Source organism: Vulpes lagopus, chromosome 20 (genome assembly GCF_018345385.1).
Source record: "Vulpes lagopus strain Blue_001 chromosome 20, ASM1834538v1, whole genome shotgun sequence".
NCBI lineage: Eukaryota > Metazoa > Chordata > Mammalia > Carnivora > Canidae > Vulpes > Vulpes lagopus.
This window is the reverse complement of record NC_054843.1, coordinates 10,365,211-10,509,389: the sequence shown is the minus strand read 5'-3', so window position 1 is coordinate 10,509,389 and position 144,179 is coordinate 10,365,211. Positions and strand designations below refer to the sequence as shown.

The 144,179-nt window shown below is 43.5% G+C and overlaps 1 protein-coding gene, 1 long non-coding RNA gene and 1 pseudogene across 4 annotated transcripts; 1 reads left to right on the top strand and 2 right to left on the bottom strand.

Annotated features, from left to right (window-relative positions):
- The first annotated feature begins 28,575 nt into the window (after window positions 1-28,575).
- On the top strand, window positions 28,576-141,816 carry KCNE2 (potassium voltage-gated channel subfamily E regulatory subunit 2). 3 transcript variants are annotated; one of them, XM_041734724.1, is made up of 2 exons: window positions 28,576-28,826; window positions 141,066-141,816. In XM_041734724.1, exon 2 carries the CDS (start codon window positions 141,078-141,080, stop codon window positions 141,447-141,449), a length of 372 nt encoding a protein of 123 aa, XP_041590658.1. In that variant the 5' UTR covers window positions 28,576-28,826; window positions 141,066-141,077; the 3' UTR covers window positions 141,450-141,816. The 3 variants fall into 3 exon arrangements, with proteins under 3 accessions (XP_041590658.1, XP_041590660.1, XP_041590657.1); XM_041734726.1 differs by lacking the exon at window positions 28,576-28,826 and adding an exon at window positions 117,248-117,321; XM_041734723.1 differs by lacking the exon at window positions 28,576-28,826 and adding an exon at window positions 134,299-134,491.
- LOC121479259 lies at window positions 92,527-101,587 on the bottom strand. The gene is made up of 3 exons (XR_005984702.1): window positions 101,195-101,587; window positions 96,442-96,571; window positions 92,527-94,961 (listed from the first exon to the last, which is right to left on the bottom strand). It is a non-coding gene; the product is annotated as an uncharacterized LOC121479259 (long non-coding RNA).
- Window positions 110,825-110,925, bottom strand: LOC121479617 (annotated as a pseudogene).
- Window positions 141,817-144,179: the final 2,363 nt, after the last annotated feature.

Here is a 144,179-nt window from a genome sequence, read left to right as displayed (position 1 = left end):
TTTTGCCTTCAAACAGTGCTGCCATGGATAACTTTCTAGTTCACGTTGTGCATGATTATGTGTATGCAGAAGGTAAATTCCTAGAAGTAAAATGGCTGAGTCAAAGGGTAAGTGCATCTCTAATGTGGACAGCTGTTGCCAGATTACCCTCTACAGGGGGTATACCAACCTCTGCTCCCAGGAACAGCTCAGGAGAGAGAGTGCCTGTGTCTCCAGAGCTCCCCAACAGAGTGTATTTTCAAGTTTTTGGATTTTTGCCATTCTGATACATTTTTTAAAAATCAGTATGGTTTAATGTGTATAATTCTTGTTATGATTGACACAGAGCCTATTTTCACATGTTTAGGGACCAAGTGTATTTCCTGCAAACTGTTCATATCCACACCCATTGGTCTTTGTCTCATCGGCTTGCTGGAGCTCTTTAGGTACTGGGGAAATAAACCCTCTGTGATATGAGTTGCACATAGTTCTCACTTTGTCATTTACTTATGGGTTTGCTTAGGGTGTTTTTAAAAATTTGCTTGCTTTCTGCTGTGCAGAAGTTTTTGATTTTCATGTAGTTGAAATTGTCAACCATTTGTTTCATGGCTTCTAGATTCTGAGTCATGGTTAGCAAGACTTTCTTTTTTTTTTTTTTTTTTTTTTAGCAAGACTTTCTTATCTCCCCTTTTTGTCTTAGTTTGTTTGATGTGTTTTAAATTTTAATATTTAAAGTATATGCAGTTGGGATTTATTCTAACATAGATATGAAGTCTATATATATAAAATGTTTATCAAGGCACCTGTATGTTCAGTTGGCGAAGCATCTGACTTCATCTCAGGTCATGATCTCAGGGTTCTGGAATCAAGCTCAAAATTGGGAGCCTGCTTCTCCCTCTTCCTCTGTGTACACTCTCACTCATTCTCTCAAATGAATACACAAATAAATGATCTTAAAAAAGTCACCTTGAATCAGTAAAAAAATTTCTTTTTATATTTTTATTGGAATAATATTTGCAAATTAACACTTGTAAGTTAAGGGAAATTGACATAAGGCAAAGTCTTCCTGTCTCAGGACATGATATGTCTTCTAATCTATTCAAGTCTTATACTTTTTTTCTCTGCTTTTTTTTTGGGGGGGGGGGAGGGGGTTCACTTATGAGTGTTTAAAAGATTATGTAGGTCTTACACGTATCCTGTGAGACTTACTTTTAATTATTTTATCTTTTTTATTGTAAGTGAAGTATTTTCTTACATTATATTGCCTAACTGATTTGTTTGTATAAACAAAAGCTATTGACTTCTGTAGATTAATTTTACATATCCTACTGTATTCTCTTATTGATTGTAGTAGTTTTCACACATTTCTCTTGGGGTTTCAAAGAATAATACAAATCCCCTGCCAAGAGTGGTAGTTGTACCTCATTTTGCTCAATTTTTATACTTTCAGTTGTGTTCTTTTTCTAGTTGTGTTGGCTATTACCTCTAATACAAAATTAAATAACAGTGCAATAGTGAGCAAACACTTGTCTTATTCCTGACTCAAGGGCAAAGACTAGTATGTTTTGACTGAGTGTGTTTTTGGTTTTAAGGTTCAGATATATATTTAAAACATATCTATTTATTCTCATCTTATTGCCCTTGAAAAATAAAGGATGAATTGTCAAATTTTGTCACATTCCATTTGAACATGTATGAAGGTGACGACATAATTTTCTCCCTAGAATTAAGTGGATTTCCATAATATTGAATCATCTTTGGATTCTTGGAATAAGCCCCATATGGTCCTGTTGTGCATTATTATCTTCACTCACTAATAAATTGTCTGATAGTGTATTTATTAACATTTTTAATGATAGTAAAAGTGCACAAAACTTAAGTATATAAGTAGATAAGTTTATGCAGGTGCATATGTAGTGGGTATATATGTATATATGCAGTATATGCATAATAATATGCACATAAAAGTATGAAAAACTAATAGATGAGAAAAATGAATAGTAAAATATGTGATTAATCCTCAAAAAGGCAGAAAATGAACGAAGGAGTAGAACAGATGGAAAATAAAAAACAAATAGCAACATGGCAGGATTTAATGTGACTATATTGGTGATTAGTTGAAATGTACATGTAAAACACTCCAATTAAAAGAATAAAGCAGTCAGACTGAATAAAAAGAGTTGAGACCCAGGCATATAATGTTTCCAGTGAGAGCAACTCAAATATAAGGGCAAGGTTAGGATGAAAGTAGAGGGTGAAAAGGTTATACCACACAATACTAGCAAAAAGAATTTTGATTGGCTGACTTAATAATTAACTACACTTTAGGCAAGAAGTATTAGTAGAGGGAAAGCAGATGTTTCATTATGATAAAAAGGTCAATTCAACAAAAAACCCAAGAATCTAAAATTTATATAAATTTAAAGCACTGAAAGAAAAAAACTATCAAACTAGGATTTTATATCCAGCAAAAGTCCTTGATAACATAATTTCAAAATAGAAATTAACAGAATTAAAGAAATAAATAAAAAACCAGAGCTGAGAATTAAGCATGTATTTTCCTATTCCATTTTATCATCCATTAGCTTTTTTGTTTTAAGTTTTTATTTAGTCACTTAAGTAATCTCTACACACAATGTAAGGCTTGAATTCACAACTCCTGAGATCAAGAGTCACATACTCTTCCAACTGAGCCAAGCACCCCATCTTCACTTAGCTTTTTGATTATACTTCTTTGGGGAGTCATTGGCCTAAAGATTTCATTATGCATCTCTGACTTATTATCTTTGACCTTAAATTGGTACTTTTTTTTTTTAAGAGAGGGAAGTGGGGAGAGGGGCAAAGGGAGAGGCTAAGAGAGAATCTTAAGCAGGCTCCATGCCCAGCATGAAGTCATACAAGGGGCTCCATCTCACAACCCTGAGTTCATGAGCTGAGTGGAAATCAAGATTCAAATGCTTAATGGACAGAGCCATCCGGTGCCCTAAAATTGGTACTTTTATCTCTTCATTAATAGTGCAGTAATCTTACAACAGCACAAGTCCATTTACTCCATCCTGCACTTTTGGGTCTTGTTGTATAATTTTATGCATATGTTATAAAGCTCAGAGGATCTTATTATTATTATTTTGGCTTCAAACAGAAAATATTCTCTTCTCTTTTCCTGTGTATTTATTCTTTTCACTGTTCTTTATTCCTCTCTGAAGTTTTGTGCTTTCATCTGGGAACATTTTTCCTTTACTCGAAAAAATGTCCTTTATTATTTCACATAGTGCTTCTCCACAGGGGATGAATAATTTCAGGGTTTGTTTGTTTGTTTGATGCCTGAAAAATTTTTATTTTGCCTTTATCTGAAGGACTTTTGCTGGATATAGAATCCTAGTTTGATAGTTTTTTTTTTTCTTTCAGTGCTTTAAATTTATCATTCCATTGTCTTGTAGCTTTCACAGTTTCTCCCAAAAAAGTTAATCATCAGTTTTGCTGTTGTCCCATTGAAGGTCACGTGCGTTTTTTTTCTGGGTGCCTTTAAGATTTTCTCTTTGTCATTGATCTCCATTGCTTCACTTACATGTGTCTAGATGCATTTTTCTTTTTATTTATCTTCTTGGGGTTCACTGATACTCTGGATCAATGAGTTGACATCTTTCATCAATATTAGAGAATTGTTGGCCATTGTCTTTTAAAATTTTGCTTCTGCCCTTATTTCTTTCCTCTCATGATTCCAATTATACATGTATTAGATCGTGAGACTGTGCCTTATGTATCACTTGTGCTCTATTTGTGCTTTATATTAACTTTTCTATTGATCTATTTTTGAGTTTACCAATCCTATCTTCTGCTGCATACAGTCTTCTTTTAAAACCAAGCTCTTAATTTTAGCTCTTGTTTTTTTGGTGGTAGAATGTCCGCCTGATTATCTTCACACATTCCATTTATTTCCTTTAACACATGTATTGTATGATTTTAGAAGCACAGAAGCTGCAAGTGATATCTTCCAGAAGTGAGAGTTGCCTTTTCTTTCTGATGAAAAGCAGATTTCTGTAGTCTGATCAGAGACTGAGGCGGGTTGGGGCTGGATTCTAGTTTAGGAAGATGCATTCCACCTCTGGTTTGAAAGTCCTGCCTTTTGGAGGTTTGAGCTAAGCAACCACTTCAAGCAGGTTAAAATTTGGCTAATGTCTTGAGGGAAAGACTGGTCACATGTCTGGCAGGCCTCTCCATTTGATGGGATTGTTTCCTAAACACCTATAAGACTGCAGGATATTTCTCTCTGCCTTTCTAGCCCAGCCCCCAGCTTTCTGGGCATCCCTTCCCTCCCTTAGAACTTAGTGAATGTCTCATAAGTTAAATTAGCCTTGTGTTTTGGACTTTATTTTTTTTAAGATTTTATTTATTTATTTGAGAGAGGCAGAGCATGAAGAGGAGGGACCAGCAGACTCTCCCCCCTGAATAGAGCTCAGTCTCAGGACCCTGAAATTATGACCTGAGCTGGAGGCAGATGCTTAACTGACTGAGCCAGCTAGGCACCCAGCAGGTAAAATTATTTTTAAAAATATTTTATTTATCCAAATATATCTCAAATATTATCATTATAAATATTATCAACATATGATCAATGAAAATTATTAGTGGAATATTCTTTTTTTTCTCTTCATAAGTCTTCAAAATCTGGTGTGTATTTTATACTGACAGTGCATCCAAGCTTAGACTGGCCACATTTTAAGTGCTCAGTTTCCATGTGTGGCTAGTTGCTGCTGTATTGGAGAGCTCAGCTCTAGAACACTGTCCTTTTCATCCATGTTTTCAAATGTATTTGAAAAATTGTTTTTATAACACTGGACAAACTACTTTTTAGATGATTTGTTTAATTTCCATGGTTTTTCCAGTTGCTGGATCCATTTAATCTTATTTCATATATTTGCCCTTTCTTTCCTCTTGATTTCATGAGCCATAAATTTGTACATTTTATTATTTTGTTTTTCAAAAAAACCCAACTTTTGAATTTATTAGCTAGTTATATAATCTTCTGTTTGGTAATCATTATATTTTAACTTTTTATTAATTTTAATTAATTTAATCCTATCCTTCACGTTATTTGATTTTTTTTCTAGCTTATTTATTGTTATTTCCTTCACTTATTTTTATTTTTTGTTTGTTAGTGAAACTATATCAGGCATATGCATTTTCATTGCACACTGCTTTAGCTGTATTGCTGTAAGTGCTCACAGTCGAGTCTTCCTTATTACCATCTTCTCTTGTTCTGTGCTATCAGTTTGTATTTTTTCCTTTGACTCCACAGTTGTTTGAGAAAGTGTTTAAAATTTTCCAGTAAGTAAGGGTTTTTTGTCTTCAGATTTTTGACATTAATTTCTACATTGTCATTAAAGAATGTTTTCTGTTCTGTTTTTGTCTTTTGGAAATTTTGAGGTTTGTTCTGTGGTCACTTGAAAAGGAGATGTTCTCTATTTCTCTAATTTATTATATGATTTAGTTCTCCTTTAGCCTTGTTCATTTTTTTTCCCACTTGCCTTGTAAAGCTTTGAAGATTGATTTTTCTCTTTGTCTTTGGTATTCTATAGTTTCACTATGAAGTGTGTAGGAATGGATTTATTTTAATTATCATTCTCAGATTGTGGTATACTAATTTAACTGAGGGTTCATATCTTACTCCCGTATTCAAGATCTATGCCTTATGTCTTTGAAAATTGCTCAGTCCTTTCTTATATGTATTGAAAATTTCTCTTAGATATCCATTGGTTTTTCCCATTTAAATGATCACATTTCTCAATTTCTCTCTCACATTTCCATCTCTCTATTTTTTTGAGGCGTGTTGGGTAATTTCCTCTAACCTTTTGGTTTACTGATATTTTCCTCATCTGTGGCAGATATACCACATCAATTCCAGTTTCCCATAGGAAGTTTATATGTTTTCTTTCTCAAACTTCTATCGGGTCCTTTGGCCATCTTCCCATTCTATTTTCATTCTGGGCTTATGTTAATGTTTTCTTCCTTTATATGTTTAAATATGTTAGGTATCTCTTTTACATTGTCCTATTATCTTTGGTTCTTGATATTCAGCTTTTCCCATCTGTTGCATCTGTGATTTTTCCCTCATGGCCGTTCATTTCCTCATGCAGTTTATTATTTCTGTTTATCTTCAATGTGGCTCATATTTTTATGGTAAGTCCCAGTTCCCTGAGTTTGAGGAGGACCACCTCTACAGGACAGTTTCAATTTTTCTTCCACCAGGACCCTTATGGATTTCTTTAGTAACTGAACAACATTTGATATTGATGTGTTTTGGGACCACTGTGCTAGGCATGTAGTGTGAATTTATACTTGTCAACAGTGCCAGCCTGGGTGTCTGATTTCTACTATTTTCTCTTTCTTCCTCAAAGTCCAGGTAGATGACAGTTGTCCTTGTCCCTTCTCAGACTGGTGGAGAGAATGTTTCTAATCCTTGCTCATTTCATGTCTGGAGCAGTATTCTGTGAAACCCAACCCTGTGTTTTAGATCAGCAACTCCTCTGTATGAACATTGAATCTGTACCTCTCAGCTGGTATCAAGTCCTGGTTTCCAGAAGTATCTCATCTTGAGTTCCCTCTATCACTTCAACTTTTCTTGCCTGGGAACCTGACTATGAATAAATCTTTTTCTTGTTAAGTTTCATCTGGAAATTTTTATCCATTTAAAGTGGGAGTGAGGGATTTACCAAGATAGTGACCAGAATTTCACAAACAAAATTTGAAGAGAAAATTAGTTTTTATAATAAGTTAAGGACAATGGTGGAATAGAATTCAAAATTTTCTTGAATTTTTAAGATACTCTGCACACTAAAGAAGTTTTGCTTGAGGCAGAGATTTGGGCCAATTTCCTTCATCCCTTGAGGTTACGTGTTTGTTCTGTTTTGTCATCAGGGGTACTTCTGTGGAAAAGTCTGAGAAGCATTGCCCTGAGATGACCTTGACTGCTAAAATGGAAATCACTCTGTGGGCAAGTCCCTGACATGTAAATTAACACCCAAGCTGCAGAGCACTTGCCTGGCTCAGTGGTCTGCATCTATTGTTTTGCCTAGGCCTGCCCTAAAATATCAGGAAGGAGATCTTTAAAAATTATTATTATTATTGATGACAAAAAATTAAAACATTACAAAAGACTGTAAAGTAGAAAGAAAAAGAGCCCCAACCAGTCACCCCTCCCTCCCCCTCCAAATCCCTAAAGACTGCACTGCTTACAGCTTCTCATGGACTTTCCAGAAATGTTATGTGCACACGGATTCTTTTTTCTTTTTATCACAAATAGGATCATAGTATACTTGCTCTGTATATTTATTTAGTTCTGTTACTTATTGCTACCTTTTGAATGTGTTTTCCTGTGAGCACATGTAGCTGTACCTCATGTTTTCAGCAGCCATAGGGATTTCCCATACATCGATGATCCTCCATTCATAGACAGTGGGCTTACATCCCATAGTTTTGCTATTTCCAACAACACTTCAGGAAGCGTACTTATGCAGACATCTTTTTGTATGTGTGTGAGCAGAACCTAGAAGAGAAATGTGGGCCAGAGTTTGGTGCATTTAAGGCTTTGATGGACAGGCTCTCCCAAAGTGCAATGCACGCTTGAACTGTCACCAATGGTAGGAGATCTGCCTGTTGGTCAGGACTTTAAGGAGCTGCCAGATTTGTACCCTTGACTTGGCATTCCCAGAGAGTTTAGGGATGTTGCCCCCAATTGAGGACAAAAATATGGTTATTGATACCAAGATCAGATGCTTCTCATTTTTGAAAAATGTGGTTGCTAGAGTTGCTTTTGGGATTCCCCAAATGGAGAGCAGACATGGGTCAGAAGGGCAGCATAAAGGACAGTGGATGAAGAGTTCTTATCACTGAACTCCTCAATTGTATTATTGGTTTTGATAAGTAACATATTTCACTATACAAAAAAGTGGAAAACGTGAAAACATGCAAAGGAGTTAATAGGCTACTAATGTATGAGCAATGAAATAATACTATTTAAATAATTATTTAATCTGTTAAATAAGTAAAACTACCTTGTGGGGGGGGTAGTTGGCACACAAAATAGGTCACGAAAATAATTCTAGCACTGAGACAAGCTATATTTGGGGATAGGGCCCTTCATTCTTGGAAACCAGTTGCCAAACATTTTAAATATTTCTTCTGTGTGTATTGTATGTGCGTGAAATTTGAGTGTAAAGATAATGTAAAGTTGTTTTTTGCAAATGGTCACCAAAATTTGCACTTGACCTTGATGATTTCTAACTCTTTTAACTTAACTCTGATGAATTTTTTTTGCATTATTTTTTGGTGCCTGGGCAGTATGGAAGGGATGTGCCATCATTCATTTAGCTAATCCAAATACCATTAGACATTTTGGTAATTTCCAGCTTTGCAATTTCCAGCACTATGGTGAATATTCATGAGTGTGCAGTACTGCTTTGCACTTCTTTATTTCCTTAGGAAACGTTTTTGAATGTGGAATCACTGGTTCAGAGGTCATGTACGTGTTTAAGTCTTTTTGCTCTATTTTGCCAAACTGACCTCTGGAAAGATAGCATGAATTTATATTGCGACTAGCAGTGCATAACAGCAGCAGTGCCCCTATGTGGTATTTGTTGACCATTTTATGAAGAGAAAAACAAAACAAAACAAAAAAAGAAAAAATGAGTCTCATTTTTTAACTTTACCTTTTTATGATTAGTGAGTGGTAACATTTTTATATGTTGTAAGTTTTATGTTCTTTATGTATGTGTTCACTTAAATAAATTGGTCTGTAAGGGTTCATAATAAAATAAGGATAATCAAACCCTGATCATATAGGTTGCAGATATCCTCAGTTTTTCAGGGAATTTCTTGATTATTTTTTGAAAGAGATTTGACATAGAGTCAGATCTGTCTCTTCCCTCTCTATCCCATGAGCCAGCTACAGGTTAGCAGCTGTATTTCTGCAGAGGATCTGGAAGCCCAGAAGCTGAGAAATGCTGGTGGGGTGCTGGGGACAAGCCTCTGTCAGCAGAGTCTGGTCATGGACAACTGTCATTCCATAGGATCACAAGGCAATGGGAGCTCTGGGCAAGGTTTGCTTTACCGCTGCCTGAATTGCTTGTTGAGTGTCTTGCTGTGATTCCCCTCGAACCTAGTGATCCAGGATGGAGGCTGCCCTGAACACCCTGGGATGTGGAGCATATTGTTTCCACATTCCAAGCTGGCCGCTGTGATATTGAGCCTCCTTCTTTGTCCTTGGTGGATGCAGGGCCAGCAGGCTGTCTTTTCATGGTTTGTCAAATGTTTCCCTGGACCTAAATGTCACTTTGGGCACTGGGACCTTGGATGTTGTCCTCATTCAAAACCCATTCATCTTTAGTCAGCAGTACTTGAGTGGCATGGAATGCAAAGGCAGCTGTTTTCTTGGTGGGGGTCATTATTAGAATGCCTAGAATTCCTGCAGCCGTCTTGATACCAGACAGAGAATGAAGCCCACACCAAAAGCAGAGAGAGGAAAAGAACTGGGTTCTTGTTGACATTCTTGAACCACTTATTCAACTGGCCCTGAAGCTCCCTACAGGGAATATTTATGATATAAAATAATACATTCCCATATTGATTATGCTGGTTCCAGTGAGGGTTTCTTTTATTTGCGGCTAGAACCTCCCAGAGGATGGAGTAGTTATAATGCCAAAACCCCATAAAGCCCACAGCTTCTTAGCGTGTCCCAGGAGCAGTATCTGAAAATGCACAGTGGCATTATTCATTTGCAAATCTTCTCTGAGATGAAATTCTGTTCACTTCTCCTCTGGTGAACCAGTCCTTCCACCTCTGCTAGCTTCTTTCTTTCTATTGTCCTGGCTCCCACTCTTCTAGGAAAGTCCAGATGACCCTTCCAACAAGTGGATGTCTCCCCCTCAGGTTCCTGTTTGTGAGGAAGGATGAATCACTGCTTGTTAGTTGGTCCCAACTTACTACGGTAGCAGGGGTGGGGGGCGAGGGAGAGGTTCACTACGGGGTGGATGGCTTAGTAGTGGAGGTGACTTATCCCCTCAGGGGATGGCTCGCTAGTGGAGGGATAACTCATTGGTGGGAGGGATGGCTCACTAGTAGAGGGGGATGGCTCACTAGTTGGGAGAGTCACACACTAGTTAGGAAGTGACTTATTATTGGGAGAGATGGCTCATTGGCTGGGGAGTGGCTCACTAGTGGGAGGGGCAGCTCACTAGTGGAAGGGCAAAGATTTCCAGCTGGAGAAAACTTGAAGAAAACCAGTCACATTGAGTGTATCCGGTTGGCAACATGGATGGTATTGTTCTCCAGGACCCAGTTTCTTTCCTTCTCTATGCCTTGTCATCCTTGGAAATTGGCTTCATCCTCCAGCTGTTTTCAAGATGGCAGCATCAACCTGAGAAATAGCATCTTGAGGAATGGGGGACATTTTTCCTATGGCTTTCCCTCAGGGGAGAGGACCCTCCCATCCTGCTTTACTGTACCCCCAGCTGCAGGTTCTGTTCATGTCTTACTGGCCACCAGTGTGTTGCAAGGTCATCATGAGGAAATCACTGGCCACTGAGAATGGAGGGCCGCTTCCTGAGGAGGCCCAGCCCTGGGCTCACAGCCACACGGGAGTGGGGCAGATGTCTGAACACAATGGGCATACTTTTCAGAGGGAGGATGGGAATAATAGATACTGTGACAGTCCAGGGTGCCGTCTATAAATATGATTTGCAGAGTTTCACTATGTTCCAGGACTTGATCTACAATATTTCTAACACCCACCTCAACCCCATGAGGTTGTAGCATTACCTCATTTTACAAAGGCGTAGACTGTGCTCGGAGGTTAAGATCTTTTTTTTTTTTTTGAAAGTGTTAACCAACCCTTTTTCTAAAATGCTGTGGCAATAGAGTTTGTGAGTGGGCAGTTCAGGGTATAATTTCCCAGGTGGTGAGTGGAGATCAGCCAAGTGCAGTGTGATGCTCTCCCACCCTTTAGTCAAGTCAGGAACTCCCGGGGAGCAGGCTCTCCCCTGGATGCTCCTCACCACGAACCGTTGAAAACCACTGTCAGGCAAGACAGGCCTGTTCATAATAATGGGAAGGTTTGCCAGGTACAGGACAAAATTACATCGGAGAACAAGTCAGGCACAAACCTTTCTAGATTGACATGTCTTTCCACCCCCACTCCAGCCCACTCAGGGCCACCCAACAAATGATGCCCTGGGGCCTTGGCATGCAATTAAAAGTGAAGAAATGCTTAATCAAATCATGCCACTTGAAGTGAGTTGGGCTGGAAAGAGAATGCTGTGGAGCGTTGGCCACAGTGGAAATTTACCAGGCCCAAGCCGACACCAAATACTCCCAGGTTGTTTTGAAATAGATACCGTTGTGTTCTGTAAAGTTCTGAGATCCTTTTGCAAATATTTAAAAACCTTTCTGTTAACAACGATTGCTTTAGGAGATCACACACAGACATATACACACGCATCTGCACACACACCTCACTCCCCCTGCCCCAAAGGTTTCTACTGTGTGCATGGGGGAAGCAGAAACCCACAGCAGACACTGCAGGCACCCCGAGCATCTCTTCAAACTGGCTGAAACCCATGAATCCCCTCTATCATCTGTTGAGACAGCTCCATTAAAAAAAAAAAAGTTTATTTATATTTTCCCCCCTCAAAAATGTCATGACTAACTTTCCATTCATTATCAAAATATTCTTTTGCCACTAATTTCCCTTCTTGGTTAAAATAAACAAAGAAGCAAACCCTGTTGGCATTGCATCTTAGGATGCACTCTGCTGTAAACAAGAGAAACTTTTCTTAACAGATCTTGAAGAGCCCTCCCGTGAGAATTTCCTCTGTTTATCAGCTTCATGTGGCACAGAGGGCAAGCAGCCATCATGAAGTGCAGGGGAGAGGGGAAGCTGTCTAGAACATGCCAGGACTCAGCATCTCCTCCTTCAAGGTGATGCTCCAGTTTCTCAGGTCAGGTGCTTCCTGCCCCCGTGTCCAGCTAAGGGCACAGAATTGAGGGACCTGGACCTTGGGACTGGCTATTGTGTAACCTCGGGCAGTCCTTTCACCTCTCTGCCACTCGCTTTTCTTACCCATAAAATGAAGCTGTAGGATCTTATGATCCCCAAGCCTCTAGCACTGAAACTTTAGGATTCTAATCCAGCAATGTCTGCATGAAAAGAATGGGGGATTCTTGACAAAAACAACAACAGCAAAATCTTAGTTTTTGGGATTCTGGAACATGCAGTGAAGAATCCTATGTGAAATTGAAACATTTCATTTTTGAAAGGCAGAATACAAGAGAAGAAGAGAAGTCAAAAAACTAACTCACCCAAGGCTTCCTTTCCAACAACACAGCTGAAAGCCTGCCGCAATGCCCCAATGATACCCTGCAAATGGAGGAACGGGAAGGGGGTACAGAACACCCCTTTTTAACTGCCCTGAGCCAGGAGGGCAGTTCTTAACCCTTTAGCTTCATTTCTATTCCATGACCTAATCTGAATGCCTACCTGTGAGGCTTCTAGAGAAATGTTGAGGGGTCTGAGCGTGGGATGACTCTCTTGACCGTAGAGAAGAGCAGAGGTCTAGGGAGGGACTTACCTTAAGGGAAACCACGACAAACCATTGAGTCTTTCTGTGGTAGATGTGGCTGTTGGTAGATGAGACCCTGCTCAGCATCCATTAGGATCTTCTGGGCTGGTCTCCTGGACTTGTTCTACATGGAAGGGATGTCGGGGAGAAAGAGGGACCACTGTTAGAAAAAGTAGGGGCTTTTCAAGATTGGCCAAAGGGAGATGTTGTTGTCTCTGCTGGGGAAAGTCCCTCTTGGGGTGTGATGGCAGCAGTGATGTATATGGCCATGCTTATTGGAGACCCCCCCCCCCCCCCATGTATTGTGAGATCCTGTAATGGGATTAGGTCCTGCAGCTACAGCAGTGAATGTGAGCTGCCCTGGGGCATTTAGAAATGCGAAGGGACTTGAGGTGGTGGAGGCTTGGATTTCTGTAGTACTACCAGGTGGGAGCTATCATAGTCATCCCCCTAAATCAGGGTAGTGTAGAGAAATAAAGATGAGACTGATGATGCTCTAACAGCCATGCCTCAGTCATGGCTTCCAGTTCAGGCCAGGAGATGGATGCTTGTGCCAGTTTCAAGGGAAATGAGAACAATGAGGATGATACAGTGCTGTCTTCCATAAATCTAAATTCATTTAATTTAAAAGACTTCTCTATTTTGAGATTATGTCTTCTCCAATTTTGGTATTTAAAATGTCCTTTCTTTTTTGAAGTGATGGCACTAGGTGATAGCTTTTTTAGAAATGTCCTTATTTGACAAAATAAAGAATTGGCAAATCCAGCTGATGCCTGTGGCCAATTCTACTGGTTTTTCTCTAAGTATTGGTTTTCCCTTTTTCCATGCCAAAAGAAATGTAAGGGGGCATGCGACCACCCAGAATAAAGCCTACAGTTCCCAGTTTTCTTTGGAGCTAGGTGTGGCCAGCTATTGAAGTTATGGCTAACGGGATGTTTGCAGAAGTGATGCCTGCAATTTCTGGGTAGTGTCCTTAAAGAAGGGACTTGTCTGCTCCCTGCTACTTTACCTCCTCCTGAAGCCTGGAATATAGGCATGGGGTTATCTGGGACTATGCAGATGAATGCATTGAGAGTGGCAGAGGAACCAGACGGAAGGAGCCTAGATGCCCCCAAACCATAGCATTACCATTTCAGCTCAGGATGCTTATGTAATGTGAGAGAAATGGACTTATATTACATATCTCTGCAGATAAAATGAATCAGCATTTACATGATATTTGCAATAATGAGAATAGATGAAATTATCCAGGAATAGAGAGTAGAGGGAGAAATAAAAGAGCCTAGAATGGAGCCTTAAAGAAGTATAGTAGTTATATACAGGAGGAAGAACCCTTAAGGGGACTGAAAAGGGAAAGCCAGAGAACTACGAAAGGAAAATGGTGGAGAAGAGGCAGTGAAAGAATATATTTCGGGAAGGAAAGAGTTCCAATTACCGTGATGCTGAGAGGTCAAGGAAGAAGAGGCCCAACATAGCCATTCTGTTTAAAATGGAAATAATTGGTGGTTTTATCAAGGATTGTTTCATTGAAGTGGTGAGATGAGAGCCAGGGGGAGGGAGTGAGGAGTAAGCAGGGTGAGAGAGAGAAAATGTTCTCAGAAAGTGTGGCCATGAAGGAAAAAGCAAGAGGGTAGGAGCTGGGAAGAGAGGAAGGGACTTCTTTTGTTTCTCTTGCTTTCTTCTCTCCTCTCCTTACCTTACCTCATCTTACCTTTCCTTTCTTTTTTTATTTTTTTCCTTTTAAAAACTGCAGAATCCAGGGCACTTACCTACAGATGGGAAGGACCCAGAACAGGAAGGAAGGAACAGGAAAATAATACCTACAAACAGTTCCAGGGTAGATGGGAAGCAGGGGAGGCAGGGAGCATCTGCAGAGGAACTGGCCCTCAGCAGGAGGACAGAGAGTTGGGTGCAAACTCAGCAATGCATGTTAGGCAGTTCATTCTCTTTTTTCAGTGCAGTAGAATCCAAGGTGGTCCATGCATCTGTGGGATTTGCCTCCAGCAGCACTCTGCTGGCTGGGGGTGGGGGGCAGGTGGAGAAGATGGATGCTCATGTTCATCCAAGGTTGGAATTTTGCTAGATGGGTGGGATGTGAGGACAGAGGAATAAGAGAATATATAGTATTTGGAAAAGAGTAATTAAACAAATAGACCATTGAATCTAAGCAAGATAGAATGGAACCTGAAGAGAGTGGAAACAATGGACAAGGAATATCTGGAGAGGTCATTGATCAAAAGACGCCAGTGGAGTTGAGTAACAGATGTAGTAGGATTATGGAATTGAGGGGAAAGTTAGGATATGAGGCTACAGAGAGCGGGAGCACTTGGGTTTGAGATTCAGAGGTGGAAGAGCCTCGAGTGTCAGTCAAATCCAGAAGGGCATGGGAATGGGAGCTGAGGAGGAGGAAGGAAGGGGTTACTGGAGATGAGAGGACAAGAAGCCAAGAGGCTAGGATTGAGGCTGGGCCAACTGTCAGGATTCTGAAGCAGCAACATGAATGGGGGTGGAGAAAGTTGTGAATCATTTGCTAAATATTGGTTGGATGAAGAAATGTACCAAACAAAGTGCAGAAATGACCTAGACTAAGGCAAGGAAAAGACCTGAATGACCTTAGCCTCAGTTGAGCAAGAATTTGTAAAATCATGAAAGAAATGTTCTGGAAGTGACAATGCAGAGCAAGGAAGATGTGAGCCCAACTCCTAGTCCCAAGGTCAAGAGATAAGAATAAACAGTTTCCATTTGGAAAGTAGATAAAGTATCTCTCTCTGGGTCAGCCAGCAGCAGCCAGCTTAGTCACCTTAGCACTTCCTAGGAAGCCTTTAAAATGCAGATTCCAGGGCCCCATCCAGGCTAATTAAATCTGAATGTTTAGGGAAAGTGCCTGGGCCTAGGGCTGCCTTCATAGGCACAAGTCCCACTAGGCCCAGCATTCAGAAGAGCCCCATGCTTAGTTTAATGCAATCTTGAAATTCTTAATAACTTTTGAACAGGAAGCCCTGTGATTTCATTTTACACTGGGCCTCCCAAATTTAGGTAATCAGGCCTATTTGGGTAGCAGTATCCTTTAGAAATCTCCTCAAGGAAGGGGCACCTGGTTGGCTCAGTTGATAGAGCCTGTGACTCTTGATATTGGTGCTCTAAATTCGAACCCCACATTGGATGTAGAGATTACTTAAAAATAGAATCTCTCAACAAATTGAAACCACAATGAGATACCACCTCACACCTGTCACAATGGTTAAAATTAACAACTCAGGAAACAACAGATGTTGGGGAGGATGCGGAGAAAGGAGAACCTTCTTACTCTCTTACACTGTTGGTGGGAATGCAAACTGGCACAGCCACTCCGGAAAACAGAATGCAAATTCCTCAAAAAGTTAAAAATAGAACTACCCTGCAACCCAGCAATTGCACTACTAGGTATTTATCTGCAGAATACAAACATAGTAATTCGAAGCGGCACCTGCACCCCAATGTTTATAGCAGCAATATCCACAATAGCCAAACTATGGAAAGTACCCAGATGTCCATCAACAGATGAATGGATAAAGAAGAAGTGGTCTATATATATATATGATGGAATATTACTGAGTCATCAAAAAGAATGAAATCTTGCCATTTGCAACAACATGGACAGAACTAGAGGGTATTATGCTAAGCAAAATTAGTCAGAGACAGACAAACACCATATAGATTTCACTCATATGTAGAATTTAAGAAACAAAACAGATGAACATAGGGAAAGGGAAGGGAAAATAAAATAAGAGAAACAGGGAGGGGGGCATCCATAAGCGATGCTGAACTCCAGGAAACAAACTGAGGGTGGCTTGAGGGAAGGTGAGTGGGGAGATGGGGTGACTGGGTGATGGGCATTAAAGAAGGCCCTTGATGCGATGAGCACTGGGTGTTTATGCAACCGATGAATCGCTGGATTCTACCTCTGAAACTAATAATACACTGTATGTTAACTAACTTGAATTTAAATAATAAAATAAGATCCCCCTCCCTCAAAGATAGAAAGAAAGAAGACCCCTCAAGGGATTCTAATGTGTGGCTCCAGTTGAGAATCCCCAAGTTAAGCCAAGAGTTGGAGGGGAACACATGAAGATATGTATAGGGTGCAGAGTATAGGGTATAGGGTGGCAGACTGAGTGGAAGGAAGGTGGCAGAGGGTATGAGGAGGAGGGCGCATGTGTACAGAGATTCCCACACTAGAGTTATGCTTGGTTCCTTGAAGAAGGGTGAGTGCTGGAGCCTACCAACTTTGTCACGGCCTCAAAGAGGTACGTTGGTGGGGTACGGGGCTGGAGAACCTTTGCCTTGCTATCTTCTGGGGAGTGCATGGGCAGCTGGGGAGGGGGCAGTGGATAGAAGAGCCTATGTAGGGGTAGCGACAGGTGTGAACAAGCTGAGCTGAGGTACTTGTATGACTGTCTGGGGTGCTGGGGCCGGGGTGGGTGCAGACTGTCCAGGGCTCCTCAAAGCTGCGAGAGCCAAGATGTTTGGCTGGAGGTCTAGGTTCTGGAGCCGCCATCACATAGATGGAACATGGAGCAAGGCCAGTCTCAAGTTTCGAGCACTCGCAGTACTCAGGGAGCCTTACCAGAGACGGGGCATGTCCATGAGAATCTTGCTTTCCCCTGGGAGTCTGAGAGGAAGTGAGCAGAGCTATGTAAACCGAGACAGGGCTCTGGGAAGAGGAGGCTCCCCAGAGAAACGAGCCACGAACACAGGCGCCACGGGGTCACTTGTCAATGAAATGTTGGTTGTTTTTCTAAACTACAAGAGATAAGAGGTGGTGAAATCTCTCAGCTTCAGCCCTTTAGTGTAAATATTTCCTTCAAAATCAACCCAGACAAGGCTGGGTCTCAAGGAGAAGCCAGGTACATGAACCCCATTGTCCCATCTCTGGGAGCTGCTCTGTCCGGGGCTGGCCATGAAAGCACCAGGAGGAACCAGGTGCATCTGAGGCTCCTGAGGCCCCTCCAGAAAGGATGCTGACCTTAGGGCAAAGGAGAAGCTGCCAGAGCAAAGCTTTTATCAGTGGTCATGGCAGCAGCAGATGCCATTGTCACTCTCCCCAACTCAGACATGGCTGGGGAGCGCAAGGGGTTGGGAAAGGTCGTCTGAGTGGAATATCTACAGATTTGCCAGAGCAAAGCTAAGCACTTGATCCTTTAGGAACGGCTGAGACATGAGGGCAGCTTCTCACCTGGGTACTTTTCTATCCACCTTGGCCTCATGGGAGCCTAGCCCTTCCTGCTCGCTGGCCATCAGCGTCTTGTGGTCCAGGGGGATCTGTTCCAGGAGCAGCTGTGGTTCCTCTCCAGAGGTAAGGCTGAGTTGACCCCAAGTGTAGTCGGGCTGATGGGTGGCTGTCCAAGCGGTGAAAGTCCACCTGGATGAGAACATCTCATCCAACAGCAGAATCAGGCAGCCACGTAGGGAAGACCCAGAGCATGCTGGAGAAGGAGGTGTAGTTTCCAGGGACACAGACCACTGTGAAGATTCCACTCTCCACAGAAAGGTCCTAAAATTATAGGGGGCCACTGAGAACTGCTCTGAAGTCTGACTCTGTATTTTAACTTGGCCAGGGATAAAATGGTCAGGACAGTCTACCCTACTAGTGGGTTGGTTGGGTGGTTGGCAAGGGTGATACCCTTTGGCTAACCCTCCTTAGTACTGAAATTTCCTTAAACCACTGTTGGAGAGGATGGGATCTCCCTTCCTCTGCCAGGTAAACCTAGACACAGCACGATGAATAAGGTTCCATCTGCTCTCAACTTCAGGCTGACGCTATCACATACCTAAGCGTGCGGTGTCCAAGAACTTGGGTGTCATGCTTCTCATGCAGCTGATTCATCCCTGTGTACACGAACGAGTGTTGTGTGGGGAATGGGCTCATACCTCCTGAGCATCTCCAGGGACTTCATTTGTGATCCATCCCCTACTTCTCACACATTCTCCTGTTACCCCCAAGTCCCATAACTTTATCCCTTCCTGAAATCTCTCTCCATTTTTTTTTGCCTGACAACCTTGCCCTAACCTCTTTGCTCCAAAGAGCTTCTTGCTTTGCTGGCTCTTTCCCACCTAATACTGCCTTTGAGTTAGAGGAACATGGGGGGCTTCAGATTAGGAAGTTGGGGAAAGAAAGGAAGGCTCTGGATTCTGGAAAAGAGTAGACTGTCCCCCACCAGCCACCTCCTGACACACGCACTCAACTGTGGGTGCTGAAATGTCCTGCTCTTCAGTGTTAATTTGCTGAGATTTGCTGAGCTCAGGAGGCCCATACTTCTCAAGAATGTGTGTCTCCTCGCTGACCTTGAAATGCATTAAAAGGTCACTTTCTGCTCTCTGAGGATTTTTCCCCTTCACTGCAACAGGTAGGGGGAAGCCATCCTGACAAGTTCTTTTCCAGGTGGAAAAGCTTCGTGGCTTTGCAGAGTTGAGAACTGGCTCCCTCCTCTTTTGTGCGTGGGTCAATATGGCTGTGTGGCGCGCCTGTGCACATGGGGAAGTCCTCTCTGGTTCTGACCATTGTGTGTCCCTTCCTGGCAGGCAGTGTCAGTCCTCCTGCCAAGCACACAGAGTCCTTCCCTGATCTGGGGAACTAGACCACTTTATCCCTGGGGCATTTCCTGGTTCAGAACACCTCTGATGTCTCCATTGCATCTGTTTCTGCCTCAGGGTCAGATATTGGGGCTCCAGCACCTCTGGTCTGGGTGTGGGTGTTGTCCTATATCTATCTGCAGCCCTTGCCCTAAGTCAACAGTTTCCAAACTTTTCTGATTATGTCCCCGTTTAGTAAAAAGTCGGAGGGGAGGTACATATTCTCCATATGTTTACTTATAAGCCACGCACTCTGTAGATTATAAAACACATAAAGTTGAGGTTAAAAGAAGGAACAAGATGACATAAACATGGTTTTAAGTGTTGTTACTTGCGGTGGCTTTGTATTACCATGAGTTATTACCTCAAGGCATAATATGAATCTAGATTTAGGAATTCTTGTTAACAAAAAGGGATATAAATACACAATTAAAGTAGTCTTCTTGTTGATTCAGAGTCATTTTTGACCAGCTTCCTGTCAGTTCTGATCAACTCTCCAGGGTTTTTATGGTGCCATGGTGAAGGGGGGTCCACCTGTAGGGGACAAGTCAGCTCTGCTTGACCCTTTGTTCCCTGTCCATGCAGCCTCAACAGTATTTCCAGTCAGGTTTTTTTTTTTTTTTGGTAGTAATCCTAAGACTATTCATTCACTTTGTGAGAATCGATTCCCTCACAATGAGATGATCGAAGTCACAAATCCACTTCACTGGATGCAGGCAGAGTGTTCCTAGTCTCGTTCCGCCCAGGAGCTAGCTCCTCCATCAGGAGGCCTCAGATCCTACATGTGAGGGACTAAAGTCAGGGACCTATGCCCACCTTGATATTAAATATTAGAACATTAGCTTGCTAGAGTTGCTGTCACAAAGCACCGTGAATTGAGTAGCTTGAACAATAGAAGTTTACTGTGTCACAATTTTGGAGGCTGTAAGTTTGAGATGAAGGTGTCAATAGGGTTGGTTCTTCCTGAAGGATGTGAAGGAGCCTCTCTCCTGGCTTCTTGCGGTTGACAGCTGTCTTTTGGTGTTCCTTGGCTTGTAGGCACATAACCCTGATGTGTCTTCATCTTCACATGGCAGTGTGTGTGTGTGTGTGTGTGTCCAAATTTCTCCTTTCTGTAAGAAGAATTAAGACCAACCTTAATGACTTCATCTTAACCTGATGAGCTCTGTAAAGACCCTGTCTTCAAATAAGATCATGTTCTGAGGTGCTCAGGGTTAGGACTCTAACCTATCTTTTCTGGGAACAACATCATTCAACCCATAATGATTAATAAAACTCCTTTTTTTCTTGCTTTTAGGTAAAAATAAATAGAAGTAGAAGTTCTAATGGCTTCTTGTGATGTATCCCAGTGGATGATGCTCTGATGCACCCCTGAGGTGTGTGTACTTTTCTTTGGAGACCACTGCCTCATTAGTTTGGTACCTCCTCCTCTTTCCCTCATGATCATTCACCCCCAGTTCTCACTGGGGGCAGAGAGAGTGTGAGTGTGTAGAAGACAGGCCTTGAAGAGAGCCATTTGGAATTATATAGAAGATTAGTTTAATGATGGACTTCTGGCATCAGGATGGCCAAGTGAGCCACCAGCAAGCCTCCTCTCCCTTCTTCCAAACCTCAGAAATAATAAGAAAGACAGTTTTAATGCAGGCATAACTTCATTCAAAAGCAAAAAGACAGCAGTTTAGTGGTTCTTCAAAATGTTAAACCATGTGACTCAGCTATTCCACACCTAGGTATATGCCCCAAAGAGTTGAAAATGTTTTCAAACAAAAACATGCATGTGAATATTTATAACAGCACTATTCGCAATAGCTAAAAGGTGGAAATGACCCAAATGTCCATCAGCTGGCGAATGGATAAACAGAATGGGTCGATCCATACAGTGGAATATTACTCCACCATAACAAAGACTGAAGTACTGGTACCTCTTATATCACAGAGAAACTTTGAAAAACATGTTGAGTGAAACAAGCCAGACAGAAAAGGTTGCATATTGTATGATTCCATTTATATGAAATGTCTGGAATACTTCTATGGGGGTAGAAAGCAGATTAGTGGTTGCCAGGGGCTGGTGGCAGGTGTTGTTGGGAAGAATGGGGGGTAGTTGCTTAATGGAAGGGGTTTCTTTTACGGCCATGAATGTGTTTCACAACCTGATAGAAATGATGGTTGCAAAATATTGTGAATCACTGAATGGTGTACTTTAAAGGGGTTGGTTTTGTGTTATATGAACTTACCTCAATTAAAAAAAATTAAAATCAAGAAGGGGACGTCTTGGGGGAATCCTTAACCATAAAGGGCTTGAAAGGCACTGTGGGGACCCTCTGGTTACGGGTGAACAACAGCCCCAGGAGGAAGCACTGAGTGATACCTTCCAGTGTAGTGACAACCCTGCAATTCATTGGCCAGACCAGCCTCTACCAAACTGTCCATGGGAAAAGCCTAGCAACAACATGGAATTTTTTTTTTTTTAAATCAAATGACTTAGTATTGTCTGCTGTTCAGAGATCTAGAACAATGTCAATGTATTAGTAACCATGACTTACACGACCCCTTCATGTCTTCTCTATCTCACTCCCAAACCTTAAAATCTTGTATTGTTAAGTTCCTCCTGTTTTCTTTGGAATGCAGTTCATTGACTTGGAATGACTATAATCTCCGGTGGAGAATAACATGCTTACTGGGTAAATAGCTCCTTCTCAAAAGAGCTGCAAAAAGCAGATTATGTGCAAATTCAGAGAATGCTTTTTGGTGCCAAGCTCTGGTTGGATTTGAAAGGTCCTGTCAAGTTTCAGATTCACAGCTTGACATTTACATGGTTATTTGTGCCACTTATTAACTGTGGTGTGTTAGTAGCAATCTAATTATGACTGCCATCTTCATTTGTCTTGTGAATGACAAGAGGAGATTGCTTTGAGACAAGAGTTCACCCTGGGATGTTCTTCTTGAACACATCTGGGAAAGGCTGGGGGTCAAAAGGGCTGATGGCTTTGGCATGAGTTCCTTTCGGTCTGTTACGTTCTTGAAGCTTTTGCCCCAAGAACCCTGGTTGCTGGGCATTTCTGCTGTTCTGGGTCCAGGAAGAGGCAGAAAGATATGCTCTTGGGACCTGAGAAGCTGCTCCAAGTGCAATGTCTTGAATAGCCTTTGTTTCTAGGAGATTCTGAAGCACACAGATGGAAGCTCTGCCTTTCTTTAAGGTGGTTCAGAAAGCCAGCCTAAGTAGGGAATTGTGAGGAGCCAATATCCTGCTTTTTGAGAAATTTGTTCTAAGTTTTTACATTCTGACATTAAAAAAAGATCTTGAGCTGTGATTCTCAGCTTTGGGCCTGCAGTGCAAAGGGAATCTGCTCTGTTCTAAAGGGGCCTGGCCTCTCCAAGCTTCCGGTTATAACAGTTGCCTTCCCTCCACCTTCCCCACCCTGTGGGGCTATAGGGTGAAATGGTTCCTGAAAGGTGGGGGGGCGACTCAGTGGTGGGATGAGAGAGAGAGCACAGGCCAGCAGAAGAGAAAATCTATGGGATCTTGGCTCAGAATGAACTTCCTCCAGCTCCAGGTGAGCTTCTCAAAAACAGATTGAATCCTGACACTTTGCAAGAGAATCAGAAAGAATAAGGAAAGCATATCAGAAAGTAAATAAGGGACCTTGGACCATATGAGTTTCTAGACCTGACACCAAAAGCATGATCATAAAAAGAAAAATTGATAAATTTTGCCTCCTTAAAGTTAAAGCACTTGTCTCATTGGGTCGTAAGACCCTCTATAAAAGATGCATCCATCCTGTTACTGCTGGCAGGGAATGGCTTTGTCTCACACCCATGTGATTTCACTGCATCCCTCACAGCCCTTGGAAGCCTTTGGGGAAGACTGTAGGGAAGGGAAAATTGGAATTGACTCACATTTTGCCACCTTCTTGGAAAGAGACCTATCCTCCTAGTATCCATTTTTGTAAAATCAAACTAAGTTGCTGATTGATACTTCCCCTTCCCTAAACCATCTTCATTGTTTGGTGTCCTTAAGTTTGGATGCCATTTGCCACACCCCTGATGTGGTGTGGCACTGGGTGAGAGTTTGGAGCAATGACCACCTACCTATCTAGAGTCTCTGAGACTTCAGATATGTGCAGCCATTTGCATTTCTGCCAGGCAAGGAGTTTCTAAAAAGAAAAAAAAAATAGGCAAGACAAAAGTCAACTGAATGCCCACACAAATAAAATCAAACTGGGTTTTGACAAAGGAGCAAAAGCAGTTCAATGGAGGAAGGATGGCTTCAAAAAATGGTGCTGGAGCACTTGCTGTCCACAAGCAAAAATACCAAAACCAAGACCAAAACCTCCAACCTCCACCTAAACCTTACACATCAGGACTCATTATTGTTACTCTTACTCATTATCACATCTCATACATGTTTACACAAAAAAAATCACTCATAATGGACATAGGCTTAAATTTAAAATGTAAAAAACAAAACAAAACAAAAAACTTTCTAGGAAAGAAAAAGAAGATCATAGGGACCTAGGACTAGACAAAGAGCTTTTTAGACTTCATGTCAGAAGCATAATCTGTTAAAAGAAAAATTAATAAAATCCTCAAAATTAAAAACTTTTCCCTGTAAGGAGAATGGAAAGACAAGGTATGCCTGTAAGAAAATACTTGCAAAATGTATATCCGACAAAGGACTTATATCTAGAATATATAAAGAACTCTCAAGACTCAATAATAATAATTTAAAAAACCCTAAACAACCCAATTAGAAAATGGGCAAGGACATGAACAGACGTTTCACTAGAGAAGATATGCAGAAAGCAAATAAGCAGAGGAAAAAATGTTTAGCATCGTTAGCCATTGGGAAAATGGAAATTAAAATTAAAACCATAATGAGATATCACTATCACCTTTTAGAATGGCTAAAATAAAAACCAGTGATAACAGCAATTGCTGGCAAAGATGGGGAGAAACTGGATCATTCACACATTGCTGATGGGAATATAAATGGCATAGCCACTCTGCAAAAGTCTGGCAGTTTCTTACAAAACTAAACATGCACTCACCATATGACCCAGCAATCACACTCTTGGACATTATCCCGGAGAAATGAAAACTTATGTTCACACACACACACACACACAAAAAAAACCCTCTACGAAAACCTTCATAGCAGCTCTATTTGTAATAGCTTCAAGCTGGAAGCAACCCAAAAGTCCTTCAATGGGTGAATGGTTAAATAAACTGGTACATCCATATCTCTGTCAATTTCCTGCTTGTGATAATATATTATAGTTATGCAAGATGATGTTATCATTGAGAGAAACAGGGTGAAGGGATCTTCTTGAATGATTTCTTACAACTGCATGTAAATCTACAATGATCTTAAGTCAGTTGTTTTTTTTTAAATGTTATATTGAGAAGTCAAGTGGATCAGATCCTAAGAACTAGAGAGCCGTGGCACCAGGACTGGACTCTCCGAAGCTCTCATGAGGCAGACCGCAGAAGATCCGGGAGCTAAGGAGGAGGAGCCTTTGCTTGAAAAGTGCAATTAATAATAGCATTGCCTCTTACGATCTACCAGTTATTCTCCTTAGTATTTACTTAAATGAGTAAAAGAGCTTAAGTCCATACAAAAACCTACACATGGATGTTTATAACAGCTTTGTTCATGATTGCTAGCACTTGGAAGCCAGCACGGTGTCTTTCAGTGGGTGAATGGATAAATAAACTGTGGTATATCCATACAGTGAAATATTAAACATTGCAAAGAAAAGAGCCATCAAGCCATAAAAAGACATAGGGGAATTTTAAGGTGCATATTATTAGATAAAAGCCCCGATCTGAAAAGGCTAGATACTGTATGGTTTCAACTGTGTGACATTCTGGAAAAGGAGAGACTGTGAGACTGGAAAAAGATGAGTGATTGCCAAGGATTAGGGAGAAGGGAGAGGAGGATGAAGAAGCAAAGTGCAGAGGATTCTTAGGACAGTGAAACTACTCCCTGTGGTACTCTAATGGTAGATACATGTCATACATTTGTCCAAACCCACAGAATGCACATGACCAAAAGTGAACTTTAGTGTAAACTATGGACTCTGGGTGCTAATCACATGTCCGTGTAGGTTCATTGATTGTAATAAGCATAAAAAGTCTAAAAAATAAAGCCTATTAAAGATAATAACAGCGCTGCCTTTATTAACACCTTCACACAATTCAAGGTGCTTTTAGGAACATTTTATCCTTTTAAGGACCATCCTCAAGACCGTGCTGTGGGGTGAGTGGAAGGCAGAGGATGTAAAGTGAGAGTAAATGCTGTGCAGAGCACACCAGCAAGGGGCCAAGCAGTGGGCAGGAGGTGCTGATGGGGCCAGGGACACACCTGGCCTCCTAAGGGCAGGGATGGGTGAGGAGAAGACTCCCTGGGGCTCACTGGTAGGGTGAGCGGTGGATGGGGTCCTTGAAGCTCCAGTACAGGCAAACCAGATGGAGGCAAGGAAGAGAGGTGTGTGGTTCAAGAGAGGGAGGACCAGGGTGGAGAAGTGATAGGGGTCTACTAGGATTCTCTTTCTGTCACTGAATGCCGTGCTAGCATGTCAGTGGGACTGTGCAGTTTACCCAGATTAGGAAGGGGAGAGGGAAAAGCAGAAAAGGGAATTAGGAGTGGGGTCAGGCCAAATTCAAAATGGAAAGGGTAGGAGTCGGAAATCTCCGATGGATCCATTAATTAACCCAAAACGTCTGTGTACTCTGGAGACTTCATAAATTGCCAGGGAATGGGAGAGAACATGGTGGGAAGGATTTTTTTCTTGGCGTCATGACTTCTAGGGATGTATGCCTGCTGATTTCCCTTATGCATGCCTTCTTAAATGATCTCTTTCTAAGCACTGGTTTGGGGCACATGGTTGGGTACACAGGCTTGCCAGCTCTTCGTCCTGGCAGAGAAAGCTGTCTCCCTCTTGTGGTCCCTTGGGGAAACCACTCCTGGCCTCTGGGACCTTTGGAGCTGGAAGGGCCCGGCTGGAACTTCCAAGCAAGAGGCACAGGCAAGTGGACACTGAAGTCCCAGCTTGGCCCTTGGCTATTTTTACCCAAAGTAGACTCAGAGGAGGCCTGAAAATCAGGGAAAGTGGAGACGAAAATGAAGCAATGGCAGAGGGGCAGAAGATTCTAGAGCCTCATGGGCTGAGCAGGTGCTGCTGCTTCGTAATGGTGGGGGGGGGAGCAATGTTTGGAAAGAGGAATGCTTTTGTCCTCCAAGTCCTCTTTTTGTGCGCTCCCCCAACCCAAGATGACTACAAGCATCCTCCTTCTGTACAGTGGGGCAGCAGATGCCCACGCTTTTGTGATCATAATGGTGTTCCTCTATGGGGACAGTCACAAAGATTTGAAAAAGGCAATGACACCCCAAAGACCTGTGGTTGTATCGCCCCTTCTAATCTTGGATCTCGGTGATGTCTGTTGAACTGAGGTCTCCTGAGCAGACCTGTTGACTTGGGGTCACGTGGCATGGGTGGCCAAGGGCCCAGCCCTCTTGCCTCTGGGGGCAGCCCACTGCCAGCCTCCTCCTTATCAATCACTGCAAAGCAAATCGGAGGTTAAAGAAGGAAAGAAGGTGCTGATGCTTGGTGAGGAGAGAGGGAGATTTTGGTGAGTAGCAACCTCATTTGAAACTCCAACGAGTCAGATCAGATGCATTGGGAAGTAAGTCCCCTCACCTCCAGGGCTGAAGTGCTGCCCCTCTTGGTGGCCTCCTGCGTTTGGGGGGGCCTCTGATTTCCATGGGGTAATGGCCCAGGGCCTTTCTTACCCACTGACAGTGGTCTCCCTTCCTGGGCTCTCTCCAGCAAAACACAGCTGTGCAAGGCTGGCTCGGCTCTGCGGCTCACCGTGATGCGCTGAAACCCACGAGGGCCATGAACCAGAGGCTCTCACCTGTCTTCATACCTGCTGCCTCTAAGCCCGAACTAGGATGTTTTCAAAATCTCCATTTTGTTTTTGAAATTTCTTACTTTCCTTAGTTTTTCACCTTTTATTTGGAAACTTTTCAAGTGTGTAGAAATCTGTGAGAAGAGCACAGTGCACGTCTGTCTGCCCTTGACCTGCATTTACCAGGAGTGGCATTGCCACGTGTGCTTTTAGCGCTCCTTGTGTAGACCTATTATGTCATTACCATTAGTTGCTGAACCATTTGAGAATAAGTTGCAGGCACCATGATCCTTCATCTCTGAATATTAGTAATAAAAACACTCATTGTTAAATCACAATATGTTTATGAAGTTCAGAAAATTGAACTCTGATACAATACTGAATGTAATATATAGCCTATATTCACGTTCCACCAATGTCCCCCAAAATGCCCTTTATACCAATGTTCTGATCCCAAATAAAAAAACTTTTATCGGGATGCCTGGATGGCTCAGTGGTTGAGCGTCTGCCTTCGGAGCAGGGCGTGATCCTGGAGTCTGGGATCGAGTCCCACATCGGGCTCCCTGCAAGGAGCCCACTTTCTCTCTGCCTGTCTCTCTCTCTCTCTCTCTGTGTGTGTGTGTGTGTGTGTCTCATGAATAAATAAATAAAATCTTTTTAAAAAAAAAAACTTTTATCCTTAGTGTCAACAGGTGTTGAAAAGGTGGATCTGGCTACACACACACACACACACACATTACACACACCACACACACACAGACACACCACATCACACACGCTGCATACCACACTACACACACACTACACCAGGCAAACATATTACACATACACTATACACACTGCACACATCGCACATACCACACACTTCACCACACACACACACCACACTGCACACATCTCACAGCCATGCCCCACACCCACACCCACACCCACATCCCATACCACACACATCACACATACACACCACAGAGACCACACTACATACCACACATACACATCACACATACACATCACACACACCACACAGATTTAAGCTTCACTGCCAAGTATGCTCCCTATAAGAGGATCTTAACGTATTTTTTTTTTGTATTTATTTATTTTTTATTGACAAACTGCCTCCCTCCCATGCTGGGGTCTTCTAACCAGGCTCATTCCTCCAGCTGCTGGGAAAGGGGCTCAAGGGGCCATCCAGTCTCGCTGGCATGCTGGATGTGGGGTGGGGAGGCGGGGAGGATGGGCTTGAGCAGACCATGAGGCACACCCATCTTCCTGCAGGAATGCCTTGCTCTCTGATTATCAGTGGGCAGCAGGGAACTTTGGCTTTGGACCCACCACCATCCTCCTAGAGAAGAGGCAAACAGAGCTAAAGAGGACGGCAGGGGTCAGCTGCTGCTCAGCCTCCCTCTTCTGGTGGAGAAGACAACGGAAGTTCAGAGAAGTGAAGCAGCCTGGCCAAGCTCCCTTAGGCACCACGGGGAATGGGGATCAGGCTGATATTTTTTCAGGCCATCCAGCTGTTTTACAGACACCCAGATCTGGGGAGCAGGGAACCTAAGGACAAGAGGGAGAGCACATTCCCTGGAGAGAAGGAGAAGCAGAGGCCGTGAACAAGCTTCTAGAAAGATGAAGAGGCAAAGCTCCAGATGTGGTGTAGCTCCCCTGACGTGAAGCAGCTGGAGAGCTGGGGTCAGGCTCATCAGCCCTGAGGAGGTGAGTCCATGGGGAGGTGTTTCCCGCTGCTTCATGGTCTCAGTGGGCACCCTGGCAGGCGAGGGCCTGGAGGCTGTTCATGCCCCCTTGTCTGTCCCAGCTTCTAAGTGATCTCGGTTTGGATGTTCTACTCTGCTTGGCTTTCTGTCTAGGACTGGAGTCTGCTGGGAGGAATTTGCCATAATCTGCTATTCTTGCTTTCAAAGTCACCAAGGGACGCAGACAGGAGACATATGCTCAGTGTGAACGAGACATCACAGCTAAAATCATCATTTTTCTAGTTGCAACCAATTGGATTTTACAGGACTAAGTAATTAGACAAAAAGTCATAAGCGGACAAAATAAGAGCTTTCTGCCAAGAACCCCTCTGCTTCAGGGTTTGAGGTTGGAATCAGCGGCCTGATTTATGGGGATCCTGTTCCCTGGGAATGCAGAACCCTGTGCCAGAGTTGTAGGGCTTCATTCCTCCTGAAGACGGCCTGGAGCAGAGACTGTCCAGGCCGCATCTGTTTTGCAGATTAGGAAAGACACACAGAAAGCACACTATTGTGCTTCTGCCACTCTCATGGCTCATGATGGCCTGAGTAAAGTGTTGATGGCCAAGCATTAACATGCAGTGCACACAACTTGGCCTTCCTTGGAGAATCTTTTTCTTTTTTAAAAAATACTTGAATACCATATTTAGAAGTCCATGACTACTAAGAGGGAAGTTTGGGCAAGATGATCCCTCTTAGGGATCCGATCCTCTTTCCAGGATAGATCTTCTGTTTTTATTTTCAACAACAACAAAAAAATAGCATGAATAGACTATACACATATCTTGGGAGTTCACTGTGTGCCAGACACTGTTCTGAGTACTTTACCTATTGTTTTCGTTAGTCCTTAGTATGGCCCAATGAGATAGGTCCCATTTTAGAGATGAAGAAACCGAGTCTCAGAGAGAGTGAGAAACTTGGACAAGGTTTCACATAATTAGGTGGCACAATCAAGATTCCAGCCCAAATAGTCTGGCTCCAGAGCATACCCTTAACCACTGTTCTTTATTTTTCCTTAACACATTCATCATTTTAAGTCCGTGTGTGTTTGCTATAGACTGACTGAATGTGTCCCCCCCCCAGTTCACATGTTGAAACTTAATGCCCAATGGGACGGTGTTAGGAAGTGGGGCTTTGGGATCTGATTAGGTCATGAGAGAGGAGCCCCCATGAATGGGGTTAGTGCCCTTATAATAGAGACCCCTTGAGTGTCCCCTTGCCTCTTTAACCACATGAGGATTTGGCATGAAGATGGTTGTCTATGAAGCAAGAAGCAGGTCTCACCAGACACCAAATCCATTGGCACTTTGATCTTGGACTTCCCAGCCTCCAGAACTTTGAAAAATGAATTGTTGTTTCAAAGTCATCCAGCCTGTGTTACCTTTGTTATAGCAGCCTGAATGGACTAAGACAGTGTTAGAGGTGGGCCTGGGCTGGGGTTTTCTAGATGAGTCTTCTTGTGTGTAGATCTGATGTAACCTTTCCAACTTGCTAGGACATTGTAGAGCATTCTGGGGATAGGACTGATTTTCAGTGCCCTGAGCCAGGTAGGTAGCATGGCTTCTGGTGGGGGCATCAGCACTGCCTTATGGAGGAAATGTGAGAAAGAAGGAGAGTGGAAGGCAGCCTCCCAGATGTCCCTCATGATCCCTGCCTTCTGGTAATCCCTTCTCCTTCAGTGCATGCTGGACCTATCAACTGACTTCTAACAAATAGAATATGGCAGAAATGATGGGATGCCACTGTGGAGATTATCTTCCATCTTGGCTGCTCCCATTCTCTTGGATCACTCATCCTTGGAGAATCTAGCTGCCGTGTCGTATGGTAGCTCTGTGCCATATGGAAAGGGTGAGGTCTTTCAACAACCAAATAAGTGAGCCCCAAAATGGATCTCCTCTTACCCACCCCCCTCCAATCAGGCGTTTGGATGAAACCATAGCCCTGGTTGACAGCTTGACTGAAACCTCATGAGGGATCTTGAGCCAGAGGCACTCAGCTAAACCACATCTGGATTCCTGACCAACAGAAATTGTAAAATGATAAACATTTGTTGTTTTCAGCTACTAAGTTTTAGGATAATTTGTCACACAGCAATAGATAATTAATACAAGGAACATCTGGCACTCATCTCCCTCAGGTGTCCCCGAAGAGCTCTGATGGAAAAAGGCTTGGGCAATCCGTGGGTTTTCATCAGCCCCCATTGCTGTGTCCTGGATGTGCCATGAACGTGTAGGTGTTACCTGATGTCTAAGGGCTGGCAGGAAGGAAAGCTGTGTTTGGACTAACCAGTGGGGTACGAACAACTTGCCTGCACATGCTGGGCATGGAGGAGGAGACAGACGACTCAGGCTCATAGGAGCCACAGCCACCCCAATAAGTTTTAGTGCATGCTCTTCCTACCCTTTTACCCTGATTCTTTCACCAAAGGTGGAATCTGTCAGAGAGCTTTATAATATACACAGCACTTCTATGTACATTCTTTCTTGGGTTTTTCTAGTTATCCTAGGAAGCAGATAAATAAGGAAACTGAGCCCCCAAAACTTGTATAACTCTATATGGTTTACAAGTTCTCTCATATTCATGTTCTCACCCAAGACATCATGTTTATGTTTGGGCTCAGAAGGGTTGAAAACCCTGCTGGTGGGCACCCGGGTGGCTCAGCGGTCGAATGCCTGCCTTTGGCTTGGGTCATGGTCCCGGGGTCCTGGGATTGAAGTCCTGCCTCAGGCTCCCCATAGGGAGCCTGCTTCTCCCTCTGCCTATGTCTCTGCCTTTCTCTCTGTGTCTCTCATGAATAAATGAGTAAAATCTTAAAAAACAAACAAACAAACAAAAAACAACAACCCTACTTGAGCCAGGACCTGAACACAGATAAGAGACACAGAGCCTAAAGATAGCTCTCTCCTGCCCCCTGCTTGGTTTCTAAGCCCCAGTATACCTCTGAGCCTCTTCCTGCCCATTGAGGACCACAGAAGAGGTTCTCAGGAGGGGTTGAGTGGAGACGGGGGAACTAAAGAATTAGGCATCCCTTCAGAGAGAATTCTTTTTTTTTTTTTAATTGGAGTTCAATTTGCCAACATATAGCATAACACCCGGTGCTCATCCCATCCAGTGCCCCCCTCAGTGCCTGTCACCCAGTCACCCCAACCCCCCGCTCACCTCCCTTTCCACTACCCCTTGTTCATTTCCCAGAGTTAGGGTCTCTTATGTTCTGTCTCCCTCACTGATATTTTCATTTGTTTTCTCTCCTTTCCCTTTATTCCCTTTCACTATTTTTTATATTCCCCAAATGAATGAGACCATATAATGTTTGTCCTTCTCCGATTGACTTACTTCACTCAGCATAATACCCTCCAGTTCCATCCACGTTGAAGCAAATGGTGGGTATTTGTTATCTCTATTCAGAGAGAATTCTTTTTTTAAAAAAATTTTTTTATTGGAGTTCGATTTGCCAACATGTAGCATAACACCCAGTGCTCATCTCGCCAAGTGCCCCCCTCAGTGCCCGTCACCCAGTCATCCCAACTCCCCACCCACCTCCCCTTCCACTACCCCTTGTTCATTTCCCAGAGTTATATGTCTCTCATATTTTGTCACCCTCACTGATATTTTCACTCATTTTTCAGAGAGAATTCTTAAAAATGCTGAAACACCATAGAAAAATATGCAAAGGAAAAAAAGCCCTCCCCCAACCAACCAAGCAAAAAACCTCTCAAAAACACAATTAATTTTTAGCTATAATTTGGGGACAATAACATTATACTTGACTTTGAAGGTTTTTATGAAGGTTAATTAATTAATTGATGAATCAGTTCATTAAATATATGACAGAATGTCTTCTATGTGCTAAGCATTATTCTGGATACTTGGAATGTAGTAGGAAACAAGATCTAGAAAATTCCTATCCACATGGGGTATATTAAATTCTAGTGGAAAGATCTGCTTATTCTATAGGAGCTAAAAGTATGTTTAGTTTTAATTCATGTGTAGAGGTGGGCTACTTTTTCACTGAACTGTATGCCATATATACTCTTCCACTGGTTTTAGGAATTTACATATTAAAATTTTAAATTGCTTTAGTTTACTTAACCTTATCTAATTGTTGGGCATTTTGACCATTATGACTAAAGCTGCTGTAAACCATTCTCTATAAATAATTTTCAACAATTTCTTCAAACTATTTCCACAAAATAAATTCCTAGAAGGAAATTACTGGGTTAAAGATGTATTTTTGACTTTTATTAGATTATATCAGATGATGCTCCAGGAATGTTGCATCAAACTGCATAATCAGTAATGTTATTTTTTAAATCCTCAGTATTGCTAGCATTGGATTTTTGTCATTTAGTTCCTTTTTTTGCTAATTTATATGTTCAAAATGGTATTTTACAGTTGACTTGAATTTTATGAAGCTGAATATTTTTCTTTCAATGTCATATATAGAAATCTAGTCAGGCTACGTAAAGGTGTGGTAATAGCATCACAAAAATCTTAGTGACTTAAGATTTCTTAAGGTTTAATAAAGGTGATAATAAAGGTTTATTTCTTGCTCATGGCTACATTTCCAGTGTGGGTTGATCAGAGATATTGCTCTTCATTGTAGGAGCCAGACTGGTAGAGCATCCACTATTAGAAATGTTGTTGACTCCTGAGGAAGTGGAAGAGAATAACAAATTATGTTTAGGTCATTAAACACTGTGGCCTAGAAGTTGCACATGTCATTTCTTCCACCATTTCATTGACCAAAGCAAGTCTCATGACCATACCCTACTTCAAGGGCAAGGGATCTACAATTCTATCACAGTCCTAAAAGAAGATTCAGAAAAATATGAAAGAATTAATGACCACCACGTCATGATTCATTCTTTGTGTTTTTTCCTATATAAATGGACTATTTATTCTTTGGTTACTTTATGGGAGGCATTGGATTCTGAAAAAAAAAAGAAGCATAATATTGTTTATTTAATGCTCTTTTCTGAGAACATTAGACACTCATGTCATCACCATCCCACAGAATTCTTCTGAGGTCCCCTTTCCCCTTCCACCAACTCAAAACCTGCATTATCCTGGAAGTTTTTTACTTTGTCTTCACGTTTCTTTTTTGCTAAGTCATAATGACGAACTCAAGAAGTGTCCAGTCATCCTTTCCTCATTCTCAACAATGGGGCATTGTTCTCTCAGGTATTGCCTGTAGCTTTGAGACTAATTGGTGTGGAGCCCAAGGAGTTACTTTGAAGTGATCGGTTCAGTGGATTCAAGGAGTGATTACAGGATAGTGAGTTACTTGTTCCTTTTCAAAGGCAAGTCAATTTGGCTTCATTTCTGGTTAACCCAGTGCTTCCTTTGATGACACCCATGTAAAAGAGTGTTACTAGAACAATCAAAGCATATTTGCACTCCAACTTAAATACTGTTTGATGTATTTTTTGTTATCTGACTGAGAATATGGTTGTTTCAGGTAAATGCAGACCTAATTTTCCTTTTAATATAAATCTGATAACTTTAATGAGTTGACTCTTGTATTTCTCACCTGATCGAGTTCCTTGTATAAACCAACTAGAAAAGAAATAATTAAGATAGAGATTTAGTTTTCATCTGGGATAGCACCTTTAAGAAAACTATGCTGTTCTTAACAAAGATCACTATGTGCTGGTTTGAATATCCCCATTTGGGGAAAAGGGTCTCATACAGAAAGAGGTGTGAGTCACTTGTGGTCAGGTAATTACGTGTGTGGGGGAATGAATGTGTGTCTGGGAGACTGCACAGATACTGGTAACAAGTGAAGCCAAGAGTCTACTCCATTATGTCATTGATACACCCCTGCTCAAGAGGGGCAGGTTCTAGGGTACATCTCTTGCAGTTGAATGCTGGGAAGTGCCTGATGAACCAGGCATGGAAGCATTTCTGCTTGGGCTAGTGGGCTTGACAAAGGACAAGGCTCTCTTCTATTTACTCTGGGGGTGGCCTGGGGGCCTCATAAAAACTCCCAACCCTTCATGTCTCACCTAGCCCCCAGTGATTCTTAGCCCTTGCCACACATTAGAATCACCAGGGAAGCTTTGAAAAATACTGACATCTGGGACTTATCCCCTAGAGATTCTCATTCCGTTAGTCTGTGGTGAAGTCTGGGCTTCTGTATTTTTTCAAGTTGAAATCCAGTGAAGCACAAATGCTTCACATTCTTTCTGTGTCCAATGTATGAAAACATACATGTTCACCATCAAACATCAAACAACCTCACTTTGGGGCATTTGTTTTTCATACTCATGAGAAGTAATTATTTCAAGTTCATTCTTTTTTTTAAGATTTTATTTATTCATTCATGAGAGACACACACAGAGAGGCAGAGACAGGCAGAGGGAAAAGCAGGCTCCCTATGGGGAGCCAGATGTGGGACTCGATCCCAGGATCCCAGGATCATGACCTGAGTGGAAAACAGACTCTCAACCACTGAGCCACCCAGGTGCCCCGAGAGCTAGTTATTTCAACCCTTTCTCCTAAATTCTGTGTAGTATCTTGTGTGGTGGCTCCCCCAAAAGATGTCCATGGCCCTTTGACTGTGACCTTATTTGGAGAAAGGATATAGCTAAGTACAGACAGGCAGCTTGAGATGAGATCATCTGGATTACCCAGGTGGGCTTTAAATCCAATGAGAAATATCTCTGTAAGAATAATAAGAAGAGAAGACACAGACACAGAGAAGAAGGGATGACCATAGGAGATGGAGGCAGAGGTTGGAGTGACAGCCACAAGCCAAGGAATGTCTGTGGCCACCAGAAGTTGAAAGACGCAAGGAAGTAGTCTCTCCTAGGGCCTCTGGAAGGAGCACAGCCTTGCCAACACCTTGATTTGAGACTTCTGCCCTTCACAACCACAAGAGGATAAATTTCTGTTATTTGGAGTCACCAAGTTTGTGGCAATTTGTTATGGCACTCACTAAATATGTCCCATGTCCTATTTCCTTTTTTCTTTACTCACCCTTCCTTTGGCTCTTTCCAGGTGTCTTTTGGCTGTTTTCCAGATAAAGTCTATACTTTTTCTGATTTCTCTTCATCCTCCCTTGACTAAGGCCTCCTGACACCACAGCAGCAGCAACACGATGCTGACCAGTGGATATGGGCTCCAACAAAGACTCTGGCTATTGTCTTGCTTATTTTGAACATTCTTCTTGGAGTGGTGCACATTTTCTCTTCACAGGTTTATCTCTCTACCTGTGCCCTCAGATAATGTCTCCTTTATCTGTTTTCCCCAGGGTCTTTGTAGTACTAAGTTGATGCATTGATGTATAGAAGCAAAGGCAGTAGAGATAGAGAAAAGGAAAGGGATAACCCTAGGATATGCAGCTAGGGCCAAAACAAGTTTTATGGGTCAAATGCATGATTTTCAGCTCTTGAAAAGCTATTTGCAAAAAGGATCTTGTTCATTGCCTTCGTGGAAGGGCACAGGAATGTTGGGGCATCAGAATCTGAGAATGTTCTAAGTCTTCAGAGTCTGGGAATGCTTTAAGTCTTATTTCTTTGGTCAGTCCTTTTATTGTCTCATGCAGAAAAGTAGCCCCTCCTTCAAATAGCTCCTCCTACTGAAATGGGCAGAAGCAGAGGGGAATGGAAGCAGCTGTGTTAAAACACGGTCTTCCTAAGTGTTCACTGGCTTTGAGTGAAGTTTCATATTAGGCTAGTGTCTTGCCTGGGATGCCTGATGGTACCTGCAGATGATGATGTGAAAGAGAAGAGGGCCTCTCAGTAGGGTCTTGTGAAGGTGTGGGTTCAAGAAGGGTAACCCAAGCAGATCCAAGGATCAGAGCTAGGGGACCCAGGGCAGGAAGCAGGAAGTCTGTAGAAACTATGATGATCAAAAAGGACTGTACAGGTCCCAGGATCTTCTGAATCAGTGAGCCAGTTCCTGGTTCCAAGTAGTGCTGGAAGGAGAGTTGGCTTGGTTGGTGCAGGTTTCTTTTCTTTTCTTTTCTTTTCTTTTCTTTTCTTTTCTTTTCTTTTCTTTTCTTTTCTTTTCTTTTCTTTCTTTTCTTTTCTTTTCTTTTTTTTCTTTTCTTTTCTTTCTTTTCTTTTCTTCTTTTCTTTTCTTTTTTTTTAGTAACTCTTGAATTTAATTTAATGAACTTTTAATTTTAGAACAAATCTTATTTTAAGAGATGTAAAAATATTGTAAAGATAGCACAGAGAGGGGCACCTGGGTGTCTCAGTCAGTTGAGTATCTGACTCTTGGTTTCAGCTCAGGTCATGATCTCAGGGTCATGAGATAGAGCCCTGTGTCAGGCTCTGCACTCAGCAGGGAGTCTGCTTGAGACTCTTTTCCTCTTCCTCCCCACTCTTCTCTCTCAAATAAATAAATCTTAAAAAAGAAAGAAAAGAAAAGATAGCATGGAGAGTTCCTATATACCTCATACCCAGTTTCCCCTAACCCTAATATCTAATCTAACATGAGTATGAGTATGAATATTGGTTCACAATTAATGAACCAATATTGATGCATTCTTTTTAACTGAAGTGCATACCTTTTACAGATTTCCCCAGTTTTTCTTTAATGTCCCTTTTATGGATCCCATCTAGGATCCCACATTTACATTTAGTTGCTGTATCTTTATGTTCCTCTTGGTTGTAACAGTTTCTAAGACTTTGTTTTTGATGACTTTGACAATTCTGAGGAGTACTGTTCAGGTATTTTGTAGGATTTGTATGATGTTCTCCTCATGATTACACTGGGGCTATGGGTTTTGGGGAGCTAAATGACATTCTCATTGCATAATATCAAAGGTACACTAAAGGTATCAATATGACTTATTACTGTGGATGTTAACTTGGATCATCTGAGGTAATGTTTGTCAGATTCCTACACCGTAAAGTTACTTTTTGTCTCCCTTTCCATACTGTCCTCTTTGGAAGAAAGTTTCTGTGCACAGTCCATACTTAAAGAGTGAGGAGTTATACTTTGTCATCTTGAGGGTATACCTCATTCTGTATAAATTACTTTAAATTCCTTCACAAGAGACTTGCCTATTCTCCCCCATTTATTTATTTATGCAATCATTTATTTACAACAGGATGGGCTTATTGATATTTACTTTGTACATTGAGTTATAACCCAAAACTGTGTTTCAAATTTTGTTGCTCAAAATTTTCCAGGTTTGGACATTGAGAACTCTTTCAGTTTGACATAACCCCAACAATGTGAGTTGTTTTTGTTTTTGTTTTGGTTTGGTTTGGTTTTGAGTACTTCCTTACTTTCTGGCACTACAAGATGTTCCAGGATCATCTTGTATATTTTCTGCCCCTGTCTTAGAATCAGCATTTCTCCAAGGAGCCATGGAGAATGTTACTATAAACCAAGATCTGGATGGCCATTGCTTCTGGTTTCTTAGTTGACAGAGTAAGAGGAATATGTGTGTATACTAACTTGTGTCTATACACCTACCTACAAATATTTATACACACATAACCATTGGTATCTGTTTTAAGCTAAATATAAGTTCATACTGATGTCTCCAACTCTACTCCATTACTACATAGATTATTCTAGCCTCCTCTTATTTCTTATCTGTAACTTCCCACCCCAAAAGTAAGAAACTCAACTCTCTCCACATGCTATCCATTTACTTAACTGTCCAATTCCAATATACATAGATAGTGTTTTGAAAGTCATTAACCTGTTCCCTTATGTGAAATAACTTTATTATATAGAATGCAGTGCTGTGTCTATGTACATTCCTCTGGCTTTTAATCTTACAGACTCTACCCATTTCCAAAGTTTCTTAGGTCAGCACTTTATTCCCCTACTTCTGTTTTTATCTGGGATCTCCTGACCTCTGAAATTGATATTTTGTTCCAGCTTATCTAGAAGAATACCAGGGAAGGATTTAGACTTGAACCGAAGTTTTTGGTTAGAGTAATGGGATACTTTGATCATCAGGGTCCATATTAGTTGCTCAATCCTATGCCAGTCATGCTGGGCTTGTCCTTCTATCCATAAGGACATCATTTCTATGGAAAAGGAGCAATTCCCTAAAGGAAATATTGGGACATATAAAAACCACAGATGTCCACAACATTCTACTCCTTAGTCCCACAGCAAATACACAGATCCTTCTCATATTTATGGTTCAAAATATGCCTCCTTCTAACAAAATTTATATATATATTTGCCTAAAGTCAAGCTAAAGCCCACACAATTACCATATCCAATTGCAAATCCAGGGTCCTGGCTGATGAGGTTTCTTTTCTTTTTTCTTTCTTTCTTTCTTTCTTTCTTTCTTTCTTTCTTTCTTTCTTTCTTTCTTTCTTCTTTCTTTCTTTCTTTCTTTCTTTCTTTCTCTTTCTTCATTCTTTTTAAAAATATTTTATTTATTTATTAATGAGAGGGGGGTGCAGAGACACAGGCAGAGAGAGAGGCAGAGAGAGAGAGAAGCAGGCTCCACACAGGGAGCCTGATGTGGGACTCGATCCCAGGTCTCCAGGATCACACCTGGGCGGAAGGCAGGCACCAAATCGCTGAGCCACTCAGGCATCCCTCTTTCTTTCTTTTTCTAAGCTTTGGATATCACTTCTTATGGTCAGGCAAATACCCAGAAATATTTGGATTTTTAAAAAGAATTAAAAACAGACTAATACTTAACCAAAGAGATTAACCTTTAATGGAGAAATAGCAAGGAAGATTTTCTGAGTCAGGAAACGTTCATACGTTTGTAGTTCTCTTCACAAAATTCTGCATAGGTGCTCGACTACTCCATTCCTATGTTAGTCAAGTCCACTGGAGAAAGCAGAAAATGAAGGCTATGGATTCATGTGTTTTGGGGACATTCGTTTCTACTCTCAGAATTACTTAGTATATGTTCTTATTTTGTTTATATACAGGGTTCACTTACTAGTAACTCAAACTCAGATAAGTATCTTTTACTTTTCATGAGTTTCATTTAGTAATCACCTTGTGTTTGTTAAGAATTTTGTATGTTTTTCTTTAGTTCTATTAATCTTAGTTGAATTTCAAAGCATTGAAATGAAACTATGTCAAATTGTTTACTTTGAAAACCTTTAAAAATGTCAATGAACTGGGAATATTAATTGGCACAGAGTGTCTTCAAAGGCAGACTGAGATACAATATTGACCATTGCTAATATGATAAGACAAAAGTTGACATTAATAAAAGAATTGTAATAATTTACCATCTATTTGATAGCTGATGCTTCTTAGCATACTATAAAGTACTATAGAATTAAGAAAGCTGTTATAAGTTTATGAAAGGTAATAATGCTCTGTTTGCAAGCAGAGCTTCTCAGTAGTTGAGTCTTTATCAATTCCATTTCTTTAAAGATTCTGGTATTTAACACACACACACACACACACACAGTCCCCCAAGTGGAAAAATATTTTAACCATTTCCATTTAATGAATTAATCTTTTTAATATAAAAATCTGAGTTTAATATAATTGTCTCACTCATAAGATTGATAAAAAGACAGAGGTATTACAGTTTGTGTGGACCAGTATTAGGACAAACATTTAAAATCAGGCGGCTAAACATTGCCCTCTCTCAATTCTAATAATGTATTACTATGATTACATATAAGCCTATCTAGAGATAATGTCAGAAGTTTCCATTTAAGACTCTTTATAGGTATGAGATCCTGCACTCTCTGCCTTCTGGCTTCCTGGCTTCCCTACAATAGACAAACTCTGATGAGTAGCCCATTGTAAAGCTCAATCTCTTCATGCCTCTGCTAGAAAATGTTCAGTAATTCATCATTTCTTAGGCTTCTACCTATGGTCTTCCATAATTTGGCTATCGCTTGCCCATTTACCCTTATTTCTCATTTATTATCCTCCCTCTATTCTTAGTTTTTCTTTTCACTGGAAAAACCATTTCCTAGTTTTGACTAGCAGTTCCTAAGGGCAACGGCCCCATCTTGTTTATGGCAAACATCATAGTGGTTATAATCTCTTCCTAAATATGAATGAATAAATGAATGTGTACTTACTCAAATTCTACCCACTTTTTTCAACACTTAGCTTGAATGATACCACTTCTAAGAAAACTGATTCCTTCATCTGGAACTAACTTCTACCTTCAAGCCCTGTGATTTATAACTCCTTTTGTTACACAATTTCTACACACATATATCCTTTGCTAATGATCTTTGCTCATTCATCTTTGAAAACATGAAAGAATAGGAAGAGGAACTTGGAAAATAAAAATAAATAAATAACCAGCTGATCTGAAGTCTATAACACACATTTGCTTTTCTTTTCACAAATGACAATTGATCTTTTCCTACCAAAATTTGTTCTCTTCATTATGTTATCTCTTTTTTCTTCTTCTCTCTCCTCTAACATAAACCTATCAATCTCTTTCTTTGCAGGGTCATTTTAATCAGCATTCAAACATATTCTTATATTTATCTTCTTAAAAACAGTCTGTGTTGATACTATATCCTTTTCTAATCTCCACCACATTCTCTCTGCTCCCTTTTACAGCAAAATGTTTTCAGTTGTCCATGATAACCTGTCTCTACTTATTCATCTTTTATTCTTTATGCATCTCATTTAGATTGGGTTTACAACCCATTGGTTCACCATGGTCATTCCTATCAAGGTCATCAGTTTGATCTTCATATTGCTAAATTCTGTGGTCATTGTTTTCTGTTTATATTCAAGCTCTAAGAGGCATTTAACATAGTTGATTATTCTTATTGAAATATTCTTTATGTTGGCTTTCATGACATCATACTCACCAGATTTATTTCCACCTTTTTTACTACTCTCTAGTAATGGAGATAAACTAAATCACAAATAGTTTCAATTAATCAAAAGAAGGAAGTAAAAGAGGGGAAAAAGAATAAAAAACAGATAGGAAAAATAGAAATAAAAAAGGAAGATGGTAAACGAAAATTCTAGCACATGGATAATTGCATTAAATATAAATGTTCTAAACACCCCAACTAAAAGGCAGATATTGTCAGACTGGATAAAAATGCAAGATTTCACCATGTGCTTCCTACAGTAAACTCTCTTTATGTACAAAGACACAAATAGGTTAAGAGTAAAAGGATTTTAAACATACACCATGCTAACTTTCACAAATACAGTGAAAACTGAATTGGCTATATTAACATCAGACAAATCAGACTTTGGAACAAGGAATATTACCAAAGATAAAGGGGAGTTCATAATGATAAAGTGATCAATTTTTCAAGAAGAAATAACAATTCTAAGTGTTTATTCATCAACAATCAAGCTTCAAAATACATAAAGCAAAAACTTAACTGAAAGGACAAACAGATAAATCCATAATTACAGTTTAAGACAACACTCCTTTCTCTGTAACTGGTGGGAGAGAATATCAATAAGCATAAAGAACTTGAGCAATATGTCAACAAGGTGATATAATTAACATTTATTTAAAAATGCTCCATAACAACAACAGAATACTCATTTTTAAAATTTGCACATGGAATATTCATTAAGATAGGTCATATGTAGGGTCATAAAATAAATCTCAATAATTTTTAAAAAAGTGAAGTCATATGGATTTTGTTCTTTAATAATGGAATTAAATTAGAAATTTATGACAGAGATCACCCATGGAGAGCATGCTGAAAGAGAGAAGATATGGTCCAAGGCTAAAACTTGTGGAAATACCAGTATGGTGGTTCCACAGGAGGAGCTTTTGAAGAAAGCCAATGAGAAAAGGTCAGAGAAGACTAAACAGAACCAAGAAAGATGAGTCACAGAGCCAAGGAACAGAGCAATCCAAGGAACTACAATGCTAAATGAAGAAGTATCCAATAAAATGAATGTTGAAGCAAATCCACTGTGCTTGAAGACATAGAGATTAGTGGTGGACCTCAGAAAGAGATGATGGTGATGAGAAATGGGAAGTAAAGGCAGTATCTATCCTTTTTCCAAGCAAACCTCCTTACTTCTTGGGAAAGCCAAAAACATAAAAACAATGCAGTGGCTGGAAGGAGGGTCAGGGTCAGAGGAGGGATTTTTTTTTTTTTTAGTTTGTTAATTTGTTGTTGTTTTAAAGACAAGAGAGATTTGAACATGTTTGTAGACTGAAGGTTAAAAGCTGGTAGGAAAGGAGTTGAGAAGAGATGGAATTATGACCATAAGTGGGGGATTCACCTTGAATACAGAGATGAGAAGTAACAATGTAAGGATGAGTGAAAATGTAGACCAGTTTGCTGGAAGTTGCTATACAGAGCACCACCATTGACTCAGCTTTTACCTTTATGTTGATGACTCTCAAACTTTACCCTTAGCCCTAACTTTTGATCTCCAGACCCAATTTCTAAGTGCTCTCTGGTCTTGTTCACTTAAATAGACCACCACTTTGCATTTACACATAAGAAAACAAACTTGTATTCTGTTTGACAAGTTCCCTTTCTGTCTCCCCTCTCTTCCCCTTTCCCCTCTCTTGAGTCAGGCAATTAGAACTGCAAGTCAGCCTGGTATGTGGCATATCCTAGCCTTAGGTCAAATAAAAAGTTGGGCTCCACTTGTCAAGAGCTACAGGTCATGGAGTGGGCTATTGATGCGTATGGGTTGGATGTAGGTGATGGATCATAAAAGATGGGTTTTGTAAACAAAAGTAAAAGATATGATGACAAATCAAAGCCAGCCAGGTTACCCCAAAATGTCACCAATTCACAGAGGTGAAACAGGAAGGAGAATCTAGGTAGAAAACAGCAAGATGAAATTTTGTGCAATTAGAGGGTTTGAGGGTAGGAAGCAGATCCTGGAGGAAGCCCCGAACTGGTGAAATGCTGGATACAAACCCTTACCATGGTGATATTTTGAACTTGACCGTGCACATAGAAAGAGTCATTAAAAGCATGAACATGGGGGATCCCTGGGTGGCGCAGCGGTTTGGCGCCTGCCTTTGGCTCAGGGCGCGATCCTGGAGACCCGGGATCGAATCCCACATCAGGCTCCCGGTGCATGGAGCCTGCTTCTCCCTCCGCCTGTGTCTCTGCCTCTCTCTCTCTCTCTCTGTGACTATCATAAATAAATAAAAAAAAAATTAAAAAAAAAAAAAAAAAAAAAAAAAAAAAAAAAGCATGAACATGGGGCAACCCAGGTGGCTCAGTGGTTTAGCGCCGCCTTCAGCCCAGGGTGTGATCCTGGAGACCTGGGATCGGCCCCACATCAGGCTTCCTGCATGGAGCCTGCTTCTCCTTCTGCCTGTGTCTCTGCCTCTCTCTCTCTCTCTCTCTCTCTCTCTCTCTCTCTCTGTGTGTGTGTGTGTGTCTCTCATGAATAAATAAATAAAATTAAAAAAGAAATAAAAGCATGAACATGGCATAGACTCCCCAAGTTTATAGATTGAAGGATCCATCATTCTTCTACACCGGCCTTGGAATGTGGACTTTCCCTTGATTGTTCCTTTTCTTTCTTTCATCCCCATCCTATCATGATTTATTTTTGAGCACTGGATATTCTTCCTCTACCATGTCTCTGTACTCTGGCCCCCAAATCATGCATCTCTTTTTTTCTTTTCCTCTCACCAACCACTGTCTAAATTCCTTACACCTTTTGTTTCTAGTGAGTTTAGAAATGTAAAAAAAAAAAAAAAAAAAAAAAAAAAGATTTTCTCATAGTTTTACTGCTCTTGGCAGACTAGACCTGGCTAGAGGCCAGTAGTAGCAATGTGCATGAAAATGAAATATATATATATTATATATATATAATGATGAAGAGAAACACTGATCCAACTCTTGGAAAATAACTCTCCTGAAAGTCGTCTAGGTTTATATTCTGGGCCAAGATGTTGATTGTTGTTTATTTGCTCTGAGCCAGACATGGTGGCCACAAGCTGCTTGGCTTTCCAAAGCTCTCACAAGGCATTATAGCCCTGCATAGGCCCCCTTCAGAGAAGATTTAATTAGGGCAGACAATATTAATGTTTTGGCCTGAAGACTGCTGTAGTCACTCTGCTTGATGGTGAGTTCGGGAGTCATCCATGCTGGGCCATGACCCCACTCTGTTGCCCGCATTGGTAACTTTAAGTTTCATAAATGCTTGGATGTGTAAGCCCTCGGAAAAGTATCCTCTTTCCTCACTCACCTCTACCACATGGGATCACCTGTGGTTTGGGGCCAATGTATTAATAGCTGTATAAATACAGCTCAGAAACTGGTCATCACTTCTCTCTTTGATATCACCTTTTTTAAGGACAAAAACCTCCATTTTGTGGTAGACATTGCTGCTTTTGACATACAGGAGTCTAGAAACAGGGTCTTGTCAAAATTCAGTTCAGATGTATGGCCACATTTATTCCAGCCTTGGCCCAGTGGCAGCAGAGTATCTGTTACAGATAGTTAAGCTACCAGTCACATCAACCAGCAACTATTCCTAGCCTCTCTGCTCACAGAATTAAACTATTGGTACATCCTCATGTCCTCACATTCAAGAAATATAAAAACCTGCGAGAGCACTTATTGATAATGACTCTTCCTGGACCCTAGTATAAAGGGACAGGGATCCCAACCATTGTGTGAGAAAGGGAGAGAACTGTGACCTGAGGGTTGGGTGATATGTGCTGTCATGGAGGCCCATGCAAGGCAGGGGAAGGTGGCAACATGGCCTGTCACTCAGGCCACTGAGGAATGCTGACCAACCTCAGAGACAGAACTGGCTAAGGAGAACAGCACCCCTAAGAGAGAAAGCCCTGAATTTCACTGAAAGATCCAGCTGACCTTTGGTGGGGGACACATCGTGGTTTAATTTAGAGGGCAGAGAGACTGGAAATAATTTCCTTGCCTGCGTGTGACTCGGGTAGAGAGAAGACACGGTTCTAGGTCTCAAACTCCTGTCCCTAGGTTTCCTCAACAGTGATTCTCACTAGGGAAGTGGTACCACTTCCCTAAGGAGAGTGTATAATAATGCGAGGGGGGGGGGCATTTTAGTTAGTCACCGTGCTGTGGGTGTTGGCATGAGGACCTGAGCCAGGAGGCAAAACAGCCAGCCAGGCCTAGGACAGTGGCACCCAACAAAGATTCATCTTGCCGGGATGTCTCCCTATGAGAAACACACATGGCCTTCCCAGAAAGCTCCCATCAAGTCAGGACAGTCTCTGTATTTTGGAGTTTCAATATGGTGTCCTGCCCCTGTCTTTGCCTGTCAGAGCACAGAGCTCTGAGCTCCTGAAGAGAAGGCCTCGCCAGCTCGGCCTGCAGGGGTTGGCACTGGCCAGCTAAGGCACACCAAGGGCCTGTTCAGTTCAGCAGCTCCTGCAGTTGACAGTGACCCCAAGCCTTCACTAGCACCGCAGCAAAAAATATCTGTAATAGAGATTGCTCCTCTGAGAGGAGAACTGAATTTTACAGCAGGATTCATGATGAGGATGGCTTTAGAGGGCTGGGTGGGAAACAGTTTTAATTCACTACCTGTAGCTCTCAGGGAACAGAGATGTCTCCTGAAATACGAGTTCATTCAGCTTTTAGAAGGTTCTAGAAGTTTGCACTACCAGGTTTTTCTTCCCTAGGCACCAACCCAGTTGCTGGTCGGTCAGTTTCTTGAACCAGAGCGATGGTATTTTGACAATGGCCAGAACCAAGCTTAGACACAGAGGTAGCAAGATTCTGGCTCCCTTTTTAAGTTTTCTTGTTCTCTTCCCCTCTCTAAAGGTAAGAGCAGAGCCTGCCCGTGGTTTGCTAATTGTCTTCAAGTGAAAAGCCTGTTTAATTCAGAAGAGATTTTAGACTCCCAGGGGCGTGACGCCCATCATTTCACAATGGAGAATTATTTTGTGGTATTTATTTTACGATTCCTGACCCTTGTTCTAAATCTTGCCGGTGTGTTTTCATTTAAAATGTATTAACTGAAACTTGGCATCGTGACTTGGCTCTATTAAGCTCTACAACAGCTTAATCCAGATTTTATTATACTGGGACTTGAGTATATGAACTGTAATATGGGAGATGCTTGGGGATAAATAAAGTAATTTTGATACTTACTATGCGTTTAACTCTTCTGGTGCCCTCTTGGCAATTAAACTGGAGTACTTGTGGTTGGATTTCAACATTTTCAAAATGTTGTGACAGTGACTGTTAAGCCTTCCTGAGACTGGGGCTAATGGGATCTGGGGTAAATAGCAGACTCCGTTGAAAGTTCTAGGTTCTGTGGTTGTCATTCATTAGGCTTGTCTCGTGAATGTGGGGCCTGATGAGGCAACCTGAAGAAAGCAGCCTCAGTCTCCCCTCTGAGCTCCGGGATACTCAGATCTGATCACATCCTTACCAACTATACTTGGAGCTCCTGTGAGTTCTTCAACTTCGGGGATTGCAAGTGGACCTCTTGACCTCCCCCTCAGACCTGCTCCTTGACTGTACACCCCTTCTGGAAGTGGAGCCACCATTTAATCAGTTGCTCCTGCAACTCACTCTCCTCTAACACAAACTTCTGTCTGCAGTCCATCCACTTCTCTCCATCTCTACTCCCCCATCCCAGGTCCAGTGCCAGTACTTCTCACATGGGGTACCCATTAGCCTCCTACCTGTCTTCCCATGACTGTTTGTGACTGTGTTCATCTGTGGCCTTCTCTCCTACAGCTAGGGTAGTCTCCTCTAAGTAGAAACCAAAGCACTTTACAGCCCTGCTCCAAAGCCTTCAATGGTTTCCCAGTGCACCGGCTTAGAATTTAAGTCTTTCATGTATCCCGAAGACCCTGAAGAATGTGTAAGGTGGCCACCTAGCTAGGTCATCTCTTGGATCCTGTTCTAAGTTCTTCTGTTAATCCATCAAAATCTGTGTGTTTGTGATTCCAGGCACTCTATCTGGAACTCCCAACCACATTCTCCAAGGAGATGCAGGTCTGCTCTTGTCTGCTGTTCTTTCTGGACCTCTGGAGACCCCAGGGTGCATATAATGGTGGGCTTCCTCCATGAACCCTCAGCAGCTATGGGTACCAAGCCCTTTGTCTCAGGCTGACTGCTGGAATTAAAGTACTTTAGGCTCCTTTTCCAGGACATAAAATAAAATGTGCTTAATTGTCCCTAGATGTAATGCAAATAATTTATTTGCTTTTAAGTTCCCATGTGGGCCTAGAGAGCTTGTATGTGAAAGAAATATTTACTAAGTTTGTAAATAATGTATAGAAAGTTAGAAGGGAAAAGAAGGTGAAGGTGGGTGAAGGCTGTTTGCTTCAGTGCTGCTGGCACCTACTGAAGGAAATCTGAAAGGTCACATTCTAAGGCCATTTTCCTCTGTTTTTGTTTTGTTTAGAACAAATACTATACTTTTGAATTTAGGATAGCAGATTTGTAAACCACTAAGGAGGGAAAAGCAGATGTTTGAAAGAGATGTACAAAGTCTTTTATCACTAGTCTTTTCCATAATGAGCTGTTAAGAGCTAAGACATACTTCTGGAGAATCTAGATAGGCCCCTGGAAGCCCAATTGAGCTTGATCCACCCAAGACCCAGCTAGGAAAAATAGAAGGACATTTCTCCCAGGCCTACCCAGTTGGACGGAGCCTCCTCACCAGTTTCTCAAGCACCTCTTTATTGCACTGTGCCTCTGAAAGTGGAAGGGGAATTTTCTTAAGAGGTCTTCTAGTTTGACTCCCTGGCCTCAACAGGGGAGCTAAGAATAATAAACACCTTGTGCACTTGGATCCAGGGAAGCTAAGTGACCTTGCCTAAGGTCACACAGCTAGTAAACAGCAGAGCTGATGCTAGAACACAGGCCAATGTGGGCCAGACCTATGATGTTAACTCCTATGCCGTATCTTTACTTCCTAGTCCACATCTGTGTAAACCCATGGTTCTCAACATTTCTGGGTTGTCATATTCAATGCTGAAGTCTTGTGCTTCTCCCTGTTGTTTCTCCTTTTTCCGAAGTACTGCCCACCTCTTCCTTCTTCCAATCTGTCTACAAGCCCAATATGAAATAAAAATGTAGTAACTCTCTTTTTAAAGAATGTTCTAACCCCTTGGTCCTCTGTCCCACCTCCTTTGCCCATCATAACAAGGTTGAGAAACTAAAGCATTTAGAACTTCACAACTGCTCACCAGGCAGAAAATGATTCCCTTTCATTTATTGTGCAAAAATATGCCCAAAATGTGGAACATAATCTTCTCCATTCCCAGGGATACTGCCCTGGATTTCTGTTAGCAACATTATTTTCTTTGGAGCCTTATGCACCTATACAGAAGGATCCAATTATGTTTTAGCAAATCTCAGTGAGAAAGATCTAGTGTAGTAGGTTGATCTCATTTCCAAGTCAAGATCACATGCAGAAATTGTATTCCACTTTTAAGCCATACAATCTTATTATATTTTAAATGATTTCATAAACTGTCTGAAATTCTTTCAGCAACACAGCAAGCTGTATAAAAATGTATATGCAAACACACATATGTAAATCTGAATATATTGAGAGCGAGCATAGAAAACATAAGGTACTGGGGTTAAAACCACAGAGCCAGGACCTGAAATGGTATGTCCTCTTGTACCTTCCTTCATATACTTGTGCTAGCAATCAAAGAATATGTACCATTTTCCCACCCGAACCAAAAGTAATCTTAATTAGGGAACCACAAATAATGTGAAATGTGATCATGCCTGTGATGCACCAAAGCCACTCTTCTACTTTCAAGGTAGAAGGCTGAAAATTCTCAGGACCCCCTCCATCTATAGGCTGCATGCTATCTGTGGGAGCATGAAGAACACATCTGATATCTTGCCATAATGGTGCATTTCCCTAATAGGGAATAACTAGTTTACTGCCTCCTGTAGCATAGAGTTCATGCAGCTACCACCCTTTCCTGTGAATTCAAATGGGTAGATTCGTGAATGGTACAGATGGAGAAATAGATTAACTTTAGAAAGGATGCTGGCATTCATGCTCCTGGGACTGAACTTCATCCAAGGCAGAAATAGTCTGTGCTTTCAAAACTGGGAAGTCTGATGCAATTTTACTCTCCTTGTCAAATGGCTGGATGTTGTGCAATGACCATGGGTGGGGGGGGGGGGTAATGGGAAAAGCATGAGCCATTCAGGTGGCTTGATATGAATAATTTGAAAATGAGGCAAATTATCATGCCAGAATTTTCTACTAAGGTATCAGAAGATTTTTTTGGAGTTTGAAATGTTGACAATTGGATTCTGTGCCCAAATAAATTGTCTGTGAAAGGTTCTGCCTGCCTTCCTCCCTCCCTTCCTTCTTTCCTTCCTGCCTCCCTTTTCTTTCTTTCTTTACCTTTTTAAAAAAAAGATTATTTATTTACTTATTCATGAGAGACACACACACACACACACACACACACACACACACACACACACAGAGGCTGTGAGAGAGAGAGAGAGAGAGAGAGGCAGAGGGAGAAGCAGGCTCCATGCAGGGAGCCAGACATGGGACTCAATCCCCGGTCTCCAGGATCACGCCCTGGGCTGAAGGCAGTGCTAAACCTCTGAGCCACCTGGGCTGCCCTCTTTCCCTTTCTTTTTTTTTTTTCTTTTTTTTTTCTTTTATGATAGTCACAGAGAGAGAGAGAGAGAGGCAGAGACACAGGCTGAGGAAGAAGCAGGCTCCATGCACCGGGAGCCTGATGTGGGATTCGATCCCGGGTCTCCAGGATCGCGCCCTGGGCCAAAGGCAGGCGCCAAACCGTTGCGCCACCCAGGGATCCCCTTCTTTCCCTTTCTTAAATACTTACTGCATATATGCTAAGTGATATGGTACAAAGAGAAATAAGACATGATGCCTACCTTCATTGACTAATGGGGAGATGGATGTGGACCCAAATACCAATTCTACACTTGATCTTAGCCAAAAAGCTGAGAAGTGATACCAACTCTAACATTTGATGGTATGTGCTGTGATTGTACCCCCCTGGGGATGGGAGGGACATTCTCTGACCAAACCTGCAAGTCCTCCCCCCTCTCTTGACCCACTGCTTCATCTTATGGTGTGCATTTCTATTTGAAATTACTTACGTGTTTATGTTCCATTTCTTCCTACTAGAATACCAACCTTTTGAAGGCAGGGATTAGTTTTATTCATCAGCATACTCCCAGTGTCTGGGAAGGAGCCTCATTAACAGTAGGCTCTAAACAAAGATGTGTTATGAGCACAGGGCTGCAGAAATACTGAAAAGGAGGAGATTGCCTACAGCAAAGATGGTGATGAGACTCAGAGGGAGGATGTCTTGTATGAGAACAGGGCCCAAACTGCAGTGTCTCGTTGGGTAGAGAAAGTGAAGCAGACACATCCCTGGAAGAGGGGACACGGTGGGCAAAGACTTATACGTGTGAAAAAAAACCTCAAATGGGAAAGTTAGGGCAGGGAAGTCATGTTTCAGGCGTAGTCGATGAGGAGCAGGAGAGGAAACTTTATCTAGAAAGACTGGGCTGGACTGTGAAAAGGTCTAGAACAAAGTGAAAAATAATATGAATTCACTGAGTTGTTGGAAGGTTAACAAAATCTTTTCTTAACTATTTGGGATATAGAAATAAATAAACTCTGTGTGTGTGTGTGTGTGTGTGTGTGTGTGTTCACTGAGCATTTCACACATAGTAAATAACTAACAAAATTAGTTTCCTTGTATAGCATGCCAAGGAATTTATCCTACAGTTATTAAAGTCACCCCCTGCCTGAGGTATTTAACAAGGGGAGCAGCACGATAAGATGGGTATTTTGGGAAGCTCCAGAAAATGCAAGAGGCTGTAACAGGGAGGCGAGGTTAGACTGGAAGTTAGAAGTGATAATGACCAAATTGAAGTCAAATCTGTTTGGAGAGAGAAGGTTTCCATTCAAGGGATATTTAGGTGATAAAGGAATAAATCTTCATATCCAATTCAATGTGGAGAGGAAAAAGGAACTGAGGATGACATCAAAATGCCTTCACTGCATTTATTATTGTCTGATATGACAAAATATATCTGGTTTTTTTTGCTTGTTTGTTTTGTGCACTGTGTTACCCACTAAAAGTGAACTTGTTCTTTTTTTTTTTTTTTTGAAGACTTTATTATTTATTTGAGAGAGAGAGAGAGAATGAGAGAGAGAGAGAGAGAGAGCACAGGCAGGGCTCGATCCCAGGACTCTGAGATCATGACTTAAGCCAGAGGCAGATGCTTAACAGACTGAGCCATGCAGGTGTCCCTAAATGTGAGCTTCTTAAGGACTCTGCCAATTTTGCTCTCTATTGTATTTCCATAGCCTAAAACTGTGCCTCTCTCCTAGTGAATACTCAATTAGTATTTGCAAATGAATTAGTGAATTAGTATTTGCAAATGAATTAGTGAATGAGTGAGAATGTTCTTTGCCATAGATCAGATAAGGAAGGCAGGAAAAATATCAAGTTTGGATGAAGAGGTTGGAAAGAAGGCACAGAGATAAGGATCTCCACTTGAGTGGAGCTGCCTGAGGTTCTGTGAACCCACAAGAAAAGCCAAGATTACAAAAAATAGCAAATGCTGGAATCATTTTGAAGTCGTTAACATGGTGGTGATGAATGAGATTGTTACAGAAGATAAGAAGGGGCACAGATTTAGAATGAAAACCTAGGGCACACTAATATGCAAAGGAAGATGTGGAACCAAGACAAGAGATGAGAAGGTGCGTGGGAAGTGTCAAAGGAAAGTCCCGACAGTGTGTTGTCCTAGAACCATGGCAGGAGAAAGCTTCGAGAAGGCTAGTGTCAACTGACAAACCCAACAGCATAGTAGTTTAATGGTTCAAATTTCAAGGGAGAGAGCGGTTGATGTGCTAGGGCAGTATGTTGGCTTGCAAGTCTGGTTTGCAAGACCCAACTGTTGACTTTTGTGGAATTTTGTAAGCTATCATTAAAATTTAAAAATTAGATTTTATAAGCTTACCATTAAATATATTTTATTAAAATCAAAGATAATAATTAGTTTATTATTTATTTTCAAAGTTATTTATTTATTTTATTTTTATTATTTATTTTATTATTTATTATCAAAGATGCTAATTATTTTATTGCATTTTACTATTGTCTGTGTTCTTGAGGTTCTTTGTGTCTATTGAATCTGTGTGGTTTAAATGTTGCATAGTGGCATGATAGTAACTGTCTCCTCTCAGCTTTGCATTCAGTGATGTTGGTGGCATGAAGTCAGCTACAGTAGGAATATTTACACCATGGCAACTGGCAAAGGAATTAAATCAGGGCTCTTCTCCCCACACAGCTGGTTATTAAACATTTACTGTTTACAATGGCATACCACTGCTTAAATGGGGGGGGGGCAAGGAAGGATCCAATGTGAGGTCCATTTAGACTAGGGAGGATGGGAGTAAGAAGCCATTGGAGAGGGTGGTGGAGATGCCTGGGACAATGGTGCTTGGATGAATCATGGCTCTGAGTGGATGGTGGACTGGATCCCAGAGCTCAACTATGGGGAGGGCCTATTGTCTGCTGACATGGCATAGTTCCATTTAAATACATAACAAAATAATGAGATTTTTTTCAGCCATATCCTCAAGGAGACTGTGGTTGCTCCATTTAGTCTACTTCTCTTTGTAGAGTTCAGCTTTGAGCATTTACAAGTTTGTCTTGAGTGTACTGCCATATTGCCCCCCCCCACCCCCAGTGTGACAGACCATCAGCCTATTTATTTTGCATAAACTCTCTTCCTTGGCAAATTGCTAGACAGGCAGTTATTTTGTGTGATAGACTGCTTCAGTACGGACAGTTTCAATGCAGTCACTGGAGATCCAATTCAAATGCCATCCTTAAATCAGTGAAGTAAATTCTTAGAACAGATTGCCAGAGGGAACTTAGTATTTCTCGATCTTTTTAAGCCCTGCTTTGATTTTTGATAAACATGCAAAGCCCAGGCTCTTTAAAAATTTTACTTGTGGGGCACCTGGGTGGCTCAGCTGGTTAAGCATCTGACTCTTGATCAGCTCAGGTCTTGATCTCAAGGTCATGAGTTGAAGCTCCATGTTGGGCCCCATGCTGGGCATGGGGCCTACTTAAAAGAATAATAATAAAGATATAAAAATATTACTTGAGGTTCAAATTAAGCATAATCTTCCCCACTCCATAAAAACACTCCAGTGTTTATAAACTACATGTGCCTGCCCCTTTACCCTCTCTTCTCATATTGCCTCTCTCCTGGGAGGGGAGTATGCGACCTGCCAGCTGAAAGCTACCGGATTTAGTACCCTGAACAATGACGTCAAGCAGGTCCATCAAAAAGGCAAGGTGCAACACAAGCTCCAATAACCGAAGCCCCACATCACTAGTTATTTACCTCACGTATCCTCCCATAGAAACACGCAACTTCACCTGTTACTCTGTGTGCTGGTCTCTTTCTCCTCTTTCCCACTTAGGATGCTTTTGCATGATACTTGCCAGATTTCATAATCATCTCTCCAATTGTCCTTCCTGGTGACCATTTACAATTCCATTATATTAATAGAACGCAGTCTGCCTAAACCATTTCCTCACAGTTGGGTACTTGGGCTGTCTCCAATTATTCACTTGAATACACAGCAGGACTCGAAACATCTTTTTACACATGTGTTTGTTTCCTTGGAGTTGTTCCTGGGGACATTTTTTTTTTCCCTAGAGGCTCCACCAGGTCAAAGAGTAGAATGATTTTTATGACTTGTCCCTTATTGCAAAATTGCTCTTGAAGACTTTTTTTTTCTTTTCAGTTTATGGTGCCACCAGCAAAGTTTATTGAGCCTGCTTCCCCAAAGCCCTGCCAACAAACAATTTTGCCATTTTTATTCATTTCTCCTGTTGTTTTGGTTGCGGCACAATTCCACATAGCTAAGGAGACGGGGTCAGAAAATAATCTCCCCCTAATTAAAGCCTGCTCCAGGTATATGTAGAAGGTTTTATTATATATTATAAAGAGTTAAGAAAGATTTTTATCATTCAAGTACAAAAGTGAAAAAAAATGTAGGGACACAGGCTACCCTTTGGAAGGGGTTGGAGACAAAAGAGAGATAGCATCAAAAGGCAAATGATGAGGTGCATTGTAGAGCAAATGAGAAGGTAGATGTTTCTTGTTATTATTTTCAGCCCTTTACGAAGCAAAAGAATTGCTGGAATTACTAAATTGGGGGAATCAACCTGTAGAGTAAGCTTTGTTTTTGCTCTTCCTGTTAAACGTTAAATCCAACACTATATGTGGGATATTATCTTTTCTCCCTACTTGGCTTGAGATCTGTTTTCTCTCTCAGTAGCAGTAATGCAAAATAAGAACAATGAAAATGCTATTAAATTGGGTTTTTTTTTTTTTTTTGCATTTTTAAGAGTGCTCATTATTTACATAGCAGTCCCCACAGGCTGCATGTGGGTATCTCTGGCATTCATAACAAACAACAGACATATACAGCACATTCCTTTAAGAAGACGGCTGTATTTATACTTTATTATTTTTGGACATTTAAAACCAATTTCCTCCAAAGGGACACGACTTGCGTTTTCAGTTTCATGGAGAATCTTCTCAAAGGAAGCAACTGGATTCAATGCAGCTATCGGATTCTTTCACAGATTGCAATGTCATATCCCTGCTAGAGACAAATGTCTCCAAAGGCTGCATGTGCTGTGCTCTACCTCTAGTTGCTTATTAAGGTCTTAACTTCTGTAATCTCAGCTCTCTCATTGTTGTTAACTACTGAGAAGTTATCTGTTATTTTTAGAGCTTGTTTAGCACGGTGAGATTTCCTAATACACATTTACATGGGCTGACTGAGATCCTCCTCCACCTTTGAAATAAAGAGCCTATGTCTACAAAAGCAACGTGAGGTGCCATACTGGGGCACATTCCAAATGACCCAGCCAAGAGAACAGCTTCTGCCTGAAATAGAGGAATTTGTTCTCTTGATGGGGTGGAATTAAATTTCATTATTGTTTTCCTTTCTTTCCGAGAACTTATTTTTTCTCTGTTTTAGCTTACTCAACATCCCTAATGCATTTGATACACACTTCCCTGTTGGAAATTGCCCCACCTTGGTATCTCTGACCTCTTTCTCTGATTGTCCTGCTCTCTGGTAACTTCTTATCTGGAATCTTTTGTGGCTCTTCTTCTTCCTCCCCCCACCTTCCAAATGACAGTAGGCCCCAACACTCAGGCCTTCTTCTCTGTGTGTATTTCTCCAGAGAGTTCGTCCATCTCAAGGCTTCTTCTGCTGTCTCTGGACAAAGACTCCTGAATCAGCATCTTCTAGTACATTCCTCTTCGCCAGGCTCCAGTCCCTTACCTCCTAAGAGCTGTCTACAAGTCATTTCTATCACCACATCTTCCTGACTGTGCTGTCCGTCTGGCAAGCGCAAGAAAACACCTTCCTCCCCAGTATGCTCCGGTCAGCTAGTTCTCTCAGCTTTAACTCCTCTCAATCACCCAGACCTACCTTAAGCATCTTTGGCCCTTTGCCTTTTCCTCAAATCCAGACACCAAACTGTGCTTGGATGTACCTCAAAATTTCTCTCACATTAGTTTTCCCGTCTTTGTCTGATTTGCTGCCTTTATATTCTGCTCCCCTTGCCTGCACAACCTGTGAGCTGAACACCCCCGTGCCCATCTCTTCCCACATCCCTCCACCCTGCCCATCCCTCTCAGACTTCCCAAGCATCATGGTAGCTGCTTCCTTGCTTGAGTATTCTCAGTGCCTCCCAGTCTAGACCTCCCAGTTCTGTGTCTTTCCTGGACTTTATAATCTGGCTCCAAGAAGCAATGTTTCTTTCCCTCTAACCTCCAACACAAAACATTCCCATGGGCTGATTTCTTTGTCGTAGCTACATAGCAGTGTGCTGTAACTGTCTGGTACTGACTCGCAAGAGCTACTATGAAATTTTCAGGAAGTTTTGGGGCCAGTTAGACGCAGCTATTATTAAAAAGTAAATTGTATAAACTTAAATAAATTATGTTTAAAAAGTCCTTAAAACTCATGAGTTTCTAATTATTTTACTCTTATCCGTGCTTTTGAGATTATTTATGTTGCATGCGGAAATGCTCTATGATGGTGAGCTAACACACATTTCTTCCTAATTCTGAATTCAGTAATGACACACTGGTAGCTAGGAATCAGCCATGTTCAGAATATTTATACCGTGGAGATTGATAAATGCCACAAATAGTGGTTTGTTTCTTTTCCTAAGAGAGGAATGTTGAACATTACCCAGCATTCTACTGTGCTCATCCCCTGTATATTCCTCTGTCTGGGACTTTCTTTCTCCCCCCGCTCCCCCCGCCTTATCTTGCAGATCTTCACTTTTTCCTGCAATACAAAGTCTTTACTCATCTATAAACACCAGTTAAACTCTCCTTCTCCATCACACTTCCTCTGACAGTAATTACTTTCATTGATCTATTTTCCACCCAAACCCTGTGTTCTTCATACCCTGAAGGAGACAATCTAGTATTTAATAGGATGTTTTGCATTAATTTGGCTTACTTCGTTGATTCAATCATTGTTAAGTCAATGTGTTCCTGTAGAGCCTAGTGTGTGCCATGCCTGGTGCTGGTTTTCTTTCTGGCCTTTGACTTCCATCCACTACAGCTTCATGCACCTTGAAAGTCACCAACCACTTGACTTCAACGTCACTTTTGAGTCCAACATAAAGCAGAGCCTAATGGGGGCTCAACATAGATCCATAAGTTGATACAACACTCTATAAGTATTAGATGTCCAAGGATACTGATGGCGACTATTGCTGAATTTCAGGGGAAAAAGTGCCTTGGTTCAAGTTGCTTGAAACTTTTGTTTCGAGTGCTGAAAGTTTCAGTGCCTCAAGTCTCATATCAGGGGATGGGGAGATGATGACGAGGTGTTTAGGAGGCTTGAGTTCAGGACCACATGACCATGGTCACACCACTGTTCAGTTTCTATACTCAGATAATATTATTTGTCCTGCTTACCTACTTACTTGGTTACTGTGAGGACCAGAAGAGGTAAGTATGTACAAGTGCTTTTGCAAGGGTTCCTCTAAAGTACAGACCAAGAGCCTTTATGGCACCCCCAACCCTTTACTATATCCATGCCATGTTCTTTCCTTCAGCCATCTGCAAGCAAGAACAAAAGGACTAATCTGTATCTTCCTGATTGCATACCATTTCCCCCATCTTTTCCCTAAGATAAGGAGGCAGAGATGCCAGGATTGATGTCCAAAATGAGATTAGAAAAAGCAGGAGAATGGCACACTGTCATTACCAGTATCAAGCAGTCATGGCACCATCTCCACAGGTTTTGGTGGCATCATAAAATGTCCCTCCATAAATACATAGATACATCCATATAGGTAGCTTATTTTTGATGCTTTCAACCATCCTGTGAAGTGAATAGGGCAGGATGATAATGATGATGATGATGACTAATGATTCCTATTTTTATGGGCTTCCCCAAAGACACATGGCGGCTCAGTGGTTGAGCCAGGATGAGAAGCCAGGTTTCTTGTTTCCAAGCTTAGCATGAATTTATAAGCACCCACTGTCCCTCTCATCTGTTCAGCAGCACCACTCAACTTTGTGCCTTTTCACGAAGGTTTCTGTCCAATATCTCTGTGACACAAGGGAAGGAACCTACCCTGGGAGTCAGAGGGTGTTATTTGAAGCAAATCACTTTGAGCTTCTCAACCTCTTTGTAGCCCAGAGATGGATGGCATCTGTCACAGGCAGTGGTTGCGCTGCTGCTCATTGTACTCACCTCACAGGGCTTTGAGAGGCTAGAAGATGGTCGATGTGATCATGCTTTGAGAACTAAAGCTACATGAACCAGGACATCATCAAACATAACAATGTTCCGTATGTTTAAAGCAGCTCCTGGAGAAGTTGGTGAATGAAAGCCATCCCTGTGCCAGCATTTCTTCTCTTTCTGTGCTTTTCCCTGACTTTTCCTGGCTGCATCCTCCATACAGAGGACATTGAGGAATCCATACAGTTGTTTCTTTTCTTTACAGAGTCTCTAAGAGTCATGGCAATTAATCTGAAAACCTTTCTATCACTTGGCCAAAAAGATCAGCCATTAGATTGGTCACTTGTAAGACTATTAAGTCTCATCTGTCCTTTTTTTTGCCTCTTTCTGACATCGAAAAGATACTAACTTGTCCCTCAAGTTCCTGTCAGAATTGCAGGGTCTGTTCTCTTGTGGTGTCTTAGGATGGTTGCAGTCCCTCACTGGACAGTTTGAAGAGTAGGAAGTGGGGGGTGAGTAAATGTCCAGTGGAAACACAAACAGGCTTGGGCTTCTGGTGAGCCCATTGTTATCTGCTGTTTTACTCGTCTAAGAATAGGAGCAAATCAGACTGAGGCCAAGCATTTGCCTGAGTCTCAGTACTAACTTTATGAAATGGGGGTAGCTTTTTTTGTTTGTTTTTTGTGTTTCTGTTTTGTTTTTGCAAACTACTAATGTTCTTTTACCTTTTGCATTTTTGTGGGGAGAAAAATCTTCCCAGTTCTCCTTCCTTTGTTGGCGCTATTCGTTCCCCCTCAGGGGAAGAAGTTGGGAAAGAGTCAGAATTGCCCTGTCAGGATGCAAAGAGAAAGAAGTTTCTGATATCCAAAATAGGATTTTGCAGCAAAACAATAGTTTTGAAGACCAGACTTTGCAGAAAGGGAGAGGACTTTGAAAATTCTTTAACATACCAGGAACTAAGGCTGGAGGACCCATATCCTAAATGTTTTCCATAATTATGGAAGAGATAGACTTCAGCCAGTGACAATTAGGCCTTGGGGCTTGCTGTTCCAGGGTAGGGGAAAGATATGATAGATGGGAAGGGAGAGCTTGAGCTCATCCTACATAGGCCTTACATTGTGGGTTTAGAAAAGAAATGAGAAGGAAAAAGACTGGGTCAGGTACCAAAGATCTTGCTCACACACTTCTATCCCATGGGACTTCCAGAAACATCTGGATAGGTGAGGTAGCCCCACCCCTCAAGACTCAAGGCATGTTTTCCTGGGTGTGTTAAAGGGAGGCTTCTGACCTCTAGGAGGAACCCTGCTTCTCGTCATTTCCAAAATGGCAGGGGAGAACTGGCAGCAGGCGGACAGAGGGGAGGCAAGAGACTAAACCCGAGTCCTGATATGCCCTCACAGCCACAACCCCAGAGTTGGGGGGGCGGTGGGGGCCTACTGGGTAAGCTGAGGGAACCACAGTTCAGGACTCTGGGAGGGGACTGTTTCATAGACGTCTGCATCAGCCTGGGAAAGACATCAACTGAGTGGGTCAGAGGGACAGACAAATAGATGGGCCCTCCCCAGCTATCCTCACCTTCAGTGTGGAATGGGCAGCAGATGGGCCTGGATGCCTTTGAAGAAACAGGCAGAAGCCAGACAAAAAATCTGGCTAGGGAATGCTTTCCAGTAGGGAGGTTCAGAGATGCCTTTCCCTGTCTCTTCAAAGTCAGGGAAGTCTTACCTTTCCTCCAAACACTTAGCTGCTATATTGGAAAGAGGCAGAGCAACAGGGGAGGAAATCTGAACCATCCTAGAGAGACTGTTAAGACCAGCCGTACAGAGAATTGAACTTTGAATAAACTGACCAAATGTTTGCATTGAAAGGAGACCATTTAAATTGGAAAAGTCTGAACTATTGTTAATGGCCAGGCCTGGTTGCCTCCACTGCCCAGTAGGGTGGGGGCTCAAGACAAATAGCAGATGAAGTTATATAGGGAAAAATAAAGGATCGTTTCTTTGAGCCTCTGTGTTGTAGTGAATAAATTTGTGGCCTCAATATATTTGCCTTCTCAGTCCCCTCTCTGCCAGCAAACATTTCTGACAGAGATCCCAGTCTCCTGCAGATTTCTCTGAAAAATAGCAACTACCTGACTGGTGTTTCTATGCATAGTTAGTACTGTCCTGGGATAAGGTGAAGAAATGGCCTGATTACTGTTTTCTATTTGAGGTTTCCATTTTCTCCTAGCTGGCAAAGGTTAGCGAGGGTGCCTGAACTTTTTGCTATTATAGTCACATGTTCCCTCAGGGGGAAAGCGAGGAGGATCTTTCCACACAGCTTCCCCCAAAGCTCCCCCTTAGCTCATAAATGAGGAAACTTCCATGACTATGCCCTCCTATCCATCCCTTTTACCATCTTCCTAGTGTGTTTGTTTAGGACTCAGAGGATTTGAGTCAACCCTTTACAAACTGAAGGCTTGAGGATCCATGAGACGTATGCATCCTGTTTCTTGGACTTCCATTCCTGCTAGGAACTTTCTGTTTCCCATCCACACTTCCCCTGGGCAGGTCTGCCATTCTCTTTTGTCCCACTCCACATGACTGGATGGGTGGTTGGGCCAAGGGCGTCTCTTGGGCATGGACATCTCTTTTCAGAGGTTGGAAGGTGGAGTAACCAGGGCCAAATGCTCCTGCAGGAGTCTGATGGTCTCTGGTTTAGGTGTGACCCTAAAACTATACGAGGGAAGTTGGTTATTCTCTATCCTGGCATCCTATTTATTTCATTCATTGCAATTATCATGAGATGTGACTTCCTTAAATGTTCATTTGTTTACTTAAGCAAGAGGGAGGGGCCCTGTGTGCCCTGTTTATGGTTACATCCCTGGTACCTGGAGTAGTGCCAGGAATACAGTTAGTACTCAATAAACATTATTGAATTAATGTGTTGAGGGACAGAGGGAGTGACACAGGCATTAGGGAGTGGGGTCAGGTAAATGCATAAGATAGAGGAAAGGAAGAAGCTGAGGTGGCACCCTGATTCGTAGCTTGATTTTGCTACTTCCTAGAGCCCTCATCTACTGAGGGCGAGTTCCCTCTCTAAGCTGCGGTGAAAAAAGGAGAGTTCCATTGTAGTCTATCTTCTACACACATGACAGATATTTTAAAAAATGGCATAAAGTACATATTCGGTGTTGGTGTTGGTGATACCTTTGTTAAAACTGATGAGCCTACGTTGATGACAGGTGTGATTTTACTACCATATGTCTACCAACCATTTGAGGCAGGCCAGCCTGCCAAGAAACTTCTGGCCAGATGATTGAAGAGTGGCGGGAGGGACCATGCAGACTCACTTTACTCAAGATGCCATGAATCCCAGATGCAGGCAGGTGAGCTTCGAGTCCAGTTGGTTTAATGCCACTGTGAGACTCCCATCTCAAGGGGCCGATGTGGCGTCGTCCTTCAGGGGACTTGCTGTATTAGAGAGCTGTGTGACTCCTCTCTACTTCCAATGCTAGCATTTGAGTGACAGCAGGGAGGCAAGCCACGGAGAAGGCGGTGGCCCAGCTTCTCTCCTATGCCAGCGGTGTCTGGGGCTGGCGAGGGGAGTGAGAGAGCCTTCTGGTTGCTGTTTGATGTACTGGGTTCCCGTGCAAGATTCAGTTTGAAGAAGGTTTCCATAGTAGAAACCATTTTAAAATCTTAAAACCACAAAATTACATAACTTCTCCAATTTTTTCCCATCTGTGACGTGACCACCTTACAATCCTATACGTCTCCAGGGTGGCAGCAGTTGAGGACAGAGTAGCTTCTCTGAAGAGCGCTCTAATGCTATTTATAGCTCGTGGCAGCCACTTTTCCCCGTCTAAACTCCTGAAGAGTCTTCCTGCTGAGTTACTTTTTTGTTCCCCTAAAGCTACATGCTTAGTGCTGAGGAGGCCATGACCCACGGATAGCCAAGGAGTAAAATAGCCTGTCCACCTGCTAGACTTCCAGAAAGGTCCAGGGTCATTTCTCAGGGTGGCTGCTCACTGAAAGCTATGCCAACACCTGGAAATTCTCTGTAGTGTGTAGATGTAGTATAATATGGATGTGAGGGAAAATTGAGTCCCTAATTAGTTGAAAGCTTGCACAGGCCTCCCAAGAATTCTGTGGTAGAACCATCTGGATTTAGTCTTTAGTCCTGGGATTAAAGGTACAGTTGGCTCTCATTCCAGTATTCCTGATGGAATATCAAGATATTGCTATGGATGCGAAGCGTAGAGTCACAGGTGGTTTTAATGTGATTTTTTTTTTCTTTTTAAGATTTATTTATTTATCTATTCATGATAGACACACACACACACACACACACACACACACACACACACAGAGATACAGGCAGACACAGGCAGAGGGAGAAGCAGGCTCCATGCTGGGAGCCCAATGCGGGACTCGATCCCAGGACTCCAGGATCGCGCCCTGGGCCAAAGGCAGGCGCTAAACCGCTGAGCCACCCAAGGTTCCCCTTCAATGTGATTTTAATTTTGATTTTTTTCCTGATAAAATGGGAGTCTCTTTCGGATTATGCACATTTACACACATGAATCCTGCAGAACAATGCCTGACCCATAGCTCAATAAATGATCATAACACTGGTCCGCCAACCTTACGATGTTTTCGCCTGGGTTGAGGAAGCATAGGAGCAGGTTGGTAGAGTTGGGTCTTCGTTTGCAAGGCTGGGTGAAAATGATTTCCAGGTACAAGAATTGACAAGCCTGAAGTAACTTTCCCCACGGGCAACTTACGTTTTCCTGGCCTAATAAGTGGGAATCTTGATAAATATATTGCTATATTGATTATGTGGGGGCAGAGTCACTAAGCAGCGGGGTAAGCTTAAAGCTCAGGCCTCAACCAGATATTTTAGAAAGGGCCCCTTGCCCTTAGTTTAAGTCAAAATATATTCAGAAACCCTCCCACCCTCCCTCTTGCCAAAACTCAAGGGCTGCCTCGGAGATATTTATGCCCTTTGGGAGAATCTGCCAACATACAGTTGTCTCTACTGGGCAGTGAGACTACTGCAGCCCCTCTGTGTCGCCAGCTCTGGTTCAGACAAGACGGGCCTGTCTTCTGCCTCCGGGACTCCTGGGTCTCAGCCAGATCCCGGGGTGAGCTGGGGAGTGAGGACGGGGTGGGGTGGACTGCTCGGGGCTGGAAGATGAATGGTTTCATCAGTTTGACAGGGGAGGAGGGAGATGGGCCGTGGGGCTTGCAAAACATCACATCTTGGCAAAAATACTTTGAAAAACAGGAGATTCCTGGAAAGCAATAATGCTGACAGCGGAGAGCGAGTCCGGGGCCTGCCAGAAAGTGGAGCAGGGCTTTGGTTGAGATGCCGAAGAGGTGCTGAGTCTGAGAACAGGCTGGCCTCTCCTGCTGTCTGCAGGCCTGTTTCGGCTGCAGGCACTGCTGTGAGCTCCCTGTTCACGCAGCATCCCCTACCTGCACTTAGAAAACTGGCCTCTGCTTTGGTCAGAAACGGGGCCCAGCTGGCTCCCACCGGCATCGGGTCCTGCTTCAGGCTGTGCCCTCCACTTCTGGGGTCTCCCTCCAACCTGCTCGCAGCCCAGTCATCTCTTCCCTTCGAGGCTCAGCTCAGGCACCACCTTCTCCCCAGACCTTTCTCACCCAGGCCTCTGGCCCTCTCCTCCTCTCAACTTGTACTACACACAGCCCCACTTTGCAGTCCTGGTTCACAAACAGCGGTGTTCCTGTAGATGTTGGTGTCCTTTTTGTCCTTTTAGAGTGGATTTCCCGAAATGTTTCAGCTCATCTGTTGTGAGGATCAAAACAGTTCTCTTCAAACAGCTGCGTGAAGCCTCCTGTAGGCTCTGACTGGCGCCTTGGCCCTTCTCCATATGGGTTCCTCCGTTGGGCCTCCTCTATCCTGGGAGATCAGAGGCCCTCAGGGCCGGCCTACACCTGGTACTGGGCTCCCCATCAGAAACAGGAGCACCACAGACACTACGGCCCTGTCTGTCGGCTGGGGTGTGTGAATGCTTTGGGAAAGCATCTCCTCTGAAGGCTGGGGCGCCGTGGCTACCGGCCAGAGTAGGTGATCGGCACTCACAGTTCAAGGCGCCTGGTGACCTCCCACGACCAAGGGGATGGGTGTCTGCATAGGTGAAGATAGGGATCTATCCACTAGCGATTTCAGACACTTCCTCCAAATGACCTTTCTACCAGAACTGTGACCCAGAAGCAACTGACTTTGTCAGACTTTCTCTTGTCTCCAGCCCCTGCGGCTTGCAAGGAATGTCAACAGTCGATAGCCTGGCTGATGGGTAAGGAATAGGAGGGGCGGTTGTGTATTGGGTGCATGCTGTGCCATATGACTATTATAGACCGAATTGTGTCCCCTCCAAAAGTCATAGGTGGAAGGCCTAGCACCCAGGTCCTCAGAGTGTGGCTGGCTATGTTGGAGATGAGCCCTTTGAAGAGGTGATTAAGGTAAGGAGGTCATGTGAGTGGGCCTTGATCCCATCTGACTGGGGTCGTTATATGAGGAGATTAGGACACAGACACATAGAGGGAAGACCATCTATAGATGTTGGTGTCTTTTTTGTCCAGAAGACAGCAGCCTACAAGCCAAGGAAAGAGGTCTCAGAAGAAGCCAGCCCTTTCAAGACCTTCACCTTGGGCTTCCAGCCTCTAGAACAGTGAGAAACATATTTTAGTCATCATCTGCAGTACTTGGTTATGGCAGCCCGAGCAGACTAAGACATGTGCAAGTGCCTACATGAATAGTCCTGAAGTGTCCTCAACAATCACATCCTGAAAGCTCTGTAAGCAACACAGGTGCCATTCGCCTCAAGACTGCACTCCTCCTGGCCTCCCAGGGCTGGTGATGCTAGGTGAGGAATTCCAGAATTCCAGTGTTTATGATCCCGTGTGGGGACCCAGCTAAATGCAACTTTGTTCTATGTGCCCACGAGACCCTGCTCAGGAACAAAGATCAGAGACCAGGGGAAGCTTGGACCTGGCAGGTGCTGGGGATGTAGGGCCATTTTGTCCTTGAGATGAGCGGACTTGGCCGATGGTGGAGCAGGGTGTCTGGGAGGCCACCGAAGCCCTGTGCAGCCCCAGGATTCCCCTGACACAGACAGGAAAACCTGGGGCAGCCCCAGAGTGAAGCAGCCCTGGGGACTGATTGCCAGGGTGGGTTTCCCAAGGCTTCTGCGGAGAGCTTCCGGAGGCTGAGGACTGGGCATTGTGACTCCACTCATGAGGTTCGGGGGCAGGGATGCAGTGAATCTTGCTGATATTTCTTTCCTGTCAGTGGCCTGTATAGGAGCTCAGCCCGGAGCTCACCCCAGAGTGGAATGGTTTGTGGCCCTGGCACAACACCGACCGTTTCAAAGATTGTAGTTGCAAAGATTGAGGCAATTTGTTTTAATTGGAAACCTCTAGATGCATTTCCGGCACTGATATTCCCCAGATGACCCCCTCGGCGGACTGGGAGCTAAACAAGAAAATGTGTGTGTTTTCAGAAAACCTGATGATTGGAGTTTCAGACAAGCCCCCTCCCGGAGTTCTGCATGTGTTAATGCGCAGATGAAAGGCCCCGTGTGACTTGGATCTACAGAAACTGTCAATTCTAAAAGGCCTTCTTTTGGTCTTAAAAGGTGTCCTTGAAATTACTCCCAGGTTTTGGCCCCAACTGACTTTCCAGTCTAATATAATTGGCCGAGTTTAGAGCACAGCTGTGCGGATTTTGAAGTTTGCCTTTGAGAGTTCACTGCTGGTGAGTGATCTCAGTGATGACACGTGTAGAGATACCAACCAGAGCACCAGAGGGAGGATAATGGGGAGCATTTTGGAAGATGCTCTCGTGAGGTAGGCCTGGCGAGCACAGGAGCCCAGAGCTGGTTCCACACAGCAAGGCCAGGTCTACAGGGGTCCATTCATTCTCCTCTTTGCCACCCCCACTTGCACTTTTGACTATTACCTGTACCCGTGGATGGCTGGTGGATGAGATGTGTCGTCCATGGCCATGAGCAGGGAAAGCTAATAGACTCCCAGAAGACCCGTCCCCTGCCCTGAGCCTCATTAGTGTCTTGTGGTTTCCAAACGTGCAAGTCGGCCATAGATTTTCAATGTCATGTAAAGATCTATGGTGGCACGTTTTTCCGCACGCTGGCGACAATGCCCTGTCAGCACCTCAATGTCAAAGTCACGAAACTCAAACATATATTCTCTTCCCCCGAGTGGCTTTTTCTCCTGCAATCCTTGTTTCTGCCGATGACCCTGGCCAACCCCACAGAATCCCCTGGGCTGCTCTCCTGTCTCACTTCTCCTCATCTAATGAGGTGCGCCCCGTTCCAGATCCGGCACTCTCATTTCCTCTCTTCCCTTCCAGATCCTTCCCTACTGTCCCCTCTTCTGGAGACTTTCTGCTGCCTCCTCACTGGTTTCTGCATCTCTAAGTTCTCCTCCTAATCTGCAAGTTCTCGAATTCAGTATACATCAGCATCTTAGAGGTTGTTAAAGTGTTGCTTCCCGGGCCCCTTCCCTAGAGATTCTCCTTTTGCAGGTGTGGGATGTGGCCTGGGAAACTTAACGTGTATTCTAACATGCTGCTGGGGCATTCTGATCCACGTGGTAGGGGACCACGTTTCGAGAAGCTCTGCTTTTACCTATTTGGCCCCTGTAGTTAGGGAGGTCTTCCTGTGGCCTAGCTGTCATTGGGCGCCTCCTCAGCTCAGAGCCACCGAAGGCCCCCATTGCCTTGAGCACAACCTACTGGGTCAGGCTTTCAGAGCCTTCCGTGTATGGGCCCCAGCAGGATTTCTGGCCTCATTTCCACTTTTCCCCTCTAACTGTGTAGGCTAGCTCAGTGGATTTCAAACTCATTTAAGAAACAGAATCCAAAAGAAAAAGAAAAAGAAAAAGAAAAAGAATCGATTAAAATAATTAAGTATTAGTGCAGAGTCAGTATTTTTTTAAGACTTTAAAATTTTTTTAAAAAAGATTTTATTTATTTATTTGACAGAGACAGATGAAAGAGAGAGTGCACAAGCAGGGAGAGCAGCAGAGGGAGAAGCAGGCCCCCCACTGAGCAGGAAACCCAACACGGGCTTTATCCCAGGATCCTGAGATCATGACCTGAGCTGAAGGCTGACACTTAACCGACTTAGCCACCCAAGTGCCCCTAGAGTCAGTGTTCTGTACGAAATTCAAATTTACATAAGTGGAAGCAGGGACCAAAGATTTTTTTTTTTAATTATAGAGGGCACACATGTAAAATTAGGAAAATTCAATTATTTGCTGTGGTTTGGGAAAAGATTAGTATTGGCATTTTCAATGTTACATGAATAGCAATCGAGGTAGTGCAAATCTGGGGTGTATAGTTTGGGGCCTAACTAAACCAGGCTACTTGTTTTTGAGTTAACATGAAGGGCACCTGGGTGGCTCAGTCAGTTAAGGGTCTGCCTACAGCTTGGGTCATGGTCCCGGGATCCTGGGATTGGGCCCTGCATCAGGCTCCCTGCTCATCGGGGAGTCTGCTTCTCCCTCTCCCTCTGCCCCTCCCCGCCACTAATGCTCATTCTCTCTCTCTCAGATAAATAAATAAAATCTTTAATATGCCTGAACGCGAAGGGTGTGGGCTTTGAAGTCAGACAGCCCTGGATTCCAAATGTGATTCCACAATTTATTGGCCCATGACCTGTGGCCTAGCCTCTCTGAGATTGTAAAATAAAGACAGTAATGCTCAACCAGGGGTAGGCTGGGAAGGGGATTAAGGATAATGTAGAGCTGAGCCCACAGTCATTATTGATGAGCAAAGGAAGCTCCATGTGGTGGAGAGATGGCTATGGCTTAACCCCGCAGGCCAAGAGTAGCTCTGAGCTGGAGGATGCAGTCCTCTGTGAGCCCTGGGAGCTTGACCAGCTGGCAGAGTGGAGAAGGGATCAGAGGAGCATGCTGGGGGGAGGGGGGGAGAGAGAGGGAGAGAGATTGGTTGTTGCTATGGCAATGAGCCCCACAAAGGGGACTAGGGCCAACCAAGAAGGCAGCAGTGAGCCAGGTGGCAGCGCAGGGCTTTGGAAAGACATTTAAACTATTCCTTCTCCTGCAAATGCTCAGGTTATGGTAGGCCTCAGGCCTATCGTGGATCATTTAGTGGATGATAACGGGTAACACAGAAGCAGTTCATGGCTTCAAATTATCCTCTCAGCTTCCATTCTCTCCCAGATTCAATCTGTTCTTCATAAAATCTAGAATAAGCTTCTGAAACAGAAATCTTATTGGAACCCTTCCCTGCCAGTCTTCCTTTGACTCTCCCACTGGTTTCCAGGTAAAGTCCACCCCCATTAGCATGACCTAGGTGAGGTCCTTTACGGCTTCCTCCCTGGCCATTACCCTCAGAAATATCCTTACCCTAAACGCTACAGCCATGTAGAATTATTTGTTCTCAACTTTTGATGCCATTGTGCCTCCGCACATCCTTCTTTCCCTCTGCTTGGAGGATTCTTCCTTTCTCTTCTTGGCACCCCCCCCCCCCCTTTTTTTTCTTGAGTACTCAACTGAAATGTTACCTACCATGAGAATTCTTTTCCATTTCCTTCAGAGAAATTAAAATACTATTTTCCGCCCAGCTTCTATGGTACTCCCTGTGTACTTCTAGTTAAGCCCCTGTCACTGGGTTCTGTAAATGTTTAGTTTAGGGTTGTTTTCTCCCCTAAGTGAATGCCTTCTCAGTATTCAGGACTCAGCCCAAATGTCATTTCTTCAAATCCCCAGGTCTAAGTAAGGTTCGATCCTTTGCTCTGCTCTTTTGGAGACCTGAATCTTTCCTTAAGGGTCTCTGTCTCTGTAGCTGCATGTTCATGGGTGAGATTGCCCGACCAGTACCTCCTCCCCTCTGGACTATAGGCATCGAGAGGGCAGATATCAGATTTATCATTGAATCCTCAGTAGGTAGCACATTATGTCTGGCACACGGTAGGAGCTCGATAAATGTTCTTTGAATATATGAGCGAGTGAATGTATGAATGAATGGTTGAAGTGCTCCTCCATTGGGTCATTCCCAATGGAGGTCCCCTCCCCCAGATGGTCCCCTCCCCCAGTCATTCTTGGGGTTCCCAGAGAAAAGAGAGTTCACCATGAGTGAAGGACAGAGTTACTGAGTAACAAGAGGATCATCAAATCCCTTCTTCTGGAACTGCTTTCTTTATTAGATTGAGTTCTTTTGGTTATAGTTTTCTTTAAGTTTAAGCATAAAGGGGAATTTATTGGAAGGTTATTTGGCATGCCATGTGATCCAAGGAGGAGTTGAAAAGTCACACTTAAGGAAGATGGGACCTAGGCTGCTTTATTGATGTCAACCCCAGGAGTTAATAGGCCTTTTCCTCCGGAACTATGCTATTAATATGCTTAGTTCTCATCTCCTGATGTCTGTTACTCTCATTCAAAGTCCAAATTCCCAGAGGAAAGAAGCTGATTGGCCCATTTAAGTAAAAGATGGTCCCCTCTCCCAGTCAGCCCTGAATAGGCAAATTCATGCTGTATAAACAGGGCTGCCAGTACCCCATTCTTGGGGTTCCCAGAGAAAAGAGAGTTCACCATGAGTGAAGGACAGAGTTACTGAGTCAGGTGTGCAACCTGGTCTTCTGATTCATACCTGATATTATTTCTTCTCTCCTCCCCACTCCTTTATATAATGTCTATTGTCTGTAGCAGAACAGGGTATGGAGTTGGGAGAAATGATGTGCTGGAATGCAGGAGAGGGATGAACATCAGTTGGAATTTAGGAACACTCTGAACAGTGCACCTTTAGCATCACTTTCTGCATCAGGTAAGATAATGCTAGCTCCTATGAAACCAATACAAGAATGTATTTGGGCACAAACACAGTGGAAGTTTCTTTCCTGCTCTCCTAAAATCTCAAGTATGTTCCTGGTCTGCTGGTGCCTCTTCTCCAAGAAGTGACTCAGGGACCCAGGCTCCTTCCATGCTGTGGATTTTCCATATTCAATTTAGAGAAGTGTGTTTGCATCAAGTCAGTGGAATGGGAAAAAGAGGATGGGACCTGGAACTGATGCCCAACACTCCTGCTCACAGTTGACAGGCTAGAACTCAGTCACATGCCACATCTAATTCCAAGGGAGACTGGGGAATGGAGTGAGCCTGTGAGCCCGGAAAGAAAAGGAATCCAGTTCGAGAAGCCACTAGTCCATCTATTAACTGTTACCTGGACATGACTTATGGCTGTTTCTTCTGGGCAGTGGATGAGTGTGCTTGTGTGTCTAGTTCTGCACTGTGCTACCAAGGGGGGTATGTCTGAATGAACAGGAAAGTTGGTATATGTTGGTGTTGGACAGCCAAGGTCTGGACTTCTGGGGGCTTGTTCAACTACACGATGATCTCAGTTTTTCTAGAAACTGTTTCCCTAATCTGAGATTGGGTCCCCATTTATCTTGCTGATACTACATGACTAGGTTATCCTGGCCCCAACTGGTTGACATAGGATTAGACACTCGACTGGCCACCCAGATCCTCTCATTTGGGAATTTGAAATTAGATCAGAGACTCAATCTTGGAAGTTGGCTGTGAAGTCATCTTCATGGCAGCCCTGGGGATGAAGACCCTCAACTCTCTGCAAGGAAGGCCCTGGAAGAGCTGGGCCCTGGCCTTCCCATGGCTGGTTGCTCGTGGCTTCCATGGCTTGGGGGAATCTCTACTCCCAAATTATTTAATGTCTAAGTTATTCAAATTGGTGGCTATTTCTTGCAACCCAAATAACTTTAATCAGTAAAGGAATTTAATGTTTATCTTGGACAAATCACTTCAAAACCACAGATTTCTCATTTATAAATTGAAGATAATTTTATCTGCCCTGCCTATCTCTCAGGACTGTTAAATAGAATAAAGCACTTAAAAAAAAACTGAAAGACCATACAAATATAAGTGGGGCTATTTGTCTATAGTAGGAAGAGTTTCAAGAGCTTTTTTTCCAAGTATGAATACGAAGGTTTTCTTTCTTTTTTAGCTTTACTTTAATTGCTTTGTGGTCAAGTTCTCTCAAGTGCAGGAAATCTCCATAGTTTGAGGTTTACTTTTCTTTTGCTAGATATGTAATACTTTGATTATTTCTGACACCGAAATTACCCACGGTTTGCCTTTGCCAAACCAAGCCCAATTTTTGTATTATTATTATTATTGCTGTTAGAGGCCATATTCAGTGGTGCTGGTTGAGAGTCTGAATCGAACAGTTATTCTCAACCCATCACACCCAATGCCCTCTTTTTATACTATCTCTCATTCCCCTATACTTTTCTGAAATGAAACTGTGTTAATTCACTAGGGCTGCCATAACAAAGAACCATAGACCTCGCAGCTCACATACCAGAAATGTGTTGTCCCACAGTTCTGGACACTGGGAATCAAATGTTGGGGTGTTTGGTTCACTCTGAGGACCTTGAGGAGAGGGTCTGTTCCAGGCCTGTAGCCGGCTGTCTTCTCCCTGTATCTCCTTATATTGTCTTCCCTCTATGCGTGCCTGTGTTCAAATCTCCCCTTTCAATAAAGGCACTGGTCATATTGGACTAGAGCTTCCCCTCGCCATGACCTAATTATTATTTGATTATTTTTGTAAAGACCCTATCTCCAAATAAGGTTGCATTCTGAGGTTCTGGAGGTTAGAACTTCAATAGTGGAATTTGGATGCTGGTAGGGGGAGGGGACACAATTCAGCCCATAACAGAAATGAATCTAATCTCTGTATGTGGATTATATTTTAAATGGTCCACATAATGCCCTGACTTAATAAGAAATGGGAAGTAATTTGTAGCAAATTGTATGTTTACACGGGTAAATGCTCCAGCAAGAGTGAGGTAGAAAATGTAGGGCCCAAGTCAAAAACTTGGGTGTCTGTGCAGCCTCTGTCTGAGAGCAGCAGATAGGATTGCAACCTGCCACAGGTGACTCAAGTACCATGGGGCACTGTCGGTAGTGACATGGTATCCCAAATAGCGATTGACTCTTTACAAAGAACAGTCTTCCCTCAATTTATATGGGAGTCTCGCTCCTGGGGAATTGCAGCATATTTTAAACCTTGCAACAAATACTTTGTGTTTGCATGTAAAACAAACAGTTTTTTATCTCTGGGAAGCTCTGGTGGAACATTTGGAAGTCAGCAGGATGTGGGATCACTCTTTACTACAGGGGACTGTCCCAGGCTTTGCAGAATGTTGAACATTCTTGGCTTTCACCAAATAAATATCAGTGGGACACCCCTGGTCATTGAGACAAGAATACCATGAGAATTTTCATAATGGTTCTGACCCATTGAGAACCATGGGAGCAGAGAGGAATCCAACAGCCCAAGGAGAACGACTGCCAAGATGAGGGATGAGAAGCAATGGGAGTGCACCGTGCTCCATGCAGAAGGGACCATGTTTGTTTCCAGCCAGACATTGGCATCCCTGATCAAGAAGGGCAGGACCAGTGCTCTCCTATTTGTCATTTTGTATGCCTGGGCGCAACTTGGAAGTCACAACTTGTCTTTGTCATGGTGGTATGTCCAGGGCCCAGCCTAGTGCTGGGCACATAGCAAGCATCCAATGTTTGTTTGGTATTGTTGAATGGCAGTCTTAAAGTGGGATTGGATGAATTGGTGTGAGAAAGTTCCATTTGTTTGTTTTATGTTTATTTGTTCACTTACATATTCCTTTGAAAGTTATTGAACTATGAGTTCACATTGTACTAATTCCTGGAGAAACCCAGCAGTGAGAGGTAGTCCTTGATTTCAAAGTGTGCAGTCTAATGAGGGAGAGAGATCTACATGCAGGTCCACTCCAATGTGGTGTGAGTTAAGTGTTGGGAATAGTGGGAACATGAAAAAAGGGGCACTCTAGCCAGGCTGGGATGAGAGGTAGAAATTCTGGTAATTATCAGAATTACCAGGTGCCCCAAGGAGTGATATGCTGCTGAGCTACTACTTTCCTTCTTGATGGGGAAATAAGATAATGGGGAAGTAGAGGAGGAACCCCAGTTTTGCAGACAAAAGATAGGTCATGGGATATGTTTTGTGCCACTTGTGGCCCATTGTAGGTCCTGATCCTCCCAAACTTCAGCCCAGGCCTGGAGCTCTCAGATCCTCCTCACCCCAGTTATACTTCCTTTCCTCTTCTTTTGTCACTCTTCCTGTCTTCTTGGTGTAAGCTCTGCCCTGAGCAGAAGAGAACAAATATTCAAGGATGGTGGATCCTGGGGGCTTAGTCTGGCTTAAGCCAGATTGAAGAAGCCAGTCCTTTTGGGAGTAGCAACAGGCTCCTGCTCACCACCAGCCCCCCCAGACAGTCCCCTAGGCCTGTCTCTCTGGAGACCCTACCTATAAAGTGCTGGTACAGTGTACTCTACCCTCTGCTGCCCACCCGCCTCCCATCTGTCTTCTCCTCATTTGCCCATGCTCCCAGCTGAGTGGACCATCATAGATGTTTTCATTCATGTCCAACCTTCTAAGAAGGAGCTCTGGATTCCAGCTAGAATATGAGGACGGAGACATGCTTAAATGCACTCCTAATGGTAACAAGAAGAATTGAATTAAACAAAAAAGCTTCTGAGTGGGGTCCAGGGCCTCCATAAAACATCTTTGTGCTGGAGCTCAGAAGAAGACTTTGATGAAGGAATGATGAAGGGAACAAATGGGAAAAATGTGGTCCCTGCTCATCCTCTGTGAGTCTGAAGGCAGCGGAAACACTTCCAGGCATTATTTCTAGCCAGGGAAAGAGGCTAAGCAGTTGTCTGGAGCCAAAGACTGCCAGGAGTAATAAGAAAACCCTTTCTCCATCTGTTTAGTTTCTCATGCTGAAAAAAGAAGAAAAAATATAAATAAATGATTCAGAGAAATGTCACATGCAATTACCTCCGCCAGGGAAAAATAAACAAGGCTTCACTTCATTAGGAAGGTTCTCACGTGACTGGTACCTTCCGGTGGTCTTCAACATTATGAGCTTCCAAGTTCAGTTGCTCAGACTCAACTTGGCCGAAACTTGGCTCTAGCAGCCAGGCGGGACCATCTCTGGGGGGATCTAGTGTACTGGGCATCTCTCTCTTTCTCTCTGCTCAATCACATTGTCCAAAGATGAAATCAGGTTAGAGGGAGCATCTGGGTAGCCTAAAAAATGAGGAGTCAGTAAAGGCCCTGGCCTGTCTAGTATACTGGGAGGAAGGTGGGAGCTGGCTCTGTGAGCACCCATACTAGCCTTCCATTGTTTTTAGCACCAGTCGCCCTAACCAGCTGGCAGTCCTTCAATGGGATCCTTGAGAGCAAATTACAGCATGGCCCCCGTTGGCAAAAACAGTAATGTGCCATGCCCTTGGGGTTGATTCTACCCAACAAGATCAGAGCAAAGAAAGTCGGTTTGGACCTTTAACTTTAAAATTGATTTAACTTTAAAATGGTGAGAGCATTGCTCTTATTAGCTTGCAGCTAACCTTGTAAGCCTCCAGCAGGGCCAGGAAAGTTGGTCATTCAACAGCGCTCATAAAAGCAATGTCCTTAAATTCTCTCTGCAAAGCACCCAGCCCAGGGTCTCATGCACTGATCTTCAGTAAATAGGATTTGTAGATGCTGAGTAATAAATGGGGATTGCTTCTGTGCAAAGATCTCTTTCCCCGCTGCCACCAGAGCAGACTATACCCCAGCTTTTCAGAAAAAGCCTACGCCATGTACCACCAGCAACCTCAACATTTTTGTTCCATGTATCATGGTTTCCTCAAAGCTTTCCTTCCTTCTCCCCCGCCCCTCATTCTTTTCAGAGGAGGATGAGGAGGCATATGTCTTCATCTCTCTGCTAATGAGACCCTAACCTCGGTCTTAGTCACATCTACTCCTTTCTTATTTGGAAACTTTCTCCAACAATTTATTTCCTCTTAAACTCTCCTTCTCTGCTGCTTTCTTCTTCTTTTTAAAAAAACATTTGTTTGTTTGTTTATTTATTTACTTATTTAAGAGAGAACACACATGCACACAAGTTGAGGGAGGGGCAGAGGAAGAGAACCTTTAAGCAGACTCTATGCCGAGCAGAATCTGATGTGGGGCTCTATCTCACCACCCATGAGATCAAGACCTGAGCCAAATCAAGAGGTGGATGCTCAATCAACTGAGCCACACAGGCCTTCTTCATCTTTATCAACAAGTGTCTCTGGCTTTCCCTTCACACCTTAATCTTGGCTCAACTAAAAATGTGGTTATTTTGAACTTCACAAAACCAATCTATCCTTCCAGTGGGAGAACAGTCTCCCAAGCAACTGAGACCAAATTTTGGAGTCATTTTTGATTCATCTGCCTTCCTCGTGTACCTCTTGCATTCAGCCCTTCTTTTCCATTATCATTGTGACAAACCCAATTCAGATTCTATGTCACACTGGACATAGAAATAATAATGGCTGTTTATTAAGCATTTATCATCTGCCAGGCACTGTGCTGCATGGTTTATATACATTATCTCACTCTTCATATAAATCTTATGAAGTACCTGCTGTTATTATCCACTTTTTTTTCAGATGGGTAAATTGAGACTTAGTTAATCAAGTAATTTACCCAAGGCTAATATAGCTGACAAGTGGAAGAGTCGGGATTCACAGGCAGGTCTGCTGACCCCAGAGTTTTTAACTGTGATGCTAGGCTCACAATTGTGGTTGCTTCTTCATTGGTCTCACAAACACACAGGAAGCCTCCTGTGCTTCCTCTAGTCTACCTTCTTCACTGTTACCAGAATGATCTTTCTAATGCCCCAATGGGACCACATCTTTCCTACTCACAATTTCTCATTGGCATTTCATTGCCTGCAGGAAAAAGTCTAAACAACTTGGCTTGATATTTCAAAGCCAGTCCCACCTGGAGCCTTATACTCCTTCTTCCCTCCTTTTCAGCTCTTTTTACTGTAATCTTCTCTTTTCTCCAAAGTTAAGTGCAAATGTAATCTCCATGGAACATTTCTGACCACACTAACTGAAACGATTGTTCTCTTTGCTTGAGTTCACCTTGTGCTTAATTTGGACCCATGGTGCATGTGGTGCTTGTACCCTGTGCTGATTTATAATATGATGACTTGCATACCTGTCTTATTATATTATTGAGGTAAGGGATATGTCTGTTTGTTTTTACAACCCCTACAATATCTGTCAAAATGTCGCACACCAAGGAAGGGTATTAACTGAGGTAACATTGGCTGCTGTGACAAATACTCCCCAAATATTGGTGGCTTAACACAATGAATTTTTTAATATTATATTTATTTATTTGAAAGAGGGAGAGAGATAGTGAGAGAGAGTGTGAGTAGCGGGGAGAAGGAGAAGCAAAGCTCCCCACTCAGTGGGGATGAGAGGCTCAATCCCAGGATCCTGAAATCATGACTTGAGCCAAAGGCAAACACTTAACTGACTGAGTCACCCAGGTACCCCCCACAATGAATGTTTATTTCTGAATCTTGTAAAGTTTAGTTGATGGCAGATGGGGTAAGAGTGGTGCTCTGCTCCACATAGTCATTCAGGGACCCAAATGGAAAGAGACACCTCCATTTTCTTTTTTTTTTTTTTTAAGATTTTATTTATTTATTCATGAGAAACACACACACACACACACACACACACACACACAGAGACAGAGAGAGGCACAGGCAGAGGGAGAAGCAGGCTCCATGCAGGGAGCCTGACATGGGACTCGATCCCGGGTCTCCAGGATCAGGCCCTGGGCTGAAGGCGGCACTAAACCACTGACACACCCAGGCTGCCTGAGACTCCTCCATTTTCAACATGTGGCTTCCAACTTTGCTTTGGGCATTGACAACCAGACAGCAGATGTAGTAACAGAGAAAAATGGGGGCAGATGGCCTGGGGAGTTTCATGGCCTAGGCCTGGAAGTGACACATTCCCTTGGCTAGAACTCAGCCTCATGGCCACAGAAGCCATAAAGAAAATAGGAAATGTAGGCATTGTGTGCTAGAAAGGAGAAGAAATGGAGTTCTGGTGAAGAGCTAAACAGTCTATATTTGTGAAATGAATAAATAATATATTGCTGTTGATTTATCAAGGAAGTGAGCTAAGAATGGTCATCTCCAAAGTGGGACACACACACTCTAGGATATGCAGGATGATCTATTGGCACAAGGAAAGGTGTATTAGAACATGTTTTAAACATCTAAGATAATAAGAAAGAACTTCAGTGTTGCCAGCATTTGGGCATATGAAATGACACTGGTGCTTATAATTGGTCCTTATGTCAGATCTTCCCATGTCTCATCCAACATGTGAGTCATCTTGAAGGAAGCGTCAGCATCCCCAGTATTCAGATCCATTCATTCATTTTAGTTCAGGGAGATTTGGCAAATGCAAATCATGTGAGCTTAGTTAAGTAGGTTTATGGTTCATATTATCTTGTTTTTTAATAAAACCAATCCTTGCAAAGTGATCAAGCAGCTTTAAATGTACCTACAGAGAAATTGCTGGCTGTAGACAGTACTAGTAATGAAAGCAGTAGTAAACCATTAGAAAAAATGTCAAGGCCAACCCTCTGATGCAAGCAAGCTCTTTGCTGGCCATGTTAGGAGGCAAAACAATGATAATCTCATCAGTTCTGGCAACAAGTGACAAAAAAAAAAAAAAAAATTGAAGTGACCACAAAAATAAGATTTATGTCATCTCATTAACAATGTATCCTAAGCTAAATGGGTATTGTAACCGGGGTATCAACTAAAGCTGGTATGAAGCCAAAACTATGTGCAAAATATTTAAACACTTGCTATCTGGAGTATCAAACGTCTACAATTTTTTTTAATGTTTAGAGCTATTCACTTACTAAGTCCAGTGCTTTACAAAAATCACAATAAATTTGATAAACATTTGGAAGCCCTTAAGGGCTTATTCAAATTTCTTATTTAATAGTTTCTTATTCAGTAGTAAATGGGAAAAGCTACATACTCTGGAAGAGACACTTGTCACTCCTGTTGCAGGCCCAACAGGGGGGAAATAAGACATGGAACACAAATCAGCGACTAACTGAAAATGCATCTGTTTGCCAGCACACACTGTTCGCAGGTGCCTTGAAAACATCACTGAAGACTTAAATAAGTACGAGAAGAAATTAGACAGTGTGGGAGGCTTGCGATGTGGTTGAAGTACAGATGAATCACATCCAGGACAACTTTCTTTGTGAACCTCTAGAAACAGGTGGCCTGGAGAAGATATTTTTAATGGGAGGTGACTTCTGTAACAAGAACAATGTTTTATGAGACAACAGAATTAGCCTAACCCTTGATATGGCAGCCAATTTGACCCGAACGTAAAAGGAATCCCAAGGTAGCCCTACAGAGAAAGATCCAAAGGTGATTTTCATTTACTACTTCCTTTGCAGGCGAGTTAGCACCGGGAAGAGGTTGTTGCTGGAAGGTACAGAGTTTTAGAGGACGATGCTGATGAGGCCAATTCTTAAAACAAAATAAAGCAATAAAACAAACACCAAAGAAACCTGTACAATATGTGAGACTCTTCCGAGTATTCCGTAATGGAAGGGGAAGTATCATAAACATATCTTGTATCGTGCAGAGGTTTACTGATTATCTCTTATAAAATACTTGAAAGCATTTGTCCAACTTGGAGAGGAGGCATCCGGTTGCTTTTACAGTAAGATTAGTGTTGCAAATTCAGACACTTTCTGCAGCCTGTGGCTGTCAGGGGCTTGCTAGCTGGCAGAGATTTCTGAAGTGATAAATCAACATAATCTGCAAAGGTAAAGATGATATTTTACCTCCGAGTAAGAAAGTTACTGATTCTCAAGAGGAGATCATGCTATGGAGAAAGCATTTTGAAAACAGATGTTTGGAAATATTCCACGACTACATAGTAGTGTTGTCAAAAATGATGTGTTACCTATGAAAACTCATATCTGCACATTTTTTAATAACAGAAACTTCTTTTTTAACCTGTTCCAAAATCTTCCAGAGGAAGTATTTCAGTGAGTTTTTAATCTGTTGGTTAAAAATATCAAAAAGCCAATGTCTTCCGTTTAGATCACAAGAAGATTCTGTTGTATCAGGACAAAAGAAAGTTACTAGTGCCATTTCAAGAAAACTGTCATGGTTGGTAAAACGAATGGAACGATTCCTGACACAGTAAATACAAACACACATGTACATCTTCCATTTGGTTCTTCATATTGGGGCGGTCACTTTTTTAGCCAGGCCGGCCAATAAAACCACTTCTCTAAAAACAGGCTATGTGGTTTCATGAAGCATAAAGCTAAGACTTGCAAAGATAATGAAGTGTACTACCCACCTCTCTCTTACCAAAGATATATTTTCAAGTATTCTTTCATTATCGGTCCAAATTTTATGGGAGACCAGGACCAATGCTTAATTTAGTTGATAAAATTCTTCCAAGCATGCAATCGCATGTCTCCCTGGCATCGCTCACCAGGTGATGATGAAAGGTCATGAGCGCAATAACAAAGTTTCTGAGTGATTTGAAGATTTTGAAGGATAGATAAGATCAAATCAAGATAAGAAGGTGTCATTTAAAAACACCCATCCTCTGGCTTTACCTGTGCTGAATTAGCACTTGAATAATGCCTGGATTGGTAGATGAGCTGGTTGGGGGGAAATGCTTGGCAGAGTGTCCTTTGACCATTCAACATTTATTAGTTCTCCACCACCTGGCAGACACTGCAGGTACAAAGACACCTGAGACAATGGCTTGCCCTCAAAGAACATAGAATCCGGGTTCCACTGGTGATTGAACATGACAGTTGTGCCCCAGTGCTGGTGACTAAGCATCTTTCCTCCTCCTCATTTCCCCAGACCCCACCCCACCCACCTTTTCTCCAGTGAAGATTCCTTTCAGAAATTCTTTCAGTTCCCGCTGTTGTGCTCTACATTTCCCGAGAGGAGCTGGAGATAGGTCTGTCATTCTAGAATCTTGAAACTTTACCCTAACTAATTAAGAATCTTCTAACAGTTCAATTAATCCCATCTGCTTTCAACCTGAATCTTTTTCTAATCTAGAGATTTGTATTTCCTGGCTCTTTTGTCATTTTGCTCACATGTCTTATTAAAATCTCATCTTGAAGTTGTTGACAGCTCCCCTCTTATCTTCCTCTGGTAGGAGAATAGGGTGATACATTAAATTGGCATAAAGGGCCATGATATTAAACAACTGTGATTTGTGAGCATTAATTGTGTTCTAGGTCGTGGGCTGAGCCCTTTACATACAGTTTTAAATTTAATCCTCACTTTAACCTTTGAACCTCTCTGGGGGAAGTTCAGCTGAGAGGGTTATCTGTTGGCCCAAAGTTATGCAGTTGGAAGGTCATAGTCTATGTTTGTGGGACTCCAAAGCCCTCAGTCTAACCACTATACTACCCCATCTTTCCTCTTTATACACCAATCCTCCACATAATACTTACATTAACTAAATCAGTCAACAAATATTTTCAGTGGTGAGGTGCTTATAGACTCCCCTACCATCCAACCAGTGGGTCACAGTTTTGCAATTCAAATGGGAAGGAAAATAATCTTCAGTTCTACAAACTCTACCCTTGATATTCCTGTTAGACCCCAAGCAGCTGTGCCCCCCTCTCCACCTACTGGTTCCTATTTCCTTCTATCCCCTTTGCTGCAGCCACACCAAACTATTTTCACTCCTGATTTGGACTAAGCCACTCCTTGATGGCCGGCCTCTACAGCTGCAGCACGTGCTATCTCCAGCATGCTCCACTTTCTTCCTTGTCTGTTTCTTGAACCCTCTCAATTCTCAAGACCTCGCTCAAGGACCCCATCCTCTCTGAGACTGTTGCGGAGCCTGACTTCATCCAGCTCTAAGCAGAGGGGCTCATCATCCTCTGCGACCTTGTATCTCTATTAGCACACACTGCGCATCATCATGCTATACACACACAGGCTGTGTCTGTTCAGTGTTTCGATCCCAGTGCCTACCATCTGGCCCTCAGAGGTAGTTAATTAGTGTCAGCTAAACGAATGAATGAACGAATGAATGAATAAAAAGTATGGAATGGGGACAGGGATGGAAGAATCTGGGAAGTCTCCTGGCCATCTCTGTAGCTGGAATGGTTATGCATTCCAGAACTTTGCACAAACACTCAAGTAGAATTCAGCCAGCCAGGGTACGTGGCAGGTCTTGGAGCAGGGGAAGAAGAGAGAGATCTTCCCTGAGTATCCCAGTGTTGAGATCCCCCCACAACTTGGCCTGATCCATCAAGTTCAACCCAAGGCCAGAAATTCCAGAAAGCATCCTAATCCCCTCTACATAGCTTCAGCCCCAAACAACAAGCCTGTTGTTTTTAGGCTCTAGGACAACTGGGAAAAAAATATAGCGGAAAAGTGAGCTGATCACACACCTACAAGTCACACTTGCCTGGGGTGGAATGTGGAGCTGGTTGCTTTTAGAGCAAAATATTATGGGCAAGAACCAGCAACAGTGCAGGGAATAGGGAGTATTAGATTCCTCTTGCTGCTGTAACAAATTATCACAAACCCAGTGGCTTAACACAACACTAATATATTGCTTTCCAGTTCTGGAATTCAAAACCCTGGAATCAGTTTCCCTAGGCCAAACTAAAGGTGTTGGCAGGGCTGTGTTTGGTTCAGGAGGCTCCAGGGAAGAATCCATTTCCTTCCCTTTTCTGGTTTCTAGAGGCTGTCCACATTCCTTGGCTCACAGCCCCTTCTTGATCTTTAAATTTTATCACTCCCTCTCAACTTCTACCCTTACATATTATCTCTCATTCTGATCCTTCTGCCTTTCTCTTATTAGGACCCTGGTGATTATATTGGGCCCACATGTTTTTATCTTGGAGAATTTCCCCTTGCAAGATTCTTGATGTAATCACATCTGTAAATTCCCTTTACCAGATAGGTAACTTTTTTTTGGTTCCTGAGATTAGGATATGGACATCTTTGAAGAACCATTATTTTGCCGATTATAGGGGTAGGTTCAGAGGAGTTCATGTTCCAGTTCCCCAAGTAACTGTGTGTGTGTGTGTGTGTGTGTGTGTGTGTGTGTGTGTGTGTGTAAAGGAAAAAGGAAGAACAGACTAACAAAATGAATACAGCCCTCAATATAAAAGAAAACAAATCAGTTAAATATTTATTTTGGCTTACTTCTAAAAAAACAGGGAAAAACTGACTTAATGTATAAATAACAAAATTAACTTTGGTTGAACTGCAACTTTTTCACTGACTAACTGTGACCTTGGGTGACTTATTTAATTTCCCTGATCCTAGATTTTCTACTAAAACCAGAATATCAATACTTACTTCCCCAACTGTTAAACATGAGAAATTTTTAAACCCTGCAAATCATAGAAAATAATTCCATTTCTTCAACCCTAATATACTTTAATTGCACGAACAAAAAAATAAAAAGGCATATCCAGGCTCAGTTGGTTAAGTGTCTGCCTTCAGCTCAGGACATGATCCCAAGGTCCTGAGACTGAGCCCCAGATTGGACTCCCTGCTCAGTGGGAGTCTTCTTCTCTCCCTCCCTCTGCCCCTCCCCCTGATCATGCTCTTTCTCTCATTCTCTCTCTTGCTCTTAAATAAATAAAATCTTAAGAAAAAAAGAAAGAAAGAAAAGCAGATGCACATAAAAATGTATAGGGCTTAGCCAACTGCATAACTGGGCCAGAACTATAGCAAATATACCCAGTGTGATTGAACATACAATAGGAATGTTCTCAAGAACATTTCCTAATATTTTAAAAACATGTCTTTTTTTATTTAAAAATTTATTTCAAAAAAAATTATTTCCAGCTCTATGAAGATATAATTGACATAGAACATTATGTAAATTTAAGGTATACAATGAGTTGATTTGATACTTATATTTTGCAAATGATTGCCCCCATAGCATTAATACTTCCATCATGGCACATAATTAGTGTTGCATTTTTGTGGTGAGACATGTAAGACCTACTATCTCAGCAACTTCAAAGTATATAAGACGCTAATGCTAACTCTAATTGCCAAGATGTATATTCGATTTCCAGAATCAGTCATCTTCTAACTAGAAGTTCGTGCACTTTAACCAATATCTTCCCATTTCCTCTACTCCCAACCTCTAGTAGCAACCATTCTGCTCTTCTTTTCTGCAGGTTTGGCTCTTTTAGATCCCATATATAAGTGAGATTATACAGTATTTGTCCTTCTCTGTCTGGCTTATTTTCACTTAGCATGGTTTGGGAGTCAGTGGCTGTCTGTGGTCAATAGAGAAGACTCATGCTAACCTAAAGATTTGGGAATGGCAAGTATAGGTTTGCTGGCTGGAGAGGTCATGGTGGGTGCACTGCCATATTCTGACCAAGGTTGTGAAGCATCCTGTGGAGGACAAAACTCATAAACATCCCCATCTGGATTTGGTGGACTCAGAAAAAGCAAGTACAGCAAGGGAGGATTGTTGCCTGGGAAAGGAAAAGTCATTGGTTTGCAGCCTAGAGGTCTTCTGAAGTGATGTCTCTTGGTGAGGCTCAAACCTGGGACTGTGGTGTACATTCCTTGCATTGCTGTTCTAAGTCTTCTCTGGCTCTATAGCATTTCAGGTGGTGCCCATTTCTTGTGACTTGTTATCATGCAGCTCGGTCCCCAGGGGAAACATTCACATCCAGCAGAGGGGTGGCATTGTGGATGAGGATGGGCCCAGCTGTGGGCAGGTAAGAACACACATCCCTGTGTGGGCTCTGAACATTTCTCCTCCCCCTCCTGTCATCTCCTGTCACTTTGTGCCTCTCCCTTGGAGAACAGTGCTTTGTACATAGTGATTAGTCATTGTAAAGTAACTGAAAGACTTCTTTAAAAATTAGGATTTTAAACTACTGTAGTGGAAAAAATGATAAATAAACCCAACGGTTATTATTCTTTAAAGAGATAGTATGAATAAAACCCAGACTTTTAAACACTAAACATTCATATGAGGGCCTTTCCGTAGAAAGAAGGGGATGACAAGTGCAGAAGTGGTCGCTTATCTCCCCTCTTCATGTTCCTCTAACCCAGCCTTGACTGAGCCTTGTTATCACCCTGAGAATGTTTAAAAAATACAGTTCCAGGGACACTCCCCAGACCAATTAGGTCGGAATCTCTGGGCATGAGCTAGGGCATTGAGATTTCATTTTAAAGCTCCCTAGAATCATTTAATGTCTGGTCAGGGGTGAGAACACCAGTCCTTATATTCCAACTTCCCAGGGAATGAACTTCCAGAATTGAATTCCCAGTCCCCAGGGGCCACATCTCCATGGTGTTTACTGCTTGGTCCAATCCACCAGGCAAACATACCCAATCTACCCCTGTTTCTTCCCCATCAGGTTTTCATCAAAAACCTTGAGAGAGTACCAGTGCTTGAGAAGCAACCTAGAAGACTTCAAGTCCATGACTATGATGTCAGGAGAGAGAATGGACTCTTGGTGGAGTTGTCAAAGGAATTATTTAGCTTCTCAGGGACAGGTCACCTGGCAGCTGGCCTTCCTTGGCATCAGTGATCCTTGGGGACCAGTCCCAGCTTCTGCCTAACCAGAAGGGGGCTTATGCAAGGGGCCTTCTGACCCACCTAACGCCTTTTCCCTTCATCCTGTTTCCCACCTTGACTGTTTCCTAACCCTGATCCAGCGAGTGCTCACCCTGAATGGCCCCTACACCCCCTGCAACTGTCCTGAGCTCTGCCTTAGACAAAAAGACTCAGATTCAGGTCAGCTTTCTGGACTCAGTGTTCCTTGCTTCCTGGACCTGAGTTTACCTTCTTGTGGGGAGTCCCCTGGGCCTGGGGGCTGCCTGTCTTCCAGTTCTGGTTGTCTACAACCCTCTCATTCCCCCTGCTGCCCACACTTTGCTCATGACAATTATTTTTCTCAATTGCCTCATGCAAGGTTTCCGCGGGGAACCAAATCTGGTCCCCATAAATGTGTGGTGAGCTTTAAACAAATATTCACAGTGGCATTACAATAATGTCCACCAGATACAGCTCCAAGGGAATGGGTGGAAACTCAGAGTAGATGAGAATGTGGTTTCCAGCATCAGTCTTTTAAGTGCATAAGTATCTTGGTGAGTGGTAAAAGAACCCATTATTTATTTTACTTCTCCCTCAGCTCAAGTTGAAGACTTTTTGCCTCTAAACCATGAAGATGTAAATTACTGTGGCCATTCTGTGGGCTTTCCTATTATAAAAAACCACTTGTTTTCATGGTGGTTCAACATTGTTATTTTGAAATTTTAGGTGAGAAACTCGATAAACTCCCAGGATTCTTTTTTTTATGCAAGTGGAATTTTGCCAAGCTTGGGAGCATCAGTCAATCCCTACCCTTAAGCAAATGGTAGAGAACCTACCTTGAGCGCATCTTGCTGTCCACCATGAATGTTCTTGTTGGCAGCAGGAAGAGGCTGCAGGAAGTCTAGACACTGCGTGAGGAAAGATTTTTGAGGGTCCTGGCCCTGGGAACATACCTTCAATCCTTGCTACTCAAAATGTGGCCCAAGGACCCGCTGCATCAGCTTCACCTGGGTAATTGTTAGAAATGTAGAATCTCAGAATCTACCCAGGTCCACTCAGCCAGAATCAGCAGGTTAACAAGATCCCCAGATAGCTCATGTGTACATTCACAGCTGGAGAAGTGGTGTTCTCAGCCTTTTCCTGGCCCCTTCTTCCTCTCCTGAATTTTACTAACCTGTGCCAAAGAAGCATTTGGTCCACATAGCCCCTTTCATCTAAAAGCTCAGAAGACAGGGAGTCACCTGGGTCTAGTGATTTGATGTCACCTGGGTCTCAGGTTGTGGCCTTGCCTGACAGGAGAGCTACACTTTGAAGAGGGTGGGTGCAGTTGGGGCAGGCTTTGTGTAGGTATGCCCAGGAGGTAAGTGTTTCAGCAAGGTAAATAGAGAAGATATCAGCCCTCCTCTTCTAGTGTCCCACATTTGTGAAAACTTTGGCATGAATGCTCTGTTCCCTGCTTGCCCCCATCCCATGCACCTGCAGTGCAGAGGACTCTGGGCCAAGGTTTCTTAACTCAAAATCTCAGTACCTTCTTCCCCTGTTGGTGTAGTGGGCATTACCAAAACCATCATTATCCCAGAATTGTTTACAACAAAATTGACTGGTTTTTAAAAAATATTTATTTATTTATTCATGAGTGACAGAGAGAGAGAGAGAGAGAGAGAGAGAGAGAGAGAGAGGCAGAGAAACAGGCAGAGAGAGAAGCAGGTTCCATGCAGGAAGCCCGACATGGGACTTGATCCTGGGACCCCAGGACCACGCCCTTGGCCGAAGGCAGGCACCAAACCACTGAGCCATCCAGGGATCCCCCGAAATTGTTTACAAAACTTAATTCTCCACCCATTTAATGGCTTGACATTTGGTTACCTGACTCCTTGGTAGTTCTTCTTCAAGGAGAGACAGAGTGGTGGACGCGGTGGGGAAGAGATGCAGGAAGAGTTACGACTTAGCTTTGCCTTATTTGGGTGGTTCAGATATGTCAAAAACAGTCCCCCATACCCTTGTTTCTTATTTAGTTTGCATAATCAACAATACCACACAACATGGATGAGTTCATCATATTTTCTCCATTCCCCTTTATCAGTGATCAAGAAAGCACAATGGTTCTCACCTGACTGAGGGAGGAGATTTTTAAAATGCCAGTACCCAGGCTCCTTACAGACCTGTTAGGTGGGAACCTTTGGGGGTGAAGCCAAACAGTGGCATTTTTTACAAGCTCCCCAGATAATTCTAATAGACCACCAGGGTTGAGAACCTCTGGTCTGAAAAGATAGTCAAGAGCAATGGTTCTCAAACTTCAGCACACATCCAAATTGTTTGGAAGACTAGGCTCAAGAAGTTACATTTTTAACGAGTTCCCAGGTGATGATGCTACAGCTGCTGGTCCTTGTTCTGGGACCAAGCATGAGAACAATTGGTCAAAGGATCTGAGTGAAAATCTTAGTTGTGCTGCCAATTTGCCATAAATATGAATAATCACTTGAAGTCTTCTCTTTGCTTTGATGGTCTACAACAGGGGCAGGCAAACATCTTTACGTAAGAGCCATATAATAAATATTTCTAGCTCTTTGGGCCATATAGTTTCTGTTGTAGTTGCTCATCTCTGTCACTGTAGTACAAAAGTAGCCATAAATGATGTGTGAACAAATGGTGTGGCTATTTGCCCTATTAAAATTGCATGTAGGTAGCAGGCAAGACTTGGACCATCAACCATAATTTGCTGACCCTTGTTCCACACTTTTACACACTTTTACTATCAAGGTACCTAAGTGAAGATTTTTTTTAAAAAGATTATCTAATTTGCTGGGCCTGGATCTAGGGGTGGATATCTCTCATTGGTCCTGTAAAATTCATGGCTATTACCTTTTTAAATATTGCCTCTTCCACATTTCCCCACTCATCTCTTCATGCAACTCTCATCTGGTAATATGTTACATTTTCTCCCTTCATCTTTCATGCCTCTGAACCACTCTTATATTTTTACCTCTGTTTCTCTGTGCTGCATCCACATCTACTTTTCATTTCTGACAGTCCTTTTTGGCTCCTTTTCAAATCTGCTTGATGTATTTTGACGCCTATTATATCCTCATCATACACTCAATTCCCTCATTCATTTCTTTAAGTATCTTTACATAAACCAATTTCACATTCTCTGTTCGTATTTCCAACATCTGCGATCTCTGCAGGTCTGATTCTGTGGTTTATGATTTCTCTTGATTTTCACAAACGGCAGCTTATTTCTTCCTGACTTTGGTGAATTTTAATTCTGAGCTCATAGTCCTTAAAACCCTATCTGTGATCATTCTTTGAGGTACTGCATTTTTTTTTTCTATCAGATGCATGGGGGTAGTCCCAATCTGTTATCTCACAAAATAAATTGCTGACTTTAAGAGCTAATCAAGTAGTATGAATTTTGGCGCACTATTTCAGAAATTCTCAGGAGACATTTTTCTTTCCTCTTGTATCCAAAGGGCCTCTCAGAGTTGGTGGTCCCGGTTTTATGTGAGGGGTTTCCCAGTCACCTTTTTACCCTGCCTGTCTCTGGTGCCTGAATGACCCATTAAAGCATGGGCTAGGTCACCAAGAAATGGCCATGCCCCCACAGGTAACCACTACCTCCAGCATTAGCTTTCTCAATTCATGCTTTCTCAAAGTTTCTGATCTCTCAAGAATGCCTTATTCTGACGCTGGTTCAGCTGCGCTTTAAAATAATTATTTTAATTAATATCATCTCCAGCTTTTTAAGTAGCCTGTTTAGGGCTGGTGTCATATTACCAGAAACATCAGTAGGTAGCTTCCTTATCTCTAAATGGAAAAACCAACAGAACCAGGACTCAATGCATTTTTTTAAAAATGAATGAATCAGTAATCTTTATATTGTTCTCTGCATTCTCAGGGTTATGCGGTCATCATGCTACTGTGCAATCTGAGGACAGACTAATGAAATGTTTTCCAGATTAGACTAGGTTCATAATATGAATCTATTTCATAGACTTCTTTTTCAAAATGTACTGTATGGAATTTGTGGACTTAGCACTTGTAGGTTTGAGTTTCCCTGTGTGATTCAGAAGGCCCATATCAGGTTGCAATTTGTCCTTGTGCTGAGGCATCAATATGAACCAACTATTCCATGAGGCTCGTAGTGGAGACAAATCTTTTGGCTTTCTGAGTGTGCCTAGCTCACCCCCAGAATCCTCATCCCAGGGCACTATACTGATCTCCTCTCCTTGACTTGCACTACAAAGTAAGTCTTTTGAAATTATCAAGCAACAACAAATCATTTTTATGTATGTGAAAAATGGTCACCAACTAAAAGCTAGACGTTTTGTAAAAGTTGAGAGGCAGTTAGACTGTGGTGTGCATGGATGTGCAGGAAACACTTAACTCCCGATGGAAATATGATTCGGGAAGACGCCAGGAGCTTGTACAAATTTTCCACATTCTTGAGTTGGGGAATTCTGGAAGAATCAAGAGTGCCATCCCATGAGGATTTCAAGTGCCTACTGCATATTAATAAATAGCTTCGTGAAAAATAAAGTTAAGCAGAAATGCTAAGTTTAAAAAGAGTCTGTACACTTTGGCAGTTTCTTACAAAACTAAACATACTCCTAACATACGATCCAGCAACCAAACTTCTTGGCGTTTACCCAAACGAGTTGAAAACTTGTGCCCACACACAAACCTGTATATGAATGTTTATAGCAACGTTATGCATAATTGCCCAAACTCGGAAACAACTAAGATATCCTTCAGTAGGTGAATGGAGAAAATATGGCACATCCAGACAATGGAATATTATTCAGTGATAAAAAGAAATGAGCTATCAAGCTATGAAAAAACATGGAGGAAACTTAAATCCCATATTATTAATGAAAGAAGCCAGTCTGAAAAGGCTATGTACTGTATGATTCCAACTATATGACATTCTGGAAAAGGAAAAGTATGGAGATGGATAAAGATCAAGGGATGCCAGGGCTGGGATTGGGGAGGGGGATGAATAGGTGGAGCACAGAGGGTTTTTACAGCAGTGAAACTACTCTGTGTGATACTGTAATGGTGGATACATGTCATATATATTTGTCAAAACTCATAGAGTCTTCAACACTGAGTGGTAGCCCTAATGTAAATTATGGACTTTGAGTGATAACAATGTCCACGTAGGTTCATTGACTGTAATATATGTTCGATCTGGTGCCAGATTTGATAATGGGGAAGGGGAGTGTGCATATGCAGGGACAGGGGACATATGAAAATTCTCTGAACTTTCTGTTCAATTTTGCCATGAACCTAAAACTGCTCTAAAAAAATAGTTTATCAATGAAAAAAATAAAATAAATATGAGGCTGCAAAATGGAATGCATATTTACCTCTGCTGCTTCTTCAGGGTAGCTGTTACCCCCTGAGAGAAACAACCCTCCTGAAATCACACACGGGGTCTTGGTCTGAGTGCCGGCTCCTCTGTGTGTCTCACCTGGCTGGGGAAGTGATCTCGGGTCCCAGAAGGGAGGAATGAGCAATGACATCTCAGGGCTTGGAGAATGTGGAATGAAATGAGGACCTTCTCCTACAAGCCTGGCACATGGCCTCCGTGAAGGATGAGAAGGGAACAAGAAAGGAACTCAGGCCATGTGGCATCTCCTGCCTTCCCAAGAATGGCCAGGGTGCCTTTCTGGGAAGGCTCGTGCGTTGGGCAGAAATCTGTACCTCTGGGAACATCAGAATGAGCGGGGAGGGGCTGGACAGGCAGCCGGAAGATCCCACCTCTGGCTTTTCTTGATTCTCAGTGCAAAGCAGGACCTCCACACAGGCACACACTAACACGTGCAAGAAGAAATGCGCAGATGAAGACAGATGGACAAGCATACATTGATGCTCACCTGCCTGGCATCTACTCGCACAGTTACGTGTGTGCACGTTCCGAGTTCGTGTCTATTATAGATACACACGGACAGATGATCAAGGCAGCTTACCATTCTGGAACACAAGCGGTAGCTGCTGATAAACATGTTCTCTTGATGGCCTGGGGAGTTAATTGTTCTAATGCACATCCCCAGGGAATGCGACAGTCTTCCAGAACAATCAGCCCTCCTCCCTCAGTCAGCTGCAAGTGGTGGGACTCTGCCTGTAGCCGAGACTCCCCGTATGGTTGCTGGCAAGTGCACACATGTGTTCATGTCAGTCTGCCTGCAGGCGGCTTTCCCACCCACGCATCTTCAATGCCCAAGCAGGTTGTAATTTAGCGCTGTCAGCTGATGACACTCACTTCCCTCTTGTGACACTGCAGGCGTTTGGGGGCAAGAACGTGCTGCCTGCAGCTGCCCGAGAGGGTCAATGACAGGAGTGGTGAAGGAACTGAGTCATGCTGGTACCCCCCGGGCCCCAAAAGCTTGGCCCTTCTGACTTGAAGCCTGGCTCCCAGTGTTGCATAAGCTTCCTGGAGAGATCAGCAGTCGTTTGGGACACTTCTGCCTCTAGGCTGCACATGGAAGATCTCCTAAGTAGAAACAGCCCCATTTGCACACTGGCAGCTGGAATCTAACTGAATGTGGAAAAAAGCTCAACAGAGGGCTCAAACCAAACAAAAAATTAACCAAAACAACACCTTTCAAGTTTACTGAGGACTACAAAACTATTTTGAAAAACTTCTGGTACTAATAGTCTTAAAAAATTGATTTAAAGACTCTTCTGTTGAGTTCAGAAGCAGGGAGGCTTTCAATACTTCCATACTTCTAAAATTCCCTACTTTTTTCCTTATAAAATGACCTTATTGAGCTGTTTTGCAACTGTGACAGCCAGAATAATGGCCCCCAAGGATGTTCACCTCTTAATCCCTTGGACCTATGAATAGTTACCATACATGGCAAAAATCAGAAGTGATTCATCTTAGGGTTTTGAAGGGGGGGGGAGATTATTCTAGATTATTCAGGTGGGCCCAATGAATTACAAAGGTCTTCCTAAGAGGAGGAGATGTGAGGGTGGTATCAAAGGCTGGAGTGATGGCTATAAAGATAGAGAAAGGAGCAAAAAGACAAGGAGCACAGGTGGACTAGACACTTGGAAAAGGCAAGGAGATGAGATCTCTTCTGTAGCCTCCAAAAGTGTGGAGCACAGCCTTGCCAGCACTTCTATTTTAGGATTTCTTAGCCCTCTTCACTGTAAAATAAGAAATTTGTTTTAAGCTATTAAGTTTGCATTAATTTGTTTCTGCAGCAATAAGAAACTAATACAACCTATGGTGAGTGATCAGATCATGCCTGTTAGTTTAAAAAAGGAATGATTATTTTGCCAAATTAACTGTTCCTGTGGATCTTCATACAGGTTCCTTGAATGCCTTCCTTTGTTCTGGTGGGCTTATAGTAGAATTGCTCAAATAGTCTTCACATATTTATGCTAAGTGAAAAATCCCTGTTGGGAGGCTTAAATCTAACGATCTAATTACAATCATCTTCACCCATCTTTGCTGGGGATTATCCTACTGTATGAGTTTTCTAGTACTGCCAGTACAAAGTGCCACAGATTGGGAGCTTAAACAACAGCAATTTATTTTCTCACAGTTCTGGAGGTTGGAAGTGCAAGAGCAAGGTATCAGCAGGTTTGTTTTCTTCTGAGGCCTCTCTGCTTGACTTGCACATGGCCACCTTCTTGCTGTGTCCTCACAGGGTCTTTCCTCTGTACCTGCCATGTAGGTGTCCAAATTTCCTCTTCTTATATGGATGCCAGTCATATTGGATTAGGGCCCATTCGAAAATTACCAAAAGGCAATTTGAACTTAATCACCTTTTTAGAGGCCTGATTTCTGGTTACTTCCCTATGTACCGGGGGTTAGGGCTTCAACATATGAATTCGGGGGGAGCACATTTCAACCCATAACATCTGCACTAGGTACAGGTAGGAGAGAGTCTATGCCAGCTGAGCAGATAAGACTGTGCACTGCCACTGAAGGATTATTCACCATAATTCCATATTTTTTCTGCTTTGGTACAGTCAAGTGTACCATGGTATGAATCTATTGAAACTGTGTCATTTTGTCACCTTCTGGCCCACAAGGAAATGTGTCACAGAGACCATTCAACTAAGATGAGGACAGGTCAGCTCGGAGTGGTAGAAACAATCGCAGAAAAATCTTACGGGGTTGGGAAGTTGGGGGTGGAGGGTAGGGAGGGCTGTATAAATGCAATTAGATCCCTACTTCATACCACACACTTTACACATACACCAGATGGGTTATATCTACATGTGAAAAATACACCTCAAAATTTGGTAAAGAAAATAAAGGACCATAGCTACATGATCTTGGAGTAGAGGAAATCTTTTTTTTTTTTTTAAAGAAGAATTTACAAAGCCCCAACAATAAAGAAAAAGATAGATATATTTAACTACTTTAAATTTTAAAAATCTGTGCAGAAAAACATATAAACTTCTATTGGCAAAAGATTAAAAACAGACTGGGAAACACATTTAATAGACTAGGAATTAGTATACAAATACGTAATAAGGAAAAGTAGAAAAAAATGAATTGTCTGAAAAGGAAACATGAATGGCCAACAAATAAGGAAAACAAACAAGAAGATCCTCAAACTCAGAGAAGGCAAAGAGAAACAACAAAAAGGGAGACCATTTCTCACTCATTGTATTTGCACAATTTAGTAGTCAGGCTATTGCAACTGTGGCAAGATTGTAGAAGAAATGATAAATCGTTGCTGGAAATATGAATTGGTAGAGGCATCTTGGAGAAAAAATTGGTGACATGTAGGAAAATATGTTTACCCTGTGCTAGAAATTCTGCTTTGGGATAGCACTAGACAGCCTCCTGCGTGGTGTCATGAGCATCTTGTACCCAACAGGCTGGTGCAGCATTTTTTTGGGTTGGCAGGGGAAAAAGGAAGTGACCGAAACATCTCTCAGTATAGGAATAAAGAAAATGTAGTATTCTCTCTGATGAAATACCATACAACAATTTAATAAATAAAATTGATACATAGTAGCATTAATAGATGTTAAAATCATAAGGTAGAGGGTAAAAGCAAGATGCAGATTGATGGGATATATACAGATAATGTACTTGTGTTTTAAAAACCAAACCAGATAGTCTGTGTGTGTGTGTGTGTGTGTGACAGATATACATCTATCTAGAAAAATATTTTTCAAAGAAATGGAAGGATACGTGAACATTTGAGTCTCTAGGGGGATGTGAAGAGGGATGGGTCAGGGTTGGTGGTTTGAAGGGCATTAACTAATATCTCTCCTTGGCTTGCCCTTCCCTTTTTCTCCCTCCTTTCCTTCCTTTCTTCCTTCCTTCTTTTTTCTCCCCCCAGAATTGAAACAAATAAGAAAAAAAAAGTTAACATTTATTCATTTTAAATTGTGGAAATATGGGAGTTTAATTTTTTTCCTTTATTTTACTATAACTTTTAAATCTCAGAAAGCAGAAACCAAACCAAAGAACCTAGTATTTCTATAAATAAAAAAAAATCATAAACTGTAAAACTCTATTAAAATAAATAAAGGAATACTCAAACAAAAGAAGAAAAGTATTGTAGTAAGTTTGCTGTGTTCTAGAGAGTGGGCCAACTTCCTAATAGCATAAACCCAACTCCTCAAAGTTGGGAGCGCCCACTGGTTTTTGAGTTGGAAGGAACCAGAGTGATCATTTACTGCTGAACCCCCTTTTTTTAAACTCCCTTCACGAATGATCTTCAGTCTCTTGAAATATTGTGGTGACGGTGTCTTCTTCTAGTACCAGCAACTAGCCCTACTGTTCTGAAGCGAGCGATTCCATGCATTTTTCAGCAGCTCCAACTCTTGAGGAAAACGCTTCCTAATCTTGAGAAGAAACCTGTTCCTCTGGACTCCAGGGCATGGTTCCATTTCTTCTTTCTGGAGCAACAGAGGTGAAATCCAAGGCTTCTTTAACAGGAACGTCCTTCAAAATGTGAAGACAGCTATCTTGCATTTACAAGTTTTTATACCTAAAAATATAAAGGGCTTTTGACGCAAACGCAAACATGTGAGCATCACATGGGGACACCACCATAAAACTCTAACAGGCTGTGAAACTGAGCTTTTAAAATTCTCTTTGACAATAATGGAAGAAACTAACCTGACAGCACGGAGAGCTCAGGCCGTCCCAGATAGTGAATTTTTCCTCTGGACTTGGAGGCAAAGGAGTCCCCCTCTTCCACCCCCACCCCCCCCAAGTGCATAATTGATGAGCAATCCTTATCAGACTTGAAAGGACAAAGATACAAAGGGGAACCGGATGCCTGGTTAGGAACTGATACCTCCACTGACATGAGAGGAAGCCACATATCTCCTTCTTAATGGCGCTGTATATTTTATAAGAGAGTAGCGACGCCTTTGCCAATCTCAGTGCCAACGTGAGCCAACAAAGGGATCCAAATACCGACTTAGGAAAGTCTATCTGAAGGGTAAGGGCCCCCGGAGGCCCGGCCCCCGCGGTATCGATGTTCACTGGTTGGCTTCTCCACCAGCTCGACAAGTGACCAATGCACGAGAGAGCCTGTTGGCTGACGCCGTCCGAGTTACCTGAGATGCCGTGTACCCCCGCAGCGGGAGGGCGGGAACGTGAAGCTCAGCTTCCCACCGCCGGTGATGAAGCCGGGACTCCAGCTCGACTTCCCGGAACTCAGCAGGCCTTCGTGCTGCCCTGCTGCGAACCTCACCCCCCGCGGGCACGAGGGCTCCAGAGCAGTGATAATAATAGCTAATGGCTGGAAGCAACCAATCAAAACGGACCTTGGCTGCAATGCCTTATGGGTACTTCCGGCCGGATATCCGGCCCCCGGACAGCTCGAACCAATCAGGCTCCGAGAAGCCCTTTCTGAGGTGAGAACCCCCCCCGGAAGTGCCGCTCCAATCACGTGGACTGGATTGTTACGTCACGTTAGAGCTCCCTGAAATTATATTTTACGCATTAAACCCCTTCTTTTTAAAATTCCTCTTTGGGAGTCACTTCAGTTGGTCTTTTTTTTTTTTTTTTTTTAGATTTTATTTATTCATGAGAGACACACACAGAGAGAGGCAGAGACACAGGCAGAGGGAGAAGCAGGGAGCCTGATGCGGGACTCGATCCCGGGACTCCAGGATCACGCCCTGGGTCGAAGGCGGCGCTAAACCGCTGAGCCACCCAGGGGTCCCCAGTTTGTCTTTGAATGCAGACGGAAATGAGGAAGGAATGGGAAAGGGATGGCTTAATTTTTCCACATTGTGAGATGACTGACAAAGCTCCATCCTTCTCTAAGGTGGTTGGGCGGCCTGAATTGAGGGAGGGGGTGTAAGCATCCTTTAAGGCCCTCCCCGTAGCTCCCCAACCCTACAGTTCCCTCTTCGGAGAAAGATGCCTTCTTAAAACCCCGCCCCCCATCTCCACCTGTTGCCATCTCACCCCAGAGCCATTTCCCCTACACACGGTCTTCCTTTTCTCCTTACCAGATTCCATCTGCCCCTCCTTTCAGCTATAAGTCTGTTTTCTAAGCCTGACATGGTCCACGCGGATAAAGAAATCTTCAGATGGTGCTTCCCAGGCAGCCGTCTCTAACTCTGGGGGTGTTGTGACCACCTACAATGGAAAATAATTATTTCACAACCTTTCCCTTACTGTCTCCCCACCCCCACCCCACATCTTGCTGTATGTTTATTTGTTTTTGACTAGAGTGAATTAAAATCAGTTTTGTTTGGAGGATTTCACAACAGGCTTTGACATTTTTGGAGATACAGTGGAGAAAGATTGAAGACGAATGAAAACCTAACCACCGTGAGCATCTCACGAGTTTGTGGGGCTTTCCCCCTTAGTTGTGCAAACTCAGTCCAGTGGGATATAGAAATGAGCGCTGCAGGAAGGCATTTTTCTGTTTGCCAAAAAGCAGTGGTGTTGAATGGCTTGAGAGACCACAAAATCACATTTCTCCACTCAGCACTGGGAAGAAATTATAATGGGAAAGTATATGACCAATTCACATCACCTGGGTCCACCATAGCCAGAGAAAAGGGGATTCCAACCCAGTCACTAATATGCAATGGATTAACTTGCTGTGGGTGTTTTTCTGGGTCTTTCTGTTGTCTTTTGATTCAACCACATAATTGCCTAAATTAAGCAGTGGAGGGTGCCTGGCTCCTTAGTTCTTGGGCTGCTACCCCTTGAACTTGCATCGTTTAGATTAAGGAAGAAATGAAGGCAACGCAGGAAGGCTCTCGGTTGGGATTGCTGTGGGCATTAGCTTTAGTGTCAGTCCCAGCTCTGCCCCCAGCATTTCAGGTGCATGAGGTCTGGCTGGTTTCTCAAGAACTGCCCTGGTCTGATGCCCACTTGAGAAGTTTGTTCTCCAAAACTCAAACCTCAATAATTATAAAAACTTATTGGAAATGTTTTCAATATTTTCAAGCTGAAAATATGCCTATATATTTTAAACAACCCCGAAGGGATTAAGAAGGGGAGAGTGTCAGGGCTGGGTAAGAGGCAGCCTCGTGCTGAAGGCCCAGGTGGGAAAGTGCCAATGTCAAATTATTGGATGAGATTTCTGAGCAAGAATCAAATATTTTAGTCCTCCAGCATTTGTGGAAATTATTTTAGCAGGGAGCAGTGGTGGCACCAGGACAATGATTTGTTTTCTCAAAGTCTAAATTGGGAAACTGTAGGGCTCCATGTTTACCTTTTCGTTACAAATTTAATCTTTAAGATATTCTATCTGAATGATGAAAAGCCAAGAGGTAGAGCTCTGTATTTTAAAATGGCAGGGGGTCTTGAAGACCCCCCAAAATTGCTTAGTAATAGATCAGTGATCTCCAACCTCAAATGACTTCCACATATATAAATTGCAAGCCAGAAGGAGACAGTAAGGAGAAGAACAGAAGGGTTTGTTTGGAGAGTACCACAAATAATTATAAGTTATGGGAACAGAGAGGAAAATAAGACATGTTGATTAGAAACACCAGGATGAATTGGCATTGATTTCGCTGTACAATAGAAAATTTGTTTCAAATTTTCTTCCAACAGATGCATAGCATGGTGAGAGAGGAATTAAATTTTATTCCAGGTTCAAGTTTAAGTTTGGAAATGAAATTTGGGAAGGTATGCCTCATTTCACAGAAACCAAGCAACTTTCTGAATACTCTTACATAAGGTGTCCAGTTGAGAGCTGATTTGATTATCTAGTAGCTGTAGGCTCAGAAAAAATTGCTCTCCTGCTTTTTAGTATATGTTTAGCCCTTTGTGTTCACTTGCTGATGCATCCTAATATTCTTCCCTGTGAATCTTCGCATGTCCTGCCACAGTCTGGTTCTAATAGCAGTCTCAAAAAAAAAAAAAAAAAAAAAAACCACAGAAGTTTCCATAAAGCCCTTGCTTGTTATATGGCTACGGAACACCAAATCACACATTCTGCTCACTTAAGTTGCAGCTGTTAATTTTCCTCCAGGTCCTTAATAACTGGAATAAATACAAAAGCCACATATATTATTGCTCTCTCTCTCTCTTTTTATTATTTCTCTTTTTAAATGAAGAGCTGGTTAGCATCATCAAGTCTGCACTACTTCCTTAAAGTGGGATTTGACTGCTTGTGGTGCTTTCTTCCCAGAGTCCATGTGGTCTCTTGACCAGGGAGCCCTGTCACTCAGCCGGCCATGGACTGACCCCTGGGCTGACCCACAAGGCTGGCCCAAGGCAGAACTGGCAGGTGGGCATGGCTGTTCCCCCAGCCCCCTAAGAGGGGCCTGTGTCCTGAGCATGTGCTCACCCTGGGCTCCACTGGCTCTCTCCTGGAGCCACTGTTTAAAAGCCACTCATAATAAAATAAAATAAAATAAATAAATAAAAATAAAAATAATAAAAGCCACTCAGACCTCACCCCATTGGCCATCTTCTACCCTAATCTTCGACCTGAATCATAAGTGTTCCTGTGACCCGGCTCCCAAGCCTCAGAAAGGTCCCTGTTCATGGACGCCTACTCCCATGGCGATGCTCAAGAATCTCTACAGGGCTGATGTGCAATAGCAGAGAGCCCCTGGCCCACTGCCCACAGTGACTTCTCTGCCCCTGGGGGCTCCCCTGGGCCCTCAGCGGCCTCACCTCCTCCTGCCTAATTGTAAGCATATCCCTGGGCCCCACAAAGAAGACGGGACAACCTGCTAGAGGGTAAGCGATGCAGAGGATCATGATTGGGCTTACTGATGAGTCCAATGCCTGGTACGTAATCTGCACTCAGCAAAGTGCTGTAACACATTTGGGGGAATCCTCTTCCTCTTTTCCTCCTTCCTTCCCTCCAGAAAAGAAGACATGGTCTCTCTCCTCATCAGGGATGATCTCAACCTGCCTTGTCACTCTCTCCTCCAGAAGCCTGGTCCTCCCTGGTTTCCTGCCCAGGATCCTCATCTCTATCTTTCTCTTACCCTCAGCACCACCTCCTCTCTAAGTGGTATTCTCTTTCTGACCGTTTTCCCCCAACGGTTGGAAACTTGTTATTATCAGGGTAGATAGAAGTACTACCACTTCTAGAAGGGGCGGGAGCTCTCACGAGGACATAAGGAGAAAACAAAACAACAAATAAATGATTTCAGTTAAAAAAAATTGAGATTTTTACAGGCTACTCCTGAAAAATTAGAAGGCCTGCCAATCCCAGACCAATGGATCCCCATATCAACCAACATCAGTTGTTCCTTTCCAGAAGACCTTGCACTGGACAGATGCAACAGATGTCACCTCCTGCATACTAGTCTGTCAATGGACCTGACATGCTTTTAAATTTTTTTTACAAAAATATCACTGGCAGGACGCCTGGTGGCTTAGCGGTTGAGTGTCTGCCTTTGGCTCAGGTCATGATCCTGGGGTCCTGGGATCAAGTCCCACATCAGGCTGCCTGCAGAGAGCCTGCTTCTCCCTCTGCCTGTGTCTCTGCCTCTCTCTCTGTGTCTCTCATGAATAAACAAACAAAATATTTAAATACACCGGCTACCTAATTCTGATAGACAGACATGCATTCCAGTCCCTGTTTGTAGAGCTAGAGGTTCTTATGCTGAACTTGGCAGTGGGCTGATTGCATGACCAGTAGAGAGAAGACAGGGAGCTATTACTGAACTTTTTAGACTTTTTCCTTCAATCAAGTGGGACCACCGCCAGCTCCTCTCACTTTTCTCTCCCAACCATCTAACCAAAACTCACCTGAATTTCCCCCAACATCCAGAAAAACCACACTTCAAAAGATTCAGAGCCAATGGAGACAAAGATGCTTTGTCGATGGAGGATTTACTGACTTATTTCTGAGAGATTAATTGGCATCAGGACATGAAGAGGGACTGGGTGAAAAATGCCCCCTTATAAAAGATGTATTTAAAAACCTGATTACAAACATAGTTCACATTCATTGCAGAAAACTCAGGAAACACAGAGAAGCACAAGAAAAGAAAATTAAAACCACCTCTACCCTCACACCTAGAGAATACAGAATACACCTTTCATTATTTTTTATTCTTGTAAATGGAACAAAACACATTCCAAAGATCAGATCTTATGGTAACCCCCTGTCCTGTATCATATTAGACACATTTCCTCGTGTTACTAAATATCACCTACCTGTATAATTTTAGGGATGATTTTATACATCGTATTCTATTGGGAGAAGGTATCATAATCTAGGTAATCATCTCCTATTGTCAGGCATTGTTTCCAATTTTCTCCTAGCTATGAACATCCTTCCTTGCTTGCATATATTTTCACATGTCCATGATTATTTATTAGATAAATGTCTAGAAGTGGATCAGTGAGTCACAGGTACGATTTTTTTCAAGGCTTTTGATAGTATCATCAAATTGTCCTCTGGAACTTTATTCTCACCTGCAAGGTATAGGAGTGCTCATTTCCCCAAATCCACACTACCTGGAAAACATGTCCTTATGGGTTTGGCCGATCGACAGTTGTAGCACTTGGCATTTAACAATAATATGCCAATAGCCAAGGACCAGACACTGAAAATGGTGGGGAGAACAGAGGAAATCTCTGAGAACACAGAAGGGCTCTTTTACAGAGGAGGAAAGTGAGACCCAGAGAAGTAAGTGATTTGCCCAAAGTCATACAGGTAATCGGTTGGTGTCTTATTGATGGTGGACTTGAGTGTAGTCACCGGCCTGCAGCACAATGACCAATTCTGGTCACAGTGTGGGATCAATGAGTTAACAATTATCCCAAGCTTACCTGACTTCCCTTGCCCCTGCCATTTTGAAGCATTAAATTTAGGCAGCTGCTCATACTGGTCGTGAAACGTCATGATGACCAAAAGCTCTCTAGGACCTCAACACTGGGCCAGATCCTCTTCGTGGTTGCTCTTCAATATATATCCTGAGTCTGATCAAACCTGCACACAGCGAGCCGTGTATCAGGCTCAGCTAAGGGCTAGGTGGTCTGTGTAGGAGCAGCAGCCTTCCTAAAAGCCTCCTCGAAGAAGAGCACATGCGACAGTATCTCAGGTTCAAGATGCGTGACTTGTTGCACCCGGAGGCAGCTGGTCAAGTCCAGACTAGCACTGTATGTGCTGCCTCTGAGCCCTGAAAGCTCTCCGCCTCATTTCTCACAGCAGACTTGGGGAAATTGTGGCTCCTCCCTGGCCCTTCAGGCAGTAGCTCTCTAGGTGCCCCACACTGCCACCCACGGTTGGGTGGTGGATCTCTTCCCTCCCCTGACTTCTGTGACATCACCACTCTTTTGGTTTTTGTCCTACTTTCTTGTATCTATTTCAGTGTGTCTGCTTTAACCTTTAATCGTAAATACGTGGCACAGATCTCAGATCACAAACTCAGAGATGTTCGTTATTTTAATTTTCAAAACAACCACTTTCACACGCTATTTCAAGCTCTTATTTTGCCGGATAATGGAAGCTGAAATGTCAACGAACTTGGGGTCATCTCAGATGCTCCCACTGCCCTGTTCTCCCCTTCCTCTGGGAATTTTATGCTGAGGGGAGGCGCAGGGGTCTGGCATCCGGTTACCACTTATCATCCTTGGGCACATACACACTGGCACAGCCTGAGGCGTCTGTCGTTCCTGTCAGGTCCCTGTCCTCGGCAATGTATGTCACCACAGTGTCCTCCTGGGCCCCCCTGAGCTCTTGTCAGAGTTGGCTCTCTCTATCATTTCTGGGCTACTCAGGGACACATGGAAAATGTCCAGCTAGCACTGGTGCGGGTGCAGGGGAACTGTAACATGTGACTGGGCCATTTGCCTGGTGACATGCCACCCAGCTTTTGCTTCTCCAGTACTCGTGCTTGGCATGGAGGCAGCCCCGCCCCTTGGCTTGCCTCCTTTCACGAATGCAGAAGTAATTCTTCCTAAAGAAGAGTAGCACCTCACTCCTGGATTCCCCACACCTCTTGGACATTTCTGCCATTCCTATCCTACTCCACACCCCACCTCCACCTTGGCTCGGTCAGATTTTAAAATCCTGACTTTGGGATGCTCCAATTTAGAGAATAGAAGAAGTAACTAGTGAGCAGTGATACTAAAAACACTACTTCTAACACATCATGCTGTCGTTGTGCTACCCGTGGATCTACTCTCAACCCTTGAGGGGACTTGACCCCCTGACATCCTTTCCAAGATGGGTCTCAATCAGCTCCTGTCTGCTGGTATCACTTCTGCAGGTTTCCACTCTCAACAGTTCCCCAGATGTGATGGTGCTTCCTGGGCAGCACGACCAAACCAGAAATCCTCTTCTATCTCACTTATTACCTTGTTCATACCCGCAGAGTAAGAGGACATCTCCCGCCTCCACCCCTACTTGATTTGCTAAGGTCTACCCTGCCACCCTGTCTCCTCTTTCATGGAACTTTCCCGACTACTTTGCCACTCCCCTGATGGCTTCCTTCTCGAGTCCTACAGCACATATTGTCACTCACATCTCACTGAACATGGGCTGCTTAGTATGATTTTGTGAGATATTGACTAAATCATGACTTTCTAAGGGGGCAAGGACTCTGCCTCTTTCACTGCTGTATTCCCAGGACCTAGCACAGTGCTGGACACACAGTAGATATTCGTCAGACATTTTCTTAATAGATAAATTCTGTTAACAAGTTCTGAGCCTCATCAAAAGAAAAAGTTGTGCCGTACACCGTTAGAGAACCCCAGAGCCTAAAAAAGTCCATGGTGCTGAGTGTGTGTTTGTGCATGATGGTGATGGTGAAGTAGAGAAAGGATACAGAGGTCACCCTGGAATTGAGAAAGTATTTTTATGGAAGTACCAATACAACATTCTCATTACTAAATACTCAAGCCGGCCATACCTGGGTCCTCATATTAACGCCTTCCTTGACAAAAACTTTGATTTTGTGTGTTGGAGTATCTGTAGCATAATGGCATCATTCCACACATGTCTAAAAACAACCAACCAAATAACGCACATGTAGTGAGTACCTAATTTGTGTCTGGCACTGGGATTCTAGAAATGGAAAAAGAAAAAGAAAGGAAGATTGCTTCTGGAGAAGTGCTTGTCTCCCAGAGGTTACAGTCTAGTTGGGGAGTCAAGTCATGCACACCCCAAATTATAACAGGGCAAGAACTAAGTTATACATCAGGCACCAAAAAGAAGGTCTAGCAGCTAAAGACTTAGGAGATGAGAAGTCCCTGGAAGAATCAATGAACATATCACAGACACGAAGGGACTTAGGTTGGACCTTACGTGACAAGGTCACACGGGAATGGCCTTGTGAACGCCCAATGGCTTTAAGGATAAAGAGAAACAATATTACTTGTGCTTAATCTAATGCAAAACTTATTAATCTCATAAGCCTATTAAATATTTTTCTTCTAAAAATCCAAACACCACTTACCCAACCAATAATGTAAAACTTAGGAATTTCCAAATGAAAACAGTCTCTGATATCTAAACATTGATTACAAACTCCGTTAATCAAATTTGCCTAATCATCCAATTAAAATCACAATTCCACTCTATTGGTTTCTTTTGCACACTTCAAAAAAAATGTGTATATTATCACAATGCTAATGACACTTTGTTACAATTACACTTAAAACAAGGATAAAAGTTCTAGTAGCATGGACCTATTTGTTTCTTTATTATTTTCCACTTATTCTTATTTTGATCCATTCCTGAGATTTCAGTGACTCTACAAGATAGTGATTTCTCTGCCTTCCTAAGATGATAACTTATCAGAACCAAAGTCAAGGTATCATCTCAGCCTAGTCAAGCCAGCATGTTCTAGGTTCTATACCAACTGATTCTTGTGGGGATATAGGGTATGGTTATAAAAACCAAGAACATTTAAGTCCAAAGTTTCTAATTGGGTTCCTTTTTTGTTTTGTTTTGTTTATTCATGAGAGACACACAGAAAGAGGCAAAGACATAGACAGAGGGAGAAGCAGGCTCCCTTCCGGGAGCCCGATGAAAGACTCGATCCCAGGGTCCTGGGATCACGACCTGAGCCGAAGGCAGACCCTCAACCTCTGAGCCACCCAGGTACCCTGCTGGATTCCTTTTTATGATGGAATTTTGATTTTTGTGTTTGCAAAATCTCCCTCTGAACCTCGCTACACCCACCCTAGACCCTCCTCCATCCCTACTTCCTGCCCTGAGGGCCTAACCTATATGGACTCATAGATGGGATGGAAGAGACTATCTTCTCGTTGGCTTCAGCTAGCAAAGTGCTCAGCCTAAGATTAGAAACCAGCAGTGGGGCGGCACCTGGTCTGACTTCTCTGGCCTCTCACTGTGAAGCGGTTTTGGCAAGCTGTGTCCCTCATAGCTCCTCTCAAGGTGGCCTGTTCCACAGGACCCTCCTGTTCCATGTTCTAGGGACTGCTTCTTCCTTCGGCCAGTCTGGTGGATGGAGGAGCCAAGATAACACCAACACGGCAGTCCTCCACCACCCTACAGCCAGGGAACACCTTTGTAATTTATCTCCTCCTCGAATGATCCCCTCTTGCCAGGTCCCTTGTTTCCTACTGGGGTCCTGGCTGTGGTCTTGGCGGGGGTTGGTGACGTGCTTGTATACTCTGGATGCCCCAGGGGCAGGTAACTCTGCCCAGCTTGCCAAAGACAGTGACAGGAAAGACATGTCAGAAGAAGGACACTGACATTGCAGGATGGCGGCCAGTTTGGTCAATAGAGGGTGGATGGTTGACCTCAGGAACCTGCCTGCATGGACACCCCCAGCAGCAGAGGAACTGGGGGCCCTCCCAGCAAAGAAAGACATCCCAGATGACAAGCTCATTCAGGACCGAGGATCATCAGGACTGAGATGATCCTCAAGGCGGGAATGACACCTTCCAGGATTATTGTGGACAACTAGCAATAAAAACATTCATCAAACCTCTGCCAGAGGAAGTCCTTCAACACCAGGCTGTTGCTAAGCTTGATGCTCAGCATTGCCTCGTTCTTCCTTTATTAAATTGGCATCATCACTATTGTTGCCTGACTTCAAACCTCCTTTAGATGAGCTGGAGATTTGTGAGGTCGCATCCACACAGACACGCTAGAGAACTAGGGCAATTATGCGGATAATTCAAGCCAGAGCCTGGCTTTGCTTAAATTCCATGATCACCTGAAAAGCCTGTTTTTCAGAGTATCTCCAATGGCACATTCAGACAAAAACAATTTTGTTTTCTGGATGACGGCCCCTGTCTTTTGGCCCTGTGACTTCAGCCCCAGTGGAAAAGTGATATTCATCATGCTCTGGTCCTGAGCCTGTGGAATCAATAAACAAGGCATCGTGATCAGGACCAGTAACAGGTCCAACTGTGCACAGCAGAAAAAATGGAGGGAGAAGAGATCTGCACAGGCCCCTCCGCCCTGCTCTGCACTCTGTGGACAGAATTCACGCAAGGCCGAGCAAGCTACCCTGGGGCTGGGCCCTGCCCTGCTCTCGTTGCCTTTCTGGGGTAATGGTCGTGCCTGCAGAAGTAAGTCAGTCTTCCACGGAGCCCTTTTAAGCAACCTGCACACATCAAACTAATGAAAACTTTGAGCCAGTGTTGGCTAGAAGCGTTTGGCCACTTTGTGCAAACCAGCTTGGTGGCTATTACTTGAGCTGTGAGCATAGTTGGGGCATGTGGGTGAAATGATTTGGAGCTTGCAAGGAAAGACCCATGGCCTTCCAGGGTGCCTGGAATTCTACAGTTAGATATGTGTTTCTTTAGCTCTTTGAGTGTTTTCCACCTGTAAGGGCCTCGCACTAAAATATTACCTCTAAAAGAAGGGACATTTCTAGATCCACTAGTGTGCTTACTCAGGGTTCATACCGTGCTGCTTCATTTCATCTTTATAATCTCCTCGAGAAAGAGGTGCTATTATCATCTCCATTTTACAAATGTGAAGTCCTAGGGACAGAGAGGTTCAGTAACTTATCCCAAGCCACACAGTGAGTAAGTGGAGGGGCCAGGACTGAAACCAGGCAGTCCACTCAAAGTCTAGGGCATAGCTTCCCCTCTTTCCTGCATTCCTTGGAACAAGATGGGGTTCCTCTCAACTCAGAAGGAAAAATGGGTGCAGCAGAGTTGATTTGGAAGAGGTGGAGGAAGTAGAGATGGAGTAAACCAGGAGGGGGGATAAGGGTCAGGGGCCTTAGCCAGCAATGTCAAGGTTTTCTCCAGACTGTTCAGAGTTCCCTGGAGGAGGATAGCCCCTCTGGTCTAGGGTTGCTTTGGGTTGGGGAGTCTTCTCTGCCCAAGGGCCATGTAGTTGAGCCGACACCGACAGTAAGAGGGGAACAGATATAGACATGAAGAAGAACATGCTAGTGGGGCCAGACTCCATGTGACTGAATTCTAGCTCTGCTACTTTTTAAGACAGTGACTCCTGGGAAAGGATAGCTTACCCTTTGTGGGACTCAGTTTTGTCACCTGTGAAATGGGAATGAGGGCAGGCACAGTACCTAACCTGTAGGTTCGCTGTGATGACAGAATAATAAGCAATGGCCTGGCCAGAGTTGAGAATTCCGGGGCACTCATCAGTGCACTAGGGTGGTGTAGAGTGGGCCCTGAGGTCTCTGATGGTATGGGAAGGGGTGGTGGTGGGTGGGAATGTTATCCAGCCATGATAACGGAGGGTATCTTGCCATTTGAGATATGAGTGGATCTTGAGGGCATTATGCTAAGTGAAATTAGACAGAGAAAGACATAAACTGTAGGATTTCACTTAGATACGGAAGCTAAAAACAGCAGAACTTATAAAAACAAAGAGTAGAATGGTGGTTACCAGGGGCTGGCAGTGGGGGGTGGGCGGTGAGCCGAGCCGAAGTGGGAAATGTATTTAAATGTACAAACTTGCAAGTAGCAGATAAAATAGTCCCAGAGATCTAATGCACACCGGAGAGACTATAGTCAGTAACACTGTATAAGAAAGTTCAAAGTTGCTGCGAGATTCGATCTTAACTCTTCTCACCACAAAGAGAAATGGTAATTATATGACAGGAGAGAGGGGCTAGCTAATGCTCTGGAAGTAATCACGTGGCAATATATAAATGCATCAGTTAAGCATGCCGTACGCTTCAAACTTCTACAAGGTTGTATGTCACTTATATCTCAATAAAAATGGAAAAATTAAGTTTTTAAGAAAGGATGTTGGCTGTGAGACATGGTCCACTAGTGAAGACAGTGGGCTCAGGAGAAGATGGTTTTGTAATGTCAGAAAGAAGCCTGTGTGTGGGAAGGGAGAGGCTGAGGAAGGGGTGACAGGAAGGTCCTCCGAGGGGAGGACAGACAGTAGACCAGGGTTTAGGTGGAGAGCTGGCCCTGGGGAGAGCCGTGCACGCTGCTTTCCTGAGGCCAAGGGCAGGGAAGAGACATCAGATATGGAGAAAAGTAGTTCTTGAAGATGGAAAGCTATAGCTGGTATAAATGAAGACAACTCTTTTCAGGGCCACAGCCTTCTCTACACTCCTCAGAGTGAAGTTATCAGTCAGGAGTGAGAGCGTCGTGTAACAGTTGAAAAACATTAATTAAACATAATACCGTACATTTATCTCTGCTGGTACCATTTACCAATTTTTTGTTGTGTCTGTCTCCCTCAGACAGAGAGGCGAAATATGAACTAGCTACTGTGGTGAGCTAACTTTGCAGGGCTGGAGTGTTTATAGAAAGATTTATCCAACTGGGCAGAAACTCTGTGGCCATCAGACCCTGAAGGCTAAGAGGGTCTTTTCATTTAGAGATATTAAGGAAGAGAAGTGGTATGCGGCCAGGATCTAAGCCAGCGTTCGAGAACTCTGGGGCCGGGGGGGATTCTAATTTATCAGACTGGAGGTTTAAATTCAGAGGTGGTCAAAGTCCAGTGTTTTCGAAGACGAGCAAGCTAAATGTAGATCAATGGCCAAGACTGTTGGTGAAGGATGTAACCCATCATTACGTGTGGTCACAGTGTCCCCGGAAGCCCTACTGCATAACAGAGGGCTCAGTATGTGAACCTTGCCTCTCCAGCATGTCACAAAGCACAGGTATGAGAGAAGACAAAATCAACCAATACTTTAAAAAAAAAAAAAGCATTTCTCTGGGGGAAGGAAAACATTATATCAGGGCAAAATCACACCTAATTTCTTAGAGTTTGACATGAAGACGAATAGCTTTGTGGATATAACTTAGATAGACCTTCAACAAACTTTTGTCTTGTCAATGGAGGCTATGAAATACTGACTTTCTGTGAAGTTGATGAGGACATAAAGTCATGAAGAAGGGATTGGTTTAGAGATGACAAGCCCCGTGATTGGGCCCCCTGGAAATGGGCAACGTGGTGGCCCAGAGGCTGAGATCTCCAAGGTTGCCAACAACGCCAAACTCTTTCTTAGTAAATCATGAAATCAGCAGAGATTCTAGGAGTGACGCTGGGTAGAGTCCGTAAGTAGCGTATAAACACTGATTGGTCTCTCAAAGTACTAATGTTAGCATTCACAATTATTTAGTGATGCCCGTGTCAGACCCTGCCCCAGGTACCCTGTCATCTGCGAGCTTAATTCTCACGAGTCCTGCAAGGCAGATATTCTTATTTATAGATGAGGAACAAAGAGGAGACAGCTCCAGGGTCCCTGTCCTTTTGACAGTATATTAAACTGCTAGGGCCCCGTACAAAATACGACAGATTGGCTGGCTTAAACGTCAGAAATTTATTTCACACAGTTCTGGAGGCTAGACATCCAACATCAAGGTGTCTGCAGGGTTGGTTTCTTCCGAGACCAATCTCCTCGGCTGGTAGATGGCCATCTTCTCATTGTGTCCTGGTGTGGTCTTTGTTTCATGCACGTGCACCCCTGGTGTCTCTGTGTGTGTCCAAAATTCCTCTTATGAGGGCTCCAGTCAGCTAGGTTAGAGCCCACCCTAAGGGCGGCATTTTAACTTCATTGCTTCTTTAAAAACCCCACCGCCAAAGACGTTTGGAGATACTGGGGGTTAGGGTTTCAGTGCATGAATTTTGGGGGTACACAGTGTTGCCCAAAGCAGACGGCAAGTAGGATGAACTTTGGAAAATGATGCCATTGGCATGGCGGCAGAGTCTGTTGGACCCTCCCACCCTGAAAGCAGGGAAGATGTATTCTCTTTAATGTCAGACCCTGGGCAGAGGGCAGGGGAGCATGTGGGGAGGTCAGAGAATGAGGAGTATCTCCCCAAAATAAGCTGCAAGGAGAGCGAGGAGAGCAAGGAGAGACAGGGTCTCACCCTCCCTCTTTCCTACACACCCTCTCTTCCATCTCAAGTGAAGTCTTGAGTCTTTTATACAGGTCAAAAATGCTGAATTCATTTTCTTCACCCTAGGGTCTAAAATACAGAGTTGAAATAAGAGACCCAGCCACCCTGCACCCCACTCCAGGGCCAAATCAGATGGATGGAATCTGCTCCAAACACAACATCATTCCATAGCGCATAGTTGGGGTAGAGCATGTGGAATGGGGCTAGAGTTACTTGAATTCTTTTCGAGGCTGACATGTATGCAACCCCGGACACAAGAAACCCTCTCTCTGCATTCAGTTTGCAGCAAAGTAAACAATTTGTAGCAAGTCAACAGGGTGTCCGTTGTGTCCAAGCTTGGCAGACCCAGCTTCAAAGAGGCCTTTTGTTGTAAAGGATATTTAAAAATTCTTCGTTAGCCGTAAAAAGTTATTTAAAAACCTCTTTCCCAGCCACCCAAATACCTCTCGTTAAAAAAGAGACAAAAATAAAAACCCCCACAACATTTGTGAATAACAAGGAATGGTCGTTCATGGTCCTGACTTCTAGTCTGATCAGGTTGGTAGGGTTTATGGAGCACATTGGGGTGCCCTTCCTGGGCGATGCGCAGAGAGAGAGGAAGAGGAGGGAGATGGGCTCTGCCTATGAGGGAAGAGAAGCAGACATGATAGAGGTGACACAGTCTGCGGGGACAGTAGAACTCCCGACATGTACAATGTTGCTTGGGAATGATTTGGGGTAAAAGGCAGGACCATGACCTTCCACAATTCTGGGGGCTATCTTTTATCCTGGCAAAGCTGAGCCACTGATCTAAGCTGCAGTATGTGTGGAACCCCTGCAGGGGGGTAAAATCGAGATACACCTGGGCCAGAGGCCTCCTCTAGGGACACAGGAGCGGCCCCAGCCCAAGCACTATCAAACCATCAGTGGGACCCCAAATGTCCCATGGGCACCGTGAGAGTCATCCCTTGTGCTCTGTCCTCCAGGGCCCAGCAGACCCCATGGCCCACCTTCCCGGAGGTGGTGGCAGGCTGTTCCACAGGGGTGCTGCAGCACCTCCTGTTGGGTCTCCCCATATCCACAAACATGCTTCACTACTTCTTGGGGGGCTCACAAGAAGCTCCCGCTGGCCGGCTGCCCATGAACTGCTCAAGATGGAAGGAACGCTCAAGTCCCCTAAATCATGTCCCTCCTGGTGCAGGGGCCATGCTAGTCTTCTCTGTATACTTCCCATTTTAGTGTGTGTGCTGCTGAAGCAACCACAGTCACGTCCTTCCTTCTGGAAGGAAGGAGACTGAAACCAAGAGAGAGAGAGGCCGGTGTCCAAGGCCCCACAAGAAGTGAAGAGCAGAGCTGGGTGAGTGTCACTCTCCCTCCTCCAAAGCCTCGTTGGCTTTGTCACTGTGACCCCTGTGTCCTCTCCTCTCAGCTAATGCCTCAGTTTCAACAATTAGAATTGTGATCCTTGATGTGAAGGCACCAATTCCCACTGCAGTGTAAATCATTTAATACTTACCCTGTGATTAGTGCAAGGGTAGTTGGATCTCATCCCTTCTTAGGAGCAGATTTTGGCAGGCGAGAAGGTGAGACTCTGAGCCGTTCTTGTTGGTGGTGGAGGGGGTGTGCCCCCCCCGCCCCCCAGGAAGATGGGCAAGAAGCAGGGGGAGGGCAGAGAGGGGCCCAAGACAAGTTTGCACACTACACAATATTGCCTCCATCTGGCCTCGCTTGGATGGTCTGGATGATTTTGATATTATCCAGAAGACTTAGGATGCTGACCAAAGACTTCTCCAGATGCTCAGAAGTTGTACTTCCAAGCATAATTCTTGGCTCTCTGAGAACCACAAGTAATTGATGACACCCCCCGCCTTTTCCACATCCTATTCTTTCCAGCTCCTGAACAGATAGATTTTCTTGTTTGTAGACTCATTCATTCCAGGCTCCGCAGTAATCTCAGATTTGACAAACGCGAACGCAGTGTGGTCGCATTCATCCGTGGTCACCTGGTCCTCATTAGGGCCATCGGAGGAGGCCAGGGCCTGGTTTTGTGATTCGCGATTCCTCCTCCACGCGGGCTTGAACGCTCTCAGCAGCCTTTTGTTGTTTGCATGAAGGCCTTGGAGGACTCCGCCGGGCTCGGCTCAACATTTTCCACATGACTGATGGCATTCAAAGCTTTGCAATCCCAATAGGCAAATTTCTTGACTGGCTTTGTTTCTCGGTGCTTCAGGTAGAATAATAAGGCTCTCTCTGCCAGGAATGTCAGTGTGTGGTTGGGAAGTTGGCGTTTTTCTATAAGGAGGCAGGGAAGCCAATTGGTGGGTGCCTGGGTGCCTGGTGCCAACAGTCAGAAAGGTTATTTCAGTATTTCTCATTCTTAGTGAGACAAAGATGGTGTGTCTTAGGGTTAGGGTGGGCCAATGGAGGAAGTCTTCCTGGGGGGCGCATGCGATTGTGAGCCAAGCCATGGTGAAGCTCTGCTTCATGTGCTCTCCTGAGGCCATGTGGGGGCTGGGTTTGGGATGGGGTGGAGGGTGTTCTGGGATTTGTCTTCCATTTCTGCAGCTGTGAGAATGGCTTGGCCCCTGCCAAAGCCTTTTGTTCCATTTTTCTCTTGCTTCATTGGGACATTTCCGGAACCAAATATGTTCAACTGGTCCTCAGCTTTAGGAGGTAATTGAATATCCAAATGCTGGTCCTTCTATTGTCCAATGACCAGAACCAGCTGAAACATCCAATTTTGCAAAACATTATGCTCCAGCCTTTTCCCTAATTATCTCTTCCAATTATAATGTTTTCATATCCCTTTCTTGCTGAGGTGAGTGAGAAGCCCACATGAATTCTGCGAATTCTTATATTAAACTCCATTCTTCACGTACCCAAATCACATTCTCTTAGGCTGTTTTGTCCCACTGTACTTTGACATGGATTCCAAAGTCTGCATCTTCCTGAAGAAAGACTATTGTAATTGTTATTTTGAAATGGACACATTTCTGAGCTCTTGGATCTGAGCCTGAAGATAAACATGGGTACTCAGGGGCCTTGAAACCCACACTCGCTGCTTGCTGATCCTTGCAGGCCTGTTAGATCAGTGCCAGACTAAACATAAAGCTGGCACTCCCTCCCTGGGCCAACACTTTGGGGCTTTTGTCAACTGGGCAGGAGTGCAAATCCTTGAAGATACTCTCCATGGAAAGCCTGTTTCTTTATGTCCTTTGGCTCAGACCTTGGCCATGTTGGCAACGTGGCCTTGAGCTGCCCTGGGATGCCTTGACATTTCCTCATTTGGGCCTCTGGGGTCTTTGCTCCAGCTCAGCTGCATATCTCAGGAAGAAAGAAGGAGGGATGACCATGGTCCATTTTCTTGGCCTCTAACATTGAGAAGAAGCTTTGGGGTGGGGAAGAGTCCCAAGCTCCAGGTCTTGGTCAGCTTCTGACCGGAGAGGTAGAGAGGAAATCAGAGAGATGGGCTTTGGAATGGCAAGGAGGGAAGAGGTGATGGCAAACAAGAAGGGAGTGTGAGTTTATTACCCCATGCTAGAGATATATCTGGTGTTATTTGGAGTCACTGAACCCCTGGGAAGCTGAACCCTTTACCTACCCAGGTACCCCCAGATATGCAAATGCATTAGCTCTGCAGCCACACGTGGTCTTTGGAAACCCTATTTTGTCCAATGTGACAATGTTCCTGTCTCACTGAGGATCATTTACCACCCTCTTGAGCTGCCCCTGGCAGATCCTGGCTCGGCAGGACAGTCTCCTGGGTGGTGGCCTTCCACGATTCTTCCTATAGAGGCCACCTCCACAGTCCTCCCTGCTGCTTCTCCTGCTAGCTTCCCTTAAGCTTCCTATAACCCCATCTTGCTCCTCGGATCAGAGAAGAAGGGAGGAACCCTCCTATTCAGAGTCTCCTCTTTTAATTCTCTTTGGTTCTTAACCTCGACCAGTTCCTTGTCCCTCCTGGGTGACACTGCTTCAGTGGCCTGCCTTTGGGGACTGTTTTCCATTGCCTTTGGAAAGCAAACCCAGAGGGTGAGCCAACTTTCAAATATAGAATGTATTCCTGAAATAAAGGAATCTCAGCATACATTATGACTGGGATGATGTGGAAGGTGGACGGAGGGAAAAAGGAAAGAAGCTGGGATGGGTGGGGGAAGGCCAAGTCACCCATCTTGTCTCAGAAGAACCTTGGCTAGGTCACAGCTAATGCCATCCTGAGGTTGTCATGGAGACCATAGTGTTATAAGGTCCGGCCACCTTCCTTTGAGGGGGCTCCTAGGCAGGCTGATGGAAACAATGGGCATGATCTTTTAGGTGTCACCACTTACCCTGATAAGCTGCCAGGAGCAAAGGCCCAGAGGCCTTCCCCAATGAGCAAATTCAGCTCACTCTCAGCTTACACTCCTTGAGTGTAGGAACCATGCTTCTTCACCTCTGCGTATCAATGTCAAACACTGTCCCAGGCTCAAAGTAAAAGTGTGAGAAGTGCTTGTTGGTCTGAGGGATCTCAGGCTGGCCAGGACCTAGATGTGAGAGGCTGAACCAGAAAAATAGGACAATTAGGCACTGGGTCCAGAGTTGTGCATGTCTTTAGACATTGGTCAAGAGGACCCATAGATAAATGAGAATCATTAGAAACCCATTAAAATATTTTTCTTTGTCAATTTTAAAATGAGTACTCATTTTTACAAGTGAAACAATGCAAAGATATAGGAAGAAAAAGTTGTATCTCCCTTCATATCTCTTCATCCTCTTTCATCTTGGTAAGGATTTTTTTTTTTTTTTTTTGTCCTTGGAATTCCAAGATTTCCCCAAGATATATCTAGGTGTGTGTCTTTAAAAAAATAACCCTGTCTGGGACTTGGGCCTTTCAACCTACAGTCTTAAGTCTCATATCAGACCATGGAAATTTTATTCTGTTATTTGTTTAAATATTACTTCTCCTCCATCTGTTCTTCATTCTCTCTCTCTCTCTCTCTCTCTCTCTCTCTCTCTCTCCCTCCCTCTGGAACTTCTATTATTTGAACATCATATCTCCTTTTTTGTCCTCTAAATCTCTTACTATTTCCTCCTGATTTCCAAATGTTTGTGTTTTCATATTATAAGTCTTTCTTCTGCTTGATCTCCTAGACCTTTAATTCACTGATAAGCAGTGATTGTCTTCCTTTCAGTTTATTTCCCAAGTTTCTAAAATAAAAAATAATGTTCTTTTAGTTCCTAGAAGTCCTTTTCTTAAGCTCTGTGTCCTCTTGAGCATTCTCATTACTCCTTTGTTCAAGCCTCTTCTGTCCATCCTGCTCCAACAGGGGCCTCTTCGGCTGAAAGCTTGATCTTTCTCCCTCTCATCACAGACCCTTAAATGTTCTTGATTCTGTAGTCCACTGGCAGGCAGATCAGGATAAGCACATTTATCAAGCAGTGGCGATAAAAGCAAGTAATGGAAGATTCAGCAGTTTCTGCTTATAGGTGTCAGCAGTAAACCAACTGGTCAACCACTGCTCTACAGATCTGAGAAGGGCATCCTCTCTTTGAGCTTCTGGGATTCGGGTCTAGATCTCAAAGAGGATGGAGGATTGGGAAATTATGAGCACAGGTAGGAGAATTAGCTTCCTAGAGGAGGAGAATATTCCTTTCTCTGACTTACAAGATGGGCAGAGAAGCAATATAAATATTGACCCTGTACCTTTGTCACTTCATGGGCAGTAAGTTAGGGGAGTTCATGATCAATGATAGAGATGGACTTGGGTGGTTAGAGGTGAATGTTTCCTCTAACTCAAAAATAAATAGCCACTGAGCTGTTGCCTTCAACCTCCCAACGTTTTCATTTGTCATGGTCAACTCAAGCTGGTGGCTTGAGCACCTCCTCTTTGTCTAACACTGTCAGGTGCTCTGAGGAGTGAAAAAGACTCAGAAGGAAGAGTTCCCACCCTAAGACAGTTCCCTGTCCTTCAAGGACCTATTTGGTTACTACATCCTGAATTCTTTCTCCTGTGAGCCGCAAGGATGCTGTCATTCCACTTGTTCCCTCTTCAGGTCTCAGGGAGGATTCTGCAGCTTCCTAGCAGGGGAGGTGGGGGGGAAGGTAGGTCATCCACACAGATAAGGTGGTGCAGGGTAGTGTGGCAGGAAGGCCTGAGGCTATAGCATTCCTGAGCTGTCCTTGGTTTACCTGTCTGTGGTGAATATGAGACTCAGGAGGAGCCAAAGGCTGGCTGGGATAAGGTGGGATCTCTGAGAGGAAGGCCCAGGAGAAGTCACAGCCAGACCTCAAAGGGAAAGCCAAGTCACCAGGAGCAGGTGGGCTCTGATGGAGCCAAGGAGACTGACCACATGGCCACGGCCTTTGGCCACCATTTCCAGTGTGTGAGGCTCAGCCAGCAGACAAGGGATATGGCCCAGGAGTCCAGAGAAGGCAAAAGTCACCACACCAAGAATGCTGAGATGTCCCCTTTTGCCTTGAGGTTACAAAATCACCACCACCCCATATTCTCAGAGGCCATGGAAGAAAAATCTTGGAGACTTAGAATTTGGGTTTATTTTGTTTTTCTTTCTTTCTTTCTTTTTCTTTCTTTCTTTCTTTTCTTTCTTGTTTTTTTTTTAGAAAAACTGAACATAATTAAGAGGGCTTTTAAAATTTAGGATCTAGGTAATAAAGCAGATCAGAGCAGTAATGATCAGAAGGAAGACAAATAAGTTCTAGACAACATAAAGGAATTTGCTTTATATTTCCTGCACCTCCAGGTTATACAGGGAGTTTGGAAACACACACACACACACACACACACACACACACACACACACACACACTTTCATGTCTTTTGATTCTTTTTTCTAACCTCATTGGTTAGAAGATGACCCAAAATTTATAGGAGAAACCACAAGAAGACAAACAACCTAATTAAAGCATGAGTAAAAGACTTGAGTAGCCATTTCTCCAAAGAAGATACACAAATGACCAACGAGCACATGAAGAGATGCTCAATGTCATTAGTCATCAGAGGAATGCAAATCAAACCCACAATGAGACACCACTTCAAACCCACTAGGATGGCCAGATTTTTTTTTAATTTAAATTCAATTAATTAACATATAATGTATTATTAGTTTCAGAAGTAGAGGTCAGTGATTCGTTAGTCTTATACAACACCCAGTGCTCATTACATCACATGTCCTCCTTAAAGTCCATCACCCAATCACCCCATCCCCCCATGTGCCTCTCCTCCAGCAACCCTCAGTTTGTTTCCTATGATTAAGAGTCTCGTACATTTGTCTCCCTTTCTGATTTCATCCTGTTTTATTTTTCCCTTCCTTTCCCTAAGATCCTCTGTTTTTTCTTAAATTCCACATGTGAGTGAGATCATATTAGAATTGTCTTTCACTGACTGACTTATTTTGCTTAGCATAATACCCTCTAGTTCCATTCACATCATTGCAAACAGCAAGATTTCCCTTTTTGATGACTGAGTCGTATTGCATTTCATATATATATATGCATGTGAGTGATATATATGCATACATATACACCACATTATCTTTATCCATTCATCTGTTGATGGACATCTGGACTCTTTCCACAGATTGGCTCTTGTGGACGTGGCTGCTATGAATATTTGGGTGCAGGTGCCCCTTCGGATCACAAGATTTGCATCTTTCAGGTAAAAACCTAGTAGTGCAATTGCTGGGTCACACAGTAGCTCTACTTTAAACTTTTTGAGGAACCTCCATACTGTTTTCCAGAGTGGCTGCACCAGTTTGCATTCCCACCAACAGTGTAAGAGGATTAGGATGGCCAGATTTTTTTTTTAAAGGGAGGGAAATAGCAAGTGTTGTTGAGGCTGTGGAAAAATTAAAACCCTCCTACATTGCTGATTGGAACATAAGATGGTAGAGCCGCTGTGCAAAAGTGTTGGCAATTTCTCAATAAGTTAAACATAGAATTACCATCTGACCCAATAGTGCCACTCCTAGATGTATACCCCCAAAACTGAAAACAGGTGTCCAAACACATTCTTGCTCACAAGTATTCACAGCACATTTTTCACAGTAGCCAAAAGTCGAAAGAACCCAACTGTTCATCAACAGATGAATAGATCAACAAAATATGGTCTATCCATACCATGGAGTATTATTTAGTCATAAAAAGGAATGAAGTACTGATATATATTTTACAGCATGGATGAACCTTGAAAACATGATGCCAAGTGGAAGAAACCAGACACAAGAGACCACATACTGCATGATTCTATTTATTTGAAATGTCCAGAACAGGCAAATCCATAGACACAGAGAGCAGATTAGTGGTTGTCGGGGGCTGGGAGGGAGGGAAAAAAAACAGAGGGACTGTTTAGTGGGTGCAGGGTTTCATTTGGGGTTATAGAAAGTTCTGGGATGAGATCATGGTGATGGTTGCACATTGTAAAGATACTTAATGCCACTGAATTATACACTTCAAAATTACAAAATTTGTGTTATGAGCATTTTTACTTTTAAAAATGCATAGGAGAGGTGTCATAGCTGGAATATATCTACCTCATATTAATAAAGCTCGTACCCATTTGGTGCTTATTGCATGCTAACATTTTGTGCAGACACTCTCATTTGGTCCTCATAGCAATCCTAGAAGGTGGTGTCATTCTGCCTGTTTGCAGGGGAGGGCACAGACCTACAGAGCTAATGTGACTGCCTAAGTCCCAGGGAGTGTGACTCAGGAACCCAAGCAGTGAGGTAAGGAGTGAAGGGCTGCTAAGTCGTCCCTCCTCCTTAGGGCATTAGGTAAGTGCTCTGGACACAGCACCAACTTGTCATAGCAGAGGAAGATCCTCCCCGTGTCATTGGGCTGAGCAGCAGGAGGTACTATTCAGGCTCTGGTCTCTGATGAAACATAAAACAGGGGTAGGAAAGGGCATCTGGAAGGAGACACCTTCGCAAAACCTGTTGGAAGGAAGCCCAAGGTCACAAGGACAATGGTCCATGAAGGAGCAGCTGGTGTTACCTGGATTGTGAACAAAGGGCCTCTTCCATGGACAATGTGGGCCTGACCCAAAGGATGCCACTTCTTTCTTGTTTCTCAGCTCTGGAAGCTGGAGTCCTCCTTCCCCAGCACTACACATTAGTTCCTACAAAAAAAGGGCCCAAGCAGACCTTCTGAGAAAGAGGGGTGGGGTGACACATGGTAGGAGGCCACAACGCATAGGCAGCTGTCTCCTGAAAGGATGTCAGGTCGGTGGCCAGCTCTGTCCCTGCTATAGCAGACCAGGGGCAAAAACACCAGTCGGGGAACAGCTTCGAGTGTGGGTGTGATGAGCAGAAAGGATATGACCTTGGCATTGACTGTCCCAGCCCTGGGCCACCGTGCCTGGGTCCCCAGTGAAATCCCATCTAGCATTCCCTTCTCTGAGAATCATCGTCAGAGCCGGCTCTTTGGAGGGCAGTGATAAGGATTCTCTGTTTGGGCAATAATTGGCATCAAAGCCACAGTCTGTGGTAGGACATCACTTGACTCCCGTCCTTGTAAAAAACCTTCTGATGAGATTCTAACTTTGGCCTCTTCTGAGTTACTAAAATAGAAGTGGCAAATATTTTTTCATCTCTCATGCCAACTCCTATTCATTGTAATGGCTTCCTGGGGCACAGGGTTGAGGATTCCAAGCTCATGTCTAAGGCTCTGTAGAAAAGATGACCGCTCTTGATTAGTGAAGTCTGCAATGGGCAAGCAGCAGAGGCGCCACAGTGGAGGTGGCTGGCTCCTCTACTGTCCACAGTATAGGTGGATGGTGGCTCAACTCTGGGTTGCAATAAGCATCTTTATCATCATAGGTATTCTTGGAAAGAAGTCCAAGGGCATTCATGCCCTCGGAGATTTCTGGAAGTGATGACCACTCTCTTCCATTCCTGAGGGGTGGAGGGGGGAGGGACTCCCAGAAAGACTCCTTTCTTCTCCATTATTTTGTGCTCCTGAGAAGGGCAACGGGTCAAGGGCTATTTCCTCCTCTTTCCCCAAGGAGCGAATTGATTGTTGGCCAGAGGGGCCTCTTTCTCCAAGACTGTTCTGGAATTCTTGTTTGCCCAGGGCAGCTGCAGCCACACACTTCGCCTCTCGTCATGGAAAGCTGAAGCTTCTCAGAGCCCAAGCTAAATACTGGCTGCGCACAACATCCAGTTTTCATGAGCCCCTGGTGAATTGAAACCCAGAAGCCAGCAGCACACCTGCCAATTATTACAGTTAATTCTGTGCAGGCTTGAATCAGGAACCGAGACAGAGAGTTCTGTTTGCTGCCGGGGGGTGCGGGGGGTGTGCAGGGTGGGCAGGCAGGAGTGGCTGTGGCCATGGGCTGTGAATGCCCCTGTGTGTGCCCGAGCCGGTCCTGGCAGCCACCGTGCCCTCCCTGGCACTGGGCACCTGGCATCCAAGTGTGACTTCGGTGGGGCCTCCTTCTTGACTCTGTGTCTGTGATCAGAGATGTTGATGGTCCAGAACTTTTCTTCCTCCTGCTGCATGCCTCAGCCACCCGCTTCCCCTGTAAGGACTCTGTGAAGAACCCTTCTGTTTATTTTTTCCAAAAAAAAAAGAGAGAGAGAGAGAGAGAGAGAGAGAGAGAGAAAGACACTCAGCTTAAAACTGTGGGGTTTTTTTCTGTTGCCTTTACTCCTCTAATGCATCAGCTTAGGAGATCCCATTGATTTGGGCAGAGGACAGTCACCCTTTGTTCCCCGGAAGCTCGTTTGGTGGTGGGCCACTGTCAGGTTCTAGCTTGTTCCTGCCTGCCTCAAGGTGACCTTGAATCTGACTGCTCCAGGCTCTCGCTCCTAAAGTGTTTCCAGGCCTCTTTCAGTTGGTTAATTAATTCATCTGTTCATTAGTTCATTTGTTTCTGTGAAGCCAAGTAACCGGGCTGGGCATTGGGAAGACAGTGGAAAAGAAGACAAATTCTTGTTCTCCAGACTCAAGCAGGGAAACAGACAGTAAGCAAATAATTACAGAATTATTGAATACCATCTTAGTAATGCCAGGAGGGGATTCATGGGGAGCCATGGCCAGAGTCCCAGGGATAAAACCCATCTCTACCCCACAAGAAGGGTATGAGAACACATAAGACGTTATAGCAGTACCTGGTGTGTGATGCAAACATATAAGAAGAGGACTTGATCCAGACGGAGCAGGTGCTATCAAGGATGTTGTCCTCAACTTCCTTGGGCATTTCAGGGGAGACCAGAGTGGTGATTAGGATGAGTCGGAGAGTAGATCTGGGTGGGCCAGACAGCACGTCTCAGGAGGAGATAGAGTGTGTAAAGGGCCCCAAGGTACATGGCTCCTCCAAGCCTGGGAGCCGCGTGAATGGGGCCTCCCTCTTTGGGACTCAGGGAGTCTATGGGGGTGATTAGCAGTGGTGTGGCACCTCTGCAGCTGCTCTGTCTTTTGTCCCATGGCCCCTGGATGTTGTCTTCCCATGACTCAGAAAGACAAGCCATTGGCCAACTTGACCGCCCATATTGGACACTATACCAGGGCCAAGGTTGGTGTAAAGATGATGAGACTCAGATACTGAGCCCAAAGAGCTCACTTATGAGTGCAGTGGATGGACCCAGGGATGGGTGACCTCAGTGCCCAGAGGAGGGAGTCGTAATCACTTCCAGCTGGGGAGGGCTGAGAGACTATCCGGAAGGGAAACGTGCACTGACAGCTTCTAGAAGAATAAACCTTCCACTCATGAAGAGGCGGGTGCAGAGATGAGTGCACGAGGGCATGGTGAGTGGAGAGCATGTTGCACTGAGCTGCACTGTCTACTGACCCTAGGACACTTGAGCCTCTTTATTGATGCAGGCAGTAGAACCACTCCTCTCCTGGCGGTGCAGGAGGGGGGCTTTACTCCAAACACTGCAGGAGAGGATGCAGCCGGGAGGGGCTGCGTCCTCTGGTCCCTCATGAGACCCTCTGGGCTGGTCCCTCGCAGACGAAGAGCTCCATCCTCAGTGACCCACAGTTCTCCCATGAATCTGCAATGTGCCCACCCTGGGAGATTTCTCGACAAGAAAACTAATCTAATAAACCTTAGACCTGCCAGGGTCCCAGGGTTCCTGTGCTCTGTGCTCCCCTCTGGCCCCGGCTGTAGCACATGTCGCCTCATTGTGGCCCAGCTCCCCGAGCCACCTTAATCACACGGTATAAGCATCTATTTTAGTTACATAAACAGAGTTGTCTACATTTGGATCCCGGGGCTGGCTGCAGGAATTTGTAAACAGCATGGTGTACGAGGCTTGCAGCAAGTTGCCAGGACGCGCTCCTTTCCCACTGCCTGTTGTCCACTTTTCCCTTTTATAGAGAGTCTGGCTGGGAAAGAGAGACAGAACTTATTTGGGAATCGAGGACAATCTCTCCAGCAAATTCCTTTCTCCCACTCCTGCAACCACTACCTCCTCTTCTGAAATGTTGAGGTCTGGTGCAAAATTAAAACTGGTCTTGAGTTATGGGTTCCTCCTAAATGCTAGCTTCTCATAAATATAAATCCAAACCCCACAGAAAACAAACTCGGGGAGAGCTGATTCCCAGAAGGGTAACCAGGAATTTTGAATTTGAGGCAGGTTCTAAAAACTCCTGGACACTGATGTCCCTATCATAGCCAAGACCCTGTGTGACATCGTGACGTCCATCTTTCGCTCCAAGCCAGAGCTTGTAGTAATGACATTCTTGAAAACCACAGAGAAGCAGTAGCTCAAGGGGGGAGAGGGGCATTCATTTTTTTTCCTCTTCATTTAATAACCATTAATGAAGCATCTGCTTGGATGAGATGCTGCATCTGGTACTGCAAGCCTTAGGAGGGGTATGACACAAATCGTTGGCATCGAAATCCAACAAAGGTGGAATTTCAAGACCCATCGCGATAGGTCTGGGGTGGCAGGGACAGTTGAGGTTTACTTGGTACACATTTGCCGAGGGAATAATGAATAAGGGGGTGGAGAAGGAAGCCTGCTTCAATGACTGAAGTCAAACCTCAATCTAAAATTCAACGCAGGTGAACTTGTGCTCAAACTTAGGGCAAGGATCACAAACCATCCCACTTTGCCTGGGGTCGAGGGGATTCCCATGGATGCAGGATGGAAAAGAATTCCCAGACAAACGAGGATAAGTCAGACTGCTTGTTGAAACCCCAAAGAAAACAGAATTAGGGAGGAGAAGACCTGACTAGGAAATATGTGAATTAGGGAAATAAGGGGGCTCTGGGAGCAGAGGCGTGTAAGAGGCACTTGCCTTCCCCCGTTCATGTTTTCGTTCGGGAGAACAAAGAACCAGAACATAATTCATCCACACAGGAAGAAACAGGGCAATTAGGAGATTATAAGGAGTTGGGCATCGCAAGCAAAACAAGAGGACTTCAGTTCTTAAAATAGCCCTAAACAAGCTCGGTAGTAAACACAACTGCAGATATGTTTGAACTTCGTCTCCGCGGAGAACTGCAGAGAGAGAGTCATGGGTTTTAAGCATCCAAAATGCAGTAAGGGTCTGGAACAGTTATCTGTTTCTCAAGAACGTCCATATATGGAAAAGTTGAAGTTAGGATAACCAGCAATTTTAAACAGTCGACGTTTAGTGCAAAGGTTCTACATCCTACCTAGATGCGGCATTTGCTTGCTTTTTTTGCTGTCGAGTGTAACCCTTGCAGTAAGATGTGCAGATGTTAATATTGACGGATTTTCTTTTTAAGAAAGCAAGGATGTCTGCTATTTTTAAAAAAAAAAATAGTTTAATGTGCTAGAAATGCTATAGTTGGGCTGGTGATAGGAGAATCAGCAGAGGGCTTCTGTGAAAAGTCTAGCTGGTCCTCGCAGAGGGAAAGGCTCAGCATTGGCGCCACTCGGTGTCCACTATGCGAATTTCAGGTATAAAACCCAGGGAGAGGCATAATTGCTCAGAAAGTGACAGGAAAGGCCACTTTGATCACCCGAAACAGTATTTTATGCACTCTGGGTAAAATAGCGACCTACATCTTGGTCTTTTATCCTGACACTTTTGGGTTTGATCATGACTTCCGCAGCCGTCTTTCCTTATCTGTCGGACGGGGCGTATTGTGCCAGCTTTGCAGACCGGGGTAAAGACCAGAGGCCCTGAGATGTAAAGCGCCTCGCACGTTCCCTGGCACACAGTAGGTTCTCAATAACTGGAAGTAGCTGAGCTGGAGGCAATGAGTGTTGACAGTATTGCTGGGCGGGAGGCCTGCTGAGCCTGGGAAAGTTGGCTGTGGGCTGCGACATCAGATTGTATTTGAACTTCGGTGCTGTTAGTAATTTCCTGAGAGAAGACAATGCATTAAGAGCCATGTGAGAATTGCAAAGTGCAGCTGGAGCCTGGTTTCTTCAATGGCAGCAAAGCGCAAGGTCAAGTTTCCTGGGTGAGATATTACCACCACCACCCCCTGAGGCTTGAACAAGGCTCTTCAGTCCTGCCCAAACTTTGACAAGTTTCCAGAAGTGTGATAAAGCGGAGGCAGCTCTGCCTGAGACGGGGACACAGAGAAGATGGTGAGAATAACAGAAGTGGATGAAGGGACAAAGGATGGTCAGGTCCCTCCTTAGCATCTGGCTCCTTCCTATGCAGAATCAATCGGCTGGGCCCCATAACCTATAAGGCCTCATATAGTTCTAATCCTTTAGAGTCCTCAGGGTTCATAACTCTAGGTACAAAACATAGAGGTTTGCTGGTGAGGATACAGAGCAACTAGAATTTTCTCTCATTGCTGGTCAGAATGTAAAATGGTACAGCATCTCTGGAAACTAATTTTGGCAGTTTCTTATCAAACTAAAACATGCATCTGGGATCTGATCCAGCAGGTGCACTCTTGAATGTTTATCTCTGAGAAATGAAAACTTAAATGCACATAAGTGTTCATAGCAGCTCTATTCACAATAGCAAAATACTGAAAGCAACTCAAAGACCCTTCCACAGGTAAGCAGTTGAACATCTGTTTATGTTCTAGAGTCCTATTCAGCAGCTAACCATGGACATACACAACCCACATGGATCGCACAGGCATCCTGCTGAGTGGGGAAAAAAAGCCAGTTCCATGAGGTTATGTACTGTGTAATCCTATTTCTAGAACATTCCGGAAGCGATGGATTTATGGAGAGAGCAACCAGGAAATAAGGGATGGGAGAAAAGGGTGCACGTGGGCAAGGGGGGAACATGTGAAGTTTAGTTCCTCAGTGGTGATGGGACAGTTCTTACCCTGATTTTTGTGCTGCTTCCACAAATCTATGTATCAGATGAGGTTGCATCAAACCCCCACCCCACCCCCACTCCCCAACACAGATGAGTGCAGGTAAAAATGGTGAAATCTGAATTTGGTCTGTGGGCTAGTAAACAGCACTCCATCAATACCAGTCTCCCGTTTTTTTAAAAAAGATTTATTTATTCATAGGGGGGGAGGAAGTGGGGAGAGAGTCTTAAGCAGACTCTGTGCTAAGCACTGAGCCCCTCGTGGGGCTCGATCTCACGACCCTGAGATCAGGACCCGAGCCAAATCTAAGAGTTGGACACCGAACCGACTGAGCCACCCACACGCCCCCGGTTTCCTGGTTTTGGTATTGTTTTATAGCTACGTGTGATGTCACCATTGGGGGAAACTGGGTGAAGGGTAGGTGGGACTCGGCATTTTTGCAACTTCCTCTGAGTCTATCATGCTTTCAGGATAAAAATAACACAAAAAGAAGTATATGGAATGGTTGTATTCATGACTCTCTAAAATAAAAATTAAAAAAGAAAAAGAAAAGAAATCAACCCAAAGCCTTGCTGAGGGCTGTTGGCAGTGAGGGCCGGTGGGGAGGAGGGCTCTCCCGCCCAGAGCAGCACGTGGCCGTTTTTATCAGCTACACAGAATTGCTCACCTCCGGACTCAGTAGCTTTATGAGTCATGCACGCTTGACGGCGCAGTGGGGACACAGTGTGGCTGTTTTGAACACCGCAGCCTCCAGTTTAGACTTTGTTTCTCGAGCCCTAGCAGAGGGGAACCTATTATAAACACCCTGCCTGTCAAGCTTGAAAGACCAGAAAAGAGAGTGGACGTTGGGAATTCACCAGAGTGGACAGCAGGTGCCCCCCAGCCATCCCTTTCCTGGATACTTGGTAAAGCTGTGCTTTCTCCTTGAGGATGCTAACTGAAAGCCGAGTCTTTCTTTTTTAATTTTATTTTACTGTAGTAAAAACACTCTGCATGTGCTCTTCCTTCTCAATGATCTTTAAGTGCATGATGTAGCACTATTGACTCCAGGTACCAAGTTGAACAGCAAGTTCTCTGGAGCTTTCTCATCTTGCTTGGCGGAGACTTTATGCCCGTCAGGTGGTAACTCCCCATTTCCACCTCCCTCCAGTCCCTGGCAGCCACCCTTCTACTCTTTGATTCTCTGCACTGACTACTTTAGACATTCCATAGAAGTGGAAACAAGGCAGTGTTTGTTTTCTATGACGGGCTTGTTTCACTCAGTATAATGTTCTCCGGGTGTATTTGTGCTATCACAGAGAAGCTTCCTCTTTTTAGAGGCTGACTAATGTTCCGTCGTATGTGTCCACCACACTTTCTTCATCTGTTGACCTGTTGATGGACTCGTAGGTTTTCTCCATGTCTTGGCTGTTGCGACAAGTGCTGCAAAGAATATGAGAATGCAGACATCCCTTCGAGATCCTGATTTCGCTTCTTTTGCATAAATACCCAGACCTGGAATTGCTGGATCATAGGTTCGTTCTAGTTTTCACTTTTCTGGAGGAATGTCCACACTGTCTTGTGCAGCGACCGTACCATTTTGCATTCCCACCAACAGTGTGAGAGGGTTCCCGTTTCTTCATATTCGCACCAACATTTGTCATTTTGCTTTTTTTTGATAGCGGCCATCCTGACGGGTCTGAGGTGAAGCAAATTCCTAAAGCTACTACTAGCTTTGGAAACCAGCAGAGGCCTAGAGATGGTTTTCTCCAAGACCAGGCAAGGAATCATGGGTTTGTTCTAAATTTTCAAGGACACAGAGTTCTTAGAAAAGATTTTGTATGGGAATAGGTGCTTCCCAGGGAGTGCCTGGGGGTCTCTTCTTGCCCTGGAGACTTTTTGGCCTGGGCTTCTGTCTTTGAATTAGACATAGAAGCCCCAGAGAAACCCCACTCAACACTAGTGCCCAAATGAATGACTTAGGAATGAGGAGAGATGTTGCCAATTACACATCTGGAAAGAGTTTCATTGGATGCACTAACAGGACCCGGTTTCTAAGCAAAGATAGGCCTGATTCTTGGCAAAACCAGAAAAAAAGACCCCTTCCTCTGTCCTCTTCCTCACGTTGATCTGCTTTTCCCTACAAGGGGAAGCTTTCCCCGGCTCCTGGGAGTGAACCCCCGTGGCTGTCCCTTGGGTTCCAGGCTTCCCTCCCACCCTTCTGCCTGGTTTTAATTCCCACATACCTGTGGCCCACACGCTGAGGATTCTTATTTGCTCTGATTCTCTTTCTCATTGAAAATCATCTTTGTGGGGGGCATCTGGGTGGCTCAGTTGGTTGGGCATCTGCCTTTGGCTCAGGTCATGATCTCAGGGTCCTGGTATTGAGCCCCATGTTGGGCTCCCTGCTCGGAGGGGAACCTGCTTCTCCCTCTGCCCTTCCCCCTCCACTGCCTCCACTGCTACTTACTCTCTCTCTCTCTCAAATAATAAATAAATAAATAAATAAATAAATAAATAAATACTTTTTAAAAAAGTGATCTTTGTGAAGGAACTCTAGTATAATGACAAAGTGTCATTTCACTCTGGATTAATGCCCCAGGGAAAGACACTACTAGCGATTCTGGGATGACACATGCCCTCATGCACTCCATTCTGTCTTCATTTTCGCTAATAGAAGTTGAAGACAGTATCCTGTCATTTGGGCCCAGGTCATCTATCTTTGTGTACTTTGGGCCTCCCTGAAGTCGAGTCACGTCAAGGAAAGTAGAGCATGATGAAGCTGAGGTGTCCTCTGGCTTTCCACTGTGAAGCAGGCCTCCGGTTTCTTGCTGGCCAGAGTCTCATCCCCAGAAGCTGGAAGCCTACAAAATTGGGGGAGCTCCTTGGTGAAGGCTCCATCTGTAGAGGATAAAATTTAACACCTAGTTTGCTCTATCAAAAGCAGCATCTCAAAAGCATCCTACCTCCTTCATTGTGAAACAAAAGAAGCCCCACATGTTGGGGGAGTGGAGCCTTGATGAAGCCATATTTGTTGGAAACGGTCAAGCTTATTTTTCTACTTATTGTTGGAAATGATCAAGCTTGTTTTCGACTTAAAGAAGAGAGAACATTCGAGTAACTCTTCAGTCAAATGGTGTCACTGCTTCAGGGACATTGTCAGCTCTTCTAATATTCTGAAGCTGGGCACAGAGAAATTAGAAAATCAGTGTGCAGCTGCATGAAAGTACCAGTGGTTTCTCAGCACAACCAGCTCCAGCTTTTCATAAAACCGTTAGGCTCGTGCTAAAAACATCAAAGAAAACTTCCTAAAAAAAAAAAAAAAAAAAAAAAAAAAAAAAAAAAAAAAGAAAACTTCCTATTTTATAAGTCCCATTTGGAAACTTCACTTTGGAAATTAATGCTCTTGAAATGAGGCAAAGTTTCTTTTCCAAGTATCTTTTTGATTGGGAGAATAATCTTGGTACCTTGTAAATAGATGAGGTGGTGGGTTTCATCGGTTCTGGAATTGAGAATTGAAGTCTTTTCTGAGTTTGGGAAGCACGGAGAGCTTTTGTTCAGCCAGACTTGGGAAAAGCAGTACAGACCAAGCTCTTGCTGTCATGGAGCTCAAGCTCTAGTCAGAGGCAGGAAAAGTAAATAGCAAGCAATAAAATAGGAGAAGTTCAAAATTCAAAGATGTTCCGCACACAGAGTGCAAGCTGTGCACAGACCCCATTCCCACTCTAAGTCAGGGCATCCTCCCACCATGCACTGCCTGACCTATGCCACAGTACGTGGCAGCCCTGCACAACTCAGACAATAAAACATGTTAAGGAAAATAAAGTAGAGTGCCTGGGGACTAGGGTGGGTGCGTGCCAGGGTGACAGGCTGGGACAGCAGGAAAAAACCTGAGAAGATGTCATTTGAAGTGAAAAGAAGTGAGCTGTGCTAAGATCCAGGGAAGAGCATTCCAGGCAGAGGGAACAGCTGATGCAAATGTGCTGCAGTCAGCTGAATAATGGCCCCTTGAGGACCTCCACACCCTAATCCCTGGGGCCTGTGAATATGTTACCTTATGTGGTTAAAGGGACTTTGCAGTTGTGATTGAATTAATAGTTTTGAGATAAGAAGATTATCCTGGATTGTCTGGGCAGGCCTGATACAATCACCAAGGTCCTTAGAAGAGGAAGGTAGGAGGGTCAGTTAGAGGTCAGAAGATGTGATGGTAGGAACAGAGGTTGATAGGATATGAAGAAGGGCCACCATTCCTTCCAAGGAGTTAAGGCAGCCTCCAGAGGAAGTGGGTTCTCCCTCCAGAATCTCCAGAAGGAACCACCCTACCCACACTTTGGACTTTTGACCTCCAAAACTTCAAGATAACAGATCTGTGTTGTTTTAGGTCACTATTTATGGTATTTTGTTACAGCAACAATAGGAAACTAATACAGATGCTACAGTGCAAATGAGAAGAGCAGGGAGGCAGGATCAGGCTATAAGAGGAAGAAGAAGAAAAAAAAAAAGAGGAAGAAGAGGTCAGAGAGGAGACCAAAGGCTTGGTCCTTTATGGCACCAGGCATTCTAGACATTATTCTGAAGATGATGGTAAACCAGTGGAGAGATTTATTCAGAGAATAGCATGTTATTATTTATGTTTCTAAAAGATCACCCTGGTCTGGGGATCCCTGGGTGGCGCAGCGGTTTAGCTCCTGCCTTTGGCCCAGGGCGCGATCCTGGAGACCCAGGATCGAGCCCCACATCGGGCTCCCGGTGCATGGAGCCTGCTTCTCCCTCTGCCTGTGTCTCCGCCTCTCTCTCTCTCTCTCTCTCTGTGACTATCATAAATAAATAAAAATTTTAAAAAAAAGACAGTATTAAAGATCACCCTGGTCTGGTCATTCTTAGAAGTGGATGAATGGGTACAAAGAGTGGAAAGCTGAAGACAGTTAAGTCATGACACAGCCATGAGCCAGCGGAGGTTTGAAGAAAGTAAACTGACTTGGGATGTGTGTTGAGGTATCAAATTAAAACACAAAACCACTAGAGCAGTAACAAAAACAAAACAAAACAAAAAGCTGAATGTATTGCTTTCCAGGCAAAGGAGACAAGTTCAAAATGTCTGTACATAAATGGGAAAAAGTAGGTTCACGGCAACAGGGAGACATTACAACTCAAAATGGTCAAAATTTTGAGAACAGGTAACTAGTTGGCTCATAAAATGGGGTGTAATTCTTCTTTGCATTTGGCTGTTACACTAGTTGACACAACAACCCAGCCTGTTTTTCAAAGAGGCTGGGATGGGCTGCTAAGGTTTTGGTGGGGGGTTCAATGTCACCAAGGAGGCAAATTCATATACCCATGCTCAAGGCTTGGAGAGAGTTTTCTCTGATGGGAGGTAGTCAACAGTATTTGCTAATGGAGTGGGTGTGGGAGTGTTGGTTTGCAACCCTCCCAGGAGCTTTGCTCATATAACCTGAAACTAGCCCCTGTACTCAGAGGGTGGGGAGAGCCCAAAGAGGAGGTGGTCACTCTAGGCAGGTAGGTGGCAGTTTTAAAATTCCAAAGGGAACCTCCATATGAGCCTTGCCTCGGGTGGCATCAAGATGAATGGATCCCTATACCTGCTTGCCAAATTTTAAAAGTTTATAAAGAGGCCTTAACCAGGTCTAGACATGTGCAAGTGTTCTCAACACCACATCATTATCTCAAGGCCATGTTCCTGGAGCAGCCTCTGGGAGAAGAAGAGGTGAGCAGAACCCACATTCCAAGGACAGGGTGGGGTTTGAGGAGCCTCCAAGTGTCCCTGTCCAGCTCAGAGGTCAGTGAATGGTCACATCTTCCCAATGACATCCCCCCACAGGGAGATGAGGAAAAGAAAGGAATCAACACTAATTCTTAGGGTTTGGGCCTAGCTAACTGGGATGGGAGGATGGTAGGGCCACTTTGCTGTGATGGAGCATATGTAGGAGCAGATTTGGTGGGAGAATTAAAAGTTCTGTTTGGACCTTGAAGTTGAGATACCCATTAGACATCCACATGGCGATGTCAAGCAATCATTTGGACATCTGAGTCTGAAGTTCAGAGTAGAAGACTGGGCTTGGGATATAAATTTGCAAGTCAACTACATAAACTTGGATTTTTAAGAAATGAGCTTTATTGTGGTATAATTTACATAAAATTACATGTATCCATTTTAAGGGTATGGTTCAATGAATCTTGACAAATGTGTACACCCAGTAACTACTACCACAATCAAGGTATAATACAGTTAAGTCACCCCATAAAGTTGTCTCAATAATTTGCAGCCAGTCTTCCCCTTAGCTGACCCCAGGAAACAACTGATCTGCTTTCTATCACTATAGAGTCCTTTTTTGCCTTTTCTGGAATACAGAAGAGCTTTTTTTTTTTTTTTTTTTTTTTGCAGATCCAACATCTTTTGCTCAGATAGATAATCTTTTTGAGATGTATCCTTGTTGTTGCTTGTTTGTTCCTTTTTCTTGTCAAGCGATATTCTATTGTATCGATATACTGCAATTTGCTTACCTATTTATCTGTGGAGGGGTATCTGAGTTATTCCCAGTTTTTAGCTACTCTGAATAAAGCTGCTATGAACATTCACGTGTAAGTTTTGTGTGGACATACTTTTTTTTCCATTTATTTTGGGTAAATACCTAGAAATGGGATTTCTAAGGCCCCATGGTAACCTTCTAAGAATGTGCCAAGCTGCTTCAAGTGGTGGTACCATTTTATGTTCCCACCAGCAATGTATGAAAGTTTCAGTTACTCCATCAACACTTGGTGGTCTTTGGCCATTCTAGTAGGTGTGTAAGTTCATTGTGCTTGTAAGTTCATTTCCCTAATGAGTGATGATGTTGAGCCATTGAAGGGTATAGCTTAGTGAAAATGAAAAAAAAAAAAAACCAAAATCATAACTTACTCCTTGAAAACCAAGACTTGTATAGGAGAGGGGTAATTGGATCATCAGAGAACAGTATTTCCATCACCATAGAAATACAAAGTCTAAATTTGGATTTAACTGTAAATGGTGACCTACTGAGGAGGTTGTGGAGAAGGAGAGAGGGTGTGGACTTAGAGCTACCTAGATAAGGCCTGTACGGGATATCTTCTAGCAAGATTGCCTTGAGTAGAGAGGCACTAACTGATTTGAAATTCTCCAAAGACAATTACCCAACTTCCTGCATTCCCCATTCCTTGCCACTAGCGGTTGTCAGCCTTTTGGTTTGTGTCATAGTGATGCCCTAAAAACAGTACTAGTAGCTTGAAAGGCAGGCTCAATTCTAAACAGTCTTCTTATCTTTCGAAGGAATTTTGGGTTTGTTAGTGCTGGATGTGGAACTGAGTAACATCCAATTTTAAATCCAAAAGCAGACTCAACTCCCCATGCTTTAAAAACATATGCCATACGTAGGCAGAGAAGCTCTGTAAAGGTGTGGGTTGCAATTTGATTTTCAAAGAGAACATTTGCTTTTATGAACCTTGCTTTCTAGCAGATACCATTCTACTCTCCTGTTGGGGACAATGCAGAGAGAATCAATAGATAGAGAGCCTTTTGCAGAGGCCAGGGGGGCTGAAGCCTGTCAGGGGGAGACATGAAGCGGCTCTGCCCCCTTCCATTTTCTTCTCCACCCTGCAACTGATGCTTGGATCGTATTTATACTCCGCTTCTGCATCTATTTTGTCAGGTCCTCATCTTGGTCAGTTGTGTGGATTGTGTATCAGGGCATGAGTAAGAGCCATCGAAAAATAAACCACTAAGGAACTACTCTTCACACAGTGCTAGAATGTTCTTTCCCTTGATGAGATCCGGTCAAACTGCTTCTCACTGCCATGTCCTCTTGCTCACCTCTCTTAAAAATAATAGCAAAAGCTAATATATATAAAAACACTTCCTATCTTACTATGTGTCTGGTTCTGTACTAAGTGCTTTACATTCATTATCTCACTTAATTTTTGTGACAACCCAATGAGATAGGGGCTCTGAATCTCCCTAATTTACAGATGAAAAATCCAGAGATCAGGAGCATAATTTGCTCATCTGGTTTGTCAGCCTCCAAAGCCAAGCTTTGGGCCCCTAGGATGTACATTGCCTTCCAGTTCAGCCTCAAATTACTCAAGTGTAGACTTGCACGCTGTTCTGATTATCGTCACCTTCACACCAGGAGAATGCAAGACGGAGGCCGGTTCAGGAGTTAGGGAGACGTTGGTCTCTGCTCCTCATTTCCACCAGCAGGTGGCACAGTTGCCCCAGTGGAATTTCCCTGGGAGCCATTTGGCTTTCATTTCTATGGAGACACTTGCAGCCCAATTGGACCATCAAAACATTTTTGTGTGGTTGCGGTTGACTAATCGTGTTCAGTGAAGACAATCTATGAGGACAAATGGTGTCACGAGAGGCATGAAGTTGCAGAGATCCTTGTATTGCTTTAGGTCACACCTGCTATGTTAACTACTACAAGCTGTAGACAATTTTGTAGCCTTGCCACCTTCCCCTTGCCACCCAGTGCACTTCAAGCCACGTTGCTCAGAGCACAGTTTGATGAGAAAACTCAATGGTGAAACGAAGTTAATTTTACTTTGCACAGCTATAGGGCAGAGTAATGGGCAGCTCTATGACTTTCAAATGATTTTGGCGGTGTGTCACTACCACAGCCACCATTTGGGGGTAGATTCAAATCCTGGCTCTACCTTTCTATGTCATCCTGACCTCTTGACCTCTCTGTGCCAGGACTCCTTAGCTGTAGACCTCAGAGTACCTTTACATTAGGTTGTCACAGTGATTGCATGAGACTAATACAATAAAAGCCTTTGAGTAGGACCCAAAATGTGATAATAGGTATCAGCTCTTTCCAAGCCCCACTCTGTCCAATTCCAAGGACTCCCATCAAGATAGAAAAGGATCTTTTGGTGAGAAGAGCATGTTCAGCTCTTTCGAGGTCTTTACATAATTTGCTGGTCTTGCTTCCATGTCCTCTGTATAGTACCTTTATTGTGGCCAGTTTCTACTGTACAAGATAACAATGTTGCTATAAAGCCACTTGAAAATTGTCTCAAAGGGGGTGTATTTAAACAAAATTAGGTTTTTTTTTTTTTTCAAAATTAGGTTTATGAGGAGGTGGTTAGAATAGGGCTGCTTGCCTGGAAGCATACTGACCTTCTCCTCAACCCACACCCACGCAGAGATGGCCACGTTCAGCTCAAGTCTCTCTGGGATGCTTTCCCTCGGCATAAGTTCTGCAGGGAATGGGGCTTCCACTAAGCCTTTTCCTGAGGAGGGGGGCTCACCGTGCTCAGAGAGTGTCCTGGCTGGTGCTGGCATCACGGGGCCCGAGGAGGGCACTTGTGTTGCCTCTACCCAATGCCAGACTCCCAAGCAGGCACACCCCATCAGGCACCAAGGTTAATTCCCAACTGCTGGCCGGTATTTAACTTTCCACCTAAGATTAGATTAAACATTTGGGTCCATAAAAGCCTAGATTGTAGACCGCAGCTGACAAAGGCTTGGTTGGCTGCAAGTTGAGGGTACTCAGCAAGCTGAGATTTATGCATAGTCCTCGAGAGCTTGCCAACACCAACCAGGAGGTTCAGATCCACCTGGCTTTGTAGTAGGGGATTTAATTACTGCTCACTCACTGCCTAGGTAAGCTTCTATTGCAAATTCTTTATTTTTTGAGAAATTAAGTAACAAAGTGATTTTCTGTTTCCAGAAATTTATAAAAGGAATGATATTCCTGGTATAAGATGGCCTTTCCTTCTTTTTTTTTTTTTTTCTCTCTCTCTTTCTATTCTTCTCTTTCTTCTCCTTCCTCTTCTTTTTCTCCTGGTCCCCCTCATTCTTATTCTAATTCTTGGTAATGCTTTCCTTCCTCATTTCTTCATAATCAGATGAAAATTTTGAAAGTGTTTTTACAGAATGTTCATGGTAAATGCAGATAATCATATTCTTTTCTATTCTTGATATAAAAATGACTTCAGGGTGCCTGGGCAGCCCAGGCAGTTAAGTATCTGACTCTTGATTTTGGCTCAGGTCGTTATCTTGGGGTCATGGGATCGAGCCCATGTCTGGCTCTGTGCTGAATGTGGAACCTGCTTAAGATCCTCTCTCTCTTCAGGATGCCTGAGTGGCTCAGTGGTTGAGTGTCTGCCTTCACCTCAGGGTGTGATCCCAGGGTCTGGGGATTGAGTCCCATATCTGCCTGTCTCTGCCTCTCTCTGTGTATCTCTCCTGAATAAATAAAAAATCTTAACAACAACAAAAAAGATCCTCTCTCTCCTTCCTCTGCCCCTCCCTGCCACTGTGCACTCTCACTCTCTCTCTTAAAAAACAAAAACAAAAACAAAAACAAAAAAAAGCTTTCACTCTTGTGTTAGGCCCAGGTGATGCTAATGATTCACCATCTTTCTTTCTTTTATTTTGAAGATTTATTTATTTGGGGAGGCTGCAGAGGGAGAGGGAGAGAGAGAGTCTTAAGCAGACTCCCTGCTGAGTAGGGAGCCTGAGACACAGGGCTTGATCTTACTACCCTGGGATCACCACCTAAGTCAAAACCAAGAGTTGGTCCTTTAACCAACTGCACCACCCAGGTACCCCACCATCATCCTTCAAGAAAACAGAACTTCGGATTTTGGGATCAAGTGGGTGTTACTTTCCTCATAGTGCCTAGATTGTCTCTGTTGCAAATTACACACACCTGTGACAAGCACAGTTGGAATTAGGGGACCATTATGTGTCCTGAAACAGGGTACAACTAATTGGTGTATATGAGCTGAAACCGTGGTCTTGGTCTCATTTTCTTTTTCTTTTTTTTTTTAATCCAGCTGAGCTGCCCAGCCACAGGCGATGGAAACAGGGCATTATTGCAATGTGTGACCTCTGCTAGGGCACAGTGGATGCTGGGTGCTAGCCTGGGTGACTCGGGTTTCTAGTTCCAACATGCAAGTTTTGTGATGCTGGACAGGTGATTTAAACTCTGTGGTCTATAGTAACTGCACCTGTCAAATGTGCAGGCCAGCCTAAATCATCTCTAGAGGCCCATCCTGTTTTTTGAGCAAGAACTATTTATTGAAAATGCCTGAAAATATAGGTCCACATATGTTAGGCTGGACCATATGAAGTTGCCAATACTGACCATATTTAACGTATGAAATGACAATTTCATATGGTTCAATAGAACATAATATGGTTCAACAATTTCAGATGGTTCAACAGAACATAAATAACCATCTTTGCATTGCTAAACACCTGTTATGGTGTTCTACTAAGAGGAAGGATAATATGTGTGCCGAATATGATCAACGTCTATCAGTTAAGAAGTCATTCTGGGTATCATAAATTTAAACCTATTTGAATGTTCTAGCATAATCTCCATCAATAAAATTGACAGACACAATGGACTACTCAGCCTTGTCTCATCCAACAGGGTTTAGAATAGGAATCCCCCTTAGACTCAATTTTTTCAGCCTGGCCAGGAGCCAGGTAGTTAATCTACCTGAGCCCTTTTCACCCTATGATTAAGTTTTATGAAGAAACACCTCCCGATCTGCCTCTTTTTTTTTTTTAAGATTTATTTATTATTTTAGAGAGGGGCTGGTAGGTAGAGGCAGAGGGAGAAAGAGAATCTCCAACAGACTCCCTGATGAGCACAGAGCCCCATGCCATGATCCTGAGATCATGGCCTGAGCTGAAATCAAGAGTTGGATGTTCAACCGACTGAGCTACCCAGGTGCTCCAAGAAGCACCTCCCTTTATCTGCTTTGCTGTGAGCCTTTGTCCATGTTAGAAGAGCTGAACAAATGATCAGTATTAGTTCCAGAAGCATGTTGGTGAATGTTGCCATGCTCATACCATGAAACAAACCCAAACAACTCCAGTGGAATCCAGCACTGAGGTTCCTCAACTCAAAGATACTTTGTCACAGAGATACTTGGCTGGGCTTTAGGGGGCCCAGGAGTCCCCTGAAATTAAATGCATAGCTTTGTATGAACATATGTATGTTTTGGGGGGGGGAAGAGTAAAATCAAATTGTTTAGTTTCATTTTTCAAGGAGTTTGTGAATCCTTTCCTCTCCTGCAAGTAAGTTGAGAATCACCATTCTAGTAGTTTCCAGTTGAAATCCATAGTGCATGCGAGAGGAACAATTCATTGATTCACCAGACATTTAGTAGAGATCTGCGATGCACCAACCATGATGTAGGGCCCTGGGATTCAAAGATGAGTAAAGCAATAGATCCCTGCCCCCAAGCAGCCCAAGCTCTCATGTAATTATGATCAAAGTTACTTAAGTTCTCTGAACATCAATTTTCCTGTCTGTAAAGTGGAGGCAATAATCCCAGTGTCATAGAGTGGTTCTGAGTATGACATGAATGAACACACAATGCATAGGTCATTGAAAACGAGCAAACAGACAAACATGGCAGTTTGCAGAAGTAGCACAGACAGGGGTCTCCAACTCAGAGGTCCAGGGAAAAACTTGTGGATGAGGTGACCACAGATGGGGGTTTCTAAACTACAGGAGCTTTCTGCCATTTTTGTGAGTCTGGAGATACTCAGCTCCTTTGTCCTATAGAGATTGTATTTCTTGGGACTGCTGGGTGACCCAATGGTTGAGCGGCTGCCTTCAGCTCAGGGTGTGATCCCCGGGGTCCTGAGATCAAATCCCTCATCGGACTCCCCGCGGGAAGCCTGCTTTTCCCCCTGCCTATGTTTCTGCCTCTCTCTGTGTGTCTCTCATGAATAAATAAATAAAATCTTTTAAAAAATAATAAGCTGCTTTTAAAAAAAGAAATTATATTTCTTTCCTCCTCTGCAGGGTGACTCAGGCACATCAGAAGACCAAGATTGCTTCAATGCCCTCTCTTCTCTCCTTTGGGCTCCATCTCCCCTCTCCCCCCTCAATACTTGCTTAAAATTGCCCCATTCCCATTTTAGCTGTGCAGTCTTGAAGCTTCCCTTGAGGCACCCTGTCCCTAATGGTCTCGCCAGGCATCGAAACATAGCTCTCCTATTCTCCTATGTCCCCATTCTCTCAGAATCCTGAAAAAAAAAAAAAAAAAAAAACCAGGCTAACGATTGAACACTCTTGTAAGTCAGGCGCTGGCCTAGATTTTTCACAGGTGGTGCCATTGCTTTGATGAAAACCTTCAAAGAATGGTGTTGGCAGTGAGCGTGCCCTATCCTACTGCACTTCCCATTGAAGACCGGACCTTTACTTCCTCTGCTCAGAGGCATCCCTGGTGGAATTCCAAGCACAGTGACACAGCCCACAAAGGAGATATGTGGGAGGAGGGTGGACAGAGGAGCTCAAAGCATTTAGGAGCTTGCAGTGGTATCACATCTCTGGGGGAGACTCAGATGCAAGGCAGGGCCTCGTGTGGCCCAGTACATACTGGAGTAGTAGTAAAAAAAAAAAAAAAAAAAGTGCTGTCTGGTATGCAAAAATAACTAGAATAGTTCCAATCTTGAGAGCACCTTAGAAAAAAAAACTCTGTAATTCTCTGCCCAGAAGGGGATCCTCCCTTCCCCTTGCTAGTTCTCTGCTGCCCTAATTTTCCTCAGCATCCTCCCCCAGACCAAATTTCCCGCACCACTCACTCCTGTGACTTCTCTACCCCCTCACCGGCCCTTAGTTTTATACACTTAGCTCTTCTGCTTCGTTTTTTTTTTTTTTTTTCCCTCATCTCTATGCTCTGTGCAGTTTTCCATTTGGCTTCACAAAAGGAAATAGAATTCTCTCTAGAGGGTGCAGAAGGGGGAATGTACAAGTTGGCAAAATCACAATTTTCTTCATTGGATGAAGACGTGGAGGAGGGTTGGCAGAAATAGAGGGTGACAACTCTCATAGGTGAAGGAATCATATCTGTAAGACTAGCCCTGACATAGCACACAGGGGTGGGCGTTGTCTTTTAATTGATGAAACAAGTGTGACCTCCCCCCAAATGAGCAGATCTTGTCTCTGGAAGAGCTAAGGAGCCAGTGGTCATGTCTTGCATAGAATCAAAGCCAGCTTAGCTAAACTTTTTCATATACGCTTCATATACTCTTTGCCCTATATTATTTTTAGGGGGAAGAAAGTATGTCTCTGCTACATTGCTCGGAAAATGTGCTTGGCATGTACTTCGGGGCAATCTTATTTATTTGTCAAGTTTCTTTTCAAGTCGCTCTAGGCTTTGTGTGGATGGGAGAGTGAGAGGAAGTCCTGAGAGCTCTTTGAATAGTAGGACTTAAACCATCAGATTGAAAAATTCTGTTACCTTAGTTATAGTAATTCTCAATGAATGAAATGTTGGGAAGGTGTCAGAGAAAGGCCTGGACGTGTACTTGTGCCCCTTCCACAGGTGGGGAGATTGAAACATCTCTCCTCATAATAGGAAATGAAAGATATGTTAAAGAGAAGGGATATTGTTTTCCAAGTGCATTAGGCAAACTCCCTGTCGGGTTGTTTGGGCTTTTATTGACTGGGTGGACCTGTAGGTCCTGGCTAATCACAGGTACACTTCCTGTCTACATTCCTTCCAGTCTGTTCACACCTGTTTGCTCCATCTATGCGCCATGTTCAGCTTCATTCTCTGAGCTCCCTTATCACTTTGTTCAGACCTCTTACAACTCTTTGTACTTCTCATTGCCATTTGCTTGCAGTTCTCCTGTTACACTGAGCTTCCCCAGAGAGAAATCTCATATTCATCATCTCTGCATTTCCAATGCCTTGCCTATGCCCGGCACATCCATTTATTCATTAAACATCCACTATGTGCCTTTGATGTATCAGGCTCTATGCCAACATTTGCTGTACCAAGACAGGCAAAGGTGATATGAATTCTGTCCTCGTGGAGATGACAGTTGAGTAGGAGAGATGACACCAAAAGCCAATAATCATGCGCGCACACACAAACACCCACACACCAGCAATATACACACATCATGAATGCATATTGTGACAACAGCTTTGAAGAAAAAAAAAATAAGATGCTATTGGAGAAAGTGGTGGTGGCAGGGGGTGAGGGGCAGAACTGATTTAGAGCAGGGCCAGAGAGTTTTCTCAGAAGGGACAGTTAAGCTGGGACCAAAAAGATAAAGGGGGTAGAAGAGGGAACAGAAAGGAAAAATTATTCCAGGGTGAGGGAAGAGAATGTGTAAATGTCCTGAGGCAGAACGTTTACTGACTTGGAGGAAGGAAGGCCAGTAGGACCAGTTGTCATGGGGATAGAGTAGTTGGATTGGGAAAGTGGTCAGGGGTGAGTTCAGGCCAAGCCAGGTGAATCCTACGAAGAAACTAGGATTTTATTTTAAGTACTACAGGAAGGTACTGAATCGTTTCAAAAGCAAGAGGATATGATTCAATTTCCTTCTTAAAAAGAGCACAGAGACAGCTGTGGAGGGCACTGAGGGACAGATATGCCCCTAGGAGACGGTTTTGGGGAGGCTGCATTGCACTGTGTTGTGTCATCGAGGTGAGAGATGTTGGTGGCCAGGCAGTGCCAGTGAGGAGGGAGAGGAGAGTTGGATCTGAGGAATATGAATGGTCTCTCAGGTCGTTTCATTGTGCCACTTGCCTAAGACACTTCTTTCAAATGTAGACGTACATACTCCTCTCTTTGGGATTCCTGGAAAAAGCACTGTGTAGACAAAGGAGATGGAACAGACAGCAAAATCCGTCAGTGCCCCTTGCAATCCTCTGCCTCAAAATTCTCCGAAAACGCGGGCCAGGCATGAGTCACCTCTTCATTCCCCTGATGCCTGCCCAATGCCTGTGATGAACAAGGCATTATGCTAGCCACTGTGAGGTGACCCATCTGTTTAAAAAGAAAGTAGTGCAAAGTGATTGATGAAAATTTGGAACATGAGAAAAGTATAAAGAAGGAAAAAATTTTCGTTAGGTATACCACCATCAACATTTTGAACTATTTCCTGTCTTTTTCCCATCGTCATTGCATGTTTATGTTTATTCACATATGGAAATGGGGATACTATATTTAACTTTATGTCCTCTGTCAAATTTTTATTGTCAGGTATCCTGCACGCAAAAAATGCATGTGCAAAGCTTAAAGAATAAAAAAAAAATATGCACTTAATCAATCACCAGCTATGTAAAGAATAAATTATATTATCTCCCTCTCTGCCTTCCCCTCTCTTTATCCCTTCAAGTAGCCAAAGCTAGAAAGAATCGGCGTCTTAACCTTGTTCTTAACCTTGTTCTATTTTATTATTCAAATTGCAGCAGGAGGGAGATATGCCTACTTTACCCAATCTGACACAGACCCTGGAAGATGTCTTCAAAAAGATTTTTATTACTTATATGGACAATTGGCGCAGGAACACGACAGCTGAGCAAGAGGCCCTGCAAACCAAACTTGATGCTGAGAACTTCTACTATGTCATCTTGTACCTCATGGTGATGATCGGAATGTTCTCTTTCATCATTGTAGCCATCCTGGTGAGCACGGTGAAATCCAAGCGACGAGAGCACTCCAATGACCCCTACCACCAGTACATCGTAGAAGATTGGCAAGAGAAGTACAAGAGTCAAATCTTGAATCTAGAAGAATCAAAGACCACCATCCACGAGAACATGGGTGCAGCAGGGTTCAAAATGTGTCCTTGATAAGTGGGAAAGGCATAAGGCTAACGTCTGATATCCGGATATGAAGACATGCCCCTGCCATGGAGAAAATCCAAGCTGCCATTGCTTAGAAGACACTAAGTTCCTTGCTTTCTGTTGAGAATTTTCATGGAGATCATGTGGCTGCTCTATTAACACTGATGACATTTTAATCCCAGTGATTTATACTTGCTCATCAGAGCCATATTTTATGCTGAAGACTTCTCTTACTTTCTGGGCAATATAAATGTCATCTGAATCGATGTCAGATTTGACAAATTTTGTCAAGTTAGTGAAAATAAAGTCAAATCTGAAGTAAAGTGCCTGTATACTGGCAGTGGGGATAGAGGGGTGGCTAATAAATCACTGAACCTTCTCGCTTATGAAACATTATTTCCTATGTGACAAATTAACTTTACAAATAACCTAGGGTAATAGTTCACTTAAAGAAGTAGCATCTTTAAGAAGTACCCAGTACAACAGAAACATATTTTTTTTAATTTTTTTTTAATTTTTTATTTATTTATGATAGTCACAGAGAGAGAGAGAGAGAGAGGCAGAGACACAGGCGGAGGGAGAAGCAGGCTCCATGCACCGGGAGCCCAACGTGGGACTCGATCCCGGGTCTCCAGGATCGGGCCCTGGGCCAAAGGCAGGCGCCAAACCGCTGCGCCACCCAGGGATCCCCAGAAACATATTTTTAAATTAACATTTAAAGTTTTCCAGAAAACTTAAAAGTTCTTGTTATTATAGAAAAAAATAAGGAAAGGTTGTAACATTGCTTTATAAATAGCATTCTTTCGATCCCATTTATCTTCTTCCATTTATAATTATTTATTATATTATTTATTTATATTATTTATATATAATAATTATTCTTACTTCTGTTTCAAGAGACTGATGGTACAGAAAGTATCTGAATTGCTGATGTTGTGGCATCAGCAAGGCTAGCAAACTAGCTAGACAGTTAGGGACACCTAGATGGCTCAGTGGTTGAGTGTCTGCCTTCGGCTCAGGTTGTGATCCTGTAGTACCGGGATCAAGTCCCACATTAGGCTTCCTGCATGGAGCCTGCTTCTCCCACTGCCTATGTCTCTGCTTCTCTCTCTGTGTGTATCTCTCATGAATAAATAAATAAAAATCTTTTTTTTTAAAGAAAAGCTAGACAGTTGATGATATCTAGTTGATGATATTTTGTATTATAGATGCCAGCTCACAAATTAGGTGACTTCATCGTTAAAACCAAGCAATATTTAACACCTATCTACTGGGGCCACTAGCATAGACCCCAGGAGGTGAACAAGACTCTGAGCTGGAGCAGTCTACTCATTAGAGAGAGTCAGGTACGTAAACATCACGATGATAGGACATGACAGGTTATAAAAGAAACACTGTGGGCAGAGCTAGAACAGGGACAGGAGAGCAGGCCTAACTTAGTGAAAGTCTACTCTCTGAGTAGCTGAGAGTAGGAAGTCAGAGCCAAGACCCATGTATGGGGCCTGCTTTGGGCCTCCCAACTTACCTTTCTTCTCCGCCATCTCCCCATCAGCCGGGGCACAGCAATTGCGTGTAGAGCCTCAAGTCTCAGGGTACTAAGACAAAATTCAAAAAAGAAGCCCTTCTTCAAGGCATGCTTGCTTGTAGGATGTCTTCCATTGGCTACAAGGATTACATCTCCAGAGTGGGGTAGCTACAACATATGGGTTTCTTGGTAACAGATGCGCAATTATGCTAACATGAGCATTATGTACAGGGTTATGGAAAGCCACTTACATTCCCAGAGCAGATGTGGCAAGAGTGGCCTCCTTCTTCAGATCAGAAACCCAGAAATGCTATTGCACACAGAGCATTCATCCCAGTGTGCCCAGAGGGGCCACTTCAGCTACAAAATCCTGGCCTTGGGTCTGGACCCAGACAAAGATCCAAGGTTTCCACCAGGTGACCAAGACTATCTTCTTCACTAAGCTCTGGTCAGGCTCTTCTGAGCTCTCAAGTGGGCCTCACCCTTGGCCTATAGACACTTGGTGTAAGTGATTTTGTCCCTCTCTCCACACTAGGAGATTTGAACAAACACTAGAATAACTTCTAACAGCTCAAGGCCTCATCACTAAGAGGACCCCAGCCCCCTTTGGAGTGCCTGCCTGAGAAAGTTCAACAAGCTGCCAGAAAAATTTATTGTTGGTTCCAGCCAAAACCTGGAGATAAACAGATCGGCTCCCTGAATCCCCTCTGAGAACAGTTACTTTAGAAAACTTGGAATTATAAATCTTTTCTCTCCCCCTTTGAGATATAAATCAAGACCCAGAACTGTCTTGTCCCTGAAATGCCAGCATGCAAGTAGGTAACTCTCTCGACCCAATTGCTCTAACCTACCCCACTGTCTTTCAGATAAGTGCCTATTAACAAAACCACATCAGACCGACTAATCCCCCGGTTTTTGTAAATGTCCACTTTCCTGATTCTGCTCAACTGACCTCGCTCCCTCATTCTCCTTTAAAATGCCCAGTTACCGCTGCATAAACTAAAGTTGACTTTAGTTCACACTGGACCCTCTTCTCTCCTGCAGAAGTTACTGAATAAAGTCTATCCTTAAGGCTTTCACTAGTTTCTGGCTTTATCTTTGACATAGGAAACCAAATGGAGGGAAAGAAATGTAGATTCTTCTAAGAAAGTCTATTTTATTATCATCACTGAAAGTGTAGTGGTAAGGTAGATGGTTATTAGCCAACTTTA

Excerpts from the sequence above, each read along its gene's own strand:
- KCNE2 (XM_041734724.1), top strand. The coding sequence starts at position 141,078 with ATGCCTACTTTACCCAATCTGACACAGACCCTGGAAGATGTCTTCAAA.